A 144,179-nucleotide genomic window follows, 5' to 3' on the forward strand; every position below is an offset into this window, starting at 1 on the left:
CATTGGTTGCATTGCTCTGCATTGGTACATGTATGGTAGCCTTTATAATGTTATTTATTTACAGCATTTGACCGGCATAAATTGGCATATGTCAGACTGACCGGCCGGTCGCCGGTCATGGCCGATCACGTGAAAATCGGCCAATTCCGGTCACCAGCCGGTCAATCGGTGCATCTCTAATTTTAAGCCTGTTGCCATGTTAACGTTATTTAGCTCAAAGTACCAGTGAGCATAATTACAGCCTTACAGAGCCACTGACATGGCTGCAGACTTGGCTGTTGACCAAGTCCTTTCAATGCATAGGTATTTATATTGTCAATGTTGTCAAATTGATTTGTCACAACCTGCGACTTAAATGCTTGTGGTTTGAAAAAAGTATTCAAGTCAAGCAAGTTGGGGAGTCAATACTCAAGTCAAGTTTCACAGCAGTCAGGTGTAAATCATGTCTCATAGCTCTGGTCATGGCAAAGTTGTTATTTATCCATTGAGTCATATAGCAGAGAACCAAGCTGACTGTTACATGCTGCTGCCACAAAAAGAGCGAGGTCAAGCAGAATTCAACGCTAGGGAGAAAGGGGGCATTGTCAAGAGATGCTGCAAGTGTGTTAGGTCAAACACCAAATCAGTGCTGTTTGCTTGCAAATCTGGCATACTCACAGCAGAAGAAGCCGCTGTGCCACTTTTGTGAGCTAATTACTCCCTGGTTCTAAAACAGTAGTTCTTTCAGTGGGCGTGAGGTTTGCTTGGCTTAACAGCAATTATTTTCTAAAATACCAGTTGAAATGCTTGGTTTATCATGTCTGTTGGACTATTAAATGAAGGCTTTTGCATGGGAAGAATTAATACAAGTTATGAATGGTGGTTTCCTGAAACTAAAGGGATTTCAGTCCCCTGACAAGTTTCAAACCAGTACAATTCTTAGAAAACACTGCTGATTTCAAGGGAGCACACAGTTTGTGCTTGTCTAATTGCGCTGCTTTCACTGTTTGGGCAACAAGAGCATATAAAAAGCCCAATTTATATGACCTGCATTAACAACTTTAGTATTTGACCACCAATGTTGAATTTAAATCTCACACACAGCTTTCTTGATTCTTACTTTTGGTGCACCTGCATACAAGTTTTCCCCTGGATTTCTTTTTGAGACAAAGGTGGCAAAGACTGGAAAATGTGAGTGGCATGCGCAGCATAAACAGTTTGTGCATGCACCTTTTTTAGAGTGGCTTTAAGAAATTAACATGATGGGAGGGATTGCGTGTTCTGCAGAGTACACACAATACCCCATCAGTCGGTTCATAAGCCAGCTAAGGCTCTTACATTTTTAATTGGTTAAAACGGATGAAACGTGAATTTCTGCTTTCTTTTTTTAAGATCAATTTTTTATTTATTTTTTCATTTTAAACAACAGAACATACAAACACACTTGAACAAGAACAACCACCCTCTCCCACCCCCCACCCTCTGCAGTCTCGAGGAAAAGAAAGAAAAACAAATAAACAAAAACAGAAATCACACCTTGCCTAGTCGCCCTCCTCTACTTCTTGTGATACTGAGGTCATTAGGACTGATACCTGTGCTGCTGCACCTTTCCATAGGTCTATAGTCGATGACCTAGCTTTGTTAATTCTTGCTGTAGAGAGCTCAAGCATAACTATGTCCAGAAAATACGGCAACCACTGTTTTATACAAAGCGAGTGGAGTGGGAGCCAGCGCTGAGCTATCATTTTCTTGGTTGCGGTTGAGCCAGCTAACCAAACTTTCTTTTGTCTCCCAAGCTGATTTAATTTAGAGTTGTCATTAAGTAACAAAACAATTGAGTCAGTAGGAATTCAACCTCCTATCACATCAGATATTATTGATGTTGTTTTATTCCAAAACTCATGCACCTGTTCACACTCCCAGACCATGTGCAGGAAAGTTCCAGTTTGTTCAGGTTGACAGAACGTGCAATAGGGAGTAGGAATGACTTTAGAGACATATCTCTTCTGAGGAGTCCAATATGTCCTATGACATATGTTGAAATGGATCTGCTGGTGATTTGGGTTCTTGGAACAGTGGGAAATGTTGTCCCAAACTGTCTCCCAATTAATTACGTTCCCCTCCGGGCTCAGCTCTCGCTCCCATTTCTTTACTATTGGAAGTTCTCCTACGGATACTTGCATCAGTTTAGCATAAATCCTGGACACTAATCCTCCCACAGGAAAATCAACAAGCCATTTAATGATTGGGTGGGTCTCAAGACTGTTTCCCCATGGTACTCCATAACATTTAGGGCTGACCTTAAGTGAAGATAAAGGAAAAAGGATGACCTAGGGATCTCAAAGCTAGTTCTCAGGTCCTCAAAACTCAACATACCTTCCCCATTGAATAACTGGTCTAGAGTATAAATATCTCTGTCACTCCACTGGTTACAAACAAAAGGTTTGTTACCTGACATTAAGTGCATGTTGAGCCAAATTGAGGTGCTCAAATGCCACTTATTGGTGTAGCGTAGTTACTCCTCCACCTGTTTAAAGTTGGTCAATGTGTTGGTGATAATAGGGCCATAGGTTAGCATACACTTTTTTGGACACACACCTGCAAAGGCGAGGTCTTGCAGTCTTAGACTTCCAGTGAGGCTTTGCTCTATTTCTCTCCATGGAACTGTAGATGAGGGGTCTATCCACACTCTGAGGGCCCGTAGCTGAAAAGCTCTGTGGTACACTTTAAGGTTGGGGAGGGCCAGGCCTCCCGTGTTTGTGGTACGTTGCAAGGTAGAGTATTTTAGCCTGGGTTGTTTACTATTCCAAATATTCTGCCGGATTACGGTATCGAGTTTCTTCCAGAAATTTATTGGTGGGGGTAATGGGATCATTGTACTTAAGAAATTCACTCAAGGAACTATGTTCATTTTAACAACAGCAATCCTTGACCGTAGCGATGCCGGCAGCGCAGACCAATTAGTCAGACCCCTTTGAACACTACTTAATAAAGTTTCATAGTTGTCCTGGACAACTCGCTGTAGCGATGTGTGAATGGTGATGCCCAAATATGTAATTTTGCTTTGGGTTGGTATTGTATCACTAATAGCTGATGTCACCTGTTTGTTGTTGAACAGGAGCAGATTAGATTTATTCCAGTTGATTTTATAGTCGGAGATTGAGCCAAATTCGTTAAAGATCTTAAGGATTTTTGCAACAGAGTCTTCAAGGTCAGATATGTACAGTAAAATAACATCTGCAAATAACGATATTGAGTTGTTATTAGATTTATGCTGGACATTGCATATTTTATTTTGCCTTATTGCCTGTGGTTCAAGAGAGATCGCAAATAGCATGGGAGAGAGCGGGCATCCCTGTCGCGAGCCCCGCGCGATGGGTAATGGCTGTGAATGCAGGCCATTGGTTGAGACTATGGCCGTGGGATTCGCATATAAAGTACGTACCATGTCAATGAATTTGGCTCCCAAACCAAGCCTCTCCATTACTTGCCACAAGTAGTTCCATTCTGAATTTCTGCTTTCTAAAATGATCTGTCGAGTACTGGCACTCCAAAAATATAGGCTACTGAAGTTCGTAACCTAAGCTAACCTAGCTTTTATTACAAACACTCTTAATGTTTCCATTGCAAATAACAGCAATTTATCGCTAACGCTTACTTAATGTTTCATCCCCCGTTGCCTCCACACTCGAGTGCTGCACGCTTGGCATAACTGTATCGGCTGATAAAAGGCACAATAGTTTTGGCTTAAAAAAAAAAAAAAAATCAAAAATGTTATGCACCTGTATAAAAGAAAGTAAAAATGCAAAGAAGTCAAGTGGAGCGAGAACTTGTGATGCAAGTGAGGAGAAGGTCATGGCTGAGGGCGGGCAGTGCCTCAGAGGAGATTGAGAGTTCAGAGACAATGAAAATAAAACCCAATAGATCTTATCACCTATGCATTGTCTTGTGTTCCATTGTGATAGGGCAAAATCACGTCAGGGATAAACACAGTATGAATATTTAAGAAGCATCTCTCCTTATTTCTATTCTCTTATTTTTGCCTCTGTTCAAATTGACCTCTGGTAATCTTCAGAGGTGAATATCGCTATTTCCCTGAAACCTGAATATGAAAGGAGATTGTGAGACCTACCAGGGGAGTTGAAGCACAGGTGTTGAATATTACAGTATGTGTATTTCATTAGCGTTTGGGAGATTGACTGATGTGGCTCGAAATATTCAAAGCAGCGTTAGTGTGTATGCATTGATCTGAATAGTAAAGGCGGTTTTAGCTGTGAACAGAATGCAACAAAGCAACACAGACATAACACATCCAACAGATTGTGAAAGTGATCAATGAATATTTGATCAGCGACAGATAGCATCCTATGAAGAATTTTTTAGCTGAAATCAGCTATTTCCTTCAAGCACACAAAAGATGAAGAAACCACATTTGTATCTGGCACAATGAGTGTAATGTATGAAATTGTATCATGCATAGACTTTATGTATAATGAATCTAATATATGCAGGCAAAGGCTGTCCTGGGAGTACATGCAGCACACATTTTCATCGTGCAAATAAGAGAAGGAAACTTGCCTCAGAAGTCTGTGAAAAATCCTAGTAGGCTATGTAGAAATACACAATTGGGGCTCAGATCAGGCTATATATTTATGAAGAAGATTATTGATCTTCATTTAGCTCACACACTGATCATCTTCATTGCAACATATTTGCTTTGACCTCTTGCAAGGATTTTCTTTTTCATTATGTAAATCCCACATTTCTTATAGGTATTAATAACAATAAAGCCTATGGCTGACCACAGCCAACCAAATCTGGTGAAACAACTTTATTTAGCTATTCTTCAGTTGTGTGATGATATAAATCCAGTTTTTTTTTGTCTCTAAATTGAGGAAAATGTGAATTGGCGGAGAAAATCATAACGATTAGGAAACCTATTTACAGCAATCTCATGCATTTATCAGTGTGTGCATTCACAGCACTGACAAAACATAATCATACTTAGCATTGGGAGCAAACACATCTCTGAGCAGACATTAAAGTTTCTGTCAATTTATAGCTTCATGTAAGAACTCCCATAAATCTTTTCAAAGGTGACAGTTAGTGGAATGTTTCGGCCAGGCTACAGGTCTGCAACCTGGCCTGAGCTTGACAGGATCCGACTGACTTGACAGTTTTGATTTATTAAGCAATTACTCGCTGGTTTATCCTTATGATGGTTTTGGGGGTGTGCTTTATCAGTGAGAAGAGGGGTTAAGATTTTTGGGAGCGTGTGGCGGTCCACTAACTAATGCTTCTTTTATTAGATAGTATTTCTTAATATTAGAGTTTGAGAGAAAGCCAAAGGGAAATAGACTCCAAGGGGTCTCAAGATATAGATGAAGGGCCATGAGATGATTAATGGGCTAAGAAAGGTAAAACATTACTGTTTCACAAAACTTTTCAGATTTTTTTTCTGATTCGAGTTTAGCAGAACTGCTCACAACTCCTAGACATACAGTAGGTAACTGTGAGGATGGGTCACAGTCCCAGGTAGACACTGCCTTGATTAAATGGGTCACAAGTCAAAAAAGCTGGGAAGCTTATAGGCTATGTCGAATTAACTTTAGTTTTTAATCACAAGATATTTGTAAACATGATCATAGTGGGGAGTATGTCTTTGTATATCTACAATTACTGTAGAGAATTGAGGCTATATTCCGTGGTCATTACATAACATTTCTAAAAGACAACCAAAATGGAAAGGTCACACAATTGAGATGCACAGGTGTGAACTTTTTCTCACATTTTTTTTCTTTACGGTCTGTTGGGTTTAGCAGAAACAGTCCAAACAGAATAGTTGAAAGCTTGGTCTCAATTCAGTCTAAGGCTATATCCACACGGTTTTCAATTTAAAATGCATATCTTTTGCTACATTTATGCCTCACGTACACACTACTCCGGCGTTTCAGAGCCCCTAAAACAGAGACGTTGGAGAAACCCTGCTGACCCCATTTTATTTTGAAAACTTCGGGGTTGCGTTTTAGTCTGGACAGGCAGAAACTGAGACCTTGGGAAACGATAACGAAGACACCCGTATAACGTCCCTATAACGTAACCCTTTTCCGGAAGAAAACAAACGACATAGCCTTGACTACTGGTGGTAATTCAACATGGATAACTAATTATAGCGATTTCTGACCTTGTTGATGCTAGCAGACGTTGTGCAGTTAGATTCTGCCTTTGTAATGCTACTACTGCCGAACATCTCCAGGAGCTAAGCTATTATTCGAGTGATTGGCAACAATTCACGTGTCCAGCGACATAATCAGTTTTACCGGCACACACGCGCATGCCCAGTGTATATGAGTGGTCTGTGATATGCATTTTCATGTGTGTTACTATGAACAGTGGCTAAGCCTAGTTCTGAAACTGTGCTAAAACGCTCGTGAGGGTGGATTTTTGTATTGAAACCCCTGTTTAAAATGAAAATGTAGTAGTGTGGATGCAGCCTTAGGGTCAAAGTAAAACTTGAGTATGGTATTTTTTACTTGCAGTTAGGGAACAAATCCTTATTTTTTTCAACTGCTCACTGAGTAAAAGAACAGAGGGGCACATGTGGAGATCATCTTTTGAAGAATAATTTCAGAACAATTGTGAACATCGTACAGCCTTGCCTCCACGTGTTGATTGTTCCCATTGCCATAACTCCTAAAAACCACTAGGGGACAGATTAGTGAGTAAGTGTAACTAACATAGGTGTCCAACACAAGACAGTAGACACTAATTAAAATGACAGTTTGACTGTATTGGCTTGCTGTCTTCAGGTGTAGCACTGAAGAGATGACCTCTCCTCTCAGAGTGGAAATGTAATTTCATGGCCTGTTAGACACTGAACTCCAGGAGTAAACACAGAAGTGTTTGTGCTCACGTCTGACGGGGGCATGCTCGGACCACAACAGCACTCGGGTGGTGGCCATTCTAGTCCTTCATAGTGAATCCTCTCTGGCTCAATGGCTTTTCACTCCAGCTTGGAGAGGGTACACACTGACAGAGTAGATTGAACATCTCCTAACAAGCACTCTTTACACAAATTATACTCATGGAGATTCACATGCGCCACTTGTGGTGAGTGTGTTCATTGGGTGGGAGGGGTGAGGGGATGCAGAAGCCTGTGATTTCGAGAGGAGGAACTTGAGACCCTTGAAGACTACAATTATTTAAGCAATTAATGAAAATGTTTAATGCAACACCATTTTTGAAATAAATGTAGAAATCAATGTTCTTTTCTGCAGCCAGGGGCAACCAGCATCAAAGAGTTTTGTTCTTCAAAACATAATTGAGACTTACTAAAAAAAATGAAAGTTTGATATAGGGTAACAATTTAGTATTGTTGTCATAAGCACTTTAACACTACACTAAGTTCACTCAAACTTCTGCAGCGTACAGTATGTCATTCCCAGTCTCACTCCATTTATTATGTATAGATATACCAGAGATACAGACCAATGCATACTCAATGGATCTGAAGATGGTGGTACCACCTGAAGAATTGCCGGGCTTCTGAAAAATTCAGTGAGGCTGTGAAAGTAGAATGTGAGCAAAGGGAAATTCAGAGCCTATATAATGAGTCTCTGAAGACATCAAAAGTGAGAGAAAAACACAGCAAACATAAAACAATTGATTCAGCGTTCATCCCGCAGGCTTTCCATCAAAAGTGGCAAATTAATCATCTAGTAGGTTGCACAACCCTCATCTCTCAAATGATGGACTATGTTACCATCCCGAGATGAAAAGATTTAATAATTTACAGCGTTGACCTTTGTTGAACCTTTTTTCTTATTCTCTCAGAAAAAGGCCTACTTTCATTCTATTTATCCACTCTGAGTTTAAGACAATATCTGTCTGAGCCAAAAGACAAGCCCGTCACAATCAAATAGGTCTGGAAAATAAACTCTGAATGCGTCGCGCTATCTCCAAACTCTGATGGGAAAATCACACAGATATGGATTATTGCACTGATTCCTATTTTTTTTTTTTTTTTAAATCGAAAACAAGGAAGGAAGATTAAAAATGATTTAATAAAAAGATTAATAAAAATGAATAAGCCACTGCTCCTCCAAAACCATCTTTCTTCAGCTGCACCTCTCTTACTCAAAAATGAAACGAGGAAAACAAACATGTCGCAGGATCCACGTCCCCCGGTGTTGTTTTTGACAAATAATGCAACAACCACTCGAGAAAATAAAGACAAGAATGAGACATAAGGTCAAGGCAGGTAGCCTCTGTTTTATACCATAATAATAATAATAACACTGCATGTAAAGGGACTTTGAAATAAATAAGTCATCATAAACACAAGCAATTGCAGTTGATTGTATTCAATTTGTATTTCTTTGTCCTCCCAATGTAAACGTTACACAATTTCTTTTTTTTTTTTCTTTTTTTTTCGTCACTTGCTGAAACAACTAATGCTGTTTTTTTTGGCATCATTTCACTGCAGACATATTAGCTGAAAAACGTAAATAGAATTTTCAGACTCGTTATGCCACAGCAATATAAATGTAAACTTTTGATGTCACAGTGTTAGTATACTTTCTAGGGGTGTGACGAGACACTCAGCTCATGAGACGAGACACGAGATTGGGTTCTCGAGAACGAGACGAGATTTTAATGCTATTTTAAAGAAAACTTCAATTAAGAAATATGACTGGAATAATAGTCTTTCCTGAGAACGAAGGTTACAACGTAACAAAGCGTTTCATTGCAGCAATATACAAGGGACTAGGCTGCTCTTGTATTGATTTATGACCATTTTAAGACGAACAGAGAGAAAGAAAGAGAAAGTTAGGTTTTGCTTTCTGCTTCCGACTCATTTAAAAAGACAGCGAAGTGTGTGTGTGTGTGTGTCTGTGTGTCTGTGTCGCAGAAAATTTGTTAGTTAAGGTGGTAGGTTTGCCATCTGACTGGGGGGGATAGACTCTAGTAGACTCTCTGTACTCCAGTACAGACTCTGTACTACACTAAATATCAAATTTAAATATATAATTAATACATCTCTGTAGTGCAGACTCTGTACTACACACTACACTAAATATTAAATTTAAATAATTAAGAAATAACCAGCTTTTCAAAAATAACTCAAATTATTTTCAAAAAAAGTGCTGTAACAATTTTACTGGCATTGCTCCCATTATCCTCCGTGACACGCACTCTTCCACTTTGCCCGGCAACTCTTCTCCAAAACAAACTGCGCTGAGATAACCGAGCTCAGCCCATAGCTTCACACACTCCAGCAGATAGTATGCGTGAAATAAAAACAGGACACGTAATTTCACTGTGTGTAGTGTTAACTACGCTAACTAATCATGTATTGTGAACTGCGTGTAGTGATTAAAAAAAAAAAAACAGACAACAGCTGTGTCTCAAAGACTGGGCAACAGCCGGGACGTTGAGAATCCACGCGTGAGAGGTGATGATAGTTCCAGTCACTTCGTCATGTATTCACTTCGTTGAAACAAGAGAAGAAAGCCTCACTGATGTGAAGAACAGGACAGAGAAACATATATAAATGTTCTCTGCCCACCGTATGCCAACGCTCCGATAAGTCCACTCACCCCGTCTCTGCCCGGGCATGCCCCAGCTGCCACACATTTGCGACGGTGAAATGGCGATTTATCCCTTTAAATGTGAATAAACGACGCCACTCACCGCCAGTAAATGCTTTGTGATTGGTGGTATCTTTACAACTCGCTGTTACCTTGTTTCCTACAGACTGTGTTGAGATAGATATAGATTGATAGATATATATAGATATAGATAGCTAAATATATATATATATATATATATAATGTGTACAATTGCAACTCCGCTACTCTGCAAAAGTGAACTCAGAGTCAACTTTGGCTGTATTATAAGACCAACCAGGTCAGACTTCATCTGCTGGCGGCTGCTCTGCACTTGTGACCGATATCGCGAGACAGTTTTTACCTCGACAAGAAGTTTCATCATATTTTAATCTCGCGAGATCTCGTCACACCTCTAATACTTCTTGCTTAGTTTCATGGATAATCAATTAAAAATTGTCTTAAAAGGTGCTCTAAGCGATGTCACGCGTTTTTTAGACTACATTTTTTGTCACATACAGCAAACATCTCCTCCCTCTCCGTGAGCTGCCTCTCCCCTGAACACACTGTAGACAGCCCAGGCTCCACAAATGCCAACAAAAACAAACTGTGCCAGCCTGCACCACGAAACATAACCGTCTTCCAGCGTTCCAGCCAATAACCAACAAGAAGGATTTGGGGGTGGGGCTTAGTGTGCGGAAGCATGGAAGGGAGGGAGAGGGGACGGGATGAGGAGGAGGGAGGAGCGAGCTAGCCTCCATTTTTTTGTTTGAAAATACTTTGAACGTCAGCAAGAAGTGCCATCACCCAACATCGCTTAGAGCACCTTTAAAACCTAAGTTTGGACGTAAACACAGCTGACACAGAGCGCCCAGTTTCAGTTATTGATTAGGCCTTTAAATGACAAAACTCCAGTGTGTATTATTGCCTATAAAAACCAATTATCAGGTACTTGTCTGTTGCTGGAACCACCTAATGCAGTACTGTTCCAGCCCACAAATGTTTAAAGGCTTTTATGACCTAAAGATCAATTTTGACCCTAACCTACACTGCAAGGAGGGGAGTAATCTAGACAATCATTGTGTGATTACTGGTCCGTTACCAACAATCTCCAAAGCCAATAAAAAGGTTAGCAGCGAACATGTAATCTAGCACCCTGCCAGTATTGTGGAGTTTTTTGGTCTAGTGAATGGCATCTTCCTAGTATGCCAAAACCGTCTTCCCAGGATTTTCAGTGCAGAGAATAAAAATGGAAATATACTTTTTACTGTCAGTTGGTTTTAACTTCAGTGCATAACATACAGTATGCAATTGAAATGCATCTGCACAGCTTCTCAGTCTTGTCATAAGAGTAAGGCTCCTCTATTTTTTTTTCATTGTGCTGTTACAGAGACCAAAATCACAAATAGTTGTTTTTGTATTTTTCTCTACAAGTTAAACAAACAAAATACATGGTGTAAATTATTTAGCTTTGAAGGTGTTGGTTGCCATCATTTTATTATTATTTTTTTTTCCTTTTTACATAAACAGAGTGAAGATATTTCCTACATAAATCTCATTCCTCATATTTCAAGTCCTTCACAATAGGACAAAACAGACAAGACATGCAAAAACATAAAATCAAATCAAAAATGTCACAGAGGGGAAACTGTGAACTTTACTTTTATTTTTAGCATTCATATGTGTGTATCTGTCTCACCATTCTCCTTCCTTTGGCTCATTGGTCCATTATTTCTCTCTCTCTCTCTCTCTCTGCGTTGCCCTTCATATCGCTCCTGTGGACACTCAGGCGCCCACGCCATGTGTGGGAAGAGGTGGGAGAGATCAGGGAGCACAAAAGGACTGGCTGCTATTAATTTTGCCCAGGCAACCTTCACGATAATTTAACGAGACAGCCGTTTAATTGCGCTAACCCTGAGCCCGCGGCAAGCCTGCCTGTCCCAACATTCTTTCTCAGTGAATACCAAGGATCCTGTTCACTTTGCCTTCATTAGAGGAGCAGAAAGAAAGTGTTTGAGGGAGAGTGTGTGTGTCTGAACAGTTGGATTTTTATAATTCTCTGCTCTTTTCTTTCCTTTGCTGATTTTTATTTTTCTTAGCATTGTTGTCTCCATCCTCTATAGAAAATAATACGGCATGTCAGGGAAGGTTATTGATGGCCATTGTGATGTAGTTTTATTTTTGAAAAACTCTGGAGTATTCACTTTCAGCAGTGAGTTACAGCTTGCTGGAGGGATGCATTTTGGAACAAAGGCTGAGAATGAGTTGTGTGCTCCAAAGATAGACTGTGTAAGAGCTGCAGAGGTCATGGGGAAAAATGGTGGCTGCTGGTTCGAAATATCATCCCTGTAACCTTTCTTAGAGAAAATCAACAGCCCAAGTCACTTCTACTTAAAAATAAATAAATAAAATATAGAAAATAATGAGCTAAAGATACAGGCTGCCTTTATTGTACTATATGTACTTTATTGTAAGCTACACTTCCAAATTACTAATGAAACATTTCACTGCAATTTCAATTTATTCATCGGAAATAGTGGATTTACATAGAAAATTTAAATTTTGACCAAATTTATGCCATTGACCATTAGCAAGCCGTCTTGACATTGAAAAATTTTGAGGGTACGGAGAGCCAGTAATTCCAAAATACAGGAAGTTATCATAGCTTATAAGCTGTGCTGCATCATTCACTTTTATTGAACCTACTTTGTCGGCATATTAAAGGGATATTTCACCACTGGAAAGATGATTGTTTTTAAATTGGGTCATTTGTGTAGTAGAAATGTGAAATAATTTTAGAAGTAGGTGCCTTCTAGACCGAGAAAACCCAGAAAATGTATTATTGGCTCATGTGGATGAAAGACAACAACTCCCAGAATGCACCTGCTTCGCTTCCCTACGAGGCCACTCCCAAGCCACGCCTACCGGTTACAGAGGCAGTCAAGTCAAGTGGGTTTTATTGTCATTTCAACCATATACACTGTAAAGGAAACAACGTTTCACCGTGGCTTAAGTGGTGTTACACATTTAAAATATATAAAAATGACTATATAAAAACGACGTACGAGACAGGCTACATTTAGTGCACACACATTATAGACTACATAAAGTGCAATTACTACTTAAAGTAGAGCATTTAAGACAGACAAGGGACAGACAACAAAATACAGGGCATACGTAGACTTGTAACAGAGCACTGACTGTTATAAGTTAGGTTCACCGTGAGGTGAAGGTAGAATATGAGAACTTTCTTGAGATTTGCGTGGTTAGAATAACCAGCAAGAATAAATAGTCCATCCGAACAGTCACAAACTCCACCAGCGGTGAGCAGTAGTTGGATACAAGCACCGCATTTCTGCACCAGTCCGTGTTAACACAGCCCACCTCCACGAGTCTTACCCGGCGACAGAGCAGCAGCTATCTGCTCGGAAGGTTAGCAGGCCTGGTAGCTGGATAGCGGAGTCCGGTACACTGTTGTTCAGCCATGTTTCCACAAAAACAAAAACACAGCAGTCTCTGAACTTGCGTTCGGAGTTTCGTTGAAGTTGGATGTAGTCCAGTTTGTTGTCCAATGAGCGGACATTTGTAAGCAGCATGGATGGTAAGCCTGGTTTGACCAGGCCTTCATAGAGAACTTTACTTTGTGGATGGAGTGAACCAGGTCAGGTTTTACAATGAGAGATTGGTAATTGCTAAGGAGTCAAAAGAAGTTGTGATTTAGTTGCAAAAAATGTATTAATCCAGTAAGAGCCCTCTCTTCCCATTTTATATAAATAATCTTAAGGGTCATAAACCCTCATTGGACCATCAGGCCACTTAGGAACTCTGTTGAAAATTGAAAAATCCTCCTGCAGGTGGAAATGACTTGAGAAGTGGTCCTCCATCCTGTCAGTCTTTACACACATCTCTCTCTCTGCTATTTTGCTGGCCCCTCTCTCAACAGCTATCCCTTAACTGGAGGTAATTACAGTGCAGCGGCACCATGGTCAGTAAAAGGCCAACCACTCCAGGGGAACATGGGGGGCACATGATCCATTAGCTGAGCACAGGGCTCAACGGCCCATTCCTCATTCCCATTTGTCTTTCCCTAAAACCTTTCCTCTGGCCCCCCCAATCCCACTCTGCTTCAGACATCTCCCTTTCCCTCCTGCTCCATCAAAGATACAGACTTGGGCACATGCAGAAAAAAAAAAAAACTTTTAAAAAATGAATTTCAGCTTGAGAGCTCCACAGAGATTTTTTTTTTTTTTTTTTTTTACATACCTGAATAAAACTGCTCACTGAAAGCCAGCCAGCCGGTATGCGCTCTAACCGAATCATTCACTATGGGAGAATTTTGACAAAACAGAGCTCAGCTGCCTTGAATTCAATAAAAGCAAATGTAATATATTTTTCATATGCTGATGCTGCTTGAGTCCAAATAATATAACTGGTCCATTGAGAGCTGCAGCCTAATGGCTTCACAGAGTTTTCATTTTCATGTCCTTTTCCATTTGGTTTGCAATATCACAATGACAAAAATGGAGATTAACACGGAAAGAATCGACAACAGAAAATTCCCACAATTGCATACTGCTCTTACTTTAGCGCCTAATGAGGGAAGCAAGTGACAATCGCACATGAAGCAATGAATCATACCAATGGCAATTTTCGAAACAATTGCACTCAATTCTCTCAACTGTCTGTGCTGCTGCCATTCAACTGCCTGTTACACCGAGTGACTCATGCTGCCTTTTGTGCTGACATGAGTCTCACAGGTGTAATTCTAGTAGGCTCCTTTTACCACAGGCTTGTGTCGAGACAAAAGACAAGAAAAAAAGTTAATTGCTGTAATGACCTTCTCTACAACTAATAGGTAAATCCATTACCTAGAGCAAAGACGGGGAGGGAAACAAAGCCTGTAAGGCTGCAGCTTCATGTCACGTCCCCGAGTTAACGCCTCTTGTTTAATCAGATGCAAAGTCTGCACTAATCGATAACCCTTCCTGCAGGTAAAGGAGCACAGGACCACATGTTATGTCTCTCTCGAACTGCTGCCTTGTCATCAATCTTAAACTCATTGGTGCTCTAGTTAGATGCTGATACATATATGAACATGACAAAAGAATATATTTACCTAGATGTCTGTCTTCTGACTGTTTTGAAATGGGGGATGACACAGATATGACATTTTTTCTTTTCTTTTGTTGGTCAGTTACTAGTTAAACCTGAAACACACTTGGGATTTCAATTTATTCTTATTGAAAGTCGTGTTGTAGTTGCTCGCAGTGCTGTAAACATGGACCAAAAAGTGTCCCAGGAAGTTATCAGTCTGCAATCTTGAGGAAAATCAACAACTGTGGTCGCTCATGTGCATCAAACACTTTCCAAGAATTGGGGACAAAGGGACAAGCAAGCAGATTAAATTCCCTTTCATCTGCAGGACAAATACTACATATTGGGAACAGTAAGAAAAATGAGCACCTATATGCTGACAGGCCCTCTATTTCAACCAGGATTTCTTTCACAAAAATCTGTAGATTGATTCCATATGGTAAAAGAGGCAATAATTGTTTTTCATGTAGTGAGTGATGACCTCATTGCATATATTCATACATGCATAAATGCATGTGTATGAATTTCCCAGATATGTGACTATGAGAAATTATAGCTGTGTGCTTTCATCTTTTCTCCCGCTCTACCGCTTTCTCTGTTTCTTGTTTCTCTTGCTAACCTGCACAGAATAAATCAATTCTGCTGACCCTAATCTAAAAGGGTGACATGAGGAGTAATAACTTGCCTGATTTTGAATATGCACAACTTTCTGTCAGTCAGATGAATAGGCTGCAGTCCAAAAAATGAAATAACACATGAGGAGCTCTTTAATCATTGGGTCAAGGATAAGAAATCTCCTTGCTCCACTCGACTCTCGCAAGGACAAGGGCTCAGGTTTACAGATGTTAACAGCCTCCAAACAGAATAAGAAAAGAACAAATACCTTAACATGAATTCAACAATTGATGCAATGTTTGCCATGATGACTTATGGTGGCTACCTTTGTTGAAACAGATAAGATACGAGTGTGGGCTTTACAAGACATACATTTTTTTTTTGTTTACTGAAAAGCTGCTGTAATTGATTTGTTGGCCCTGCGGAGGCCAATATTTACCGACTTTCTAGCTCTTTATTTATTTATTTATTTATTTTTTAGCTCTCCACCAACACCTGAGGAACACTCATTCTCATTCATTGCGTTTACTAGCAAAACACTAAACTTGTCTGTCTGTTGTAGGGTGGTGCTGGGCAGGTAAAAAACACATCAACTGCTGAGTAGAGCTGAAATCATTAGTCGATTAATCCGTCAATCAACAGAAAATGAATTGGTACTTTTTTGATAAGCAATTAAAGCAAATATGCCTGAAAATGACTGCTTTCAGCCTGTCTAATGTAATTATATTCATTTTTTTTCATAGTTAACGGATTATTTTAAAGTTTTCAATTGTTGGTCGGACCTTGGATTCTAGGAAAATGTAATAGACATTTTTTCCGCCATTTCTGACATTTAAAGCAACACTAGAGAACTTTTCCCGCTTCGGTCCCCCTACAGGTTGGAAGCTGAATTGTCCATTACATTACATTGTCCAGTTCATTCGAACTACAGATCCGCTACCTGATCTGGCAAACTCGCATAATGTCATGTAGTGGACAATTCCGCTTCCAACCTGTAGGGGGACCGAAGTGGGAAAAGTTCTCTAGTGTTGCTTTAATAGACCAAATGTTCAATGGATTATTCAAATAAAAAAACTGGTACATAGATCATGACAATGATCTTTAGCTGCAGCCCTCTAAAATGAGGCTGATGAGAGCAAACTTGCACGCCAGAAAACCAAAACAATGATCCAAAATAGGCTAAAAGACATTGTAGAGCTGAGGGAGACAGTAGTTGGGTGATACTTCTCTGTGGGTTCTAGGAGTGACCCTTTCCCCATCAAACCTAATAATTTGAACCATGGTTAAAAGCGGAATGAGTAAGATTTGTTGGTTGCGGATTGTTAATGCAATGTTCAGAGTTGGCCCCTCCCATGCTCAACCAGGGTTACGCCGGTGCTCACCAGCAGGTGAAAGCCAGACCCAGATTCGTCGACCGTGCTTACGATCTGACACCTGGTTGTTACGTTTTTATAGAGCAAAATAAAAGAAAAGAGAAACTACAGGAAGACACCACCACAAACATCTGGTGGGTCATAAGTGCTGATTCTAAGGGATTGTTTTTGTATGAGTCTAAACATTGTTTTTTAGGAAAATCCGACTCGTGCCTTTTTAAAAAAAAAAAAAAAAAAATAGTGCAGCTTTAACCTGCTCAGTGTACAACAAAGGCAGCCAAATTACTAGGGCTGTAACGATATGCGATATGAAACCGAAAGCGCGACACTCAGATCCACGAACCTGTGTCGCGCTGTGAGAAGGCAGAATCGCGACACACCCCTTCCAACTCCCAGAGTTATCCTTCCCGTCCAGATCACAAGATCACATCGCAAGTTGCGTTTTAAGCTCCTCTTTTTTCTGCTTGTGGAGAGCTACGTGACACATGAAACTATATTGATGAGGACCGGCGAGTTAAATCGGCGGTGCGAGAGTATACCAGGCAGACACACAGCTGACAACCTGCAGGCTCAGACATACACGCCGCGGGCCGCTGTGGACTTGTGTCAGTCCCGCAAGCGGTTTCAGGAAAGTGGCTGCATGTGTCCCGACAATGCACAAAACATCAACACTGGTACAAGCCTACAGCTGTCCGCGGACACAGAGTGCGGAAAGTGTGTCGGAGCCTCCCGGACGGGTGAACTGAGACTCCATTTCCTGTGCTTTCTTTTGGAAGGCTTACTAGCTAATTAATTAGCTAGTAATTAGCCTTCTGTTTGTTTTTCAACAGTATTTTGTTACAAAGAAAACAGAAGTGTTATAGCTTTGGCTATTTATTTATTTTATTTATGTATATTGTTAATAATTTGCATAGTTAATATTGTTCTTTGGTGTTCAGTTTATACGTGTTTTTCAAATGTTATTTAATAAAAATATCTTTTTTGGTTTGTATCCAATCGTGGATCAAAAATCGTGATACGAACCGAATCGTGGGTTTGGTGTATCGTGACAGTCCTACTCTCTCTGTGTGTGTGTGTGTGTGTGTGTGTGTGTGTGTGTGTGTGTGTGTGTGTGTGTGTGTGTGTGTGTGTGTGTGTGTGTGTGTGTGTGTGTGTGTTGCACACTGAAATAGTCTGACAGAAAAGCATTTGCTGCTGCTTTCCAGTCAGCAGTTCAGCACCACTTCTGGTGGACAGCTCCTATTAAGCCCAAGCCTCTGGTGGTTGTTCAGATCCTCAGTTCTGTAGGAGGTTGTGGGCCACAGTATCTTTCTCAAACACTTAACAGTGTCTCACAACTGTGAAGACACTGTCCTTCAGGCTTCAATGGAGATAAATAAACATATCCAAAGACTGACGTCAGATTTTACAGCTAGCAAACATTTCTGTTTAAAATAACTAACCTACAGAAATTCCAATACCTGCAGGTATACAACACATCCAAAAAACATGTTGGTGCTGTTTTGGTAAATTAAATGTAACTAATACAGTGCCCGTTGAAAATGTGCCTGTTTGGATCGCGCGATTACTTGGCCTGTGGTATTGCTGCTTGTAGAATTCATTCATTCACCAAATTGTAACCAAAATGATTTACAGAAGGACCCCAAACCTCTTAATATGCAACTCCACTGTATAGCCTACTACTGACTTACAGTGTAGGCTACTTCTACATCAGAGGAAGACATTGTACTACTGTATTTACCTGACGCTGCAGATTCAGAATGTAATCACAAAATATCACAATGAAAATGTGGAGTAATCAGAGATTAGCGTCATGGACTCATGGCAGTGCGCTACCCACTCGGCCGGTTATGAGAGCTAATCAGCACATATTTTCTCGCATTGCATAGCACTCTGAAGGAATAATCTCTGAGATTAGGCTACGTTATGTTCTGCCTGCTCACAGCAATTTAATACAATAGCAGAAAAAGAGTCCTCCCACTGTTGTGACGTCTGCTGATGTGCAGGTTACCTTCCCCCCAAACACGGACACCCATATATACAGATACGTCTCGCTTTATAAGGTAGATAGCCTGTGGCATTACGCTCTGTCTGCACTTGTTGTCTGGTTGTGCTTTGCACTTGTGGGATTCTGAAACGTCCTTAAATTTGGGAATTGTCATTTGTTTATTCAAAGTCAAAGACAGTCCAAAGTAGTGCAACTTTGCAAATTGTTGTGGGTCTGAGGTGTATGTCACATTGTAGCTGCCAAAGCTCTGCTGCTCTGTCTCTGGTCCTCAGGGTGAGAGGGGGAGTGGCCAGCGGCAAAAGCCAATGTGTGCTTCTTTTACCTATATATTTAACGATATATTTTGCATTTCTAATCCAAACAACGTCAAACTTGGCACTGCAGTTACGCGTGCCCGTAGCAAGACACCTGTCAAGTTTGAAATCCATCGGACTAACGGTTCAAGAGATATGCGCATAACACCCACACAGACAGACGTTCCTGCAATTTATAGATAGTATTTGTAATTTGAGAGAATTTGGCCCCAATGTCAATGATGAAACTTGGTTGCATTCATCGTCTCAAAAGCCAAAAAACGACAGAGTTTGTAAAGTCTAGTTTGTAGCTATGTTGACCTGCCTTAAGCTTCTTTATACTCATTCGACATCTCTGTCTGGGATGGATTGCAATTAATCGGCCTACCTGGCTAAATAAAGGTTAAATAAAAAAATTAAAACAATCTCCAATTATGCAACAGTCACGCTGAAATAAATATACTCACTCTGGCATGATGAACAATTTTCACCCAACTAATCAGGCAGGTGCATCGTCGATATACAGTACATAACCCTCTTGTCATTGCAACGTTCTAACCTCATTGTCATGCAGTTCTTACAGAGGTCTGTGCAGAACAACAAGCGCTGATTAGAAGTAAAGTCCGGTTATTTGACAGTTTAGTGAATTGTGACATAACTGGTAAGTGTCGGCCTTCAGCATTGAAAACATTGTGTGGATAAAAGACACATGAGCATTAACACCTTTTTAAACGGTTCTCTTCATATTTACAGTATGTGGAAGAGTTTATGCAAGTTTCCATTTAGGAGATTTCAGATTTTCAGAAACAAAAAGCCAGGCAATAAAGGTTTTTAACTTAATCACATATGTTCCTTAATTTATTGTTTTTGTTAAGGTTAACTACATTCCTTTACCTATTTGTTGAATTATTTTCCAGATGGGTATGGGTTCTTATTTCAAATTGACGTTGAGGATAATTGGGAGCAAGCATTTTCTCACTTTCTGCTGTTCAAGGAAATGTCAGTCAGCATTAGCATACTCATTTATAGAGTGCTACAGCTGTCTCTGGCTGCTACCTCGCCGACCCTCGCTCTCCGTGCACCCAGCCACCCCTTTCAAGGAGGGTTATCGCAGCGTTTATGAAAAATGACTCCTAAAAAAACCTGGTGTGACACATCATCTCAATATTAAGGGAGTATGAGGGAATAATAAGTTTGGCTTATTAATCAATGTATGAAAGGGTAAGAAGCTGCCAAGTGAAGTTAAATGCCACTGTCAATCTCAGCATGAGTCACTTTTGACTTCAAAGGACACTTCACCCTTATCATGCGTATTTATGGAATCACCAGTGTTCCAATAGGACTCATAACCCTCATGTGAGACAGAGATTTTCTTCAGTTATTTGGGAGACCTCAACATTTGCGGAACAGTTTGTTTGAGTCTTTACAAGTGTATGTGTGTGTGAGTGTGATGCATGTGTGTGTGTCTATAGCAGGGGTCTTCAACGTTTTTTTAAGCCAAGGATCCCTTAACTTAAAGAGAGATGGAGCAGGGGACCCCCCCTCCCACTACATATATTGTGTTAAAATGAAGTTGCATAGTAAACTGAGCCTACAATAACATGTAGGGCAGCCTAAAACCTTTATACATACCTTTTTTGCATAATATACTAAGCTATTAAAATAGCCTAATAATTGTTGGCATGGTTTTATAAATCATTTTTTAATGTTAAAAATACATGTGGCACGGTGAATCTTTAGGATTATCTTTATCTGTGGATGGCCTTAGAGACTACATTACTTATAAGCCAGTAAGCAGTGGGGCTTTATATTTGCTAATAATATGTTAGATTCATGTTAAGACTTTTTCATTTTTGAAAAAAGTTTTTTGCCATGATTTGGAGGCCCCCCTGCATTGACTCTGAGGACAACCATGGGGTCCCGGACCCCCTGTTGAAGATCCCTGGTCTATAGCAGTTCACCTATCAGTCTATAACCTCTTATGTGGGTGAGCATATGTGCATATCAATGCTCTTGAATGCATACACTTCTGTTAGCACATTCTAATTTGGCCTGCTAGCCCATTAGCGATGTCAGATGACGAGCGGTAGGTAGATAAGCCACAATCGCCCAGCGAGAAATCTATTCTCTATAAGACCGCTTTAAATAAAAGGAGGAAAGCTTTGAATTCCCTGCTCACTTTTCATGAATAAATGATGAGGTGTGTTTGAATGAATCCGTGTCCTTTCTTGGTGTCCTTTCTAAAGTTCGCTAAATGGCAGACACGGCGGTACATTCCCATCTTTCGAGCTAGGTGCCGCTAATCTGATGAGGGGACGCTACTAGGCTGAGTTATTCGCTGTATTCCCTTGTTACAAAAGCTTTTTCGGTGGAGGCTGCAGATAGCCTAAAGGTCCACTATCAAACAGGGCATGGAAATACAGCAGTAAGTATAAATTGTAGTGCTAGATAGTAGCCACTGCTCCTTGCTTTCTGCTTGCTGGGACTTGATTTGTGGCTGTCGTTCTCTTGTGCTGTGATATAAACAAATGCCACCCTGCAACATGAAAGAATAATGTGCTCATCTTTACAAAACAAAGGTCACTCTCTCACATTTCTCACCAAGTGGTAAATTGCGTCTGTTATTGTATACCAAGTTCTACATTTAGGTTTATTATACCCATTTGTGGGTGTGCATGCACTTCACACATTAATTGAATTGGTTACTGTCATTAAAAACTTAAGCCGTTCAGGGGGCAAATTAGTTCATAGATGTCTCTCAGAAAAGGGAATGAGGACATATGGGACATGTCTCTGAGCTCTACAGAACAGACTCATGGTAAAGACTACCAAAGAATAGTGCCAGCCTCAGCTCATGACCAAGCCCTGTCACACACAGTCACAGCCACGAGCGAGAGAGAAAGGGAGAGCGGAAGAGAGAAAGGCGACTCACTCAATGAGAGTCTGGGGCAAAGATAAGGGGAGAATTAGCAGTTAATTTGTGGAGAAATTAATCCGTTTTCAGCGTTAATCGGAGCCTAACTCTGTGGCATTGTTCAAGGCAGTGAATGCTCCTATCTCATGTCCCCAGATATTTGCAGGTCACTAAAGAGGAGAGAATTTCAATTTGGTCACTGATGTTGGATCAAGAGAGGGAAGACACAAAAGAAATCTTTGTTCTAGCAAGGGGTTCACTGGAAACGGCACATATCATCTTGGGAGAATTTCATAGCTGCCAACGTGCGCCACTGTGTCGCTTGTCTTTATAAGTTGCGTTTCATGAAGGGACTCTGAAGGCCACACAACAGCAAAACTGAACAAACTGTAATTGGAGCAGCCTCTATTTGATATTGGGCATTTAATCGCAGATCATTAATGCGGTGCCATTTAAAAAGCCTCAGCATCCCCAGAATATAGAGAAGGTGACATTTAAAAAGCCCCCAGTTCTCCGCCGACACCAAATATTTCGCCAGTTACTCAAATTAATTCCCTGATGACTTGCCTTTGGATACAATCTGCACAACATAACAATACAGGAGGATTGTCTGAAATTATTACACACCAGGCAAGGTTATGAGAAAGCACCGTCGGCTTGTGTTTTCCTCGGTTGAAACTAAAGACTTCAAAATGACCCTACAGTAGCGTGTGGGTGGGGGTGTGTGTTCTTGTGGGATGGTTCTGTTGAGTGACATTCTCTATACAGTGGCATATCACTGAGCTTTAGACCCATCACCTACATTAAACAATATATTCAGCAATAGCTCATTCATTCTAAGTATACCTTCAGATAAGGTGGAAAGAAAGATGGCGATTTCATTTTGAATCATGCTCTCAGCTGAGCGACTGACCTCTGATTCTCAATGTCAGAGCTCGGAGCTGCAGCTGCTCTGAGTCTTACAGACTGAATCGAGGAGCCATCTATCCTTTTGTGAAGCAGCCTCTATGCCGAGGCGCTTTAACAAAATGGCACAGCCTGTCGTCGTTATGAGTTTTGTTATTTCATTTCTGTGTGCTACGCTGGTGACAGCTGTTGACAGCACGCGGCATCAGGAAAGAGAGAGAGCCATCGTTTCTAACGGGAGGCAAGTTCTCCATCTCAACCTTTTATCATCCTCACACCAGTTAATGGATCTGAGAGTCAAAGTATTTCTCACTATATGAAGTATGGGTATCATAGAAGGTGTTTCATTAGGGCCTCCACAGACCATGCATTTTGTGGAAGTAAATTGCATAATGTATGAATTGGGGTAGTGTGTACTCATCACTCGCTGTAGTGCTCTCAAAAAAGGTTTAAAGAATGAGGCAGATGTTATTCCACATTTTTCTATATAAAAAACGAAACCCAACAATGCAGTAGTCTTTCTCAGTACTTTTCGTCTGTGCCACTAAACCCCAAGCCCATTTGGTCCTAATTAAATGTACATTTTTATTAGTTTTTTCCGATCGCTATGACAATTTTTTCAATACTTTTAACAACTTTCCTAAACTCTTAATGCACCAACACACCTACAACACACAATTGACAAAACTAATTTCATGCTCAATATCACACATTGAAAACTAAACTCTAACACTAATTTTCAAAATACAATAATTCACTAACACAATACACTGTCTACCTCCTCTCACTCGTGCAGCAATTTTTCTTACTTTCTTTGTGTTCATCTTTATTGTTCCTTTTCCACACAAAATCAGCCCAAATAGGTCCTCTTTTACTGTATGTACTACAGTAACATATGGTCACGCGATTGAAAGAACCTCAACACCTGAGTGTGTTTCCTAGATGGGAATCAGCTGTGATCGATCTATTTGCATAGCTTCAATCAGCTGTTTCTCAGTAGCAATGGAACAAAATGCAGGGGGTATATTTGAACAGCTGTTCACTCTTCAGCCTATACGTTAGGTTTAGAACATGATGTTATCTGTTCTGACATACAGTGTGAAAGCGTTTGCAAATTGGTCAGTAAACATCCATCATTTTGGTCTTGGTTAAGCTTGTGTGTAAAAGAAGTTCAAGCATTTTAAATTTGTGTTAACTGTATGCATTTTGTGTCAAAGCAACAAGAAATGTGTTAAATGTAGCCTACACAGATGGATGTTGTGCTAACTGTGTTAAGAGTTTAGGAAAGTTGTTAAAAGTATTGAAAAGATTATCATAGCGATCGGAAAAAACTGTAAATTGGTCACAAATATATAATTTAACAAAACCGATGGGTGCTGTCTCAAATAACAGTAAATGGTGCATTTACAGTTGACTTAAAATAAACTACAGTGCCCATGTTCATCATAATGATAGAGCCAGTGCAACAGTGTGGCTTATTGATGTGCTTTTAATTACTTTTGGATGACATTTCACAGAGGAATAAGATATATCAGGCTTTAGTTACACGGCCAATACTTGCTAGTAGCATCAATTAATTGCTGGTTTTAGACTTTTCATGGGATTTGTTGACAGCATGACAAAAACATTGCAACATCTCTAGCCTTATCTACTGATTATAATAATACAACACAACAATTAACGATAGTAAATGTGCATGGCTGGTATACACAAACGCCCATCTTATACACAAACTGCGACGGCGATAAAACAAAGGGGTGTAAGTCCATTAACTTCCATTATCAGAAAACCTTTCCAGTCATTAATTGTCCTACATCGATGTTGGATGAGAAGGAGCTGTGTTCTCAGGCGTATTGTCATTATTACGCAGAACAAAAACAAAACACAGAAACTGTAGCAAGCAAATACATTCAAATCAATTCACGGCACCTGCTTCCAAAGACACTGAGCCTCCGTCAGCTTGCTGCTGAGGATTAAGTAGAATTGATGACAACTATAAATACGAAACAACATACTGTCCTCGCAGCCCATTTGCTTGATTTACTGGGCCCTTGCAAAAAACCTTTCAACAAAGGTTTAATTAGCGTGCCTTTTACACCGTTTTTCATGTTTAAAAGGTGATGAATTGTATAATTAAAGGGCTCGCAATGTAAATCAATGGGGCAGAAAGAGAGAAGGTAATTAAACAGAGCCCTGGCTGGCATCATAATGTTCCAACTTTCATGAAAAACCAGACCAACCCCCACGTACCCAAACACTTGTTGAATGTGTTAATGAAAGGATGTTGACACACAAAGAACCTAATGCGCAGCTTTTTATCAGGTTAATACAAAGAGGTGTAGTTGAATAATATGCCATTCTGTTAGGTGGAAAGCAACAACGCATCTTCACGTCTCCCAGTCTTTACATTTTTCAGTGATAGAGCTACACGTTTGCTTTCTCTGCTGCCCGTACAGAAGCAATGAATTGCTCTAAAACAACACAATGTTAGTTTTTCACTTTGCTTATTCCTCGTTCTGCCTGATGAGAAAATGTTAGGATTCTGCACCATCCTGCTGGGCTCATGTTTCCATCCTCAAACTGCATCTCCCTTTCAAATCAAGTTCACGTTTTCTCTATTCTCCCAGGATTTATGACATTTTAGAGCTATGAAAAGCTGCAAATGCTGATGTGACAGACCTCATTTGCAGCCTCAGTCCCTGTGCTCAACAGACTCAAAGCCTTAGGTGTTCTGCTACTTAAGCAGCCAAAGATAAAACTCATTTTTTTTTTTTTTCTTTTTCTTTTCTTTGGCCAACCATTCCAGAGTTACCTAGGATTGCCAGAGCTAGCGGCGGGGGTGCAGATGTGTGGTAATTGAGTTTGGAATGGGCTGTTTGAGGTGGAGCTGTCGCTATGCAGCTCAGTCATAGCTATCCTCCCAAATTTCTTGCCCCAGGGAGTGCAAGTGAGTGGACTATGGCTGACTGTTACTGTTGCGTGGAGTTACAGATGACACTGATTCTACTATCAATGAGACAACTTGCTCACATCCTGTTCTCACATACTGTATTGTAGCCCGCTGTGCTATTAAGATTAAAGTCTGACTTAGGTTCAGACATCGTTCAAGTTCCCCCCTTTGACTCTTTAATTTACGCCATAGAATGAATATTTTCTTCTTTTTTGCTCTTCAATTTAAAGCATAGTAAGGATGATGGTTTCTATCTTTGTGATTTAAAAACTAGCTCTTGAAATGGGTCTTATTTCCGTTGTCGTTCTGTGTAGTTCTGTAGTATTCCTATAGAGGGTTTTCACCGACGTCACGTTCTGGGCGGTAACCGGGATGCGCGGCCATGTTGGAGGCACTCGGTGTAAACAACTGAATGGGCTAATGGAGTATTGTGCACTTTGGATGCTTTAATACTTTATATCTAAACAACAGAAAAGCTCATCAAAACGCGTCCAAGATGCAAAGGCATGGAAGAATTTGGACCACAAAAAAAGGCGTGATATTTTGAGAAATTACAGTTTACTGGCGGTGCAGATCCCTACAAGTTGGCTCCCTCTTCTTGGATCCATGGCGACCTGGTGATTCTTCCTTCAGTTGCATATCCCGATATAGTCAACTACCTGGTTTTCTAGCCAAGCCCATAGACAGCGGAAGACCTTAAATCCTACAAAAGTTTGGAGGCTTATAACCAGATGGTGTGTGGATGGGTGAGGGAGACGCAGTACCAAGTCATTAACGACCAATGTGTTGTGAAGGCCTGAGTAAGTAATGTAATAACGTCTTTAATCAACCTAACCTTAACTGAATGATATCATTGCGATACTCAAGGTGTAGCCAAGTGACTCTCAATTGTTTATTTTCATTTCAAAGACCGAACAAGACAGATTTTTCCCTCGTAGATCCTGGTTGAGCTTTGCCAACCACAAGCGCCTCCTTTCCTGGCATTCCTCTCCCTGGTTTTTAATAACTTTTGGAAGTCGATAATATTCCAAATGTTTTTCTCGGTCTGACCTATTGGTACAACCTAAAACACGGTAATAATTAACCATTTTCCTTGACGACGTTCGGGATCTACTTCAGCGCCTGTGCTTTGTTGTGATGCGGAGTACCTCCAACATGGCGACTTTGGGTCTGATGACGCGTCGTGAAAACCCTCTATAGGGTTGGGTACCGAAATCTCTACTTCTTTGTGTACCGACCAAATTACGTCGGTACTACCGAGGACCGATTCACGTTAAATCAAACGGTGCCAAATTTCGGTACCTGACAGTGCGTAAGGGCGAGCTTTACTGTCCTCTCTGCATGTTGACGGAGTGCGGGGCGCTGACGCACAAACACACGCAGAGCTGCGGTGCGGACAGAGCGAAACTACGTCGTCTCAACAGTTTGTTAAAGTCACAGTGAGTCACGGCAATGCCTGTTAAGTGGTGCCGTTACAATTTTCAAAACTTCACGCAGACAGTGTTTGCTGCAATAAAATATTAATGGCGAGCCGAAAAGCCGTCGCGGTGCAGTTAACACTTCCTCTGAGCCAGACAGGCACACCAGTGTTTTCTATGCCCTGTTGACTGACTGACAGGCTGCAGGTTGTAAGGCAGGGTAACTTTATTTCTATAGCACATTTCAGCAACAAAGCAATTCAAAGTGATTTACATTACATATTAAAGAGCAGTTAAAAAGAGAGAAAATAAAAACAGGCTAAAATAGAATGAGGTACAAATACAAGAATAAAAGTTGCAGTACAGTGTGAGAAATCAATTATTTGATTTAATAGGATGTATTAAATGTAGGGGTTTGGGAGGGGTTTTCATTTTGTGTGGTGTGTAAAGTCTTCTAAATAAATAACAATGTTCTAAGTAAATATTTTTACAACTGAAATAATTTTTTTGTTATTACAGAGGGAAAGTACTGAAAAAAGGTACTGTTACCGAATTTCAGGTATCGGTACCAGAAAATAAATGTGAACGGTACCCAACCCTACCACGCTACTAAGTATGGTAGGGCAAGATGAGCCAGGAAGTCAGCCTGTAAACTGTGATGGATGTTTACAACGAACAGTTTGGGCAATAATTTTACAGTTCAACTTTGATTTCAGTTTTGGCTGACCTGAAGATTTGCTCGAAACATGCCTGATCATCTGACTGCTTGTACTTTTACTCTGTTGGACTTTTTAGTGACCCTGCCGTGTTCCCAGAATTGTAATGATGGCCAAAACTGTAAAAAAAAAAAAAAATAACATTCAAGCCACTGTAATACTGATATTAGCTAAAGAAAATGTCAAATATATTTCTGCCATTAAAAAAATAACCAGTCGCCAAGCAACCAGTGTGTGATACTTAGCAGTTTCTATGGAAGAAGGGACAGTGTTTGAATTAGTTAGCTCCTTTAGGTATGGCATTCCCTCTGATTTATGTCAATCTAGCTATGTACATGTTTTTATCTCTTGCCTCTTTTGATTTCACAAAGCTATACTGTGATGCAGTCAGCACAGGCCAAGCCCATTACTCAACACTATAAAGATTACACTAGGTATGTAACGATTACCGGTGTAACGGTAAACCACGATAAAAATGTTGACGATAACAATTACCGTTTTCATTTAAAATATTATCACGGTGGATTACCACAGTGTGGAAACCGGGTGTTTAAGCCTTCCCAGCTTCATCCGAGTCTCCTGAAGTTGTAGGCGCACTGCGTAGCCTACAACGTGCGTTTCTTGTAGTTGGAATCATGGTCGAAGGAGGAGATGACAGCGCTCAGGACATTTATCAATCAAGTCTGAAGCATGGGCATATTTTGGGTATTATAAGAATGCCGAAGGACAGTTGATTGAAGATAGTTATCCTGTATGCATAACATGCATTTTTGTGCAATTTTACTATGTAATAAGATAAAAGCATAGCCTAAAAATCTAGACGCTAGCTTGTCAGGCTAATAAAAGCATGTTTTAAGAGCAAAGAATAATGGGTGTTGTACCTGTAAATATCTACAGGATAGCACAGAAAAAATACAAAAAAACTTAACTAGTGTTGATATACAAAACCTCCGCTTTAACTTACTATATTTATACTGAAGCCACCCAGCTTATCTCTTTTTACTCAGTCAACCTTCATCCAAACACATACTGTATACCAGCTGGAAAATAGCACATTGCAGATGTAACAGTAAACAGAAGCCATCAAATGAGTTCCAAACAAACAACTATTTTGAATCAGAAAAAGGAAAGTGTGTTTTCAACCACTCACAGGTACAAAAAGTAATTGAGTTCACATTATTCTTCAAAAAGCAGACATAATTTGTCCCGCACTAAAAATCAACAGGGGCAAAGCTCAGAACTGTGCAAATTTGATTTCATGTGCTCCAGGCGGATTGAAAAAGGCTGTTGGAAGGAAGTGGCACAGAAGGGGAACGGGGATGCGAGAGTAGATAGCCACTGTTTCTTGGAGGGGTTACAATTTAGATGGCGGAGCAGATGGGACGGCCAACAATCAAACAGCTGCTGTAATCAATTCAGCATGAGAGTTCATCATGAGTCTGTCTGACTGGGAGAGTGGAACAGAAAGCACCAGATTGAAGGCTTGCTGCACTCAGATCAGGTTTCTTATTTAAATATGTGTGTGGAATAATAGTGCATGAAAACGTCTCTTAAAATGATATTGTATGAAATATGGACATAGTCTCCGTGACATCACCCATAGGTCTCTGAAGAGCCAAAGTGAAGCATAATGCGGTTCTGGCGGTCGCCATCTTGGCAGTGCCTGACTCAGCCTAACTCCTGACTAATCCAAAAAAGGCAAAGAGGTGAAGCATGGATGGAGCTGATTAAAGCATACGGTCTATGCTACAGTACAGTTCTTCGCAGGGATCGTAATCTTAAACTCCAATGTAAAGACTTCACTTCCTGCTATCTGCTTGACATCCTGCTGTAACTTAAATTATCGGCTTGATGAGGCATAAAAATGGTGGCTGCTATTTACTATGTTTGACTGCCTCTTTGCTTTCCTGCTCTTTACATCTTTTCTGTGCAGCTAGCCGACTCTGTGCCTTTGGACATTTGTTCCCTTGCTAAACCATTGTTCTGCAAGTCCACATTACAGCCGAAGGCCAAAGCACCATCACCTTTTCATCTGGACAGAATTCTATGGACCTTTGGACCTCTCTATGCACTCCAGTGGTAGGCACAGAAAGCACATTACTGTATGACTACTGTTGAGGGAGTTTTTCATCACTGGTCAGACAAGAAGTTGGCTGCACAGTTTTGACTATACAGTCTGCAGGGCACCGCTGACCTTTGGGAAGGAAGAGTTAAACAGACCAAAAAAAACAATTCCATTACTCAGAGTAATTGAAATTGAATGCTTTCAGGGAATTGGCTAGAGGGTTAAATTGGTCTTTATGCTCACAAAAAGCACTCAGATGATTGGAGTTAAAGCAAAGACATGCATAGAAACAATGTGTGTTACATTGATGATAGAAATGGCCATATGAGGATTCTTGGAAAGGTATGAAAAAAATAATTCAAGTTTAAATACAGCACTAATACACACAATATGTGGCATACATATGGTAACTGTAAAGACCACCTCGCTATATACCATATATTTAGAAAAATATGTTAAAATGAATGCATTCATGGACGTTAAATAAACAGGAAGTACAAAATATAGCTGCTGTATGTAACCCTGTAAATTAACCCGTAAATTAACTCCATTGTGCAATTTTATGAGGCAAACACTCAACAGGGTTTACATATATAGCAACATGGAATGATTTAAATGTATCAAGGGACATTTTTATGGAGAAAAGAGAGATTGTATGGCCTCATTAAATCAATCCTCACCTTTTTTTATTGATTTGTTTTAAAAGTTGACAGTGCTGCTCATTAAGATGAAGTCTAGCCCGCCACCTGTGGAGCCTGGACAACTCACAGACCCATAAAGAATCGGGTGGCGACAGCAAAGGGAGCAAGCAGATTCTCCATGATGACAGAGGGGTGAGTGTGGGACAGACAGAATTGCAGGGTGAGAGAAAAAGCAAGACTGCGCACGAGTAAGGGAAGAAACAAACAAGAAGACTGATGTCTTCAGTTACCGTGCTTTATAGATGATATTCCAAGCGTGGCCCTGCATTTATCACACCACTCCCGCTGTGCTGCTGTCACTGCGACACATCAAGTAATAGTGGAGGGGGCTGCGTTAGCATAAGGGTATGTGAGGTGACACCTGGGAATGGATAAAAGGGGGGTAGGTGGGGTGGTTGAATGAGCAACTGTGCGTTCATGTGCTAGGAAATGACAAACAATGAATTGTGAGGAAAGAGGTATGTCTACAGTAAGCGGGGATGAGGAGAGATGAGTCTCAGTTGTTCAGCTACCCTCTCTCTGCCATACTCTCCGATCCTTTCTTGCAGCAGAAGATTACCAAGTCTGCCAACTCACTGATACGTGAGGGATTCTATTAATTAACACTTTGGACTGTCGCAACTCATCCTGGCTTTTTCTCTTGTTCCCTTGAGGTTTCGGGCAGGAGCCAGGAGAGACGGCGTCAGAGGTGGGAATGAGACTGGCACCTGCTGGAAAGGGTGAAAAGCAGCCACCAGGGTGGGATGACACGGGTGCAGCAGCTGTGGGAGCCTTTCTGTATATATCACAGTGTCTGCATCAGAGCTGGCCTGTTGCCGCAGACTGTCTTGCATCAACGCTCTTGTTATGGTATGCCGATGAGTCATGCTGTTCCAATGGGCTGTCACTTGCACTGAAGCTCAGGGACTGGGAGGAAGCAAACAAACAGTAGTTATTAGCATTAAAGATGTAGCTGTTTCAGAACTGTCTATACTTACAGTGGAGAGGCCTAACAGTCTCATGCTGGGCTGGCAGACTTTACTGTCATCTAAGTGAAAACATTGTTGAGCTTATAAACCTAGTTTTAAGATTTTTCTTTTTGAGCAGGGAAAAAGTAACTTAGCACAAAAAGTAAGGACATTTGTGTTTGGTAGATTATTTCTCTGTGGTAATGATGCTTTTTGGCAATAAATCTTATATCGTTGAAAGCCTGTTTAGTTCCCTTTCAAATGGTGCCCCATTTGTAAGGAACATGCATTTGTGGGATGAGCAGCAGCGCTGAGGATGTGGGTTGTGCCCATGAAAAATTTGCCAAATCTTCTCTGCCAATGCCAAACAGCTTATTCTGCCATTGACTCGTTTGGTGGATTGGATGATTGAAGTTTGAAGAAACAAGACATATTGGCAATTTAACAATTTATTCATTTCACAAACAGGAGCCTCAGTAGCGTGTGGAAGAACCATACACAGCTCCAACAGCCTGGCACCTCCTCCTCATGCTGGTCACCAGCCTGGTCACACACTGCTGTGGGATGGCATCCCATTCTTCAACCAGCATTTGTCGTAAGTCAACCAACGTGGTTGTGTTGGTCACTCTGGCACGAACAGCACGCCCAAGCTGATCCCACAAGTGTTCAGTGGGGTTGAGGTCAGGACTGCTGGCAGGCCATTCCATCCTCTCCACTCCCACATTCTGGAGGTAGTCTCTGATAAACCCCGCCCTGTGGGGGAGAGCGTTGTCATCTTGGAGGATAGAGTTCGGTCCCAGACTGTGGAGATATGGCATTGCCACTGGTTGCAGAATCTCATCGGTAATTGGCAGCACCTGGGGGTACCAGAAGCGCAAAACAAGTGTCAATAGCAACAGCAAAATATCCTGTTTGGCAATGGCAGAGAAGATTTGGCAAAATTTTCATGGGCGCAACCCACATTCTCAGTGCTGCTGCTCATCCCACAAATGCATGTTCCTTACAAATGGGGCACCATTTGAAAGGGAACTAAACAGGCTTTCCAACGGTATAAGATGTATTGCCAAAAAGCATTGTTACCACAGAGAAAGAGAGAAAAAGTTTATATAAATGAGGGAGAAGATATAGATATCTTCGAGATGTTACTGTGATATGAGTAAAAAAAAAAAGCTGTAAATCCCAGTAGCCATCTTGCCATACAACTCTCATTAAACAGTCACTTGATTTTATGAAGAGTTTTATCCATGCCTCTGAGATATAGCTGAGATGCTATTGATGTGGCATATATTGCTGTCCCATAAGATGTTAATGTGCCTTCTAGCTTTGGTTTCCAGCTAGAAATATGTTTGCTTAATTGATCCAATCATCAAGGCAAGCTTTCATCAGAAGAGCTCTGGAGGGACCCCTCTGACAGTTTGGATTTGAATAATTGAACCTCTTTCTTGTATTGACTATAACCAAAGCAGATGCAGCTTACATGGGGAGTCTTACTAGATTTACAGCTACAATCAGACATGTTCTGCAAACATGAGATCGTCACTCTATAACTATAAATCAACATGCCTCTATGCCATGCTCATATCAAACGGCAGAGGGGTTCACAGACAAGAAATGCTAAACTCTACCATACATCACCTACAGCAGTTATTATTGGCTACAGCCTTTGCACATTCCTCACGGTTAGGCCCCAAAGACACAACGCATCATTTCACTCACAGAAAAAACAGCAAATGCAGAATACATCAATTTGCAGAAGCAGCTGCTGCTTGGTTATTTCAGCTGTGACTGTTTAGATATCAATGTGGCTCAGTTGGAATAAGATTTTTGTCTTTAATTTCTTGCTCCTTGATAAACACATCCTTAACAATGGTTTACATACATGTGTCTATGGACCTTCTGGTCAATGTGTGAGCAGTGTGAAAGGTGCACCATTGTTGATAGACCGGGCATGTCCAGACCAGTTTCACAGTGATGATAACTTTGGCTCCTCATCACACTGTAGGGTCAGTGGTGGCAGCAAGAAGTTACAGATTGATAATTTATTTCCATTCTTAGGTTGCTAGTTTGTTAATGACCGCTAATGGGCAAAGCAGCTAAAAAAAGCTGAACCATAGCTGCTGGCAGAACAAGGTGACTAAACAAAGCTTATATAACATTAGCAGCGCTACGCTGGGGCGCCTGGGTAGCTCACCTGTTAGAGCGTGCGCCCCATGTACAGAGGCTCAGTCCTCGCTGCAACGGGTTCAATTCCGAGCTGCCGCTGCATGTCATTCCCCCTCTGTCTCCCCCTTCATGTCTAAGCTGTTCTATCAAATAAAGGCCTAAAATACCAAAAATATAATCTTTAAAGAAAAAAACAACACTACGCTAATTTATTATAAGCCAACAGGTCAAACGGTTACCAGCAAGCTTGTGAAATTAAGTATCTCCAACAAATTTCCACAGCCTTAACCATTACCTATGGATTTGTATTGCTTTTATAGCATCTTTCAAGTTATTGATCCTGGCATCCATTGCATCCATTGCGTCCATTCATTTCCATACAGTATGGAATTCAAAAGAGAGACAATTGAAACTTAATTCACTTGTACAATCCACCATTGTGATTAAGTTTGCATTTGTCTAAATTAAACTATTGTGCAGATTGGTTTGAATCTGTGTGGCATTACTTGACAACAGTGATGTAACTTAAGCAGTAAACATTATTGCCAAATTGTTTACTGTGATGGATTACTCAACAGTAGTGAGTTTAATTGGTTCTTGTGCTAATTGATTTTCATATTCTACAGAAATGGAAATCAATGGATGTCTGAAATAGTAGAAACAAATGATGAAAAACGAACACATCCATGGTGGCCAGTCTATTTCCTGGCGGGGCTAGTTGCCTAGACACACCCCTGGCTGGAGAGGAGTTACCAACAATGCACAATGTTAAATCTATGTGCTGTGCAGTGTCCATGCCCTTGCCATGCATGGTGGAATAACATTTTGAATGGCATTTTAGAGCTAAATCGAATTGATGTGTTGGGGTATCATAATAATTATGCTTGTTTATTTTGTTTCCAGCACTGACATGCAGTGCTAAAGAATAGAACAAATATAAAACAAAGATGTATATCATCAAAAGGAGTAAACGTGGAATCTTTTAGATGAGGAAGATAAAATGTGTTACACACTACAAAGATTTAAAAAAATACTAAAAAGTAGGATGATAAACAAATATAGTGAGGCATGAATGAATGTGAATGGGAATGTATTTTGTTCATTTTTTTTTTTTACTTATGCATATATGTGTAAATATGTATATAAAATACAGAAATTAATAATACATTTTATAAGAATGATAATATCCTGAGGGACCTAAGAACAAAATGAGAATAAAATAGAATATAAAAAGGGTAGGTGTAATAAGCAAATGATTCAACCTACACCTTTTCGATCAGTATTGATTATAAACGAGTTAAGATGACACTGCATGAATTAAGGTGACACTTTCTTTCTGGTTGTTTTTTTTTTTTTTTTACCTGTTATGTATGTGATGTTGTGTATCTATGTGATTGATTGATTGAAATAAATTAAACTAAACTAAAACAGTCACACAAAAACACAATGTGCCCTCTGAGCCATACTCCGTTTGGGATTATTGCCACCTCCCAAAATGCCGGTTTCAATTACTGCCATTTAAATTGCCCAGTGACCCAACATGGCTCTTTCTTCACCTCAGCCATCCTAAAATTGTCTCTGGATCACTATCTCATCAGATCTGTAAAGGAATTGATTACAATTTGAATTTGTGCCATATATTTCTTTATTTCTCAGCAGGAATGGAACTAAATAACTTTTGAGTTAAACATGCAGGTTTATTTTAACACGAACATCTTGGTGAACCCATTTTATATTCTTCATTAACCTACTTGCTGGCCATCAATTTCTCTAAGTAGAGACACAGAAATATTCTATATAGAAGTGTCTAGAAGGACCAGACCGGCTGGCTGAATTCTGAATGTTGAATCATACTAAATTTAGCCTGTTCATTCACAATGCTTACCTTGTGCCTAATGTGCATTTCTAATGAAGGTGTACCAAGACCCATTTCTGGCTGTGATCAGAGAACAAACCCTCAGGGAACAACAGCTGACAGTGAGAGAATGAAAAGAGTGTTTGGATTTAGAGTCTCTTTCAGACTCTGTGGAGATGCAGGTCTGTGCATATAGTAGATCACAACTGAGAGAGAAACAATCATGGGCTTACACTCACTCACTCACTCACTGACTCACACACACACACACACACACACACTCACTCACTCACTCACTCACTCTCACACACACACACACACACAATTCTATCTCAGCTGTTCAGTTTTCATAGTTTTTTTTATTTATTTATAAAGGACAACACACATTAATCAACATTTCTGTAAATGCGCCAGTGTTAGCCAGCCGGCTAATTTTCAACTATAGTCCTATAGTCCTTCCTTCCTACCTCACTACGACCTGTGTATCTTGCAAGCATGCTGGTGGCAAGTGTGTGTGTGTGTGTGTGTGTTACTCAGATAAATGTGCTCCCTCTTCTTCGAACCAGTTGCTACTACGGTGTGGGAGCAAGCCTCGAGAGGTAAAAAGTGCTGTCTATGCTGCTTGGGCCACACCAAATGGAGACAGTTGCTCAGGTGTTGACCCCAAAATGGAGAACTGTGTGCAGTAACTTCTGTGGGCAATTAATGTAAATGGGTTTGAAGCTCTCAAGGTGCCTAAAAAAAGAACCATTGTCTAAGTATGCCATATGTTTTTAAATAATCTGTTTTAAAGCCCAATTACAACAGTTTTTAAACCAAAATGTGGTGAAATTAGGCGAAGTCTAGTCTTGCATTTCCAGATCTTCCTCAACAGGGCTGCACAGGAGGGTCTGGCTAGTTTGCACAACATTCTGGGATGGGAGGAAAACGTAATCTGGTTTATTGGCATTTTTTTTTAAACCAATCACAATTGTCTTAGGTGGCATTAAGGACCCATTAATGATGCCTTTGCAAAATAGCCTCAGGAAGGAACTACTATTGGTACATATGTGTGTTGAAAAGTTGTTTTAGTCGTGTAGGAGAAATTTCAGATTCAACAGTCTAGCGTAGCTAGCTGTCTGGATTTACCCTGCAGAGATCTGAGGCGCAGTTAACCATAGTCCTTAAATCAACCAGAGTTTAGAATGTCAACACAAGCAAAGCGGAAGGTGAGGAACATCCAGCTGATCTTCCAGCAGCACCCGGATCCCATAAATGAATCAACGTCGATATCGACTAGGTGAACTCAGACGAGCAAATTTGTGCTGTTTCCTAACAGCAAGCTAACAGTGCCATCCATTGATGGAACAAAGTCCAAAATGGAAGAAGCTAAGATAGCCCGTTAGCTGTGTTGCTGTTATTTACCCCTCCTGGAGTATAAAGTGCTCTGCAAAAGTGAAAATATTTACAGATGGTTATGAGACAGGATGGGATGGTACAAAACATCTTTTAAACAAATTGTGAACTTATTGTCAGCAACTGAGCTAACAAGATGGTTAGCTTAAAGGCGGATTTATGCTTCTGCGGGGCCTTTTACGCAGAGCTTTCGGCGTAGCCTATGTAAGTGGCCAGAGGTTTAAACTTGTGCGCTGGTGTCTGCGTCGTTCTAGCGTAGCTCTTCAGGAGAATAGCAGGGCCGGCATGTGTGCGTGGGGAGTTTGTGGTAGAGCGAATGAGAGAGTGATCGGGATTTACTTCTGAGCGAGTACCGACTAGAGGCATAGTGTAAAAAAACAAAGTGTCTACCCTGTGCTTTCTGACCATGGTGGGAAATCTGTTGCAGGAAAAGTTAACCCTGCTTGATTTCATGTTGTTCATGGAGAAGGAGAACCCGGAAAAGAGTAGGAAGAAATGCAACGCTACCAAGCCACGGCCAAGCGGACCAATCACAGTTGTTGCGGTCTGCGTCCCCGCAACGTGTAGTTATATTTTTTGAGAGGTGCACGTCAGGCTACAGCGTATGGTCCATATCTCTACGTACCTACCTACGGTGTCGATTTAATGCAGGAGAATAAATTTGACTTATCTCTTAACATTAATGGAAATCCTAAGAACAAGGGAGGGAGTAGAAAGAAGGTTGGAGAGCTCTTGTGATCATGGTTGTAACTGACTAGTGCTATCATGTTCCCGCCTTGCTAGCGAGAAAGTGGTTAGCTTGCCAGCTACAGTAGTTCCTACTAGGGCTGCACAATATATTTTCTTTTTATCGTCCTTGCAATACCAACTGGCGCAGTAAAGACATCGCGAAAGGCTGCGACATATCGCGAAAGGCTCAACATATCGCGAAAGACACTCAAAGACTTTTTGTCAGTTGAAAAAAAATATCAGTATAAAACTGCACTTTAAAATGTAGCTGTCATTCTTTTTCAGTGCTATATTCAATTCAATGTTCAATTTGTTCAATTAAAGATTGTTAGAAATTATTTCCTTTCATTTGTTTTAAATTCAACAAGCAATTTGTTGTGTTCTAGCAGAATACTGAAAGCAGCAGAACTGAGAACACTTTAATATCTATTTATTTATCGCAAGTAATATCGTTATTGCGATTCAACAACGTTATCGTATATTTTCCTCATATTGTGAAGCCCTACTCCCTACGTCAAGAGGCCGCATGGATGAACTTTACTGTGTGACCTTCTGGTGTGACTGGGCCTTTGCAAAATAAATTTACTAAGTTTCTTCGGGACGCCTGGTTAGCTCACCTGGTAGAGCGCGCGGCCATATATAGGGGTTTACTCCTCGACGCAGCGGCCGCAGGTTTTATTCCAACCTGTGGCCCTTTGCTGCCTGTCATTCCCCATCTATCTCGCCTTTTATGACTTCAACTGTCCTATAAAATAAAGGTCTAAAATGCCCCAAAAACAAAACTTTCTTCAACACGTTACCCTTACATTAATTTTTTTTTTTTATCAACAAAGAAATGCTTAAGTCTAGCGCCTTCTCCTCAATAATAAAAAGTAATTAGATATTCTTTTTCTGTTAAAATCTGTTAAGTATTTAATTTTCTTATAATCTTGACGTGATATTACTCAGGGGTCCACAACCTTTAACTATGAGAGCTACAGTACTTGAAAATTAAATGAATATGTCAAGAGCTTCTCTTTTGCCCTCTTGATTCTAGTGGAGACATACTTGATGGCATTATATATTCACCTACATCTCTCTCATCTCTGCTCTTCTCTTGATAAAAAGAGAAATAGCAGCCGAGGGAAGGTCATTATTCATTTACAACTTTTGCTAATGAACAAATAAACTTTTAATCTGTGTATAACTTCTCGTATGAAGATGAAACGTGTTTATTTAACTTTAAAGTGTGATCACATAAACTTAAATTCACACAACATGCTGCTACTCTCTTCCCTTACTCCTAAATGAAAAAAGAGTGTAATAAGCTGGGAGTCATAATGAATGGTGAATGGTTTTAGATGAATGAAATGTGATAGAAATGTATCACATTGTTACCCTTAGTATATGTGTGTGTGTATATATGTCAATTTCCAGAGAGAAAAAAACAGGTGTTCGGAGTCTCTTTCCTGATCCCTGCAACTGATAAAATAAAAGACACTAAATCCTGTATTGATATAGTTTCTTTTGAGTGAAGCTTTGCCTCTGTACAATGCAATCATCTATGACGTTTTGTGCTAACATAACATAACATATTGGGCGTATTCTGTCTGGCGTGTTTTGTCTGGCATAATTTTATGGTAAACAGGAGGATTTTAATGTTGACATTCACTGGGAAGGCGAGGTTAGAGTCCTCAGTCCAGGACTTTGCTAGAGACGCAGCCTGCAGACCTAGAATATGTATTGGCAAATTAGTGGCTACAAGTGGAGTCCAGAATGCATGCTGAATCTAATTCACTACTTATACACTAGTTTGGTTTCATGGGTGTCTTTGCTGTAAGAGAATATGGACTCCATCATCCTGGAGAGGGTTCGGAGGAAAACAACGTGCCTGTACTGTAAATGCCTCCACATGCAACTCAACCACATTCGTCTTGCCTTTCTCTTTTTTTTTCTATCTGTATCTCTTTAACTTTTGGGTTGGGTGTGGAGTATGGTATGGGGGAAACAGTGATATATATATATATATATATATATATATATATATATATATATATATATATATATATATATATATATATATATATATATATAGACACGTCTGGAATCTCATTTGGCATGAGCCTGGACTAAAGAATAGAAAAGTATGCAGGTGGCTTTGTTGTGTGTGTGTGGGTGGTTGTGGGGGTGGGTGGGGTAAATTGTAAAGTGTAAGAGTTTTTTTTTTTGTCTTTTAGAATGGCAGAGCCATAGCAGCAGCTCTCATAAGAGGGTTGTATATGTGGCAGCATAATGGGGTCACAGTAGATGTGCACAGTAGACAGGCAGGGGCTCTAATTCACAGGCTGAGAGATGGAATGTGCAAGACGGTAGCTGGAGCAGGCCGCAGAAGGGTCTGAATAATGAATTCTCTCTCTCCGACCTGTCTGCTTTGTGCCCCCCCCCCCTACACAAAACTCAACTTGGATATTAAAAGATGTCCTAGGCCCTGCAGTGTCCCAGGCAGCATGGTACAGGGACAGTGTATAGGGGAGGTGTGCAGAAGTGGAAAGGGGACAAGCAGATGAAGACTGTCAAAATTATATGATAAACCAAGTATTTCTGCTTGCCAAATGCAGCGAGTTCTGATTTGTGCAATTATGGTAGTGTTTTCCCAGATGGGGAATGACAGGATGTTTGTAGAGGACAACATGTGGGAAGAAACTCCTGAGAATAGGCTGGACGCAGGCCTGAGAGAGACGGAAAACAACCTGCTGTATCTACCAGCTGAGTCAGTACGTTGACAAACTCTGCTCCCCTTCTTTCTAGTGACAACCGAGGAGTATTACTAAGCAGATTAGACACAGAAACACTGTTCCCCAACCTTGAGTTTTTACTTGAGGCGGATCTGTTCAACAGTTCTCCCTGCATGAGCACAAAAATGATACTGCTGCTCAGCGCCGAGCCTGCTGCACTTTATTAGAAACGTGAGCACCAGATTTGTGTCAGGAGGTGACAGAGCCATGGCAAATGTATTTGTTAAGTGGGCATGAATTAATAATTCGGCACCCGATTCGTAGCATAAAAACAAATTAGGTCTCGAAAGCAAACATACTGAGGCACGTTATTTTAATTAAAGTGTTTGCCTAACGATATGAACATCCACGGGTCCCGCAGCCCGCAGGTTCTATGGAGTCTGTTTAAAGAGAAGATATGAACAACCGTTGGCTCCTGCTGTTTCATCATCCTGTTTCATGAGAACTTAGATCATTGCTGCATGAACAGTATCTGTAAGTACAAGTGTGTACGTTTGTGTTTGTGGGTGGTAAGTAGGGGCAAGGTGGATAACATCATTAGTCTACCAGCCAGGATCACTCGGTAGAGCATGGCTGGCGTCCTACATTATTAACTGACATTGAGACACTAGTGGAGGTTTGGTGTATACAGGAGAGACAATACATCGCTTCCCGCATTGCGCTACGTGGTGAATAGAGGCAACACAATCTTGATTACCTATTCAAAGCATGGCCAACCGAGACGCTGCCGAGACATCTGATACAGACATGGTGGCTTTTGAGTAAACAGTGGTCCTCCGTTCAGCTGGCTTGCATGTTTGGTCTTTTTTCCTCTCCTTGTTTTTGTCATCTTGTTCTTCTTTTGTTTTGACATACCAGCACCCCCTGTAGATGGTGCATAGCCATGGTACGTGTAAGTGCTCTTCTTCTCTGACAGAACAATTTAAACTGAGATGACAAATGAAAGGCCAAATGATTCCAGAACGGCACGACAGAAAGTGTTGTTAATGAAAGTCCCTTGTTGAGAAAATGGGGTTTCACAGGAACCTCCGTGGCAACGAAACCTTTCAATGATTATGCAATGCCTCAGTAAGCCAAGCTTATTTAGCATACAAACAGGAGGACAGCTTCTTTTTTTTGGAACAACTTGCTGCTGCACTTGATGAGGGCGCACGTTTTGTGGAAGTTGTAAACTCTACAAATGTGCCGTAGCCTTTTTAAGTTTTAAAGACGCAGGGTAATGTGGATTTGTTGCTTCATCCATGCGCTCATGAGAGGTGAGCACAGAGTTGTCTATGGAGTATATTACCAGCTACTTAAAACGAGAACTGTAATTAAAAGGATGACAGCTTTATTAACGCATGCAGAGGAGTGGGGTACTTGGATCAGCGGAGAGCAGCTGATTTACATTCTTGTATGCATGTGTGTAACTCACCCTGGTTTTTAAAATATGATGCACTAGAACTGTTTTCCCAGGACACATCGTCAGTAGCTGTCAACAATAAGGGTGTCACGATTTAGATTTTAAATCGAAATCGATCGAAATTAAGTCACAATCTTGAATATCGAATAAAAAAATGGAATCGTCGATACTGCCACGCAAAAACACACGTGTTGAAGAGCTGCGAGTCAGTCAACCTCCTCTAACTTAGCTAGAGCCAGTCAAAAGATAGCATGGCAACTGCAGATGCTGGAGACCCATCGACAGAACTTGAGCACCCTCCTCTTTCACTGAAGTGTGTGAAAGTGTGGAAGTATTTGGGATTTCCAGTGAGTTAAGCCGGTTTGCAAGCTCTGCTATGTGCGTGTACCATATTCTGTGTGTTTACCATTGCACATTAGCTTAGCAGCTAGTGGATATTCCTCCTGCTTATAGCTTTATCCCAGCAAAACCGCACGGTTGAATTTCAGCCTGCATGCACGTTTTGTAGCCTAAACAGAGCAGCTTATATTGGTTATATTAGAGAGAGCAACAAGTTAACGAACTGCCCGAGTCGCCCTCTTTGCTATCGGTCTGCTCAGCTGCTGTGCTGGTTCGATGGTGTTTTAAGCCCCCAACTAAGCCTACACCGCAGTGCTGCGACTGTCGTCTTCAACAATAACCATTGCCTAATCCTAGTGCCTTCCAGGCAGTGCTGCCTGGAAGACAACGTTGGGGGCTTTAACACCAAACTCCATGTGCTGCGAAGAGTCTGCCCTCAGGATTGTCGGTAAACTTTTTTTTTCTTTTTACTTTATTGAAAATTGTCAAGTTTCCAATTGACTAAAGACATGTTATTGTTACATTATGTTGTTAATAAATGTTTTAAATTTGACAATGTAATGTGGTACATTGCGAACAAAGGTCAGCTATTACATTACATACAAGTCTAGTCTAAAAATGCCATAGCAACCTGTGCTTAAAAAAAAAGAAGGAAAAACCGAGAATCGAACCGTGACCTTAGAATCGAAAATGTAATCGAATCGAGTATTTGGAGAATCGTGACACCCCTAGTCAACAACTGTAATAGTATTTTCTGCCGGTCTTCAAAAAGCATTTTCTCGTTTATGGGATTGATAGTTATTTGCAGTTAGTGGGTGACCAGCCATATATTATTATTATTATTATTATTATTATTATGCTGGTGCTTGAAAAAAGTGTTATGGAGTGACCGAAACCGCTTCTTGTTTAAGAAGAGAGTTTATTCTTTCCTAGACACTTACTGTGTGCGGCTATCTCCCCACTGAGACATTTCTTTTAGCATAACTTTACAATGCAAAGCAAAACTCAAAATGTAGTTTTCCCTTCAACGACAACGAGCTTGATCCATGTTTGTCAGTGTGAAATCTGATTTGCGGTGACCAAATAACAAACTGAGATAAGATAGTATTGTAATTGTCTTGTGCTGCCATTCAGGGCAGATTGAGGGTGAAGAACATACACCCACACACTTGAGGAATTAATTATGGCTGTTATGGTTTTGCATGCAAGGTGACATTAGGTTTTCAGGTACTGACTATTCTGACAACATTGCAACTGTGAAAAAGTTCGGTGCACAAGAACTAAACCTAAAAAAAAGTAATCCATTCGTCTTTATCTACACTGGCAGCGAGTAACATTAACTTGGCTTGTAAAACACTTAACAGCTAGGATCAATAGATGCAATTAAACAAGGTTAGCCCCAGTTTTCAAGGGTAGTGTCTTATTCTCTCCATCATCACATCTTTGTGAGATTGCGAGACGCAGAACCGAACACAAACAGGAGTCTGACAGCTACTTTTGAGTTCCCTCCTCTCATTAATGTCTAAATTGTATAGCTGATGGGCTGGAATGTGTGGAGCTTGGCAGGGCCCTGCTCTTTGGGACTCACCAGCATCACTTGGCCAGATGGCGGGAGGAAGCAGCTGTGACTAAGGGATATACAGAGGAACCAGATAGCTAGCTACAGCCACAGCTTTGTGGCAATGACACAACCTTAAGATGGAGGTTGAAAGGAAAGTAAGTAAAATGGAAAGCGATAAGAGAGTGTGCCCTTTAGCTCCATTATGTTACCTACACCTTTAGGTGACAAGCTGCTGTTCCCTGGCCTGATGCAAAACTGGCCGTCCCTCCCATCCCATCCCACACAGACACAGTGCCAAGCTTCAATCACTCGCCTTCTCTTTCCTCCTATTTCATTCAGGTCTTCAGAGCCCCCGAACCAATTCCACTAACGTCCTCTCAAAAACTACCTTAACTAACTTCCTCTGATATCTCCAAGCACCAAAAATATAGTCCAGGAAAACTTTAGGCTCTTTCCTTATCCCAGTTGATGTGCTGTTTGGCAGGAGGGATGCATACGAATGAGCAGTTAGCAGCGTTTGGTGTCCAACTGGGGGGCCTAGCTTGAGAAATGAGCTGGCATTTGCAGATAGGCAGGCACAGACTGATGGAGTCACTCTGAGGGGTTCTAAAGGGAAATTCTCATTGCTTTTCTTGGGGGGTAAATCATGCTGCATGGTAAAGGGGCGAGAGCATTGAGGCACAAGGCAGCCACCTGAGCCTGGTACTTCTGCTGAGCACGATATTGGCATGGGCCAAGATCTCTGGGCTGGCATGTGATTTTGTTATCTATTGCCCTCACTTTACTTCTCACTTGACTTTGGATCATATTGAAGCTGCATAATATTTTTTTTTGCCTGTAGATTTTGTGAATTCTCCTCAAACATATCCTAAGGTTTTTTCTTTGACTCAAAGATGAGATCCATTTGCATCTATTACTGCTAAACCGAAGGCGAAACCGAATTAAGCCACATGTCGTCCAATGTTTTCCCAGCTCCCTCAACAACACATACTACTCTTATTTTATCCCTTTTCTTTTTTCGAGGGGCACAGCAGATGTTCCCACCAAAATATTGGAAGTTCTTTGGGGGCCTTTTAGGACGACAGCGCAAGTTGTTCTGCTTGAAAAGCAGCCATTTCTAATTAAGCATGGATTCCAAATAAACGGTGTAAACAGAAAAGGCTCCAAATGGCTGTCATTAGGGGCTCATGTCAGAGCACACAGGTTAGGTCCCCACTCTCATTAAAGCAAGGTCTGTTCTCCACACACACAGAAACAAAACCGGATCCTAGAGTACATGTGCCTTTTGTGTTTGTGTCAGCATCTATACATGCATTGATGTGTGTGTGTGTGTGTTTCATGTTTAGTTGCTTGTGTGTATATGTGCCTGCCTGAGAGAACAGGCTGAATCTCATTTACAGTCCAAGGGGTCACTTATTGACTGAATCAACCCCCCTGCCAGGGCCCAGACGGAATGGAAGCTTTACAAGATTACTGTTATATATAGCAGCGGTAATGGGAACCTCTGGAGATTCTGGTGTTGCAGATTTGTGCCCTGCTACCCAGATTTGAGCAGAAGTGCCTAACATTCTGCACACAGCCTCTCTCCACTGGGAAACTCCTGATGCATTACAGCTGCAACGGATCAATCAATCTACCTACACGAGCTCTCCACCTGCTGCCTGCCAGGACAATGATTCCTCAGAGGACTGTGTCTGGGGCTGCACTGTTTGAGCTTATCCACCTCCACCACCAGTTGGAGAAATCACTGGCTGAATGGCGACATTTCTACTACATTCTCCTGTCCCTTCTGTGCAAACATTCAGGGTCTAAATCCAATCGTGCAACAGATTGTTGCTCTCCAGCACGACGCTAGTCACGTCAGTTTAAGGCAAAGGAGCTAAGGATCGAAGGAGGTGGGAGAAAGGAGGTCCGCATTAGAACATGCGGCGCCGCCACACTCGTTTTGATTAATGGACCTCTCCCTGCATCTGAGTGACAAATTATCAGAAGGCTGGATGGCTCGTTCGTCACTGTCAGCCGAGGCTTGCTAGTATGGCGTCTCCAGTCCATCAGCTGGCCGCGCTACCATTCTCACCCTTATCGCTCCCACCTGGTCCTGGAGATTTTCAGGAGAAGAAGAGACTGGAGGACGAGGCAAAAGGCACAAGATAGCGCAACTGAGACGCTGTGTTTCGGTGACTGAGCGACTGCTCAGTCACACGGTCCTGGCAGTGAGAACAGAAATGGACGCCGCACTTATCCTGTGATTTACTGTATGTTTACTCAGATAGCCTTGTAGGTAAATGCCTGCAAGCAGGAACGTTCATCCACCAAACCATTATCACATGATTGAAGTTAATTTAGAGGGAGGAAAGAGAGGGGACGATAACCGTCTTTGTGTTGAACAATTAATTGGCAGATAGCAGAATTTAGTTTTGTATCTCAGCCCAAGGCTCTGCCTGGCCTCTAATTAAGCAGGTAGAGAGCACTTCGCAATGGGAATCTTATCTTTGCTTTTGCCAGATGACAAATATAGTGTTCAGAAGCATAAACACTAATTAATTACCAAGAGCGCACTTTACTGTGAGGAGGCTCCTCTACCGGTGCCTGTTGTGATGGGCATTACAGAGATACAGATGGACACACAAGCTACACACAAATACACACACAGACACCTTCAAATAAGCAAAACTCTCATTTCCATTTTTACGGTCTGTCTCCTTTCTCTTGTTCGCTTTCTCTTTCTGGCTCATGCACCCACTCCCACTTGGACACGGAAGGGAAGGTAAAGAAATTGTTTTTCAAGCGAGGTACCATCCTTTGACACAGACAGCAAACCAAGCTGAGCTGGTGATGGATGGGAAGTGGACAGCTGTCGACAGGCAGGAGGACGGCGGGGCCACAAGTGCCCGGCGGAGGCACACCTAATTCCCAGGTCTTATTTTGTCAATAAACAGCAGCCAGTGGCACTCAATTAGAGGCCTTTATTGACTATGCTGCCTGGCCTGTGTCAGATGTCCGCTGATGACACTGACACACTCTCCGAGATTACAGAAAATAGAAAAATCTAGGGATTAGGAGAGATAAAACGTGGCAAGTGAGGACTAACAGAGGCCTTAAAAAAACATTTTTCTCAGGTTTTTCTCAAGTGCTCAGGTTATTATGTCTTGTTGGGCCCAGCTGAATGTGAACTGAAGCAGAATGTAAAAAATGAGATATGACAATGTGTTGGCAGTAATTGGCAGGTTTCACTTTGTTTTCTTCCATGTTTATTCTTGCTACTAGACAAGATAAGAGGGATATCGCTTTCTTGAGAGTGAACAAATCCTCCAACTAGTGTTTGTTTATTTTCGGTCGGCTTTCCTGCAGTATGTTGTCTTTTATTTCACTTCAAACACCACTGCATCATCTGTTTTTTTTCTCCTGGAGAGGCGGAAACAAACAGAAGCACCGGCATCTTTCCAAAGTAATTGGTTTAGAGTTATTGAAGTGATTGCATTTGTCTTGACACAGTGATGGTTATCTATTTTTTTAAGCTTATATTTACTTTTAAAGAATCTAAAAGAAAAAGGATATCTTTTATACTATACAAGACTATAAAAGAGAATATTGATGATTATTATTACCAAAAGAAAGTAAACCCTGTTTTGAAACCTTGCTATTTTGCAAAACTGGCTTGTTGCTGATGAGGTTGACATTTCAAGTTTACTTCCCATAAAAAATATCTGAAATAACTTGGGAGTTTTCTGTATAAGGCTGACCGTTTTATGGGCATGTGATTAACCTTGGCAGGGCTCTGGACTATGGCTAGATGTTAACAGGATGTTGGCTTTAGAATTTTTTTTTTTAGTTTAAGGTTAAAGGTGCACTATGAGTTCCTGCATGATGTTACTTCTGTTGACGTTCCAAGTAAATTTAAAACAAGACGGCGTAAGCTCACCCCTCCCTCCATGTTTCCGTAACTGTCATGACTAACTGACTAATGCTACGTTTACACGTGGCCAGCTATTTTCATAAACGGACATTTCAACCTCTCCGTTTTCAAAAATAACATCGTGCACAGCTGTCAGTTTTCAGAAAAGTGTTTGTTTACATGTACCCGTGTATATTAGGGGTGGTATGGTTCACAAAATCCACGCTTCGGTTCGTATCACGGTTTTAGGGTCACAGTTTTCGGTTCTGTACGGTTCTTGTTATTTTTTCTTTTAATCTTTAACACTCCAGAAATATACTTCAGCATATGATATATAGCTAAAATTAACATATTGAATGCATGTTGCACAATACATGCACACAGTGGCAGTTCTATCTATTGTTTTATTTCCACTGTCATCATAGGTAACATGAAATCCAAAATGTTCCCACACACCAGACTATATACGACGCTGGGGCATCCTCCAACTCCGGGCAGCCTTCCTCATCTCTCCCACTTGACATGTTTGCATGTGACGTGACCTGCAGCAGCAGCAGCACTCCACACTCCACTTGAGGAGTGGTCGGCTCGGCGCCTCTCAAAATCTGACGAAAATCTTTTAAACTGACCTTTGTCGATCAAAAAATCAGACAGATTCAGCAACTGTATGGCCTATTTCGCGCTTAAAATGTTGTCAGAAACACGTTTCGGTGAACTATTTTCGTAAAATATGAGTTCGTATCATGGATGTATTAAGAGACCGGATCGTATTCAGAACGAGACGCCATTAGAGTCTGTTTTGAAATTCGGGAGCAGCAAGAACCACGGGACGCGTTCGTCCAATCAACTGCCATGTGTTGCGTTCATCACGCTCATCCCCCTCGTCGTTTCCAGTAAGTGTTTTAACATAGGTGTCGAAAGTGGGCACTACGGCAGTAAGTGGTTAGTGCACATTAACAGTGTACTGACGAACCGTGCGACGCACACATGCTCCGAATCAAACGGTTCGGATGTTTTTGTTTTTTTATGAACCGTACCACCCCTAGTGTATATATGCCGTCAAAGCCGTCAAGAGCATGCCAAACCTGTAGGTGGCAGTGTAACAAGAAGCTCAAGCCCACGTTAGCCAATCAGAATCCCGAAAATAGCAACTGCAGCAACAAATCACTTCCTCTTTCTCTCTCTCGGCTGCCTAAACCTCCGTTTGTCTCAGTTTACATGCAAACGTGCAAACAAAGTTTTCCGAAATCTCCACTCTGGCCGGAGGTTTTAGAAAGACTCGTTTTTAGAGGCAAATTCTCCGTTTGCGTATAAGCGAATGGCACAAACGAACGGAAATGTCTCACTTTTTCAAAATAACCATGTACGTGTAAACAGGGCATAACTGTCACTAACCCACACCCCCTCCCCCAACCATCTTGTCAGTGATTGGCTGGAACGTGTTTGTTGTATTTTGGTGCCTATCCTGTGCCTGTAGTGTTTGTTTGACGTGTATGACCCCTGTGTTGTCTCCCGAGACCAGGCTTTTTCACAGTGTATTCAGGGGGCTAGCGGATCAAGGACAGATGCCTACGATTTGAGACAAAAAGAAATCACGCTGAAACCATGCAGGAACGCATAGTGCACCTGTAAGCAGTGTATATTCCCAAGTACACTTTCAGTTAACTAAATCACTACAAACTGATTCATGCTGAGGTGAAGCTGGAGCTTTTAAGGGAACCTACTGTCACAGGGCCGTAACAGTTGCCCGGTTAATAATCTCAGAGTTTTGATCCTGCTCTTTGATTTACTTTATGCAATAACTCTGTCAAAATGCCCCCACCAATAGAATGCTAGGTGTGGCTTTAAACAATTAAAGTACCACTGCCACCTTACATTGTTATTGGTCGGGAAAACTTTCATCTAGCATATTCGCTATATTTCTTAGAGCGTTCCTTACGGGTGGTTACTCTGCCTTTGATGTGGTTTATCCAGTCCTGTTTTACTTTACTTTCTTGTTTTTTACACGGTTGATATATATATATACACTACCGGTCAAAAGTTTGGGGTCGCTTAGAAATTTCCATTCCACTCCATTATAGACAGAATACAAGCTGAGATCAGTTGCATTGTTTTTTTAATCAGGGCAGCAGTTTTCAGATTTACGTAATTGCAAAAGGGTTCTCGACTGTTGTAGAAAGAAGTGGCTGGTCTTTAATGCAATATCTACATTGCCCATTATCAGCAACCATTCATCCAATGTTCCAAAGGCACATTCTGTTTACCAATCTAATATCATTTTAAAAGGCTAACTGAGAAAACATTGGAGAACCCTTTTAAAATTATGTAAGCACATAATGTAATCTAAAAACTGCTGCCCTGGTTAAAAAACAATGCAACTGATCTCTATTCCGTCTTTAATGGAGTGGAATGGAAATTTCTAAGTGACCCCAAACTTTTGACCGTGTGTGTGTGTGTGTGTGTGTGTGTGTGTGTGTGTATATAGTACATCATGCAATATTAGCTCCATCTAATAGCCTTGTACCTATTGCTGATGGATGATATTCCCGCATAAAATGTCATGTTTGCAGTGGAGTAGTGAGCCAACCTTTTTGTACTGATCCTGGTTAATGTGCTATGGAGAGCTATTATTAGCCATCTATCACAATAACTCAGGGTGTCTGCAGGGTTTTAAAAAGTATTAAAAGGTAGTAAATCAAATTAGTAAAAATGAAGGCCATTAAAAGGTATTAAAAGGTATTAATCGCCATTTTACGAGGTATTAATTTTTTTAATAATTTTTTTGCAAACTATGAGTTGTCCATTTGTTTTATTATGTCTATTTAAGTTGATCTTGTAAAGTTTGTGTGATATTATATCCTATCCCGCATCGGGTGATAGCCTATCTTAGCCTGACAAGCCAGACCCACATCAAGATGTTGGGTCTGGGAACACACCAATGGCAGGGTTCAATCCGAGGGGCGGGATAAACGGTTGTCTTTCAAATTCTCTCTGCACGCTACAACAAAGCAGAGCAACGAAGAAGATAGCGGAGCTAGTTGATAGCATAGATGTATTAAGGAAACGGTTTATAAATTAAACTTTTGCCGTATCCGGTCGGCAAAACTCCGAACACATCTTCCTTTTTTAAGAATGACTTCAGTGCCGTTCTTTGTTCTTTTCTCAAAGAAAAGCTTAACTCCAAGTCTTCCAGAGTCACAGCCAATTCCAAAGACCGCTGTTAGCCAGCAGTAGCTCTTTTCTTTGTTTTCAAGTTGTTTGTATCCCACAATGATGAACAGAGATCCTGAGTGGTGCATCACACAGATGAAGAATATAGTGCAAACATTCCTCCATGGCAAGCAGTTGGCAGTTGGCATCTCAACTGGTAAGAAAATATTGTATAGAGACAGTAGAAGTGGATAGGTTATTCAGATTGATTAAGGACATGTGTTAGCGGTCTCAGTGTGCAAGGTGGTTTTGTGCAGTCTGTTAACAGTGTGGAAGTGTCATTGCTTTTACCGAAATAATTTATTTTAACAAGTTCTGAAAAAATATACAATGTACTCATAGCTCTCTATGTAGATGCTGTGATGGTTGACAGTGTTTCCTCTAGAATTGTTTTCAGCAGCGGGGGTGGGGGTGTTGAACGTCAAAAAATAACGTTACCTGAAAACAGCGTGTAGATTCTTTTTAGCATCTCACATCACACTTTCAGTCACTATGACCACTACTACTACGGTCAGAAACATTGATTGTGCCAAAATATGAACAATAACACAACAATAGCTGTCAATGGGCTTATCTGCTAATGTTAGCTACCGACCGTTACCTTAAAACCATCCAGCAAATAGACGGTGCCGTTACCTGAAATCTGTAATTTAACGTCACCGCTCATTTTACACACAGGTTAACAACAAAACAAAACGCTGAGTGAACATTACTAGCTATGTTTTTCATGTTGGTTTTGAGCGGTATGCACCCCTTGTGGGCAATGAGATCACAGGTTCACTTAGTTTCAAATGGTTATAATGGCATCACAAGTTCAAACAGTGAATGTCTGTCTGTATGTATGTCTGTTTTCTTGTATTTCACTTGCCTCATGGAATATTTTCTGTGTGTACTCATTTGGGTGTCTGTACATACAGAAGAAGGTTCACTTAGTTTTAAGTGGTTATAATGGCATCAGTGAATGCTTGCTTCTTTGAACTGCTTTAATTTATAATTTTATTTCATCTATTAATGTTATTCTAAATGTGAAATAAATACAAGATGGGTTATGGTTGCAAGATGTTTCCAAAGTCAGCGAGTCTCAATCTGTACTGTTGACTTTCCCTATCTGCATTGTTCAATTGGCCTAGAGGGTGTAGTTTTATAAATCTCAAACTCTGTTTAATGGTTAGAAACGTGTTGCCGTATAAACCTGCAACTCAATGGCGTGTAGGTTTTAAAAAATATTGAGAAGGTATTAAAAATGGTATTAAAAGGTATTGAATTTACCTCCAGGATGTCTGTATATACCCTGTAACTGTTAACCTACTTGCTTTGATATATAAAAGTTAACCTTTTGGATGCAGCTGCCGCTACGGTTTTGTAAGCACGATAAGCTACCTGGCAATTAAATGCATTAACAATGCAATCCCATGCAAAAGCACCACAAATTGGGGTGACCTCTAGCTCACCCAGTAAGAGCATTCGCCCCTTGTAGGCTGAGTCCTGCAGCGGCGAAGGTTCGAATCCGACCTGCTGCCCTTTGCTGCGTGTCATCCCCCATCTCTCTCCCCCTTCCATGTCTATCCACTTTCAAAATAAAGGGAAAAGCCCCAAAAAATAATCTTAAAAAAAAAAAAAAAGCACCACAAATTAAAACTCGGGTGAGCTGAATTACCTCTGGTGTGTGGTACTGTATTAGGCCCCCCCTGTATTCCAAGATCACACAACGCCGTGCAAAACCCCCACATTTAATAACAGGGCATCACATGTGTATTACTTTTTGATTATTAGTATTAAAAAAGCATTAATCACGGTGGATGATATCAAAGAGATAAAACATGATGAGGTGTCCCAAAATAATGGATGCTGCAGAGACGGAGCCACTCTGCTTCATCATTCCCTCCACTGAGTTCATTATTTCTTTGTGTCCGGACTCGGGACATTGCACTTCTTGTGCACTTTTAATAGCAACTTCAGCTTCTTTTCTCTAGTTTCATTAGTGTTTTTTGTTTTAATCACTTACTGACTTTAATTAAAAAGTTAACCACTAAAATTGTGGAAAGCATGAGCATTGCTGCTGCAGAGACTTGAAGTATACAGTATTGTTTTAAACAATAATTAAAGCTATGGTAGACAATTTGTTTCTGGTGTTGTTGGGCAAAAACAATCCATAATCTTTCACCATATAGTAATTCAAGTGGTCTGACAACTGACTTCTGCACCTCCTCTTGGCTCGGTTTTGTGGCTTTAGAAAATCTAGCTTGAGACGGGAGACTCTGGCCAATCACAGGTCATTTCATAGAGACATAGGGCGTTCCTATTGGCTGTTGTGCGCATGGATATGCCCGTGCGACAAGAGAGGGGAGAGGGAGAGCTGCAGAAAGAGGTCTCACTTCACTTTTTTTTTTTGTGCTTTTTACTAGGGCTGAACGATTTGGGGGAAAAAAATCTTGTTGCCATTTTTCTGCCTGATATTGCGATTACGATTCGTTACGCAAAAGTTTAGCAAAAGTTCAATATTCAGTGTGTAACAGATAAAACATGTCATGCAGCATTATAACGTGAGACACTCAAAACTGCGCTATATACCTATGCAAGGATGAGAACATAGATATGAATTGCCAGCAAGTGTTTTTCTTTTAATAAACATGTATCATTGAACAGTCAAACAGAACATTTATCACAAAAGCTAAAGTTATGACACAAAAACAATTCCAAAAAAAAAGTCAGTACTTTCTTGTAAACTGAAATTCCTGATATGCCTTAGTTCAATAGCAGCATCTAAAATACATATTGTACCTTCTACGATCATGTTAAATAAAGTAATTAAATTTTTTATTGGAAGTCCACTGAAGGGACATTTCTGTAAACAATCTGAGAGATGTAACATTATTCCAAAAACATTAATATAATAATAAAAATAGGAATACAAAAACGTTAAACCAAATGTTACACCAAACATTTGATTGATTGCAGTCTTTACAATTAGCTAATCACGTTCTTTCAAATCTCCATTTCAATTTGAAAACGATTAATCGTTGAGCCCTACTTTTTACCCTCTGCATCTTTGAATCGTTGACTGTAACTAGTGTATACTGATAAGATTTATATGATTTCAAAAAACATATTAGTATATTTCTGTTGTAGTTTATCAAAGAATTTTCCACAAAACAGGAATACAATGTGGTGAAACATTTTACACATATTGCACTAAAATACTGCATGTTAAGGAAACTTCTATTATTTTGGAATAATATTGTCACGACTGGCCAGTGAAGCACGAAAACACCCCACTACACAGTATCACGATAACGTCACACAGACCTTGACAATTTTGAAGACTCTTTCTTTAAAAAAAAAACAAAAAACGATTCAGATGTTCTTCAGGGAACTCCACAGGGATCTAGTTGCTTCCATGATCTAATTATGATCATTAGCGCACAGCGCGATGCTGAGCTGCACCTACACTGACACACAACAGATGGTTATGCTCTGGTGCCAAAGCTGGGCAGTGGTTCTTCATCCCAGCAGGTAGCCTCTCAACCAGCCTCTGACTCGCCTGTCTGACACATGAAACGCAGAAATACAATAACGTGGTGACCTTACTCGATGGTTAATAACGTGGCAGTTTAAAGAAAAATCTTACACCAAATAGTTTTAACACTACAACACCCTTTGTAGCAATTTCTATTTTGTTAATTGCAATATAAAAACTGTGTTGTCTTTTTAAAACAGTTATGTTAGGAATAAAACCACGCACTCAGAGATGTCTTATGTCTCTAGTCACCTGTAAAGCTTGTCGAATTTGGATTATTATTAAAGCTGCATTGTTTTTGGCCACTTAGGGGAAGATCTCCACAACAAGCTGAAATAACTCTATCGTCTATCAGGCTGACATTACACACAGAAAAAGTCAAATACTTTTAGCTCTATTTTACTCTCCACCAACTCTCCAAGTATCTATCCAGCTGCTAGATGCTTGAATGTTTCACTAACTTTGTCTGCTTTTTGGTTCTGGCCAGGTGGCATACAGTGTTTACTGCAGCTTCTGTAGTCCAAAACGTTCTGTAGAGCTGGTTGAACTTCTCTGTGGGTTTGCCACTATGTGAGACCCCTTTTTACAATAAGTCAGTTGATAAAAGATATTGATAGTGGAAGTGGCCTAAATGTTTTATTTATGTATGATACCCAAGTGTATGCCTGGATTATATATTCGAAAAGCAGTAAGAAAGAGAGTTGTAATCATGCATGCATGCATGCATGGTTCAAAGTCTTGAGGTTAAACTGGATTTGGGGATTGTCTCACACCAGCTAAAGAATATATGTAACTGAGGAAGGAGTTAATAGCTGGGGATAGCTTGTGAAGTTTTATTCATTTTACTGGGAATAAAATTCATGGTCGGGCTGAGATGGTAATTACAGTCACCGGACCTTCTCTGCAAACACTGCTGCTCAGAGAAGGCTTTAATGCCAATATTTTATCCCCAACGATTGTCACTGAATTTGAGTTAAGATAGAACAAAGCCCTCTGGCTTTCAAACTGGGAGCAGTCCAAACGTTCAGGTTGGACTTGCATGGGGAGTAATTCTTTGAGTGTATTAGGCAAACAATTTAACTGCGAGCCATGTGCCAAAGTCACAAATGAGCATCCGCTGCAGCCAAGTGGACATTTGATTGCCAAGCACAAGTAATTATAGGGTGAGTTTGGCCAACATGTTTGAAAGATTTATGATAATGACAATGACAATAAACCAGCTACTGTCAAAAATGGTGGGTCAGACCATGGCATATCAACTTCAACTACAGCCCTTTCTGTACCTTGGTTGAAGAAAGAGAAGCAGATATGGAAGGGTGCAGGATGCCTTTCTTTCGTTGCGTTGATGTTCAAACCTTCAACGCCTAAACAAGAGTTTCTCTATGGAGGCCTTTTAAAAATAATACAACAGAATGTGATTCATGAGAAGTCATGCCCACCTGATGTTTCCCAGACTTTTTTGGCTCCTATTCTCCAATATAACTCTGCCAGTACCTATCTGCCGCTCACAATATGAGTGGTAGAAGAACTGACAGAATACTCGCCACATCACCTCTGTTAATTTCAATTTGACACACCAGCTGAAGACCGATAGAGAGGTAGATACAAGAGAGAAAGAGGAAATAGAGAAAAGATAGGAGAAATACCTGTTCTTGAGGATTTTAACATTGGAGCCCAGGAAAGATAGCCTGGCTGTGGATGAAGCTACTGGGAATTCGAGAAAAAAATGAAATGAAACATTTATAGTGTTAGGTAAAGCCATAATGTGAAACATATACAATATGACTTGCTACAGTATGGCCTTTAATTGCAAGCTAATTAAGTCATACACTGAGTGGGTGTACTCAGTATAACTGAGCCATCAAGCAGCTAACATTGCAGGTTTCTGACTTAGAAAATAAATGTACCTGTACTTGTTATAATAAGCAGGTGTCTTAGTTTCACTTTGTCATGGAACAGCCAGTGTGAGACATGTCACATGGGACCAAACAGTAGCTCTGGGAAGTCAATCAATGAGGCAACAGCATTTTTAATCTGAATTTCTTACATGGCTAATGCAGTCATGTGCATGTATTTTGATATCCTTTAGCATTAGTTTGAGATTGGACATGTTATTGTTTCTTGCCATACCTTTCTTTGTCATCCCCCGATTGTTTGCAATGTGCTGTTGTTGATTAGCCTGCACTCTCAGTAAGTAAAAGCGGGTACTGTATAGCACCTGATTATGTAATTTCCTGAAAATGTAATAAAATTTGCACTCATCCTTATCGAAAATATAATAAAACTCAATAATGTAATAACTTGATCAATAATATAGTAATGTCCTGACTGATACTGTAATAACATGCTTACCGAAGAAATACCTTTCAGGTGGGCCATTCTTCCCCCAAAATGTTGGAAATGTAAACCCGAGGCTTTATGTAGAATATATTATATTACATATTATATTTACAGCAGATAGCAAGTGGTACGTAGGCAAAGATGCATTAAACTAATGTCCCTATCAATGTGAAATGAATCCGTCCATGCTGATTGGTCGTTGTGAGGATCGTCCATTAGACCAGAGTGGATCTTAGATGAGACACCATCAGAAAATAAAAGTTGCAGAAGATGGCTAACATTACACAAGCGAGCGATGAAGGCACAGCAGTCTATTTCATTTTTATGAAATGTTCTTTTTTTTATCGGAGTCAACAGTGATTCTCATTAAATAATTATCAGTCCTTACAGTACATTTATTGGCCAAGTTATTACATCATTGTGTTTTATTATATTTTTTTATATCAATTGCAAATTTTATTACATTTTCAGGAAATGAAACATTATTAAACCATAACTGAAAAATGTAACTTTTAATCAACCCCATCACCCTTATATGCTTAGTAGATATAGTGTGAATTAGTTATGATTTCTTTATTTTTATTATTCTAATAGTCTTGTTTAGACATCACTTGAAATTAAAGATCTTAAGTGTTATGTGAAATGCAAGAGTTGGACATTTGAATATGACAGGACATGTTTATCAGCAGGCTGCACCTTTCTGAGAATCAGCTGATCTCTCACAGTAACAAAAGGAAAAGAGAGATGAGACTGCAAGGGGATGGAAAAATACTTTATTACCAAATCAAAGATGTAATAAAAGTTGCAGCATGGAGAGTTGAGCCTCATTCATTCTGAGGGTGCAACATCCCAGAAATAATTTCTAGTGTCCTCTAGTGTGGGTGGTAGTGCACCGAACTGGAACAAAGGAGGCGCAAGAGACAAACAAAGCTCCTGTATTTGGATATGATGGCTCAGGGTCACTGGAGGTAGTTATTGGGGATATATAGATAACTTTTCATATATAGAAATGAGTTGATTTTACTTTGCTGTGCACATATTCCAGACCTTTTGGGCCCTATTTTAACGATCTAAGCACATGGCGTGTACAATCCACTTTTGCTAGTTTAACGGCAGAAAAAAGGGTCCGTGCGCCAGTCGCATGGTTCAAATTAAGCATAGGTGTGTTTTGGGCGTAACATGCAATAAACCAATCAGAGTGTCATCTCCTATTCCCTTTTAAAGCCAGGCGCGTTTGTACCTTGGCGCATTGCTATTATGATGGCAGATTTGCTAAGCAGGAAGGAGAGATTTTCAGGAGAAGAAACTGATCTGCTTGTGTGTGAAGTGAAAGCACCAGTAACCATAATAACATGTAATATAAAATATATAGATATACACAATAATACTATTTCACATTGTAATATTTTTATTTTTAAGCTTTTGCACGCTTGTATGCTGCTGCACGTCCCTGTGTGTGTAACAAGCATAGTGTGTGTAACAAGCATAGTGTGCGCGTGCATTTTACTAATGCGCTGTTAAAATAACAATGAAATGCTGCGTTATTGACTTTAGACCAGGTTTTTGTTGGTAAATGGCGCGATCACTTTCCGCTGCCTCAAGATAGCAATACGCCAAGAATGCACCTGAACACACCTCCCTGTAAGACCAGCACGCCCATGGGGGCAAAGATGGGCGCAGGTGTATTTGCTGTTTAAACGATGTGGGTGCAGGACGGTAAATTGACAACTGTGTCGGTTTTAAACTAGCAAAGACACTTGTTGGGCTTTGCGCTGCACCGGGTGCAAGATAGGGCCCTGGATCTGTTATCTTCTCTTTTTTTATTTTATTTATTTTTTATTTATACTTATAAATGGACTATTGATTATTTGTCCATATCTGTCTCTAGTGTTAGTGTGGCATGGGAGTGTAGAAATATGTTGCTTGGCTAACCTTGTGACATGGCCACTTTCCCTGCTGCAGAGCAATTGAAACAAAATTGCTGTGCTTTTCATTCAGCCAGTGCAGCTTGTTTCCACTTCATTGTCAGGACAATGGGTCAAAGCTGTGTTGCACATTAGCTGTGCAAATAAATAAGAAAAGGCGAGTGAGTCAGGAGCTCGAGTTGGGGCAAATCAATAAGGTCAAACGGGGGTGGAAACCAACGAGAGCAGGAGAGAGTGGAGGGAAACAGTGAGGTGGAAGTGAAGAGAGCTGCAGGTAATCAAGTGAACCATCAGCTGCATGTTAAACCCACAGGAACCATTTTCCCTCGAGGAAGTGATTGTTCAGGAGCACAGTGAGGGCTCATCTCCTCCGACTGAAGTCTGCATTAAGTATCCCCAATGGCCCTGCACACAAGACCTGCGGGGGGAGAAGAAGAACCTTGGAAGTTATGATGAATCGATTCTGCTATAATTATTTTGTCTGTTCTTCGCTTAGCTCATTTACTCACTCTAAAGGCAAGAAATAACATTATAATTGATACATAACAGCTACTCATTGAGCCAAATCAAGTAGGATATTATTTTGCTAAGCTAGCTCAGTCATTCCATGTTTATTAACCGACAAACACACCCTTTCCAAGTGAAATTCTAAATTGCAAATTGCATGAAGTAACGGTGAAACGGAAAAAAGATGCAACTACACAGCTTCTCTTTCAAAGTTCTAGTTGTTTTTCTCTTCATTTCTCTTACTTCTGTGTGCCATGTTATAGCGTCAAACAAACAAACCACACTGAAAAGCGATAGAGCTAGAACGGTGTTGTTTTCTGCAAAGCCCAGAGCTGTGACCTAAATTCAGTTGAGGCGAAATTCAGTTTGTGGCCTAAAAACAATGAGATGGGGTTTATTAAGTGAAAATGGGGAAACAGTGAGAGTGGAAAAGCTCTTCCAATTGCATTAGGACCGGATCTGGGAGAGCTAGTGCAATAATGGCAAGAAAGGCTGGGTCAGATTACAACAGAATGGTAAAGGGTTTAGTGGACAAGGAAGGCCCAGAGAGAGAGAGCGCATGGCAGGCTGACTGAGAGGCTCAACAAAAATTATGAAAGTTATTGGAGGTTTAGAAAATGGAGTGAATGGGAAATAGAGGAAGTTAGAAAAGTTCTGTGCATTTGAACAACAAAGTCATGTGGAAGAGTGCATGGCTTCCTGGTGGCCTAGTGATGGAAGATGCATATTACCAACCATACTAGGGTTGTGTATCGTTTGGATTTTTTCCAATACCGGTGGTAAAACCATACTCTTAAAATGGTGCTGGTTCCTAAACCGATACTTTATATATTTTTAAAAAAAGGAGCACAAAACGACAGTCGGCGACATTTAAAAACAGCTTGTTTATTGCTAAGGCCATATGTTGTTTTTGCTGACCATCTTCTTCCCTGTGCTGCAGTGATGTCGAAGGGTGCGTGTGCTGTACATATAGAAAAAGGTCCAAAGAAAGTGTCATGCCAAGGTTAACATAATTCAATAAAATGTAGGGGTGCATGATATAACGACTCAGTATCGTTATCACGATATCACATTGCGCAATATTGTATCGAAAGTTTTGTACCAGTCCAATATGACTGTCAGTTGAAATAAACCTTGTGTTGTAAGAACTTGTTTAATTTATTATGAATCTATTTTGATGCGTTTTCCTGTAACTTTTGTAATTTTACATATGTTTAAAAATATCAAAATTAATATCAATATCGCAATATTCATAATCGATATCCCAAATCACATTTAGTCAGTATCGTGCAACCCTAATTAGATATTCAAGCTATGGAGAGACAGAGAGAGTTAGAGGCAGCTGCTTAGTAATTCAAGGAGACTGCAGTCTCATTAAGCTGTACTGTACAGAGGACCTTGAAAGCACAAAATGGCTCCAACAATGAGGTGAATCAGCCTCAACGATGCATCCCTCTAGGATGACTCTGGCTTCTCAATAGCATCCTGATGTCTGGCCTTGCTGCCTGGCTGTCTGCTCTCTGACCGCCCCTGACAGTGGAAGTGTCTGAGTGCCACTCACTCAGTGTCCTTGCATCTGCCAGGTCGCGACACACACTCATCGATACGTGTAAAGATACTCTCTGTAACGGCGAGGGATAAAATTGAACTGATTTAATCAAGGCGTTCGATACTCACCTCACCTTGTGCCAAATGACAATGTGATTGAGGACATTAAATAGCAATAACAGAGTGCCACCGTGTGAAGATGAACTCCCAGGCAGCTGTTTTTAAATTGCCGTCTTTATCTCTTAGGAGTTGTAGAGATGAAAAAAAGACTATGATAACATTTCCTCCCTTCTCCTCCTTCAACAACAAAGGAGTAGCATAGTGTAGGTGCAAAGGAAAAAGAATAATGATCTGCGTTCGTATGGTTTGGCTCTTTTAAACATCTCATCCTCACAGTTATTGCTTTGGGAGTTTTTCCAGACGTGAAAAATTCGATTGTCCTTCAGGAAAACAATTTTTATAATTAGGCTGTCATTACAATTAATGACAATGTTTACCATAAGAGCTTTTAGAGAAAGTTCTTTCAAGGTTGTGGTGGTTTCCGTTGTTGGTGTTAGAAATGTTTTTAAATGAGAAATAACACCATTGAGCTTATTTGTTCCACCTTGCCCATCTGGGGCTTTATGCCTTGAGGATCTAAACTTATTCTGTTCTCTCAACAACATTGATTCCCCCTATTTCCTATTTCGCATTAACTTCCTCTTACGCAGGATGTTGTTATCTGGGCTGCGACTATTATACGTTGTTTGGTGCCGACCTGTGGGGTTGCGTGGTCTCTCATACTCCCAGCTCTTATCCAAAGTGATTCCGACAGGCACATTAAAATGCAAATTCTTGCCTGTGCACCCCTTGCCATTTTGTCACTTCCTTTCTCCTTGTGTGGCATGTTGAGGGGAAAGGAATTAGAGCGCTGGCCCTTGGGTTGAATATTCAAATGGCCACCTGATTTCCCAACAGAGCAGCACCGGCCAGGTTCCCATTTACATAGTTCCCTTTCCCCATTTACTGCCAATCAACACTGACTGACTCAACCACAACTCTCCACTAGACCATTCACAGAACTTCCAACTCTGACTGTGAAGAACATTTAGTGACCTACCCACTTCCATCAACCACAGCGTGCGTACACATTCACAAAACTTCAAACCGCTAAAAGTCATAAAAAAAGTCATTATCAGAATAATAGAAAACGGCAGCTCATCACCACTACTGGGTCTATATGCTTGTTGGTAGAGGTCAAAGCTTTCATGTAGCACTGGAGGGGTTACTGGGGTTTGACTGGCAGATTAAATATAATTTGTATACAAGGCTGAATATTAGCACAATAGCATAATGGTAATCAAGCCTATAATGATGTGGAACAGCCCTGTTCTCACTGGGAGAAAGATGCCCATCAATTGGCTGAACTTCTCTCTCCTTGAAGTACAGGGAAGTATACTGCTTGTAGGCTGATGTATTTTATCTCTTGGATTTTCATTTGGTACAATAAGCATGAGTTGCGGTGAATTGAAGCATGAAAGAAACAGAGTGTCACAGTATCCCATGACAGACCTCATTTGGCAAAGAGTTGTACAATGAATACATAAATAAGTAAATGCAGTGATATGAAAAGTGCTAAGAAAGAAAGAAAACAAACACAGCAAATAGCAAAGACAGACAAGACCAATGTAAAAGAATTTGCAGAACATATAGTTATCACATTAAGAAAATACCAATGAAAACAAGGGATTGGTTAAAAATGTGCACTGTTTTGGCTTCTCTGAAATTTTGATTGGCGCTTTTCCTAAGTCAAGTCAACAAAAGCCCCTTCCCCCTAGCATTGCACTATTGTAACATTATTTTACTCATGATGGACAGAAAAAAAGTACCATGCAGAGATATAGTCTTTTTTTATTTCATGTATTCTTCTTTCTTGTCAAAACCTGGTGCCTACATTTCTAACAATGCAACTTGACCACTGGCAGTGCGGTGTGTTAGGCTAGTTGCGGCTAATGTAGCCTCGAAACACTAGCCTCAAGCAGAGATGGGTAGTGGGCTACAGAAGTCTAGTGAGCTCACTTCTTTCTAACTCCACACTCGCAGATTCTTTTCATTTTCAAACTTGTCGTCTTCAGCTGCAATGCATGTTGCCTCTAGTAACATCTGTCTTTCTTACATTTGCAGTAGTACTCCTTAAGACCTGTAAACAAACTTTGATGTAGAAAATGAGTGTGTGTGAAGTTCCCCTATCCCCTCCACAACTAACTTGTATATAGTCCATATCTACGACGTTCCGCCTCCGGGATTGCTCCATTGCAGCCGAAAATTTCGGCCGGATGACACTCCTTTTGGCCGGATGTCCGTTACTTTCCGCTTTCTTTGTGTTGGAATTCTAAACTCTGGTCGATTTATGAGGACTATGGTTTAAATTTTTTTTTTTTGGGGCATTTTAGGGCTTTATTTCATAGGACAGCTGAAGACATGAAAGGGGAGCGAGAGGGGGAAAGGAGTCAAACTTGTGGCCGCTGCGTCAAGGAGTAAACCTCTATATATGGGCATGCGCTCTACCAGGTAAGCTACCCAGGCGCCAAAACGAACCTAGGGGTTATTAACTGTTGTGTACCTACTCTGTCGCTCTCTGGGACATGTTTTCATGCTAATCGAATGAGTTTGGAGCTTTAACGAGGCTACCACGGACCGATGGTTAGCTTACAATGCTAGTATGTAGGGCATGGGGACACTCAAATTAAATCGCTATTTAATACCACTAAAAAGGCTCGAAACATCACCACACTTTAACGTTAGCATAATTAGGGTCCCTAAATGTGAACCGAAGCATTGAGAACGTTGTAAGTGTACAAATAGTTAATTAAAAAGATAGATTATAAAGACAGTCGCGTTCATGTTTACTTGCGGGAGCCATCTTGAAAACCATCAACTAGTCATGACTAGTCGAACGCCGTGCAATGTGGAATTCCCATACTGTCTATGGAGATTGTCCAATCTGAGTTTTCTGTTGCACGACTAAAACAACTTTTGAACGTACACAAGTTCCACCAAAACGAGTTCCTTCCCGAGGCTATTTTGCAGTGGCACCATGGCTCTGTACGGCACTTAGCGCCGACCAAGACGATTGTGATTGGTTTAAAGAAATGCCAATAAACCAGAGCACGTTTTTCTCCCATCCCGGAATGCTGTGCGAACTAGCCAGACCCTCCTCCGCAGCGCTGTGGAGGAAGGTCTGGCAAAGCGAGACTAACTTGTATATAAATGAAGAATCTCAGTCATTTAACTGTAACAGTACTTACCTAGCTGTAAGAAGTAAAAGTAGAGGTCCACTCATTGAGCAGTGAGTGACATACTCAGGAGTAAGAAGATAAGAAATGTGCAAAAATAATGTCTCAGCAGCTGGCCTGTCTTCATTATACCGGTTTCTGTCAATGACTTCCCTCTTCTCCTGCGTGCCCGAGCTGAATGGCTAATTACCTGGATAAGGTGCATGGGGAGCAGTCGACCACAGCAGCCACCTGTCGGCTGGAGCGCCTCCAAATGACAAACGCCTGCGGGGCCGCGCTGCCCAGGTTGAGTCTGTGTTTTCCACTCTGTCGCCTTGCACTGCACCTCAGCATGGCAGCATCAACCTGGGGGAGCAACTGTTGTCTTTACTAATTTACCCAAAATAGCTGCCTGCCTCAGGCTCTTCCATGCTGCCCGTGCTGGTGAAGAGCATCTGTTTTGAACTGCGGGGGCAAGCCTAATCACACTGCACGGTTGGCTCTGGGTGTTAGCCGCTCTCCCAGCTAATAATACTGCATGTCTGTTCCTGACATTTCACACTTCCTTAAGACTACTCATAACACACAGCAGATCAGGAAATCAGAATGAACAAAATAGTTTTTTTCTAACTGCTGCCCTACAAATAAATAAAAAAAAGAAACTTGAACCTGGGCATTTGAAGGAGGGCATTTTGAAAAACTAATGAAATGCAGCCTTTTAAATATTTTAAAACCCTAAATTAAACTTTAGTTGGAATCTTTTATATGTGTGTATTTTATGAGCATATGTGTGAATGGGTGTTTGTGTGCCTTTGAGTATCTGTCAAGCAGAGGAAACTCAAAAGGTTGAAGAGAGTATCTGAGACATTGAACGGGGAGTAAATAAAACTTCTGGAACAACTGTTTGGGTTGATGTGTGACTTGCAAACCGGAGAAAATCAATATTATTCCTCAGTTTGTGTGTAGTGCTCTCCTGCCTATTGCTATAAGACAGCCAGAGTACAACTCAAATACAATAATTAGTATCCACAGAGAGAAATGTTTCTTTCGGTTTTCCACAGCTCACTTCTAAACAGAAGTATAGATCTGTCCAAGGATATTCTAACTGAAATCTTTACAGGTTCATCTCAAAAGTTGGCTTTGGGCTTTGAATTGAAGTGTCATGGCTACAGTAAAGATAATCCACTTAAATAGCCTGATAGAGTATGGTATTTTACTAAGAAGGAAGGTCATTTGTGGAGGGTATTGCAATAAAAATACGTTTTGGTCAGCCAAGAGAAAAACAGTTTTAAATTTGTCTCTTGAAGGTACTATGATGTTATCAAAGTACAGCTTTATTGTTTTGTAATAAAAGATAATTGTATAATGTAGGGTAGCTCTCAGATGAAACACAACCGCACTGAAACAAATTTATCTCACCATTATCTCCTAAAGTGTACACGGATCATTTCAGTCTGGATGGGATGAGGGAAAACATCAGCACTTCAGAGAGAGAGAGAGAACTGTTCGGAGAGCCTGTATAAGTGTTTTAAGTGTAAACATGTGCCCACATGTCCAATATGACTTTGATGGCCTTAGCCTTTGAGACCCTCACACACATACACACAGATGCAGTCCAGTTGCAGCTGAGAGGCCATTGCAAAGTGACAGTGGAGGGATTTTGGAAGCAGGTTGACGGCGAGGAGGGGGGTGCTGCTTAATGTGGCATCTGTCGCACAACACTGTGTTCCAGCTGGAACCGAGGGCTCTGGGCCACTGGGGCTTGGTGTCAAATATACTGTGGAGAAGGTCACTTTCCACAGCTCAACTGAACCAGGCCACGATCCAGACTGCTGCGTGTGCTGGCGTCCAGTGATGCGCCTACAAACACAAATAACCACATGCTAAGTCTCTGCGGTAATAATCCACACCAGGCAACGAGAGAAACGATGCCTCAAATGACTGAGAGATGGTAATAAAGACAATAAAACACACTGGGAGATAACGTTCAGTGTGCAATGCTGAATTGATTGAAACTAGTCAGACTACAGGCAAGGCAAAGATGTGTTCAGGGTGTTCATACAAAGTTAGTAGGCTATGCCATTGTCGAAAAAGCACAGCAGTGATTTGTAACATTAATTGATGGCTGCATTCCATTTAGACGTGTCCGTTTAAGGGTCCAGGTATTGTGCATTAGAGTGCGGCTACCCGACATGAGCCCGACGGGCCTGGCCGGGTTCGGACAGATATTTAGAAATGATGTTCGGATTCGGGTCGGGCTAGGTCACATCAGCGCAATAAGGCATTTGTTGTAAAATGGTGCTGCGGCTCCTTTAAGAGAGCTCAGTGTGTGTGTGTGTGTGTGTGTGTGTGGAAAGTGGGCAGAAGAGAGAGAAAGAGGAAGCAGACGTGTAGATGAGTTGGAGGTTTGTAGTTTTGTACACAGTGTGTGCAGTGTCCAAAATAAACCCCAGCCTGAAAGCCAAGTTCATTCATTTGCTCACCAGAAACGGGATTTTAACCCCGGCGTTATTCATTTTATAAAGTCACCCCTGGTTTTCTGACGACTGTCGGAAACGAAGCAATCAGGAAAGTTTAACACATTGAACATTTTAAATTAAACGGCATATTAACGTGCGCTTGTTGCCCCGTGTGCGCTAATGCGCTCATCTGTTGACATTGCCGAATGCCTTCCTACAGTTGCTTAATAAAAGCGGGCTTTCCACACAAACAAACGTACATGTGTCATTAGTATGCGAAAAAAAAGAGATTTTAACTGTCGGGCTCGGGTCAGGCTCGGACAGAAATATCTTAATGCCTGTTGGGCTCTGGTCGGGTTTGGTTACTGCTCTGTCGGACGTAGGCCGGGCTCGGACAGAAAAATGCGGCCCGATCAGCACTCTATTGTGCATGCTCACACCTGCCTGGCTTACTAAGCAACGTTAACAGTATTATTTCCACTTGTGCTTTTCCTGCTATGACAAGTTCAAGTATCTGCTGTAAAAGGTTTAAAAAAGGTTTATGTAAAGAAGATATGAGTGGATATCAGAATCAGAAAAGGGTTTATTGCCACAAGACGTCACCATTACTTACAGTATGGTGAATGGTGCATACATAAACATGTTAAACATTAATATGAAATAAACCATGGATACAGAAACAAAGCTATACATTAAAAAACAACTGTTGCATAAGGAAAAAGAGGCTGAATGGGTTGAGTGCAGAATGTGCAAATAATATGTGCATGGGCAGATGTATAGTCCAGGATGAAGATTAACATGAACAAATTAGCATTGGGCAATACAAATGGACCTTTTTCACAGCAGATGTTTTGACTTGCTAGACGTTGAAACTTAGCAGGAAAAGGACCGGTGGAGAAGAGCAGAGTGGAGCATTACAGTCTGTGGAAGTGTACGATTAAACCGTTGGTTTTTGCACCACGCAAACATTTTATCATTTCAAACAGACAGTAGACATCTGTAGGATCACCAAAATACCAGTTTTTCCAAGTGTTTGTGTTAGGGGCGTTGAAATTAATCATTGCATCGCGATGCAGACCTGGGGTCCGTTTCAGGTAGAAGGTTTAACAAACTCTGAGTCTAACCCTGAACTCTGAGTTGATTTACCCTGAGATGGGAAACTCTGAGTTTTCGGTTTCAGAACAGCTGATATGAGTTGGTTCAATCAACTCCGAGTATGTTCACGCGCGTGCACCACCACAATAAAAAGGCAGCATGAATGGAGCCATGATACTACGATTCACCATGGTAACAACCACAAACAAACGGGTCGGTGGAAATACTCATGCGCACATACAGCAAGTTTGAACATATATTTCGTTAAAAAAGCAAGACAGGCTGCTGCTGCTGCAAGAGAGAATTGTTGTGGGAGAAAATTGCTGCTCGAGTCAATGCATAAGCATTGACAATGCATTAATTTCATATTTAATCACAGTTGACTTATAATATTACTGGTGAAAACTGGAATTGTATTACACCTATAATTTCATTTGGGTGCAATCCTGCGGGCGAAAAAGTAAGCTACTACTACATCCATTCTGAGGCTGCAGCACCATGATCATTAACAGAACTATAATTTATAATCATTTATTTCTTTTTATTGCTCTCACTGGTTTGTGTCCAGGGAACACTACAAAAAACGTTTAAAAAACGTTTCAGAGCGAGTCACACTTTTCTGACGGCTCTGCATACTGTGGCTTTACTATTACAGTATGATCCGCATCACCAATAAAGAAAACGACACAAAGAATCTGCTGGGATGTTAAAGCGTGTCCACGATGGTGGATGTTAGTGATATGAGGATGGATAAAGTATCTACATATCTAATGGACTGTGAAAAAAATACTTCTCAAATCAGTTATGTGGAAATTAAAATACATTTAGTCGGGACTCAAACTCCCGACATAAACTCTGTGAATTAATACAGCTTTTTCAACGACGGGATCGTGGACAAAAGGACATGACATGTTTGAGAAAAAAACGTTTTGTAATCTGCCTAACATAAACCAATACGTTTTTTTATTCATGCAGATAACAAACTGCATTAAAATGCGCCTGATAACAGACTGAATAAATGAATGAATGAGGAAATGAGAGAGAAGAAACCTTGAGTTTCTTGAAGAAAACCTGCTCCCGACCAGGTTAGGTTCACAGACTCAGTTACCATAGTAACTGACTCTGAGGTTAAGTTACCTCTCTTTCTGAAACGGAAAACCCAGAGTTTCTCATCTTAGGGTTAACAAACTCAGAGTTTTCACTAAACCTGCTTTCTGAAACGGACCCCTGGATGATTCTGCATCAGCGCAGTGACAGACCATAATTGATTATTGCCTAATGATGTTACTTGTTGATTTTCCGCTGGTTAACAAACTCAGAGTTTTCACTAAACCTGCTTTCTGAAACGGACCCCTGGATGATTCTGCATCAGCGCAGTGACAGACCATAATTGATTATTGCCTAATGATGTTACTTGTTGATTTTCCGCTGGCTGCTTTTTTTGTGTGTGCCTTTTGTCTGTTGTCTGCTGTGTTCAGACGCCACTATATTCAGGAAGTGTCTTTCTTAAGAGCAGATGCAATGAAAATTGGGAGTTCACATTAATCTGCTTGAATTTGTTGATGAAAACCATGTGTAGCAATATATAATAATATTGAGGAGGTGATGCATTGGGATGCATCGAGGATATCGATTTGAATCGTTGACAGGATAATCGTAATCGAATTGAATCGTGAGACCAGTGAAGATTGACAGCCCTAGTTTGTGTAGGGAACGTGATGTGTCCCAGTCACGCAGTAATGTACGGAATGCGGAAGTCACAAATGGAGCTATGGCTCCTGGACACGGGGAGCCATCATTAATCCACATCATCTTATCCAAAAATAGTTTTATTAGCATTTTATAAACACTCAAATGATTAGATGATCATCATCATCACAAAGATCAGGCACCTAACAGCTCAGAACCACATCTCCACAGAGAATTAATTGCTCAAAAGTAATTTCTTTCATATCTTGAGAAATGCCCTATCTTTCTCCATCAGTGATTTTTATCACTGTAGCACATTTTTACTTTCTCTGTGTTTTGGCGGAATATGCATCCTTCTTTATCTCTCATATTCAATACAATTTACCTATTGGATTAATTTGCCTGGTATCACGTCCATGTTTCTGACCTCAGTTGTAAATAAAAAAAAAAAAAAAAAAAAAAAATTGTGAGAAGCTTGAAATGTGACTGCTAATGGGATATCTAGTCTTCCATTATTAATGCAACTGCCGCTGCATGCAAAACATTTGTATCAGCTATCTTCTCACTGGTTATTGATTTTATCTGCCAAGTATCAAGTATTGTGTTCTTACTTTTGAGTGTGTATATCTCTGTGTGTATTTGTAGATTGGTTATATATTCTCGCTCATTCTTACCACAGATGCTGGCCTGGTTTTTCTTCTATCAAAATCCTTGGCTCAGATGAACTATTAAAAACTCATTGAACCATTACAGAGTTTTTTTTCATAGCAGTTTTAACAAAATATGTCCGTCTTCTAAACCACTTATCCTGTTCATGGCAAAATAATACGTATCAGAGAGAAAAAAGTACACTATATATTGTATATAATCAGGCACAATCACAAACTGTTTTCTTCCAATCTAAGGGATTTACTCTCAAAATACTTAGAGCAATTTAGTATTTTAGCAGACAAGGAGATGGGTACATTTATTTGGAACTGTTACTGTTTAAATGCCAAGAAATCTCCCCATTTCTTATGGGGCTAAACATCAGAAGGAAGGGATCCATGGACTTAATATATATGTACTGTATATAAATTACCGAGCTTTTTTGCTCACTTCTAGCACTTTGAGAAGCAAGAATTCCTACAGTTCATGGATGTTACATGTATAAATATGAGTCCATTCTTGGCCTATGCAAAAAAACAAAACAAAACAATTGCACCTTTAGGATGTTGCTGATGTTAAAGCGTCATTGTGTTTGTTTTGTTTGTTTCATAAAGACACTTGAGTTCATGATTTTAATGATTTTTTATTTGTATTTTCGGGTTTACATGACATACAGTTGAATTCCTGAATACAAATAATAATACCTTTTGTAGTGCTCACTGACTAAAAGACAGCATAGTTTTTCAGTGCTGCCAGTCACACTTTCTTAATGACGGACTTTCAGAAAAAGCTGCCATCAATGACAGCCATCTATTTTCTTTTTTTTTTATTTTCTTTGTTTTAATTGATTCCATTCATTTGTCCCATTAGCATTTAACATCTCACATATATGTTTTCCACATATACAAAACTTACAAATATTTCACAACAGGGATCAAACACACAAATAGACAAAAATTCACAGCTAAACACAAAACTCAGTAAACTCGAAATGAGTACATTTTTCACTTCAGACCACATTTTCATTCCCCTCTTGTAAAGACCTTTCTCTCCTGGTGAAGGATAATGCCGAACATAATCTTATGAACAATTGAACAGTCAAAATTTGTAGCAAGAACCAAGGGGATCCATAAGATACAAAGTTTTTACCAAATAAAGTCTGTTCTCAATGGTGTTACAAAATCAATCCAATTACTCCAGAAATTCTTAAATTTATCTGATTCTAGTCTAACTAAGAAAGTCAGCTTTTCCATCCTGTAAATGTTATATATTACTTCGACCCAATCCTCCATTTTAGGTACCTCCGTTTTCAGCCACTTCCTGGTGATAGCTTTTTTACCTGCCACTAACATTAGACAGCCATCTATTTTATTTTACACGAGACTGATAAAAAGAAAAGAGGTGAGTTTATTTTTTTTATTTTTTTTTCTTACAGGAGAAAATGTATACGGTGTACTGCACCGACTCAGGATACTCTTTGGGACTGCATGGTTCCTTTTTTTGTGCCGCAGGAAGATTGAGTGAAAGCACTTCTTGTCCTCTAGAATTAGCCTTGGGTGCCCTTTTATATCGCCTGTTCTAATGGCAGTGAATTATGCTGACAAAGTAAGTGCTGTACAGGCCCTCAGCCAAAAGACAAGACTTGTTGAAGTTCTCATAAAGTGTCAGGAAAACAGAGGAGAGTACATTGAATTCTCTTTTCCACATCCCTCCGGTGAGGAACAAAGCTGGGTGTTAAAGTTGGTCTTGGCTGGGAAAATGCAGTGAAAACAACCCGACTAATCCTGCAGAGAGCCATTGTGATGCTAATGATACACCGCATGTATTTTTTCTGTCTGGTCCTACTGACCCTGACTTGCTCTGATCAGGCTTTAAGGAAGATGAGAATTACATTAGCTTTGTTTGTTTGCTGGAAGGCGAGAATGCAAGACAGAGACCTTGTTCTTGGAGAGAAGCAGACAAGGGCATCGTCCAGAGCCATCTGCCAAAACAGACAGAAAAGCAGCTACTCTCCCCTCCCTTTTAGAATATAGATTTTTCATACAGTTTGCTGGTGTATCCATCCTTAAGCAACACATTACGTTAGAGTCTACATTTTGTACATTAAGAATATCTTACACAATGGTCTCCTCATGCTGTATTTTATTATTCTTCCACGAGACTGGGTACATCCGGCAGTGTTTCTTTTCTGATGCATCATGCCTCAACCTGGTTTGGTGGTGGTAAACAATCGGCTGTAAACCTCCCAGTGCTCTGTTTTCACTCAGAACAGTTACAGAACTTTTTGTTAATGCCATAATAATCTTTGCACGTAATTATTATTTTTGATGCAGCAGGAAAGGCAATTTATTTAGAACAACCACTGGCACATTTTTACTTTTTTTTAACGCGTAACTGAGATATAATAATGTAAAGTAATAAAGGATCATGGTTTAATGTAACAGCCTATAGCCTATGACTGGTACATGGACAACCCATGCATCTCATGATAACATATGTAATATGATATATTGTTATAGATTAAGCTACCCAGCCATATATATATATATATATATAAAGTAATTGAAATTAGCTCTACCTTCACAAGCTACAACATCAAAGTGATATACACATTAATGCATCACTACTTCTAATCCAATAACATAATTATTCTGAAATGGGCCATTCTGCAAATACTTTCACTTCTTCTAATGCTTTATTTCTTTTACTTAAGATTTTCAATGCAGGACTTTTACTTGTATTTCTACACTGTTGTATCGTTACTTTTACTTAAGAAAAAGATCTGAATACTTCTTCCACCACTGGTTCCAAATAGCCAGTAGTGCTACCGGTTGCTTAAAGCTGAAGAGCCCCCCCCCCCCTCCCGGCAGTGAGAGTAATTACAGAAACAATAGAATTAATTAATTAATTAATTAATCTGCATCGCTGTAGTCTGTCAAGGTAATACAGGAAATACAGGTACTTTGTGAACGGTCTTTTGGAGTACAAATTGTATTTGCTGTACAAGCTGTATTTGCATAGTTACAGTGTGCCAGCATGGGAATGTCGCCACAGACACCAGACACCAATACTCCGGTACTGGGTACTGAAAAATACAGAGAGCTTTCCCTGCCGTTGATAGGCTTAATCAGCATTGTGTTAAATTGTTGGGCAATGGCTTGAATGTAACAGACGTTCATTGATATGTAAAAGTTCCACACTCCAGCTTTAACCAAGAGACAAGTGTTATTTTGTCCTGTAATCAGGCCCAACACAAGGTGAGCGGCTTCTGTCCACATTCTCTCTGTATTACAGGCATTATTTGAAATGCATCAGAGCTCCCCATCCATCTAAGTTTTAAGATGCCTCCATGGAGATGATTGACGAAGGTAAAAGGCCGCTCTGGAGAGACGCCTCGGGTGAACAGATGAGATCACAAATCTCATCTCTTTCTCCGTCTCTTTCTCTGTTACAGTCTCTCTCTCTCTCTCATCTCCCCCTCTCTGGTCCTCTCTACAACATACACAAACACCAGTGCTACATACACAAACAGTGCATATGCAAATATTTTTATTTTTTTGTATCACTTTTTCTTCTTTCATCTTCATGGTGGTAGTAAAGGGAATACAGTGAAAAATGTTCAAGGTAAAAGAAAAAAAAGGAGTCTGAGCGAGTCTTCAAGGTTCCTGGGAGGATGTGAATTGTGACTGTAGGATGAATTAGGAGTTCAGACATCTTTAAATGGGTGGGCAGATTATACTTCCAAAATGCCCAAGGGTTTTACTCTTCCTTAGTTGGAATAACTATGAAAATACCCTTCATATCATATAATCTGTGTTCTTTCCCTAGTCCATAAGTGTGGAGTGATTTGGTATTTCTCAACTGTGATACCAGATGTTAATATGGGCTTTCATGGGAAGGCGAACCAGGAATCAGTCAGTTTGTTTAGTTGTTGTGTGTGCAATGTGAGGAGACATATTACGCATTAAGTGACAATGAAATTGCCACAAGCTGGATTCAATGCCATTTTCACCATCAACTTCCAAGAATTTCACTGATTTAGCATTTCTTAAACATTTTAGAATCTTGGCACCCAACCATGGCCAGAAGCTATGAAGAACCTTGATTTTACTGCAGTATCATGTCCCTCTGTCATGTCATTTCATTAGTGTAATGACCCATCGATTTAGCATTTATGCTACAAATTGTATTGAAGCTGGCTGTGGTCCAAGTCAATCACAGGACGGGCCGGCTGTGCATCTTGGCAAAAGAAGGCGATTAAAATGACTTGGAAGAGCAAGGAGAATTTTTGTTTCTCCACCCTGACAAACAGGATCTAGCCTGCTAGCAACCCACCTGACTTAGTTTCGTCCATTCTTACCTTGTCTCCCTCGGGAGAGGCAGATGGGTGCGCTGTACACACGTTTGGCACGTTAGCCTTATGAGGTATGTGGTGGAGAGATGTGAATAGCTCAGAGCGGAAGCAACAGATGGACCTGGCAACATAGGTGAGGGCCGGAGCATGTTCACAACGGGAGCAGCTTGAAATCCTGTGCAACCTCAATGTAGGTTTGTGCTTGTTAAAGTAGATTTGGTTCTCCTTCAACATAGTCCATACTCCCCCACAAAAGGGCAACTGTGGGCAACACTACAATAATATGCGCACAAAGACCAGACCCCTTTCCTTCCTTCCCCCAACATTCACAGCTTGGTTTCATTCAGTATTCAGCAAATTGGCAAGCCTAAATGATTTGCATGTAATGTGTGCATTTTTCTGTTTGCCCTTCAAAAAAAGACTGTTGAACATTTGACCTGCAGCAGTTTGAGAGAACGAGGTTGTGTTGGATATTAATGCGTTACTGAGTAACAGGTTACAGTCATTTGAATCCTTTTTCAGGAACAGGTGGTGTCTTATTTATATTACCTTTACTAATCCCAGTAACACTACATTTATTTTGATATATCGGGAGCGGTCCATTTGTTCGCTGAGGTTAGGCATTGATGACGATGGATTGAAGGATAGGTCGTCAGGCAGCGAGTCTCGCAAGTTTTTTTTGTTGCAAATCTAAGCTTACGTCTAGACATAACCTTTTTGTAGTGCTGCATGCGGCCAATGGCGCTAAGCTAGCTGGCAATGGTCATTGAAAAGCTCCAAACTGTAGGCTGGCTGCTTGTTAAACCACAAAGTCTCATTTTCTTCCTCTGCGATCTGTCTGTGGAGGCTTTGGAGTTTTTGGAAGGCACCTTTTGACCAAACTGAAGTGAGTAACATAAATCAATATAAGGGTTAACTAATTACTGCTGCTGTAAAATAATGAGTAAAGTATGTACTTGTGAATAATAAATCATCTCATCCGTTCCCTTCTCTTCCCGCGATGGTCACTACAAATATTATGGGTTAAAGAAGATTTTAGTGTATATGTTAAATATCTATTCCAACCCTAACATTTGACACCACTTTCCACCAACATGTTACCTGTCATAACCAGGGGTGCACATAACTTTTTCAGTGAGTTACTCAGGTGAGTACCAGCAGATGGTGACTGGTACTCATCCCATATGTAGCGTGGTCTTAATAAGTGCAGTCTTCCTCACTGTCCTCCTCAGTGCCGGCACCACTGTCCTCTGCTTCAGCTTCCTGCATGGTAGATGATGAAGATCTTGGTTGAGCCTCTGATTAGCTGTCTCCATCCACAGGTCAACAGCAGGCTTTGGGTCAAATGTCTCTGTGGTCTGCTTTGACAGGTGAATGTGCATCAGGGCTGAGAGACGAGCATGTGACAGACAAGATCTGTACTTGGTTTTTATTATGTTGAGATGTGAGAATCCCCTCTCACAAGCTGCACTGCTTAAAGGCAGTGTAAGAGACAGCTTAACCACCTTGTTGATGTTGGAGTAAGCATCTGGGTTACTTGTATTTACTATTTGGACCAAGTCATACACAGAAGAGGCTCCCAGGCGTTTTCCTGCCTGCTTTAAGCGCATCCATTCTGTCACAGTGGTATCTTTGTCAAGTTGCAAGGTGGCCTCATATTTCTTGAGAATGCTGCAAACTGTTGTTGCCAAAACTGTGGAGGTCTTGCATTCTTGAGGCCATGTTGAAGGATCAAATACTAAGAAATGATCACATGACTTGAGGGAGTCATATCTGATTTCAAACTCTTCAATTAACCCCCTGAGTAAGTGTGTCTTGTCTCTGTCAGCATCAGCATTAGAAACAGTGTGTGCCCTGTGGCTTTCACCATCAAGCAGAAGTGTGAACTGTCCAATGGCCACCATGAGTTCATCCTTACATTCTCCAATGGTCAGCTTTTCCTTCTGAAACCTAATGGATGTGGTCTTCAAAATGTTGCCAATGTCAAGCATGTTTGACAGAAAGCACTAAAAACGCTCTGTGCAGATATGCTGCAAGTCACTGTTATCACTCGTAACCAGTTGCATTTTAATGGCTGCTAATAGTCTTGATATTTTTAACAGTGTTTCATGCCTCCATGCAGACCATCTGATATTATGAAACTTACCCAGTTTCACAAAGGAGATCCCATTTTCTTCACATAGCTTATTCAGTGCAGCAGTTTTTTTTTTGCTCCACCTTTTTGTAAATAAAACTGCAGCATCTTACCACAGAGCGATTAAATGTCTCACAGTAAGGAACGTTGCGATCAGCTGATTTTGCGCAATTCTCCAGTGTGTGTGCGGTGCACAGAATGTGCACAAGGGAGTCTCCAACCGCAGCAAGTTGCCGGAGTTTTGGCACAACGCCGTTGTAGATACCTACGTTGACAGCAGCCCCGTCTGTGCACACAGCGACCAACTTTGTTGTCCAGTCATCCAAGCCTGTGTCCTGGAAAAGTCTCACAAGTCCGTCTGTTATGGCCTGCGCGGTTCGGTCAGCACCCAATTCAGTCAGTCCAATAAAGTCCGAAGTAAACTTTCCGTTGCTGGACACAGACACAATGTAAACGATTTCCTGCTCAGTTTTTGTGATGTCCTCAGATCCATCAAAAAGCAGCCCCCAAAATTCAGCAGACTGCAACTTGGCTCGTAACTCCCCACTGATTGTGTGAGCGATGCTCTGCATGATCCGTGTGCCCCCTTCACATGAATGATATGCACCTCCGACATTTACTCCTAGCCGCTTCAGTAAAGGAACATCCTCAGAATAGGAAGACATGGGACGTGTGTGTTTAGCTTTATGGAAGGCGAGGAGAAAAATATTAAACAGAGCTTGCCGCTGTTCTTCATTCAGCTTGTCTCGCCATCTGGCAAGTGGGTGACTGGACATATCTTCTCGGCTAGCTTGTTTATTAGCAATGGCTTGCGCCACATTCGTGTGCTCCTTGCTCTTTTCATGTTTGTCAAATAAAGGATGGTTGAAATTCTTTGAGCCTTTATAAAACGCACCTGTTTTGTCTGCTAGATGTGGATTTGAGCGGCACATCTTGCACCACATTTCAGTGTGCTCATCGTTAGCTTCAAGCCACTGCACATCTTGGAGCCACTTTTCCGAAAAAAGTCTTTTCTTCGGCTCTGGCTCCAGTTGGCGTTTCTTTGTAGGTGGTGAAATGCCAAAGAAGCTGCTTAATGTCTGTTGCTTTTTGGACATCCCTGACAGTAGTTGATAAGCAACATGTCATGTAAGGTTAGATGAGAAGATCGGTCAAGTACGCACAGGCGCATTGTAACTCAAGTGGCATTACTCATTCCTGATTTTTGTCGCGCATGCGTACCTGCGTACCAGTTATGTGCACCCCTGGTCATAACATTAGATATGAATAGTGGGTAACCACAGACGTGTCTGTTTCAGTGCTGCTGCAACAAGGCTCCTCAAAGATTGTCGTTTGTCCCCATTCAACTCACACACTGCTCCCACTTTAACATATTGGCATTTCTGAGGTGCTGGGCGGTAATTGTCAGCCAAATGGCGGCTCCTCGTTTGTTTCACTGACATTTTGCCTTTGGTTGATTGTGTATTTAACAGGGAGAGGAAAGCAAAATTAATTGGAGAGAGACCCTAATCTGTCTGCTTGAAATGTCACCCCTGTATTGTGATGCCTAAACTGACACAGTGGCACACTAGAGGCAGTGGCAGGGAGGAGAGGAATCCAGAGAGGATAGAAATAATAAAACACAAAATTAAAAGCAAAAGAGGAAGATAGACGACTGATACGAAATCAAATCGTCATTCTCAGAAATCAAAGGTGCTCAAAGACTCCATACTTGTCCCTATGGGTTTGAACCTCAACATTACAACGATTGAAAATTACCAAAAATGTATGTTTAGTTGTGTCTCTGAGCTCTGATGAGAAAATATCTATTGCAGGAGTATTTAAAGCCACTGATTCAAACATCAGAATGAAGCAGTTCTACTCTAGTTGGTCTGTAAGACTCCATGTCTAGAGAGGTATTGAAGTTTGCATGCGAGGCATAACTGAGAAAGTACAAGATGATCAAAGCATTATTATCCAGCACTCTGGAGTTCCTAGTCAGGCACTACCCAACTGGGTCGTTTTCGAAATGTCACTGCTACCCCCCAGGGAGTCCCTGAAGAACATAGACAGCCGAGACAGACCTAGAAAATTATTTTTTTATATTTCCGAAACTCACTTTCCTGCTTGCTTATCTATGACAAGATTATTTGATAGTGCCTGCTTCAGCTGTCGACTGGAAAGGGCAAGGCAAGTTGCCCTACAAAGTAAAATACCTTATTTTACCATATAAAAATAAATGTATTATTTTAGAGTTTGCAGGTTGTAGTTTTATCCCATATGGAAAAACTACAAAAACAAACTGTACTAGATGCGCGGAAAGTCATTTTCGGCAGGGGGTGCTGGCGGGGGGTGGTTAACCATAAGTAGATTAAGTGTTCATAAACCGCCACTGCCACAAAGTAACAGACTATACAAAATCTTTCTTGTCCGACAGTAAGTGACAAATTCTAAAAAGTTACAGACTATTTGTTTCTTTATAATAGGCATACATAAATCACAATCATACTAGGCTAAATATAGGCTACCATCTGGGCCTGCACGGCGGCAGGAAAAAGACGCAGATATGTAAGACACCGTGTCTCTACCTTACAATGATTTTGGTACACCAAACGTAGATTTGCGCTCTGGAGTTCGGCTGATGAACTCTGCCATGAGACCCTGAATATCCAGATGATCCAAAATGTCTTTGTGGACGTGAAGCAGTGCCATGTGTGAAAGTCTACTCTGAGTTATAGTGATAAAGAGCCAGGTTTTCAGACGGCGAAGAGCTGAGAAAGACCTTTCGGAGCCAGCCGTAGACACTGGTAAACAGAGGCACAAGTGGATCAGCTGTTCCACCTCGGTAAAAAGGCCTCTTGTTTGTGGATGTACAGCTGATACAATAATTACTAAAATGATCCCTCTCTTCATCCCACAACCCAAACATGACATAAAAAATGTCGTGGAACAGAAACAACAACCAGAGATATTTATAAGCTATCCTTTTATTATCATCGCAGTTTGCCAACAGGGGGTGCTGCAGCACCCCTAGTTCCCGCATCTCTGAACTGTACTATGGCCAAACAATAAATATCGGGGCAAGCAGCGCGAGCCTTCTGATGTCTCTGAGTCCGAACTAAAATAAACGCAGAAATTCTTCTCAGTAATGGACCAAACTACAGAATGGGGCGTTTTTGTTGTACCTGAACAGTGCATCCTCAAATGCAAAGGAGCAATTTAGATAGGTCTGGGCGATATGGAAAAAAAATCAAATATCACAATAATTTTTACCAAATACCTCGATATTGATACCGCAACGATATTGTAGTGTTGACTGTTGGTGCTTTCACAAAATATTTACACAATGACATTTTTTTTTTATAAATAATCATCAGTAATGTGGATATAATGACTAACTGGGTAAAGGCAAATAATAGAACAGTTACAACAGTCTGGTAAGTTTAGAAAATGACATCACTTTACTGTAATGCAGCCTTTAAAACCAGGAAAAGACAACACTTATGCCATATTACGATATTACGATATCCAAAATCTAAGACGATATCTAGTCTCATATCACGATATCAATATAATATTGATATATTGCCCAGCTCTAAATTTAGATGCTGGGGAATTTTTATGCCTCTGCGCCGGCAATGACTGTGGCCAGAGGCATTATGTTTTCAGTTTGTCCGTCGGTTCGTCCATCTCCCATTCTCATGAACTTGATATCAAAGGAACGCCTTGATGGAATTTCTTCAAATTTGGCACAAACACTCACTTGAACTCAAAGATGAATGGATTAGATTGTGGGGGACAAAGGTTAATGTCACTGTGAACTCACTAAACACGTTTTGGGCCATAACTCAAGAATTTATACGCTAATTATGACATTTTCAAACAAATGTCTAATAAGATAAAATTATGAAGTGATAACATTTTAAATCCAAAAGGGCAAAGGTTAACTTCCCTGCATAACTCATAATGTTCTTCAAGAACACCTTTCTTGTCATTATTCAACACCAAAACTCAGGAACAGAAGGTGAGACATTTGGTCGGATACTGACTTAGTGACACTAATCTTGAGTGCCCACCTCGAAACTGTGGTGATTGTACACATCTTCTGTGCTGCCGGCTTGAAGTTGTGTGTGAAGCATCCACGATCCCTGTTCGAAGCATTGTCTACAATTTTGTGTTTTAGCCTGTTCCTTTAGTAGGCCACCTCAAGTTTACTGGTTTTGCTGATATTGAGCTTCTGGTGATTGTCGCTGCACCAAAGCACTCTATCATTCGTCTGTACTTTTCTGTAAAAATAGTCTCTAAGTGAAGACAGCATGTTTCTCACTGGGAAATTTTCATTGGAATACAGGTCAATATAGTGATAACTTCCATTTCACCAATTACACTTAATACATTTTTAGAAAATTCCCTCAAAGTCTTACCTACATATACAATATGAGTCTAGACCGACATGGATGTAAACTGCAACTTGACTGGTTGGCGAAGTCATACAACCGCAAGGCAGCAATTCTAGTACAGTTTTGTTTTGCCCTCAGGGTCAGAGGGCAGATGCCTTTTCCCTGCATCTGAAATATAAGAAAACTTTCCTAACAATCTTGCTCATTGCTCTACATGGCTCAACACAGAATTGCATGTGCGTTGAAGATCTCCATACTTATTTGAGCAACATGAGAATTTCTTTCAAGTTTCCAGGCACAATACCTATCTTTCCATCATATACTACGTCTCCCCACAATGGCTCAACCTCTGCTGTCTACCCACCCACGCACCTCTGGATGACATGTGAAACTTGTTTAAAGCCTTGGAACCTTAGACTCACTGCTGGCGCTCATCTGTAGGGTGACCAAATGCCTTGTATGAATTTGGTCCTGATTTTCTTGCATTTGCCCCTCAGTGTATCATTTTTGTATGATGAAAAAAGACACACAAAAGAGGCAGCCATGTTATCGTCTTGTGGAATCACTTTGAACATAATTGAGTACATTCTTTGTTAGCTGCTTACTGTGTTTGCACTGAGCAACTTTCCCAAATAACCTCAGGCGAGGATGTTGACAGCAAAGGATGTCATATAGTTACATCATGCTCGTCAACGGTTTTTAATTAACTCCAGGTCTCTATCATTAGTGGCATTAAATGGAGTACACTTTTGTCCTTTTTGTTAATGAAACCATCTGGTCATCTTACTCATATTTTAAGAGATATATACATATATTTCTCCACACATCAGCGCTACCATCATAATATATATTATTATTATTATTATTAAAAACTGCTGAACTATAAATATAAATCTAAACATCTGCATTGAGTAAATACTGTAGCATTTTGATCAATCAGAAAGCATCCAAAAAAAAAAAAAAGTTTCCGACATCCATCCATTCATTCATAATGATTGTCTTTCTAGTTTGTTTTATATACAGGCAGTGAATTTGTTAAATAAATAACTTGTGGATAGAGAATGAAGAGAACTTCAGCTGATGAAATTGAGCTAAAGGGACAGGATTTCATCTCAGATTAGTAGAAACCCATAAGGCATGACTCTCATGAAGGGTGCTGGGGGTTGCTGAATCAGCGCAGCCTGGAAAAAGCTGCTCCTGAAGTCCATGGTTAGGTTCTGTAATTAAAAAAAATAACACAATAATAATATAACTAATTGGAAATCAACATTAAGATTTTTTTTGTGGGAAGGATAATTTCAACTTTGGTGGAATTTTAATTTCAGTATATTTACACAGATGGAAAGACACCCATATTTACCTTTTTAAATGTCAGTGTTATATATTTGTTTTTGCATAAATTCAGACTCATCTCAGCTGGAAATTAGTTTCCCTTTTGTCAGTCATCAGAACTAATGATCTTTGCCAAGCAGTTATAGAAGTATTTGGTAACAATTTATAAAAAACCCAAAAACAAAACATTATTAATAAATGGTAAATTGTTAGTTATTTAAACTTTAGTTAAGTTATTGTACTGTTAACAAACAATGCGATGATTTATAATGTTTGCTAATTGGGACGAGATGGGATGAGACTTTTCGTCGAGGTAAAAATTGTCTCGCGATATCGGTCACAAGTGCAGAGCAGCCGCCAGTAGATGAAGTCTGACCTCGTTGGTCTTATAATACATCTGGTTTTGAAGATGAATCTGGCTTGGACCTCTAAATTAGCGTAGAAGATCCCCCACCCTGTTTGCCAAAGTTGACTCTGAGTTCACTTTTGCAGAGAGGTAGCGGAGTTGCAATTGTACAAAACTGCCGGTAAAACCCAGCGTTAGAACGTTAGAGGGTATGGCTGCTCTCTCTCTCTCTCTCTCTCTCTCTCTCTCTCTCTCTCTCTCTCTCTCTCTCATATTTCCTATTGTCCCCAATACCCCTTTGACACACACACACACACACACACACACACACACACACACACACACACACACAGCAGCGTGCAGTTCAGTGTGGCGCTGACTCGCACAGATTGCTCTCTCTCGCTGTCTTTTTTTAAATGAGTCGGAAGCAGAAAGCAAAACCTAACTTTACTTTTAATGATAATAAACAAAGAGAAATGTTCTGTTCTCCGTTAGTCTTAAAATTGTCATAAATCAGTACAAGAGCAGCCTAGTCCCTTGTATACTGCTGCAATGAAACGCTTGGTTACGTTGTAACCTTGGTTCTCTGAGGAAAGACTATTTTTCCAGTCATATTTCTGAAGTTTTCTTTAAAATAGTGTTAAAATCTCATCTCATCTCGTTCTCGTGAACCCAATCTCATGTCTCCTCTCGTGAGCTGAGTGTCTCGTCACACCCCTAAGTAATAGTAATAGTAATTTTATCATTAGTTCAGTGTAATACAAAATAATTACTTTATAAATATAGACATTATTTGCATGGATGTTATAAAGTTGCCGCCAATGCTTATAATAATTAGTTAATGATTAATAAGTGGTTTATAAAGCATCAAGTAACATGTCTTTTGCTCCATTAAATCTTTTTAGTGATCTACAAAAAGTTGATTATTTGTGCACTGATAATAGCTGTCTAAATAACCTAAATAATGGTTAAAGATGCTTAACAAAGTATTTATTAACCATTAACAAGGTATTACAGTAACAGTTGTTACTTTGTAATAGCAATTCAAGCAATGTCTATTGCCGGGTTACACATATGTGTTGAAGTAAAATCATATGGTAATCATTGAGAAATACTTAATTTAATATATGAAATGTTATGTATGCAACAATAAACTATAAATTATAGCTTTACTAATAGTTAGGGTTATTAACTATCATGTCATTGTTTGTTAACAGTTCAGTTAACTCATTTATTGGTGATGGATAATATAAAGTGTTAACAAGCATTTTTCGCAGCTTGCCTCTGAGGTTGAGACTTACATATAAACATGCGGATGCACATTCCACACATGGCGACGACGCTGGAGATCTGAAGGGCCCTGCCACACTCTGGGCTCATCAGACAGTTCTTCGTCTGCAAGCAGCACTTGGGACAGCTTTTCCCTGAGCTTTTAGTCTTTGTCTCCTCCTGTTTCTTAGGCTGAGTTTGCACCGTGTCCACCAGCTCTCCATCGTCCCATATCTCGCTCCCACCTTTTCCCATGATGCTTGGCTTTTTTTTATTTATTTTTTAACAAAGAGCAAGTGGAGTATAATGGCTTGAGGATAGACAGGTCAGATCTGTGAAGAAATGGCATACATGTAATTGTGTGTGTGTGTGTGCCACAGTTTTACTATAGCTGAATTTTCACAGGGAATAATATGAACTACATTATGTGTCAACTTCCATGCTCTCAGCCTTCACAATACAGGCTTTTGTTTACAATAACGACATCCCGTGTCCAAAATGTCATAATGCTGTGATTTTGTTTTGTTTGTTGAGCCTTTGCAGCTCTGACTATATCAGTGAAAGCTATGAGTCAACATTTGTTCATTGACTTGCTAGGCTTTTTGTTTGGCCATCTTTGGTTATAGGAATGTTTTAATTGACGCAGGTTACATTCCTGCTTTAAACACTTCCTTAAAACATAGAGGACGTTGAATAATCGAAGAGTAATGCACAATCTAAAAGTGAAATCAATTCAATTAGACAGGCCACTGTACCCTTCTGAATCTGTTTGATGAAGATATCTTAACCATATGTATTAGTCCTTTTAAATAAGAACAGAACATATGATATGCAGAACTGTTCAGTTTCATTAAAGAAAAAGTCATCGTCCAAGTGTGAATCATTAACACTGCGGCCTAAACTTAACTCCCTTTATAAAAACTATATTGAGTGAAGTCACATTGATTTGACAGATGAACAATTCTTCCACACTGATGATCATTTCTCGTGCCAGGAGTTGAGGCCCCCTGTTTTAACTGTCGGATACAATTGCTCCCCACAGCCATTATCAGATATTAAGTGATAACCCTGATGGCGAAATAACATCTTATCTGTGCCATCCGGTGGCTCCACATTTATTACCACTGACAGTAAATTAGATTGCTGGCATCTGGAGAGTATACTGGCATTTTGAGTGCACCTTTCCATCTCATTTTGCTTTCAAAACTCCATTGGTTTTCAATCATAAGTAATGAAATTCCATCAGCCTCCTCGGCCATGAAAGCGACTAGAAAAGGAAATGCTATATGGCCATTAAGAGTAGAGAAAGCGAGTAACGATCTTACCTTTTAGCTTTTAGCGTCGCCTCTCTGTCCGTTTGAGTCTTTTCTTTTTGTAGTGTAGACTTTTTCTTAGGGGAGAGTAGTGAACACACACCTTCACCCTTCCAGACACTCACATGCTGTTATGAACAACAGGGTGTCGGTCCTTAGGTCAACCTCAGCTCACATGAACAGAGCAGGTGTGTCTTCAGGTTTAACAGGTTTGATTGCCCTGGCGTGCAAGTGCAAGTGTGAACAAAAGCTTTGCCCCACCAAATAAATTCCAGTCTCTCCCAAAATAATTGACAGAACAGGGACTCAAGCGCCAGACAGCAACTTAATTGTTATGAATATTTTCTAACGCTGTTCAATGTTTGTTTACATCAGTTAATGTTTGTAAACACAGCAATAAAACTGTCTTATATTTTCAGTTATGATAATTTGAGAAATACTTTGAATAATTATATTTCATCTATAAATTAAAGTTTTCAAATATGTTTGTAAATATGTAAATATTCCTTACATTTGTGTGGTCAAATGTATTTTGCTTTACATAAATAGATAGATACTTAACTGATGTGTGAAGTGAAATTTCAACATGTCATTTGCATAATTCCTTCAATTAATTCATCTCCACACACGGTAATATTCTCTTTCAATAGCTAATAACTATTTCTCCTCAATTGCGTGACAAGTGTGTTTCTTCAGAGTTGCTGAGGAAATGCAATCAAGCTTTAATAAATAATTACACAGAATAATTTATTGATTAGTCAGCACATTTCATTACATGATGAACAATGATGAATGAAGAAAAGCAATTTAGGAAAGCAATTAAAGCATTCCATTACGAAACGGAATCACTCACTGAACCATTCATCATGGTCAAGTAAAATGCACAATAATTCATTAGTTTTCTCTCAACAATGCATTTGAATGGGTGAATGGGAAGATAAGAAAAAGTGTGTGTGTGTGTGTCATGGGGATACTGGTGACAAAAGGAAATATCAGAAATGATCTGGCGCAAAAGAGTGGTGTTTCTTCCGTCCAAGGACATACAATGAAATAACAGCAAGAAGTCTTAGGGGCATCATCATACCAAGGCCCCATAGAGAATGTCTTTCTACAGGGCCCAGAATTTTGTGCTACGCCCCTGCTTCTGAGAACAATACTCAGTAGTTGCTACACGTTCCACTTTCTTCACCAGCTAGTCACTAAGTTTGTCTGTTGGCTGTTTGTTGCTCGCAAGCAGCGTACAGTTGGTTTATCAGAGCTTTTCAGCAGAAAACAGCTTCTTGCTGTTGCTGTGTGAATGTGGATCAAAATAAGCTGAAAAATGCTGAAACAATCAATTAAGCTGAGAGGAATTGACTGCTGACAGTAATTTACACGGAGCCAGGGTTGAAGCTACTGTGAAGTGTCCTTAAGCAAGACACTCATGGGTATTCTAGTGAACTACAGCATAACACATGCTGATTGCTATTTATTTTTTTAGCTTAGTAACCAAACAATATTATTTTGAAACTGCAAATACATACACATGCTGAAAAGAAAGCACAAACAATGAATACAAAAACAATGGGGTCTACATATGTCCACCACTTGTAACATCATGTTCAAACTGCATATTTAGTGAAGCAAATCTCAAACTCTATTTCACATTTTAAGTACTTCATCATGATGTTAGTAACAACATGCACATGTCAGTGCTGCTTCTGGGAAATGCTCACGTGGTGGCAGATTATATATATATATATTTTTTTTTTTTACACCTACGTAGGCTATATTGGGGGGATATTTTGCTCATCAGCCAAAAGAAAATTGGAAATAAGAAGCATTATTTTACTGCCACCAGGCTGTTTAAGAATTCGTAATGGTAACAAGATGCAGCAAGTTGCCAATTTACACATCCAGCAGACATAGAGAAACATTAGCATGTATTTGGAGTCCAATTTTCATTCTCCTTTTAACTCTGTTTTGGTTTCTACCAACGTCTGAGAAAAATATCTGACTCAGTATGTGCTACACGTTCCACTTTCTTCCCCAGCTAGTCACAAAGTTTGTCTGTTGGCCGTTTGTAGCTTGTCAGGCAGCGTAGAGTAGGTTTATTGGAGCTTTTCAGCTGAGAACAGCTTCTTGCTGTTACTGGAAACAGAACATTGAAAATCAGAAGCATTATTTGTCTGCCACCAGGCTGTTAACGAATGTGTAATGGTAACAAGATGCAGCAAAACTATAGTGAGTCAACTTTGGTCTGTGTAGCCCATGTGTATCCATACCACTTGGTGTAATCAGAGCTGCGTGTGGAAGCAGGACATATTATGGCATTTGCATTTTCACTTCTTCCATTTTTTGCTGTTGTCTGTTCAATTGCTCTATTGCCTAAGCAGGCAATATCCATAGACAGTATATAAGAATGGACCAACAGATCCTGTTGCTCTGGACGGAGACCAGTGAAGGATATTAGAAGCACTTTTCCGGTGATTGCTGAGCGTTACTGCGCAGCCTCCAACTGAGAGAGACGACGTAAATGTGACGTGAGCAACCTGTCTGAAAGTTATAAGACTTCTGGTAGCTGTGCCAAGAGAAATCTCAATCATTCCCAATCTTGCAGAGACGGAGAGCGTAGGTATATGTAAGGAGATAACATGGTAAGTCGAAACTGCCTGCGAGCTTCTCCTGTACTATACGATAATTCCTCTACTATGCGACAGTAAGTTGCGTGGTTATGACACAATCGTTAGCCTATTTTTACAAAAAACATCTGCTACGGAGCCATAACGTGAGGTACAAGGTAATGGAGCCTTTTATACATTGTCGTGTTTCTTTAGAAATAAACAATGGACAAATAAAGTCTTTAAACGCTTCAGATGTAAAGTTATTCGTTGTCAAAGTGACGTCAAAATGAATGGCAGTCAATGGAATGCTAACGTCGGGTGATCGTTTTGTAGCATCAAAATGGCGCCATAGGAGGTTCGAGCTCTGAAGCGAAGCTTACCCCCTTGGCAATATCTGGCAGAAACATGACCAGCATTCCATCTCATCAGAGCACAAATCCACAAAGCCACCACAATCCCAGGATGCACTCTGTCAGCTGTTATTGTACACAGGCATACATACTGTTTCTGCATTGCTCTAACATTTCTCAAACCAACTATTTCCAAGTCTGCAGGAGTCCTGAAAGTCCCACAGCCCTGAAAGAAAAATGTTAAGTTGTGATGTTAAAGAAGTAGATAAAGGAATAATATGCTACCCTTGACAGTGCATTATTCTGACTGATGGTGCACCTGCAACTTTCATTCTTTGTACAATGAACAGATGCCTTAAAACTGGTTTGCAGTCCTCCAAAAAAATCTCAACTTTATAAGTGCCATCTACACTTGTCTTTTGAAGTGTCTGAATTGAATGTAGGACTCTGCTATGCTGTTATACTTTTTGCTCTACTGGTGCTTTGCTCATTTAATGTCATTCTAACTGAATTTAAGCTAACATGTCACAAAGTCTGCCTCAGTCCTGTCTTCCCCATTCTGTCCCTCCCTTTAGCCCATTCCCACTGCATTGCCATTCTCCATTCATCCACCAGATGCTCTCAGACTTTCCCACCTGTCCTAGTCACCTGACTCTCACATTCACCTGCTCATTTGTTTCCACTTTACCTCATCAGCCCTTCAGTATATAACTAGTATATAAATGTCTCGTTTCCACTCGTATTCTGCCAGATTGTCAATGCTGCTTCTCTCCTCCCTTTCCACCCATCTGAATCTGAATGTGTTTTATGTAAAGGACATAGATACAATGTAGGTTCATTGTTTTGGAAAATGTATGTTCACCCCAACATTCTGAGGAGCAGAGCAGTTTTGACAGATTTTCACCCAGGTTTTATGTCCCCTTCCACCTTAAGGTGTTAGTTTGGATTATTTGAAGTGGGGTTGAATGAGGTACTTCTGCTTGGTCAGTGTATTACCTACAGTAGATGGTTTTCCAATTACCGACACCAGGTGCGATTCTAGGATCAGACCTTTAGGAGAATGTGACACGGATACAGTGCCTTGCGAAGCGTTAACCTGCTAAATCAGTAATTTCATTATCTGATAATCTCTGAGTGTGACGGGGCGCATGGCTGCCGTCACGGTAGCGATGCGCTACCTATTTTATCTCAAGGACTGAGTGTAAAGGTTGCCTGTATAGGTTTGTTTAGCGTGTTAATATGTTCTGTTAATTACCACGCACTGTTGTCAAATCATCTCTTAACCTAGTCATTCATCTAATTCCCCATAGTAATCCCGTAGCTTTCTTGCACAACCAAAATAAAGTTCATGATAATAATATTAAGCCTACTGCTCCCAATAAGTGACAAAAGAACGCCTTAACACGCAATAACATTTTCCTATTGACTTTTTTGTCACTTATTGGGAGCAGTAGGCTAGATGGAGCCAGTTACCTCCAGGATCAGTGCTAAGCTAGGCTAGCAGTGGGTGCGTCAGACAGAGTTACAACACACACGGAGATGAGAAGGGTATGTATGGACTTATCTAACTCTGGGGGATACAGTGAATAAGCTAAAGTCCCCAAAAGTCGCCGTGTTCCTTTAAATAAGACTGCAGACATGAAAGCTAAGCAATGTACTTCTGTGGGCCGGGGTAGCAACAAAACCTTTTTTAGCTACTTTGTTTGAGTGTACACTATATATAGAATATTTTTGCTGCGTTACTTTGCTTTCAAACAACTCTTTTCGGCGGGGAACTGAAGCGGTTATATACTCTCTTCAAAGCCACCAGACTCCTTTGACCAAATCAGTCATTTTACCTCGCTGACTTGATTGGTTAGTTTGTGTTATTGTGTGAATTTGGTGTTTTAAAAGAATAAATGTGGACTCACCAAATAACTGTTTTTATTCAAAGGAGTCTGGTAGCTCTGAAGAGAGCATAAATAACGGCTTCAGTGTCCCGTCACGGCAAGGTTAAACAGTAAAATATTCTAAATATAGCGTTCACTTAAGCTAGTATTGATTTTTTTTTTTTTTTTTAGGTGGCTAAAATAAGTTTTGCTGCCCCTGTCCACAGCAGAACGTTGTTTAGCTTCTGTGTCGGGACTGCCTGCTTCTCCAAACTGGAGGCGTGCCAACTGCCAATTACTGTAGGTAATCCACTGACTATGGACAATTACCCTATCCCTTTAAACTTGAGAGTTGCTGGGGGACATTTAACAGTAAGCAAAGTATTTTTGCAGTATTTACACAATAGAAAATGCTTACACTAATAGAAAGTAAATACAAAATGTTAAGGAAAAAAACACTGCTGATTATGCACCAGAGACCTTTAAAAGTTATAAATGATTGAGCTACAGATCATTTGCACTGCAAATTATTACATCTTTGGAGTTTAATGCACTTTTAGTAATCAACACAGCATTCAACCTCCCTTTTTAAAGATTCTAGTCAGTTGCCCAGTAGAGAACATGCTCTTAAATGTTAGTAGTAGCTTGAAAAAAGGCACTACCAAATGAATGTAATGTCAAATATAAAATGTAGTTCAGTCAGCCAACCCCTGTGGAATTAATTAAAAGACTCTAATTTTGTCACTACCTTAATGCTCAGCAAACCAATATGCATTTGCAGTAAATGTTGCTATTAAAAATGAAGTGGAAAAATTTAGAATAATACAAACTCCAAAACAAAACTTAGTCTAAATACTTTTAAACATATGTTCAATGAAATGCTGCTTCTTTATGCCTTTCATTCCTGTTTAAATTAATTACAGTTAGGTGTATTTTTGTTCTTTTAGTTTTTACCTTTGACATTAAATGTTACTTTCATAATAATGATACTTCTACATTACATTATACTAATTGCACTCTGTTTCTTTAATTTGAGCTTTGCAATAAGTGGAGAAAAAAAAGAGTCTGTACACACACACTATAAAGCAATTCAGTGTGATTTGCTATAGCTGAGTAGTGTCCATTATCAGTTTATTGTCATGCTAGAAACGATTCAGCGGAGAGCCGTCGTAACTCCTGTGCTACTTCAGAACCGCAACTTAATTTAAGATGGTTATTTTCTCAGGTTATTGCCTTTTCTGTGTGGAAATATATTTTGTTTCATTCCACTGCTGTTCCTCGTGGTTTTATTAAACTGAAAATCTTAGAGAAATTAAACAGAGGGAAAAAAAATCACAGCTATTAACTTTTCATGTTGGAAATTTAGCCTTGAGAGGACTAGCCTCTTTCGCTTATGTTCATTTCAACTGTCCAAAAGTACTATTCTCCAGCTGACAATGTCTTCTCTTTTGTTACTGTATCATTCTTGACTCTGTTTACATGCTCGCCATCATTCTGCTGTAACATTGATCTCTTCTGTTGTTTATATACTATCCGTACATAATAGCGCACCAAGCCTTATCTTGTATTCTCTACTTGCACTGTAACTATGTTATCATTGTTTGAACACGTATGTATTTAGTTATTTTATGGACATATATATCCATACATACAGTATATAGTAGGTTCTGTGTTGCATCTGAACAGAGCAGACTATTGAACGGCTGTCAGACATGCAGATGTGAACTTGATCATCCCTGAGGGGAAGAGGCGGTAATAAATCCAGCTATTATGCCATGTCGACTCTATCAATTCTGCTGCAACACAGATGTGAAAAACAACCAAGACATTTGTAGGGATATGACAGGCAACCACGTCGTTGCACAAAAGGTGACACATTAAATAATGTTAAAGAAAAGCTGAGATAGATTTGTGTGCTGAGCGAGCCATTGTAATGTATTAAAGAGTTATTAATGCTTACCCACGTGAACAGAGTCAAAATACAATGATACCTTTTGAGCATTGGTACAAATTTGGCTACTAAATACCAACATGCTGTTTTGACATTGGTTTGAAAAGAAAGGGAACAGCTATGCGGTCGCCTTCCTATCCTTGTGCATCAGCTAATACAAAAAAAGTAACTGCCTGACGAGGAAGCACATGCTCAGCTTATATTCACAGCCTGAGGTTAGAAGTGAGTTTGACCACATATGAAACGCACCATTTAGCCCGTGTTTGCCATTCCTCCTTCCACTCAGCATGAAGATAATTGGATATAAAACATCAGTGAAAAGTCATAGCTCTCTCCTCCCTCTACCCCTGCATGGCCTCCCAGCACAATAAAACACAGTTAAACCTTATCAGCGGCGCTTTAAATGTGGTGGACAGAGGGAGACGGTTCAGTAGTCCATCTTATAATTCATGTGAATACAATTCTCACTGACCTCAACCCCTGCTGGTTTCTTTATGTGCAAAGAGGACAATCTGCAGTTTGCAATTACTTTGATAGCAACCATTTCTCGTCTCTTACTCTCTGACACTTTTCCCTCCATGATGAAGGTCTATATTCTGTGTCTCAAAAGGATAACTATTTGTCTTACTAACTTACTCCTTATATTGAAATTATTTCTATTGTGATTGGAATGGAAGTGGAAACAATTTGGACTGAACTTTGAAGGGTCGTTATTGACACTACTGTTACTAGGCATTCAAATCCTTGTTTGACAATCCTGACATAATTGATGAAATATATTTGACTTGCATGTCATGTAGGTGTGTAGCTTCTAAAAAAAAACAACCTCAACCCACATACTCAAAATGTATATTAAAAAGAGAATACATAGTTTAAAGCTATTGATTCATTCCAATGAGCTATAAAACTGCATGATATTAAAAGTAAACATCACCACCCCTGACTTGAAGATACAGTAGTGAAACGTCTTTGGATAAGTGTTTAATAAGTAAAGTTATCAGGTTTTTAAACTGGAATTATCTCTCTTTATTCTATGAACTGTTGGGTGGGTGGATCCATTTATTTAGCTTGAACTCAGATGATGAGATCATGTGTATGGCAGATGTGGACAGACGTCAAACATTCTTGTTGGTGATGTGCTTCTTTTCTTTGAGAGTTCTATAGGCAGTCTGAATGTGCATACCTCCAATCATACACATACCATTTTGGCAATGCAACCCAGAAGAAACTCGTCAGAATCAGAAAGGGTTTTATTGCCAAGTACGTTTTTTAACACATACAAGGAATTTGTTTTGGTGTTGTTGGTGCACGTCACACATTCTCTAAATGGAATATTAAACAATAGAAGTATATGTACACAGTATGTATTAAATAAAAAATAAAGATAGAAATAAAAAGAGCATTTACAGCAGAGAGAGTACAGTGGCATGAAGAGCCTGGGGTGGAGTGTGGAGAGAGTCAGGGTGGTTTCCGGGCCTTGTTGATAAGGCTAGTGTCGGATGGGAAAAAGCTGTTCATGTGGCGTGAGGTTTTGGTCCTGATGGACCTCAGCCTCCTGCCAGAGGGGAGTGTCTCAAAGAGTTTGTGGCTGGGGTGGGAGGGATCGGCCACACTTTTTCCAGCACGCTTCAGAGTCCTGGTGGCGTATAGGTCCTGGAGCGGCGGCAGATTGCAGCCAATTACCTTCTCTACTGACCGAATGACACGCTGCAGTCTGCCCTTGTCCTTGGCAGTGCTAGCAGCGTACCAGATGGTGATGGAGGATGTAAGGATGGACTCAATGATGGCTCGTGTCAAGGTAAACAAGGTTCCATTGCTGGTTGGGTGCTCATTTAGTGTGTTTACATGCACAGCAGTAACCGGGGTAAGTGAATAACCGGGTTATGCCAGTTTAGGTGGTGCTCTGCCAATGCACAACGCTTTTTCTTTCGGTTGACCTATGTCAAAATTACACAGACTGATCACTAAATTAGTAAAATTTGACAACTTAATATTTCATTCATACACTCTTGTCACAGCGTAGGACAGCACAGTGTTCCTGCCAGATGACTGACAACTTGTTAGGCTCATCATAACGTTATTTGTAACCAGTGTTGGGTGGAATTAGCAAGCTTACTTCATTAGGTAATTAACATAGATAGCAAAATGAATGGATAAAGCGACGCTGTAGACATCCACGGAGACCAGTGAAGTCTATTAGAAGCACTTTTCCGGTGATGGCTGAGCGTTACTGCGCAGCCTCCAACTGAGCTTGATGACGTAGATGTGACGTGAGCAACCTGTCTGAAAGTTGTAAGTCTTCTGGTAGCTGTGCCAAGAGAAATTTCAATCATTCCCAATCTTGCAGAGACGGAGCACGTAGATATATGTAAGGAGATAACATAGGCACAGGCTAATTATTGCTAACTAAAATGCTAGTTAACATTAGTAACTAAACTTAAACAGCTAATGTAAGTCGAAATTGCCTGTGAGCTTCTCCTGACTATACGGTAATTTGTCTACTATACGACAAAGTTGCGTGGTTCTGACACAATCATTGGCCTATTTTCACAAAAACGTCTGCTACGGAGCCATAACGTGAGATACAAGGTAATGGAGCCTTTTATACATTGTCGTGTTTCTTTAGAAATAAACTATGGACAAATAAAGTCTTTAAACCCTTCAGATGTAAAGTTATTCGCTGTCAAAGTGACGCCAAAATGAATGGCAGTCAATGGAATGCTAACGGCACCTGATGGCTTAATAGCATCAAAATGTCTTCATAGGAGGTACGCTTTGCGGATGCTCGCTTACCCCCTTGGTAATTAACATTAACGTTAGCCAACAGCAGCAGCGGGGGCTGCTCGGTCCCTCCACTTTTTTGCCGAGACACAGCGTTGACAGCCCTGGAGATGGACAATTAGTTTATCCATCTACCGGAGTTCGCTGCTGCCTTAGCTGGGAGTAAAACAGAAGGACCACAGGTTCTTTGCTGCCGATGGCCCGCCGCTGATTCGGGCAATGCTGTTTTGTTGTATCGTGTCATAGCACTATGACTCACAGCGCGCTGACAAATTATGTCTGGTTCAAAAACCACTCCAGCGGAGTGAGGAAGGACAGTTGAAGCATGCACAGACGCTTAAACCAACCATAGCCTGGTTAAGGTGTATACATGGAGAAATACCTTGGTTACTGAAGGAGTTCTCTACCTCTGTTAACCGGGTAACAAGAACTCCAATTTTAGGTGTTTACATGGCGTTTGTTTTTTTAAACTGCATGTAAACGCACTGACTGTAGCCTATGAAATAATACTGTAATATTATTATTATTCTAGCTAAGCAAGGACTTCAGGTGGGCAGAAACAATGGGAAAAGGTGAAGCAAGTCAAACTATGTTTAAAAAGTTAAAAAAATCTATATTTGAGCATTATAAGGAATATTGTATTCAGACTCAGGAGGACCGTACTATGAGTCTGCCTCCAGTCAAAGCTTTGCTGTGGGTCACTACTGTATATCTCATATTCATCTCATATTTATAGCTTGATGATGGAGTCTACACACTGTAGCATTTCTCCAGTTTTTGGGATGGGATGAAATATCAATCTCCATAGATGAAAGGCCTTACACCAGATCTACTTATTTGGTTATTTGGCTTTGCAGCCCTTACTGGAAAGGAAGAAATGGTAGGTGGGGAAGTGTGTAAGTATGTGAGTGTGTAGCAGGTGTAAAAGCGTGAAATATAGCAGCAGTGAAGGGTGCAGCATAAACCTGGCCACTCTAACTTTTTTAATTTGGATTGGCAAGTCAACTGCCAGGATGGCAATATTTTATCATCAAGTCGTTTTCTGAGTATATCCCGCTCTGAAGCAGAGTGGCTCTCCATCATGTTTGTCAGAGGGGACTTTATTGAAGAACACTGAGACCGGATTGGACGCTGGGCACACATTGATGTTTGTAGAAGGGGGTGTGTATGAGGGCTGGTATTGGTTGAGTGATTATATTCAATTTGCTGGCATATGACTTTCTTTGTTGCTAACAAGCCATGCCCTTGATCAGATAATGCATTTAAATCAATTCCCTTAGCAAAGAGCCACTCTTTGTTGATTATGGTTAGCTATGGTTAGCTAAGGTTGGTAATTTTCATAAAACATGTCATATTTGCTCAAACTGTCTGTCAAACTATATCCTGATAATGACAGACTACATGAATCAGATCATCTGTGATAAAAAATCATATTCCTCTGCCTCTTCCTGGTGCTCCTAATGGCATATGGAAAGCAACCAATCAGAGCTGAGGAGTCTCTAAGGCAGTGTCAATGACTGCTTGTCAAACTGTTAAACTTGGCAGCGCTGATCAAATATGATTCAAGATTCTGTTACTGCTTGCCTATTTCTCGCATCAAATGTTTTCAGAAACATAGTTTTCAACCGTTTCGCTGAAAAATGAGAGATTGTTTCTTTGCTTGGTTTTGGCTCGAGAAATAGGCAATGCATAAACAGAATTTATAATCTACTAATTGGTTGTTAATCTTTGGGTACAGTGAAAACTTGTAAATGCAAATGAGCAGAGGGCGAGCGAGAGGAACATGTTTTTTTTTTCTCACATATCTATCTTATGTGCTACTATCAGGGTATAGTGACAGTTTCAGCAAATATAACAAAAAGTTATTTTTTTATAAAGGTGACCTTGAATTACAGAGTACAGAAATGACACAATAAACTACAGTTGTTGAATTTTGGTTAAACAGTTGACAATGAAATTGGCTTCAGCAAATAATCATGTTTACCTCAAGGCTTTGTCTCTGGATCTTTGTCGGTAAATCATGTCCTTGCTCCCAACAGCATAATTCCCATATTGCAACAACACACTATTCACGGGAATCCAACTATATTATATTGTATTTACCACCACCATGTGTAGCTTCATAGAGGTAATACAACCTCTGAACTGTAATGATAGAGTTAAACAAGTTTCAACCTTAACCCATTGGGCCGTGTCAACTCAAAAGTACACCGCTAATAAACCCTTTGGATGAGTTTGTCTCTTGTTAAAACAGTATTTGCTATTGAAAATGAATGATTAACCACTTACAGTATAGGTACTTAATAATTGTGCTGAAGTATAGGTTGAATGTCTATCATGAACATGTAGCCTACTGCCTACTACTACTACTAAAAAGCCATTCATGAGCATGAATCATGTTCCTTTTTTGCATACTTGTTTAACATACAATTGCTCATTCTCACTCGTCAAAAGACCCAAGGGCATACTACAAAAAACTCCTTTTGAAAGATACACCATTCACATTCTGTTGTGGTGCTGAAAACAAGTTTTAATTGCTGCATTTTATTTTTTTTTAAATAGCAGAGTGCACTGGAATTATTTTTTTTTTTGTGTTGGTCCTGAATTGGTTCAAGGACCCCTGACTGAAATATAGTGCTTATGAATCCTCAAGGTAATGGAAAAGATGCTCTGCTGACAGGCAACAGAGACCCAGGGTCATGTTTTTCCTCGCACACATAAATCTTGGCATCTTCTTGCCCCCTGCCAGCCCTTCTCATACATCTGTAGCTGGAGCCGTCTTTTGGCTATCTTGACTGATTGAGAGGCATGATTTATATCAACGGGCCAGGACTATAACAGAAAATTCAATTAAATGGAGGAACATAAATAGAAGATAAATGAATAAGTGCCTTCACCTTTCTGCAGGGCTCCTTCCCACTGGCCTGTGTCCACATGAGAATACATTGAGTGCATTTCTGTAAAAAGATTGTTTTCACGAAAACAATGTCTCACGGCATGTTAATTATATTAGCAGATTTGTACATTGGTGGGTAATTGAGCTAAAAGGGCATACTGAGGTATACATAGATATTCATACTTGCAAAGCAAAGCAGTTGCTGAAAGACAGCAATACAACAGAGAGACATCTAATGTGCGTCCTTGAGAGGAAAACAGCTGAGATGTAAACTTCTAAAGAACAGGAACCATTCTGTCCTGTACAGCAGAGGAAGGGATCATTAGTTGTTCATAGGGTGGTGAGGAGGACAGGAGAATCTCTCTCACTCTCCTCCAAATAGGTTGCTAGAGTGACTTTTGAGATTTGATACTTAAACCTTGAAAGGTCTGTTTCCCGCTCCCAATTTAGACCTGACCTTTCCAAGCTCAACTATACCTCCACACATGAAAATAGGATCAACTCAGGAAGGACGCAATCACTCTCTATGCGCTCGTCACTCGGGCAAAACAGCTGTTTATGGACCAGTCTGAGCACTCTTACAGTATTGACGCTGCTGGTTGTTTTACTGCTTAATTTGTCGGGCTCGTAAAGTATTTATAGACCTTCCTATCCAAATGCACCCCATGTAAATTAAGCCTTATCATAAATAATCCATTGGCAAAAATATGCAGCACTAAAATTGCAAGCAGGTACAAAATACTTGTTTCCTGCCTTCATAATGTGCCAGAGAGTTTATTTTCTGTCCTGCAGCGTTGTGGTTGTTTGGCTTCCAGCGAGGATCATTAATATATGACTCCCCGTTTCAGATGCCCTTGCTCGACAAGGAGTTCTAAATCTGTACAAGTGTTTAGGAGGACACTCATCTTAGCTTTGCGGGGCCAAGCCTGTCTTCCAACTTAAGTAGGAACTAATTTATGCCCGGTGATAAAAAGTACATAAAATACAAGCAAGGGGTAGCCCAGGGTGAGAAATGGCAATAAGAGGTGTGAGCCCTCAAAGGCAATAATTCAGAGTGATTTATAACTCGGTGACAGGAGGGAAAATGTTTCACCAGCATGCCAGTCAAATGCATCCCTGTCATCATGAACTGAAACATAGCAATCTACACATGTACACCTCAGAAAACTATTCTGATATTTATTTTTTATTATTTCCCTTGTGTGTGTGTTGTCACACACATGCAATTATGCAAAGAGAGACAGCGGACTCACAATTATGTGGATGCTCATGCACACAGTGTACAGAGCGTGCACACACTCACGGACACAGCAAGACATGCCTGATGCAAAGGTGAGGAAATGAAGGCCGTCGCCATGTGGGGTGCCAATAAGAACGTCATTCCTTGCTTTACTCCCTCTGCTCCATATCCATAGCATCTGCTCTCCCCTCATTAATCAAGGGAGAGGTGGGCAGGGGGCTGCCACTTGAAATAAAGCTTGATCATCACATGGAGTGCTGCGGACCACATCCTGGCATTTAGCTAAACTGTTTTTGTCGTGTGTCTTACCCATCTTCCCTCATGGCTACACTGCTTGTTAGTTTTCCTCATACGCTGTGTCGCATAGCCAGCTTGACATGGTTCCAATGCCATCTGTTGGGGGATGTCACCCTGTGAACTAGTGGGAAACATAAAGGCTGTTAACCCCCTGCCCATAAATGGCATTTAACCTGGACTTGACAAAGCAGCCACCTGTAGATACGGTTTCCCAAGAGGGTCTCTTGACTTTCTACAAAACATGAGTGATGCTCAAGACGTTGCCGCGCCACACTGATGTATTCCCTCAGCAGCCTGGTGGGACTAGCAGACTGTGTGTCCTGCATTTTGCTGCTCATCATTTCAGAGGAGAATGAAATTTCCTTTGAGACACTCTCTGCCATCTCATTCTTTCAAATAGAGCCTCACCATGTTGTGTTCTTGGTTGGCCGGAGGCTACAGAGGCTCATCACAGACTAGCTGGTGTAGACATATGTCAAGGACAGGCGTTTGGAGGCTCAATGACACCATTAGTGGGTTCTCTCTGCCAAAGCTAAAAATTCAGGAAGAAAGGGTAAGAAAAGGCCTTTACTGTCCCCACAGGAGGTTTTTTATTTTTATTATTGAGGCCCAAAAAGACCAAAGTCAGAAAGCTAAAATCCATTGCAGTGTTTTAGTGAAGAATTTACTGGTAATCATCATATGCGATACGTTCTAGTGACAATAAAAATAAGTTTGGGAATAGGAAATTAGGATGTCCCTGTTCATGGACATTTCTGTCGGTTGCAACTAGCCCATGTAGTTAGCTAACCAGGAAGTTGTAGGTGCCTTTGTAACAGTTTTTCTCCATAATTTTTTCGGTCTAACAGGTAATCTTAGTGCTCCCTAACAAAAGGCTATTGTTTGTTATAGGTATTAGATTATATATTAGATATAAATATTATTATTTGGTAACTTTATTGAAAGCTTGGTCAGAGCGATACATAGCTTAGGGAATTTCTAGTTGTTTGTGGAAATTGTTTGATTTTTTTGACGTTATAAAAGTTTGACTTCATAAATGCTGTTCTGAATTGGATTATGGATATTTTTTTGTGGAAAACAGTGGTGATTGCCATCTAATGGTCTAAAAGATTTTCTTTTGCAGAAATCTTTTTGGAATTTATAAACATATTGAGATCTTACAAATATTGCAGGTTGCATAAGCATTAACTATTTCCAGGAGGGACTGCCCCTGGGATCTCTAAATCGTTGTTGGGTAATATAGAACAGTAGCCTTGACTACCATTCTGTTGGGTCGGGATTAGTCTATATTGATGATGTTTCACTTCCGGGATTGTTCAGGTGCCGCTGGAAATTCCACCAAAACAAATTCCTTCCGGAGGCTATTTTGCAGAGGCAACGTTGCTCCCCTTAGCGCCACCCAAGACGATTGTGATTGGTTTAAAGAAATGCCAATAGACCTGAGCACGTTTTTCTCCCATCCCTTAATGCTGTGTGGACTAGCCAGACCCTCCTCCGTAGCCCTGTGGAAGAAGGTCTGGCAGTGGGAGACTAGGTCATGATGAACTAACGCACTGGAAGAAGAACATAAAATCAATGATATGAGAGGCACCAACTCATTAGCTGAACCCTGTAAAATGAGCATGTCATAAATTTGTTCTTGTAGAGTTGAATTATTGGATATTGAAACATGGAATGACGTGTCAGTAATAAGTCTACCACTTCCATCTAACACATCACTTATTTCATTTAGCTTTTTCTGAGTGAGAATATGAGGTTATCGCTTTTGCTCACATTGAAGTTTTTTTTTTTTTTTTTTTTTTTTTTTTTAAAACTGAATTACAGTTTATTATGATCACCTCAACTTGATTTCCCAGCTGTTTTAATGACCACATTATAAATGAGGACCAGAGCTGCCAAACAACTACTCTGTGCAGCTGCGGCTTCTTTCTGAGTTACAGGGAGGTTTAATGAGCACAAAACATCATCTTCACTGTGACAGTATCAACCATACACCCACATAAATACATTTATGTGTTCATGAACCTTACCTGTAAGAAATCTGTGTGACTAAACTAATGAAAACTCCACAGACATGTGATTCCCTAGCACAGTGATAACTAAGAGCCTTGTCACAGTCTATAATGCGGTATGTGCAGCAGATGCGGTGAGTATGTGTTACCATTTGGGTCATAGAGAGGGACATATGACACTTCGCTGAGACCCTCCATCATCAAACACCTCAGAGAGCTGTCATAGGCATGACAGAATACAGCCACAAACCATTTGTATCCAATCATGACATCTAATGACAAATGCCCATCACAGTGGAGCTACAACCTGTGTAGTGTCGAAGCATAAGAGGCTCTGGAAGGATATGGGAAAGGCTCATCGACAACAGTGGAAGTAGCTTGATAGTAAATGGCTGCTGTGCTTGAAGCCCCAGAGACTGTCATACTATATAATGATGTGTGTTTCAAAGGTCAAATAACATTCCCATGATGAAAGTGCATCTCACCATGTGCTATCATAACAAGCTCACATTGGAGTCAATTCCACTGCGCTTGGCTTCAGTTCAGTCATTTGAGTGCCTTTGGAGACTGAAGGGATGGTTCTGTTTCTTTTAATGACCTTCATAATCTGAGCTAATTTCCTCATTGCCACCTTCCCCACTTGAACATCAAATTCAGGTTTCATTGTACTCTTCTACCCACCAGCAAGCTAGTCTGTAAACAGCATGGCTCCAACACTTCATTAATTCTGTGTTCAACTTTTTTAAGGCCAGAAATTATTTGTTTACTTCTATTGTATGCACAAACTTTCTGTTTTCCCTCAAGGGCCCAAAACAATCCAGTCCTACATATTGATTAGCAGATGCCTTTTGGGGCCCTGAGCAATTGTTAAGAATTGAGCACTGCCGTTTTAATGAAAATCAGGGCTGAAGCATGTTTAATCCATACACATGCTTTGAATGATTTATTACCAGTTATTTTTGTTATGGAACCAATTTGTTTCATTAAACGCATTGGTTTATTTATTGAGCTGTTGGGACGAGGTTAAAAATTAATAAGCAAATAATTGCCAACAAAAGCGAGGTTTCATGCAAGCTGCTCGGTAAAATATTGCTTTGTAAAGTGATTCTGAGCGACAGCCACACACCCCTGATATGCACGGCAAAATCCCCCCTGCAGCCTTTATTAAAAAGCCCTTACATGGCTAATGGAGGATATCATAGATACTCCATAACTGATGCTCAATTCATACACGGATATTCAACAAACAAAAAACAAAGAGTGTTTAATGAGAAATGGTTACTTTTAACATTTTCTAAAAACCCTGCACTACAGAATTGTGTGTGCTCATAATCGTATAATATTATGACTACTAATATATTGACTACTAATACCTGCTCTTACTAAAGTGTTTCTAATTGTATTCTGTAATTTACTCTATTCTAATTATATTTTTTGTCTTTTTCTTACGTGTGTGTGTGTGTGTGTGTGTGTGTGTGGCATAAAGGGGCTAGAGCTGCATTTCAACATTTTATTTGTGCATTCCTGTATTGTTTAATGACAAGATGAACTTTGAACCGTCTCCCACTTAGTAGGGCTGAACGATTTTTGAAAATAATTGCGATTTTTTTCCCAAATATTGCGATTTCGATTTGATTATTTTTTTAAGCTCTTTGTCTTCTCTATTATTCAACAAAGACAAACAATAAATCATTTTATAGTATGAACAACACACAATTACACACTAGACAGTTAAAAAAGTAAAAATATAGTATATACACACACACACACAACAGTATTTTTTTTTACAGTGCACAGAGAGGAGCTGCCTCCAGCCCCTCCCTCTCGTGAAGTTGAGTGCAGAGAGGCTATCGTTGCGTTAGCTAGTTGCTGGTGTTCTTGCCGTGGGATTAACTGTACTAATAAAACCGTTGAAACACCGCGGCCACGCTGCTGTGAAAGCTCCCCGAATGTCATTTATCAGTCTGGTTGTTACCCCTCTCAGTGGCAGCTCCTCCACTCCATATCTTTATAACGGAGCTAACCGCTAACCGGAGCTAACCGCTAATCAGAGCTAGTTGCCAACCGAGCCTTCAGTTCTGCGTGTCTGTATCCATTAACTGCACGTATGGACTCGAACCAGAATAAAACCCTTCATTTTATTAAAATGTCTGTAAAAGTTTTAAACTACAACTCAGAGTTGTTTGAATGACAGAAATCAGCTCAAGGTACAGTGTAGCGTTAGCGTGCTAAGTTGATGCTTTCTCTGCGGAGTGCAGACTGATTTGCTCTCGCGAGTCATGTGACCAAATCGCAGCCTTTGCGATTAGGAAATCGCGTTTTAACATATCGCGATATTATCGCAAATGCAATTAATCGTTCAGCCCTACCACTTAGTCAACGAAGGTATGCGAGCCATACCGGGATACAAGTGCAGCAGTAAGATTTAGAAAATCTTTAATTGGCATCAGTGTAGTTAGTTAGTTATAAGCTTTGTTTGCTGATCACTTTCAGATTTATTGCCTTGTGAAAGAAAGGAAAAAAAAAAAAAGAGAAAAAAATATATATATATATATATATATATATATATATGCTGTCAAAACGATAAAAATATTTCGCAATTAATCGCACATTTTTATCTATTCTAAATGTCCCTTGATTTCTTTTTGTCCCATTATTTTTTCTCATTTTAATGCTCTTATCAACATGGAAAAGGGGATCGGCTTGCTTTGTGCTTTTGTTGCCTGGCTTTGACGAGGGGGCGGAGAATTGGCATCAGCTGTGTGCTTGGCCATCAAGTGGTATTTCAGACTGGACGTGCAGCGATGATAGCTCAGTTCACAATGACAAAACACACAGATCACTTTGGTCTTGTCAATGGAACCATTTGGCAACTTTTTAAAAGTAAACTTTCCATTCAGAATCTTATTGGCATCCATTTCGGCGTCTCTCGCTCGCCATCCACTCAAAACGTAACGTTTAGCCTACTACTCTTTGGCCTGCTCGCAAGCCCAAACAAGTGTGTGCGGCGTGCCTGTTGTTTTGTTTCCGGTCTAGCTAGATCCGGTGTGGTGTTGTAGTTTTTCTAACGTTACTAGTTGTTGCAACAGCATGTGAAAAAAACTACAAAGTTTGCTAGGCCAAAAAGAACGTTAATCTCACGATAAAAAAATTGACGCCTTTAAAATGGGTTTGTGTTAACGCTATTAATAACGTGTTTAACTGACAGCACTAATATATATATAAATAATAAATATAAATATATAAATAAATATATAAAATAAATATAAATATATATATATATATATAATGTATAAACCAAAATAATATAATGACTAGTTCATTCTTTGAGATTTCCTTAATTATGAGTCATATAGCACTTCCTTCAATAAATTTAAGAATATGCTCTAAATGTCAAGGTCAAGGTAACTTTATTGTCCGCGAGGGGCAATTGTTTGTACAGCCAGCAGACAGACATAAAGACAAGACACACAACAATACAGCAAAACATGAAATACCCACAGTATCTAAAAACAATAGTAAATCATTTAAAACAGTTCTGGCAAATTGTTTAAAATGGAAATGGAAGTCAGGATAAAAGAGTTTCTGAGTCTATTGGACCTGCATCTGGGTATGGAGTACCTATGGCCTGAGGGAAGTAGCTTAAACTGGCAGGACAAGGGGTGGCTAGGGTCAGCTGCAATGGATTGGGCCTTCTTTGCCACTCTGTTAGAGTAGATGTGGGAGAGAGTGGGGAAGTTGATGCCTGCAATCTTGCCACGTGTTGTCATCATAAATAACACCACAACATAAGGACAATAACTGAAAAAAGGAAAACAAGGGAAAAACTAAAAATCATAATATATTGCTTTCTCTTTGTTGCGTTTGATTGGCATTAGCTTTCCAAAGTTACAGTTTGATTGACATCCATCAACACATGTCTTGTTTCATTTCCTGCAAGTACAAAATAGTACATGAATTTCTTATGCAAATATACCCTGTTATGAAGATGAGTGTGTATTAGTGTGCTGTATTAGTGCAGTATGTTGTACATAACTGGGACACATCTCAAGTTTCCTCCATGCTTTGTTCAGTGACACATTGAGCCAAGCAATCCATTTAAGAGAGGAAAGGAATTTCTATCTCATTGTGTGTGTGTGTGTGTGTGTGTGTGTGTGTGTGTGCAGGAGCATAGCACACAATTCTGGGCCCTGTAGAAAGGCATTTTCTATGGGCCCCTGCCCGCATCCACAGCTATATATTCTAGCATCTTTTTGGGCCCTCCTCACATGAGGGCCCTGGGTATTCAGTCCTCTTTTTTCCCCCCAGTCCGACGCCCCTGTCTGTGTGTCTGTGTGTCCAAATAATTTTCCTTGGGATTCTCAGTGACCTGAAGTCTTTTGAAAGAGCCACCTCCTTTCGAAGAGAGTGAAGGTGGGAAGCTTTTATAAAAGACATTTTAATGGTAGTTTGGGCTTTAATGAGGTTGTAGTATATGCTACTTTCATATGTTGAAGGCCAATGTCTTATAATCAAGGTCTTATTTTATATCATCTTGATTTCATATAGTACCTCTCTGACCTGAAAAGCAAAAAGTACAGGTTTGATTATACTGTACTCTAACAATGTTGGGACTTCAGTGACAGCCAGGTTTGAACATTATTGCTCTCAGAATTGCATGAAAACATACACAGTCACTGCTGCAATCTTTATAATTACGTTTTAAATCTCATTTAATGGGACTCAGATACGAAATTCGATGTCATTTACAGACGTGGCAGAAATGGCACAGCTGGAAAAAGGCCAGGCTTACGAATGTTGCTTTGTTTCCTATAGCTGGGATGTGTGTGTGTGTTTGTGTATTTGGCTTATCCAGGAAATAATTGAAATCCCTTACAGCAGGAGGTAACTTTGGTGTAACTTCATGAAATGAATCTTGACAATAAAAGACATCTCTGTGCTCTTACATGTCCAGCACGCCTTCATGTGGACAATATCACTCAAGTTCATTGCAGCACAATGAGCAATTTTGATGATTCTTCTTAGTCACCTGTGCCCTGATATTTCCCTTGTTTCTTCTTTGACCACTGGACAGACTCATTTGGGCTACAGAATTAGATTGAAGTCATGCTCAGCTGGTCCCGTCTCTTACCGAATGTCATTGTTGTCATCGGCAGCTCAGAGGAATCTCCAGTCAAACAACTTGAATGCCAAATAATTTCAGTTGCCTCAGGTTATTCTACTTTCTGTCTTTCTTTTCTTATACTGGAGATGTTATTAAGTGTAATACAATAAAAACAGATCTAAGTCTTGCGTTGCCAGTAGAGGTGCAACGATGAATCGATTAATCAATTAGTTGTCAACTATTAAATTAATCGCCAACTATTTTGATAATTGATTAATCGTTTGAGTCATTTTATTTATTAAAACAAATAAAATTTCTCTGATTCCAGCTTGTTAAATGTGAATATCTTCTAGTTTCTTCTCTGTGACAGTAAACTGAATATCTTTGAGTTTTGGACAAAACAAGACATTTGAGGACGTACTCTTAGGCTTTGGGAAACACTGATCCACATTTTTCACCATGTTTTGAGTCCACACAGTCCACACACTGATCCACATTTTTCACCATGTTTTTAGTCCACACAGCATTCCGGGATGGGAGAAAAACGTGCTCTGCTTTATTGGCATTTCTTTAAACCAGTCACAATCGTCTTGGGCGGCGCCAAGCTCTGGACGGAGCAACGTTAGCCTCGGTAAGGAACTTGTTTTGGTGGAACATGTGTACGTTCAAAGGTTGTTTTAGTCGTGCAAGAGAAAACTCAGATTGGACAGATAGTCTAGCTAACTGTCTGGATTTACCCTGCAGAGATCTGAGGAGCAGTTAACCATAGTCCTCATAAATCGACCAGAGTTTAGAATGCCAACACAAAGAAAGCGGAAGTTGAAGGACATCCGGCCGGACACAGTAATGGTGCCTCTGCAAAATAGCCTTGGGAAAGAACTTGTTTTGGTGAAACGTGCACGTAGGGAGGCGAGTTGGGGAATTAAATGGCTGTCGAGTGTGTGATGAGAATTTTACTCGAAACAAGATAAATATAATTTGATTGTCGGGGTTTAGAATGCCAACACAAAGAAAGCGGAAGGTGTGTGACATCCGGCCAAAAATGAGGGACATCCAGCAGAACCTCTGGCGGCACCGCACTATCCCCTATATGAAACATCGTCGATATAGACTAAACAGATCTTAATACGATGTTTCAAACCCAATTAGCAAACTTGTTCCAAAATGTTACATTTAAAATACTTGAGAGAAATTCAAGCTGTTAAACTGGATTTGTACTTGACGCAAGGGGTTAATGGAATAATTGTGTTTTATGAGCCAGCATTGGCTAATAAAGTAAGTATTTTAGTCTGGACAAAACATCTCAACAACTATTGGATGGATTGTATAGATATTAATGGTCTACAGAGGATGAATCCTAATACGTTGGTGATACCCTGACCTCTCCTCTAACTCCACCATGAGGTGGACATTTTTAGTTTTTTAATGAAATTAAATGTGGTATAGATATCCATGGTTCCCAGAGTATGAATCATATGATAACATAAAATATATCAACATCTGCTGGATGGATCGACAGAACATTCTGTACAGACATTCAGGGTTCTTAGACGACGAATCCTAAGTCACTTCTTCCATTCACTGTTGCATTCACCGTAAGGCTTGCAGCGGAGATGACTCTGCTAGATGTGTGTTTACAGAAAAAGAGCAGACTACTGGGCCTTTCTTCAAATTCCATAATATTGTCTTCAGGGGCTTCTTGGGGTTCCAGCCCCGAATGTTTTCTCAAAAGCCCCAAAACTTTTGGGTTTTTAAAATACTGACAACTGTTCTATGCTACTACTACTACTACTACTACTACTACTACTACTAAGACATTCCCTAAAGAAATATAATATCATTGAGTAAATGTTCTTCTGTTGGCTTAGTATTCAATTCAGAGTATTGAAGACCACATTTACTTAGCATGGTTGGGGATCCTTGATTTGCAATTAGAGCAGCCCAGATTATTATTATTTTGATTCAAATGTAGCAGATTTGTCAGCTAAACATTCATTCTCTGAACTCTACTCTAGTATATAAGAGAAATTGGTTTCAAGATTAGTAATCCTGGTAATGCCAAATTCCTACCGTACCTCTGTTATGTAACCGGACAATTCTTGCCACTTTTTAGGTGGCAGGAGTAAAAAGGTGTTGTGTTCTGGTTTCAGAATGATGAAAACAGATGGAGAACAGTTAGATACAAAACAGGATGTAGGCAACTACCATGTTTTTCCTTAATGCTGTACAGATTTATAGGCATTCTGTTATCAAATAGCTCGATAAATAGTGCATATTGCTGCAGAAATGGGGAAAAAAGCGGGAGCGTGCCCCCAGACCCCCCTATGTTTGGGCTGAGCCCTGAATGTTTCAACCATCTTCGGGGGCATCTCCAATGCCACAGTTTTTGTCGCCATAGCCATTTTTGATCAGCTATGGAGTAGCTTATGGCGTAGCTACGGTTGCTACATGTGGAGGGTCCAAAGCTAACCCCTAAAGCACATAAACCCCTTAACTACAGGGACAACAAATGAACCATAACTGAAGTGCTTGATACACAACAATGGGCTGGTGCTGATTTGTTTGAGAAAAAAAGGGTTCTGGCTGTTAAATGCAAACTGTGCAGCACACCTGACTTAACTTCATTAGCATTTATCATAAGTGAGAAAGCAGCATGACTTGTGACAGATGAAGGCACCCAGTGCAGCATTTTTGATGGATAGAGCAGTTGATGCATTGTTCTCAACAGAAGCTACTTCACTTGTCATCACTCAGTTGTGGAACCAGGTGTGGCATGATAATTCACTTGGTATTTACATTTTTTTCTAAGGCAGAGGGTTGAATTGATTGAAGCATGTTGGCCAAACACTTAACACAAAAGCTGGGCTGCTCCTCACATCTGCTTTCTGCCACAATTATTCAAATGACCACTTCATTGCTTTTACCGAACACATTCTGATCAACAGGCTGTTTATGTCATTCTGGATTCATTATAGACACATTAGCCAAACCACTATCTTCAAGCATAGCTATTGGATCTTTGTTGAAAAAGGCTTTTTGGGGGGGTCACATTTGCATGTTTTTTTTTATGACTATGGATAGAGCGTGAGTAATTGCTTGAACCATTAAATTAATGAACGGGTAATCTGGTAATTTAGGATCATCTTTATGTCTTTTTGACCATCTGTGTGGGAGAAGGGAGCTATGTGTGTGTATGTGTGGGTGCGTGTGTGCATAATTATTTGGACGAGGATCAGGCCACAAGTAAAGATAGGAAAGGAAGATAGGTAACACCCAACCTTAGCCTGACAACGTGACAAAATGCAAAGGAGCATCCGCAAAATTCACTAGCAAAATTCATTGTCACTGCATCTCGTCACCCAATTCTCCATTCCCTTCTTTTGCTCCAATTCCTCTCTTTTTTTAATCAAAGAAATTGAGAGCTGCTTCTCAGAGCAAGAACAAATCAGTCTGTCTCACTCCACTGGCCAAAGTAATAGAGAAATGACTGGAGCAACAGGCAACGGGTATTTACAGCTTTTATTTATTTATTTGTTTCGACGTTATCTGGTGCCGGTGCTGAGGAAAGGGAAAAAAGCAATATTCATTTTTTTAAATGGGGCTGCCCTTCACAGATAATGTCCCAGTGTTATTTTCTTTCTCCTGAATGCAAAGTGCTGCTCTTGTTCTTCCAACCATACAAAAATGAACCTAGTCTTTATTAGAAACTAAACTATTATACACCAGGAACTTATCTTCTTGTTAAACAGATTTTAACTATGTGGATAACAACTGGTTGGTTATATTCAGCCGTACTTTAAAGGTGCAGTGGGTAAGACTTATAAAACTAACTTTCTGTCATATTTGCTGAAACTGACCCTATGTTCCAGTAGAACTACATGAAGCAGGTAATTAAAAAAAAAAAAAATCCGGCTCCTCTTGCACCACCTACAGCCTGTAGTGTGATTTGCAAAAATCCACAGCTCCCTGTTCAGATGCACCAATTAGGGCCAGGGGGGGTGTCTTACTGCGTGTCAATCACTGCTCATGCACACACATTCATTCTCCCTTGTGGGGGGAGGGGCTTAGGAGACCGTTTTGGGCTTTAGCAGAAAGGGGGGGAGGGACTGAGAAGTTGTTGATGTTCAAATTGTTTGGCTAAGTCCTGGATCTTCCCAATCCTACCTACAGCACCTTTAATTGTTCTTTGCTTTGTAATATCTTGATATAGCATGAGGCCAGTATGTAGACTTTTAGACCAATTAGCACAAAATATCTAGCATATCACGTGTAATAATTGCCATATTGTGAGGAACATTACCACATCTGAAGACAGCCTTTTTTTTACAAGTTTCAAGTTCCTCCTGTCTTCATCCAACTGTTTCAGTAATTTTGTGCATACACTTCTAGACACAGTTTTTACACATTGTGCGATGGGACTACTCATTAAGCAAAACTGCTGTAGCACTTCAAAATGAATTAGTTATTTATGTACACTTGACTTGTACACTTATGTGCCCAAAGAAATGACAGGGTTTTAATTAGCTGCTTTGGTACTGCTCTTCCGAGTCCCTTGTGGAGACATGGTGTCAATGCTAGATGGACTGACTACTGCCAGGTTGATTCAGCAGGCAGACTGTACCCAGCTAACACATCCACTCATCTAACTCCCTTTAGCACTGGCTATACCTTTCACTCATTTTCCCATTTCTGTTTCATCTATTTTTTTTTTTCACTTGTTTTCTCACAGTTCTAGTGTGTCCGTGTTTTATTCATGTTCTGTTTTGATCTCTGATTCTCTGTCCTCTTCAACTCCATCTCTTACAATGCCTTCAAGTCTGCAGTATACGGTAAAACGGTGAAAATGGAATATAAGATGGTTGAGATAGAAAACGTCACTACTGCTACTTCTACTACTACTACTACTACTACTACTACTACTAATGCCTGAATCCAAAGGGGCACTGAACTGGATAAAAAAGATATTTACAGGGTGACCTCTAGCTCACCCAGTAAGAGCGGCGTGAGTTCAAATCCAACCTGCTGCCCTTTGCTGTGTGTCATCCACCATCTCTCTACCCCTTCCATGTCTATTCACTGTCACTACATAATAAAGGGAAAAGCCCCCCAAAAATAATCTTTAAAACAAACAAAAAAGATATATACTAAGGATAGACCGATTATTGGGCCGGTTTTTGGCATTTTGCAGATTATCAGTATCAGCGTTTTATTTGCCTGATAACCGATAAAGTTAATTAATTAAAAAGTGCGCTACTTTGGCTCCACTACAGCTCTGTGTCTGTCCCTCTGCTTTGGTTCTTTTACTGTGTATTATGTTGAAATGTTCTAATTTATTAAATAATTGCTTAAAGCATTTAAACAACGTTTTGTGTTGGAGTCTGTAACATTCCAAAATCTTAATTTTGACTTAAAGGGGTGATTGAATGCAAAACCGATTTTACCTTGTCATAGTTGAATAATGACAGTTTAGTGGGTAACTAGGACATACATAGAACCTCAAAATCCCATTGACACCTCTTTCCTCTGCAAATCTCACAATTTGAAACTGCCTCTGAAAACGGGCAAATCTCAACGAGCCGCCGAGTTGTTGTCAACTCGGCGGCTTGTTGAGATTTGCCCGTTGGCTCCTCCTCATTTGGCTCTAGTCTCTATCTTTGTCACGCCCAAACATTTACATAGGCTACACCACTGACCTGAGATCAGCTTAGTCTTCTGAATAGGTTGCGTAGATCTCAGAAATTGTATATATTGTTAATCTGCTATTTTATCACTAAATTCACTTCTGAGACTTTTTTTATGTGAGAAATCAACTATGTAGAGGTCAAATATGGGCTGTTTTACGAAAATTGATGGCTAATTGCAAATTTTGTCCGACTGTGTGTCGCAATTCAGCAGGAGCTCAGCAGGCTACGTGACAGCGGACGGTGCTGCCTCGCCGCCCGACGTGTCCTACTTCATAGACTCTGGCTCGCTGTGAGCTAGCTGGATCTCCGTCACGAAGGGAAGCCCGCGGCGCTCCATACCCGCGCAAAGTCACCGTTTCTGGGTTACTGGACTACAAAATGCAGAGGCTCTGATGGAGCTCCAGGGCCTGCAGCTAGCCGCGATCTTTACCCATAGGATTGAAGGGACAGTAGCAGCTAACGAAATCCCTAATGTTCACAAAAATGCATTAAATTGAAATCGGACGCCATTGTTAGCTTTATAAGACCTTGGGGTATATGTTATATAAGTGGTGTGACGAAATTCAAACTGTAGATATACTCGAATTATGCCGAAAGTGAATCTAACTAGCCGCGATCTGTACACATAGGATTGAAGGGACAGTAGCAGCTAACGAAATCCCTAGCTAATGTTCACAAAAATGCATTAAATTGAAATCGGACACCATTGTTAGCTCAGCTCCGCGGAGCCCCGAGCCCCGGTAGTCCAGTAACCGAGAAACGGTGACTTTCACTGGGTATGGAGGTTGCCGCTTTGTCGTCAGACTGTGTGGAGCTCCTAGCTAAAGTCCGACACGTCTTACCAAATTTGCAATTAGCCATACATTTTCGTAAAACGGCCCATATTTGAGCTTTATATAGTTGATTTCTCACTTAAAAAAGTCTCAGAAGTGAATTTAATAAGGAAATAGCCCCACAAACAATGTATAACTTTGCAGTGTCTGAAATATGAGACCTGCTGTCTCGTCTCCAATGTGTTTCTATGGAGTTCGCTCAAACCAATCAGCGCGCAGCTCATCTAAATATTCATGAGCATACCATATTTGGAAGAAAAGCTCTTGTTCCAAATAGAGCCATATTCACAGGGTAGTTAAGGGCCTAATAAAATAGCATTCGGGCAATTTTCAGCCCAACCAATGTTACATACCCTATTAGGAGACCTTAAGGAACAGTGTAAAATAACCTATATAATCATTCAATCACCCCTTTTAAAGATTATAATTTTCACTGTAATCGCATATTGGTTCCAAATATTGGTTATTGGTTTCATTAACTACCAATAATCGGTATCGGTATCAGCCTTGAAAAACCAGTATCGGTCGATCCCTAATATATATGTACAAACAAGGTGCATGAATGCCAAATAAAAGAAAATAAAGAAATGAATACTAACTAGAAGGGCACTCGGAGAGCACAGACCTCCGCCAAGGCATGCTATATCTCACAATGTTAATGCAGTGTAAACTTTTCCAAGTCGAGAAGACATTTTTTCAATTATTCCGACACCACATGAATGCAGCAAAAACGCCCTATCTTGCAATGTTAACAAAAGTGAAAAATGAATTGTGTATCCGCCTCGTAATTCAGATCCGCTCCAATATGTAATGGGTTCTTCCTTGGCCTTTGCTACTCCCTTCCACCAACTTCCATGAAAATTGGACCAGTGATTTTTTCATAATGTCTCGTCAGGAGGTAATAATAGAATGTTTCAGTTGTGTTAAAAGGGAAAGTACTGAAGACGACAAGGATTTTAGCCAAGCTGATGCTGAAACTAAATAATGGAAACATCTTTTTGACATCTACATTTATCGTTGAGTTTCCACATACGCCATGGTACCTGTATGGTAAAAGTGTTGACCAGGGCAAAACCAATCTGTATGTAAATTAGACAATTCCATCTAATATAACTGCGGTACCCAAGTCTAAAGTCCTGATTCAATCTTGGAAGATTTCTCTTCATAGATTTAATTGATATCATATAATCTCTCAGTTTTGTTCCTTATCCTCGGCCATTATAGCAGCGCGCATTAACAGTGCTCAGTTGCCCATGAGCTAGCATTGCTTTCAGTGAAAATTCCCTAATACATGAAGATTAAGAAAGAAAGAAAACAGGCTCTTACAGTCAATGATGTTTAGAAGCACTGGAATAAGAACAAGTACTCACAATGTGGCATTTGTGGGTTAATGTAAGGGGGCTAGCATCCCTGTTGTTCAGACATAATTAGGATCAATACATTTGATGCACACTTGACAATAAGCATATTTATCTTCTTACCTCGGGCCATGTTATGCAATTTTAGGTGTTTGGCAAGTCGCAAGTCCTTTTAATCTACAGTGTACAGTTTCCATAGTCCCTGCGTTCAGAGGAAAAATGAGCAAACAGAGGAAAACAAAGTGAAAATGATATGCTACCCTTTCATCTACTGAAACTCAGGAAATACGTTTTTTAAGACTACACTGGCTGTTCAGGCTTACATTTGCAGCTCAGAGAAGGCATGATGAGGAAGAATGATTTGTTTGAAAGCTAGCTTTGCTCCTGGGTGGGAAGCATGAATAGAAAACAGTGAGGCAAAGAAGCCCAGCCAGGTGTGCACGATGCTACAGGCAGTGAGATTGGAACAGAGCCGCAGAGCCAGCCAGCATGGCATTCAGATAGGTGTGAGAGGTGCCCTTCTCTGCCTCTAATGCATCTGGGGGTGGTTGATTGATTTTTTGTGCAGAAGCGGGTGTCTTAATGTCCTAATGCATTGCTCTGTCACAGAGGGCTGCCTTGGCAAGCTGCCCTTTCCACAGACTGATCTGCCGCTCGATTGGATGAGACCAGGGTAAATAAATAAAGAGGGAGGCCGAGAGAGGAGGGCTGGAGAAGGAGAGGGACGGGGTACAAGCATGATTACACCACCAGATAAAAATAAACACATGCGCACGCACGCGCGTGCGCGCACACACATACACACACACACACACACACACACACACACATACACATACACATACACATACACACACACACACACACACACACACACACACACACACGTTATTCTCCTATAAAACACAATTCCAAACAGTTGTCAAATACACACAGACACAGGAAGATTATTTCACAACTATGTTTTTTGTTTCTTTACTGGATATTGATTTGACAAGGTGAGGCCATGTTCATTTCAGGCCACAGGCTTCTGTTGTTGTTCTGTTTCTGAAGTAGGATAACTCCAAAATCAATATATTGTTTGACAGCATTTTCATGTGCTTTTACTTTGGTGAAAAGAGGCCCCAATGGCCTTTACTTTTGTGTTATTGCAATTCTGTCTCCTAAGAATTATTTTTCGTGTACATCTGCTGTGCTGTAGCAATTTTCATTCATTGGCAAAATTCAGAGCCAGTGCAGGACAGAGTGATGTTTATATAGTCAGTAAATGCAAGGGTGGGGAGACTACGGGGGTCGTGTTCATGTCAGAAACACAACCGGAATGTTCACATCCCGGCTCATGTTTTCAATGTTTACATTTCATGATGAAATGAAATGTTCATCTTCCGAACTGTAACTCACTCACAAAGTCGATCACATTCTAAAGGCTGCAGCTTCTCCACAACAGGGAGTTTTCTGGTCCGACCAACAACTCGGACACACTTTTCGTGTTCCGTGTCCGTGGACAGCTGTGGACTTGCACCTGTGCACGCAGGTCCATTTATACTTCAATTAAGGGTCTGTGTTGGTCTGGCATTCCATGCATGCCCATTTCCAAATCCACCAACATTTGTGCGGTTTCTGCACTTTCCAGACAAATTATATAAATGTGGGTAACGTTGGATCTCCTCGCCCATCCTCTCTCCAAAACAAGCATCCATTTTGTTATCTTCTTCTTAGCAAACCAGCTAGATGTGCATACGCCATCAACTGGACTTGAGTGTGGAACAAGAGATGGAGCATGCCCTGTCGGCACGCTTGGCATGCATAAATTTGGCGCGGACACAAATTTTGGGCTGCACCCTTGCAGACGTGTGGACAACGACATTTACGGACCAAAGCAGACCCTTGAGAAACAGGAAAAGTATTAAGCTTGCTTAAACGTGACATTGTGCACCCCCTGTAAGAAAAGGAAGTAATAGCATATTCTACAAATGTAAAAAAAAAATGTAGTGACTCAAATTAAAAGTGTTCCCGGTGAGATATTTGAATTATTCAGTACATTGTTATCAGGACATTGGTTCTGGAAAATGTTGCTTTAATTAAATTCACCTTCATTGTTTTGAGGTTGCAGCAAAAATCTGTGACAAGTGTGTTAAAGCCTAGACACTATCTGGCCACTATACCGTCCTTAATCTGTAAGGCTGGGTCACATGAGACTTTTCTAATTTTGGGTGATCTTTTGTGTGCTTTGTGTCAATGCACTGTGTCCTTTTTTAACAATGACCACTATCTTTAAAAAAAAAAAAAAAAAAAAAAAAACCTTAACAGAGTAGTTTTAGTCACTGTTCTAATCTTTTATTCAGCATTTCTAGCTGCTCTGAACAAATATTATAAAAAAAAACTACTTAAAAATATCTGCAGGGAACAGTTTAAAAATAGATTTAGTGTGAAGAAAAGCACAATCCATGTCGCATTATGTTTCCCTAGACTATATTTTGGAAAATACTTGCATATGGACATAATTAATGTGTAGGCGATAAGGTTGTGTATTTTGAGGTGGATGAAGCTGCTAAGTCACAGCCATCTCTCTAATTATTTAGCTCTTGCTTACTGTAATGTTACTACACTATTAAAATAAATGAGCACCACTCAAGTCTTACTGTTTATGGGCTTTCATTAACAGCTTTTACTCCCATGGCTTCTAATGAGAAATTACAGTAAGAAAAAAGCTATCAGTCTTATCCAAGTCGTCTCGGAGACTATCAGTGGGTAAATGGTTCATTATTGCCCCCTTTGGTCTGATCGATGACAGCTGTGTGGGCAAAGACATCCCAGTTTTCATAAACATGTCAAGTATGATTTTACTGTACATAGCTTTACTTTCACTAGAAGTTTTTGAGATGTTTTCCGTCGTATTGAAGGGGATCATATCAGTAACAACAAAGATAGTTAGATATCTAAGTAAGATAGTAAGATATGCATCATATATGGCTATCATATATAACACGCCTGCAGACTGTAGAATCTGGCATCCTACCGCTGGCAGCCAAATTCTACAAGTGCCAATTTCTGCCTCGAGAGAAATAATTCTTCAAGAAGAGCATTTGTGTTGTCAAAAAATTGTAATTTGCAGCTTCAATGGAGTGTTAAAATGTAATGACCCGAGGTGGAGCAGTGTGGAGAAAAAAAAGACTTTGGAACAAGCCTGAATCAAAGGAGCCTTTGTGAGCTCCTTCACCCCTCCCCAGCTCACTAATACACAATAAATATAAAGAATAAATTGTTTGACATTATGTGTTCTACAAGGCAAGTGCTCTGTTTACCGAGTAACACACAAACACAACAGGCTTATGTTGGGATAAAACGGACACTGTCTCACATACCTCCACCTTGTCCTGCCCCTGTGCCCTTTCACTGTTAACTCTGTTGGGCTCATGGAACCTATAGTCAGGAGGTTTTATTCAATAGCAAACAACACACTCATTTGACTACTCCCACTGGTACTGAAGGAAAACCAATGTAACATTTGAGTGCAAATGGCAAACTCTCACTGCAGGAAATGTAAACTGCAGGGCGCTGGCTCCTCTCTGCTGCGATGCTGAAGTGAGCGCTGAACTCTCAACCCACAATCATGGCACCCTCCCTGGCCTCCCCGCTCTCTCTGACGGTCTCTCTTTTTCATTTTTTTACCCATCTCTCAGCGCAGATTGCAGCAACTGTAGGGTAAACACAGTGGGTCAGGTAAAAAGGGTTTGCTTGGTTGTATTTTGCCTCAATGCTCCAGAGAGGAGCTACTGTAGTGTGCCTCTACTTGCTCGCCGTGGCTTTCTTTGGAGAAGGTCTCCCTTCAGGTGCCAGCATGACTGTAGCTTCACAGAAAAGTGCTTGTAAGTGCTGCCTTAGTACTGCAATGGATAGCAAGAATATGCAGAATAAATGTGTGCATGTGTTTTGTGTCTGCGGGGGCAGAGTGATTTACTCCTACCTTTTGCTTCAAACGCATTACAGAGCCTGTCTTTTCGCTGTCAGTAGCTGCCAAAGAAAAGCCTCCACTATTTTGCAATGACAAGTGCCAGTGGTTACGCAGCATCCCAGAGATCTGTAGGCTGACATTAATGCCTTTTATACTGGGCTTAAAGTGCACTCCATAGTGCTTTCATCCTCACTGTGCTGGAAGCAGGGTTGAACAGGTAACTTTCAGGATGAAAATGTGAACCAGTTCAGAATATTGGTCCGCTTGAAATCAAACAGTATTCTCTGGCAAGCTCATATTGAGTAATCTGCTTTCTGTTAGGTGTTTCTGGATTTCTCTGGATCTAGGGCCCCTGGGCTAAACTGTGCAGAGGGCCCCTATTGACCCCCACTTCCTCTTTTCTCCCACTCTCTCATTAGTTTTGGCCATAACTGGCATGTATGTACACAAAGTATTTGACCAAAGCTTGTTTTCCACTCTTACTGAGCTTCAGTTTGGTGTCCTGCTACTAGCTGGGCCCTGCAGCCCTGAGCCATGTCAGCTTTGGATATACCATTGTTATTGAGATTTTGTTGATATTCAGTCATGAAGCAGTGGAATTACAGGATAGTGGGAAGCGATCATCAGTCCCCTGGCTGTCATAGCAACAATGCTGTTTGCTGCTTCCACGCTTGCGAGTGACCTGTCATCTTTCAACTTCACTCACGCAGTGGTCGCCTGGTTGAAGTGGTAATGGAGGTCAGATCACACGGGGTCATTATTCGCAAAGGCACATTAGATGATTATCTCTGCAGCTGTTCTTTATGGGTCACTCTAGACTGCTGTTAAAGCTGTCAGTCAGATAGGAATAAGTCAGCTTCTCCCTGCAGTTAGGGTCCATCTACAATATGGACAGCCACACACTAGTAAATGTCATCATACTTACTGAATACAAAAACGAAAATACAGGCTAAAAAGCAAAAACCCATCAGTAAACCCTCCATCACAATGCTGCCAACTCTTTTTGTGTGCATGCTAGACATTTTGAGTAATAGTATACACTTTTGGTGTTAGGTGTATGAATGCCAACTCCCTGTCCATTTGAATTTAACACAGTGGCACAAGGCAACTCAGAGTCCAGGCAAGGTCAGGTGAGAGGAGTCAGAGGAAACTATCGGGAGTGCATAATCACGGGCAAGGCACTGTATCTGTTTCAACAACTTCATCAGCCCAGCTACTAAGTAAGACTAATTAGTAGGCACTAGGGAAACAGGCAGGCTCAAAAAATTTAATTAATGTGAGGACCCATGGTGTCTGGGCATAACAACTTCCTCAGCACCTGCTTAGCATGAGGCAGCACATTTACCTACCGTTGCTTGCATTTCTCCAGACAGTCCACAGATACCAGCAGAATCTTAAACCAGCTGAACCAACCTAAGATTAGCAGTGCATTCTGAGTTGGTCATGCCACAACCAGATTGATCAGTTGATAAATGGCCTATCTATAGCAATAACCTCAGTCATTACAAGCAAGAACACCCCTGTAGTCTGTCATGTATTTTTTAATGCATTATCAAAGCAACCTTTTTAGAAATGTTGCAATTAAAGTGTATCAAAAAACATTTGAACTATTAAAATATTGAATAATTATTTTTTCTCTCTTTTTTGTTGTTATCAGTCTGTCATTGCTCACCGGCATGATGAATAATGAGTTGTCCCTGTGATTCTCAGAGATTGGAGGTGTCAGTGGAAAGTGTGTGTGGCTTTGTGTATCCATACGGATTGTTCATCAGCACAGATTTATCATTTTGCTATTTATTGTATCATGTGCAGATTTAGACGTAGGCGAGATGGAGAGAGACTGTGGCAAATCTAAAGAAATAAAAGTCAGACAGACAAATCAGTACTGAAATGAGAAACTCTCAACGGACTGCTCGGACCTACAAGGCAAGGGTCATGACTTATAGAGACAGGTGTCAGTAAGCTAGTCTTTAGTAGCTTTTCTAGCTTGTTTCTTGTACTGTAAGTGAAGAAGGGCAACTATTCTTGAAAAGATAGCAAAACGCTGTACAGCAAAAGGAAAAACCAAGTTTCTTTATTCTTTCATCTCTATTAACATTTGACAAAATGTGATTTCAACAATGCAAAACTTTTTTAATGTAACAAAAGATGATCATAAGGGAGACAAACTAAAGCCAACCTCCCAGTAGTATCCATTATGCACATGCAAGCTTAAATTAAACAAATTTGGGGTGGTGATGGCGCAGTGGATATGACACATACCTTTGGTGTGGGAGGTCTGGGTTCAATTCCCACTGCGATACATCAACCAATGTGTCCCTGAGCAAGACACTTAACCCCTAGTTGCTCCAGAGGCGTGCGACCTCTGTTATATATAGCAATTGTAAGTCGCTTTGGATAAAAGTGTCAGCTAAATGGCATGTAATGTAATGTAATGTAAAAATTGTACGGATCCCTTCAATATAAACTGCTTTCCAATTTCTGCAGTTCTGTCATTTTCAATAACCAACTGCTAGTGCAGGTCTTGGTGAAACAGGGGGAGTCTCAATTGTATTTCTATCAAACACTTTTAAGATGCCTAAAACACCACAACACTAAAGCACCACAACATTTAAAAAACAGCAACATTAAAACCACTCAACCTTCTGTCAGTCATAAAACTCCCTGTCGCCTTCTTTCAAATGTTAAGATGTGGGGTCCTGCCGGTGTGGAGTGAGGGGAAAGGCGAATCTCTCGGTGAGTTGAGAGATGCAGAGGGAGCCAAGGTCGAAGAGAGGAGTAAGAATTGACAGCATTGATGTTCCCCCCACTGTGTTATCTGGGCCTAACAGACTGCCGAGTCACAGGGAGGCAGCACTCCTTTTAGCTCATTTAGGAAGATATTACACGAAGCAATGTCAGGAGGGGGCTCCTGCTGAGCCAACCCTCCTCTGACACCAACAGGAAGAGAAAAGACATCAGCGACCACTGGCCCAGAGATGGCATTATGCTCTAATACAGTGTCAGCAATTAGGGATCAAATATGTCCCTGTCCAATATATCATGATACAAAAATGTGACAGGGAATTGAAAATGGATCACAACAATAACACAAAAAAGGTACCAAAGGGTGCAATTTATGTCCTCCATTAGCATTGTCCCACCTGCTGATTAAAAAGCTTATAGCTTTAATGGATTGTTTTTACATAATTGGAAATACGCTTATTCACATTCTTGCCAGGAATTAGATAAGAAGAGTGACACCATTGAATATGAAACTATGGCCAGGAAAGGGTTAGCTTAGCTAAACATAGCATCGAAACATTGTTTGAGGACTGGAGTGCACCTATGGCGCGCACAGTTAAATTGTGGCTTATATCGAAGGTTATCTAACCACGGATTTCTACAAATATAACAAAATGAAAGGATGTTTTGCTGCCTTGTCATCTTTTTCTAGTTAACAGTTAGCTAGCTATGGACTGAGAAAAAATCATTTAATAAACTGTGCCGCTCAAATTCTACCGCCAACCGCTACCAGCAACTTTTAAGGTGGAATGTTCTCTTGTATGTTACTCATTGCATGAGTTCACATCGTGAATCAATGAACACACCTTAAATGTCAATATGACAACTTTGACCATTCCATTAGTTTTTATTCTTTTTTGCATGACATGCTTTAGTGATTATTGGATCCTCAAGCACTTAAAAAATATGAATTTTAACAAGATTATGTAAACTGAGAATATTCTATTTCCTCACTTCAATCACATCAATCTTTTAATCTTACTGTTGGCAAATAAACGTATTGAGTATGCATAACACCCTTATGGGAGTGTAAAACTTAAAGCTTGTGTATTTATTTTCCATGTTGAATGTCTGTGAGATGGAGAGGTCAGTGTTATTAGATAGCATTGCATGCGATGTGGCACACTCCAGTTTCTTGTTGAACACAGCAGAGGGCAGTGGGGACCTCGCAGAAGAACAGATGTTGGCCCTTGATTGACAAGGCTGCAAGCGTTAACAAAGATAGGCTGCTATGAAATGAGGGTGAAACAGGGAAGGGTGGTGAAGAAGGGTGAGAACCAGAAGTCAAATGTGCTCAGTGGAATGCCAAGGAAGTGCAAACCGATGGTCTCAGACTTAATTAAGACCCACAGGATCATGATGATTATAGCAATTTCCAAAAGCCTGAGCAATGAAATGAGCCTGATGATAGGAACGCATCAGTGACACACAAGTTCCTCTCCATGTCAACAGGTTGGCCACGTCTAAGCCCTGATATCCCATAAAACGTATTCATGCTCATTTTGCAAATTGCTGCGATATCCTCGCGGCCTATTTTGTTCCATTCCTCTCACAGCGAGCGTGGCAGCAGGTGACAGGTTTAAATAGGATTTGCATCTGAAACCAGCAGGAATGTGAGCGGCAGGACTGCGTGAAGATTGTAATAAAAGAGAGGGAAAAATGGAAGACACCACATTTGACCTTGAGAGCAGAGCTGAGAGGAGAAAGACGGCAGGCGAGATTGGAAGAGAGATTTAAAAAAGATAAAGGTGAGGAGATTAAGGAAGGCACACACAAAGCGCTGTCTTGTAAACAATAGCTTTAGGAAGACACTGGAATAAAAATACATTTGAAAAAAGCAATAAGCCTATTCCAGACATTCAATGTAAGACATTTGAATTATGTGGGCATGTCTTTGAGTGATTATCTTAATTATGTTTTCCCACTCCTTACATTAAGCCTGACAATATAATGAGTAACTTAAATATAAACAAATGAAAAAAATGAAGCAGCAGAAACGCAAACTGACTTGCAGAGAGAAACAGTGCAAAATTATATGTGGCTTGAAATGTTCAATACGATTGTTATAGTAGTATTTGATCGTAATTTGAAAGCTATTTTGGTCTCAGCTCTACGCAGAGGAAATGTTTGAGTGATATTGCCTCATTCTGCGTGTTATTATAGAACATGTAATGAGTACACTGCAGCTTCTGAGAGCTGATGCTTCAACCTCTGCATCATTTGCATGAGGAAGAGTTGTGATGGATCTAGGTTTGGTGTGGCAAACATTTGCATGTCAGCTTATGTGCAGTTATAGAGCAGTGGTTCACAAACCTCAGGATGGGGATGATAATACACAATACATAACGATTTTGATACTCTCTCCCCTCTCCAACAGAGAGTTGACATACATATCGCTGCAGTGCGCCTCCTATCAATCACAGTGCTGTCTTCACGTCACTAGTCTTATTCGCTTCGGTTGAATATAATAACTTGCAGGTTTTGTTATGGTGTAAGCTCATTAAAGATGGCAAGTGCCTAACTCCTGCGACTGTTTTGTCTGTCAAAGAAAACAGCGGGAGTGTTGTTTGGAAATACTTAGCATTTGAGGCAAATGAACAAGGAAAGGCAAACCCATATATTGGTATTGAAAACGCTATTGAACATCGATATCTGTCAAGGTATTGTATCACAATTAGAAATTCCAGTATCATGACAAAACTTCGGAAGGGTTGCGAGGTGATCAATGGGAAATGAAAGAAGGAGAAGAGGAAACCAGAGTCTTAAGTCAAACTAGCAACTCTGCAAAAATAACATGCATGCATAACAGAATGCCAAGGGGCTGCATTGGTGTGGTTGTGTTGCTTCAGGTACAGACAGAAATGTGATCCAGGACGTCCATTTTGAGCAATAGAACCATGAATTTAAAAGCTTATTAGATGCCAAAACAGCACAGTGGTTTATAAAAGTCTGAGAAATGATTTTACAACTTGAAATCATCTTATATTCAACATCATGACGATTGTAGAAATACAATGTTAATGTAACAAAGTAATCTACCAGGAATGTGAGCTTGAATGTATTTGATTGGCAACCGCATCGCCATGCTGAATGTCTCTCCCTAAGTATCAAAGCATTCCATCCAAGAGTTTTTCTCTCCAAACAACAAGTGTCAACCACATGGTGCTGTTAGTGCAAATGCCAGGGGATCATCAATGTCATAAGGCTTTATCCTCTAGGGACCATGGATGTCTTTACAAAATGCCATCCGTCCAACAGTTACAGACCAACATTACCATCCCAAGAGCCACTCTGCTAGCATGGCAGCAATCTGAGAAAAGAAGACCATTCTTCAGTTCCACTGCTCACAACTCATAGATATAACATACCAACCTGACAGAGACAACCTCTGAAGAGGTTTGCAAGTAGACCTAGTATTGCATCTTAATTGTAAGGGGTCTCAAGCCAAAAAGTTTAGGAACCACTGTAATAAAGGTCAGCTGCAATGTGCTTATCACGAACGAACCAAGCCTCTAACTGAAGCTTTTCCCTGCTTTTTCGGCGTAACCCTCCCCTTGTCCTTCTGCTTCTTTCTTCTCCTTGACAACACAGAGACAATGGTTCTTGTGTGTTGGTCGGGATCAGTGGTCAGCTCGTTAATGGGGTCTGTCAGATGGTGCCATTGCAGAAGGAGAAATTGTGCACGGTGTCAACAGGCTGGTTTTCATCCGCAGTCTTTTTAGCTTTCTAACAGACAGGACTAATCAAGACCCAATGAAAAGTGTCTCAGGTTGTTGTTTGAAAACACGGAGAGGCTACAAAGTCAGTTCCAGTTGTCTATTTAATCCGTTCTCTCTTTAAATCTGAAAAGGCCCTCTTGATGGCAGCAAAAATGGCAAATATTAGGTGTCTCCTCAGTCACAAAGAGAAGAAGAATACTTTCTTTTTTGTTACTTGCCAAATACTGTTGGCCACTTTCACAGTGTTTTTTCCCCTGTATTCTCACTGTTGGCATGGGATGATTGATCATACCTTCTCCCAAGGTCTGGCTTGGCTCCCTTTAGCTAAAAACTGTATCATATTTTTTACCTATTGTCTGCCTGTAGCTGGCAGGTGGAATCACTATATCTCCTGGTGACTCCTCATGACACCTTCATCACTGAAACATCCTCTGTCCTTGAACATTGATTGTACCACAGGCTTAATCTAAACACTATATAGTTCCTGCCAGAAAACCTTTCAGCCTATTAACGTTTTAGCCCATATTTTCCCCTGGCTTTCGTGATCATTCCATCTCTGACATTGTTTCTCCCCTATGTTGCTCAGCCCATCTTGTGGCGTGGTGGATATATCAGTAGGATTAGGGTTATGGAAACACAGTTGATCATGAGGCTTTACAGAAAGCTGAAAGCTCAGATTATTCGCGTATGGAGGAAAGTGCTATAGGGAATAATGTGGATCCACATTAAATACCAGTGTTTAACAAAAAAACAATATAAAAATCAAAGCATCTACAAGCCTTTAAAAGATCCCAATTTGGGCGCCCAGATAGCTCAGTTGGTGGAGCAGGTGCCCATATATAGAGGTTTGCTCCTCGACGCAGCGGGCCAGGGTTCGACTCTGACCTGCGGCCCTTTGCTGCATGTCATTCCCCCTCTCTCTATCTCTCCCCTTTCATGTCTTCAGCTGTCAAATAAAGGCCTAAAATGGCCAAAAAATAAAAATAAAAAAAAAGATCCCAATTTATGTAAGATGGAGAAGCAAACAGAGTAAGTGATGGTGGATGAGCTTCTCCAGAGGGAACATCGTCGGTAAATCAGTCACTTAAAAACAAATAACATCAAACAAGTGTCAATAGCCTTGTCAGCAAAAGCGGCCATCATGAAGTAATTTTATATGCTGTACCTTTATATCTTTCACCTCCTCAATAAATAAGATATGGGGTCTGCATTAAATTTGAGAGGAATGCAACTGACTAATAAAAATGGCTGAGTTATGAATCAAAAAACATCCATACAAGAAGAGTGGGAAGAGAAATGAACAAGCTGAAGGTGTAGACAGATTTAAAATTCACTGTCGCTGTGTAATGATAAAGCATGGCTACTGTGGCAAAGCACAGGCTCTCTCTCCATACGCATCCACTCAGATCAAGTATTTGTCAGACATTGTTTTGTGGGCGTTTTGACTACTTCTTATTGCCCGTTATTTGATTTGCTCTTGCTCAACAACAGCAGCGGTCCCCATTTTACAATGCTAAAATTATGCTGAGCCCAGCAGGAAAGTAATGAAGGCACTACAAACCAATAAGGAACTCAGAATGAGGGTGCTTACAAAATAACTATTTTAGGTTCAAAAACCACAGGCTCTGTGTGTGTGTGTGTGTGTGTGTGTGTGTGTGTGTGTGTGTGTGTGTGTGTGTGTGTGTGTGTGTGTGTGTGTGTGTGTGTGTGTGTGTGAGGAGTGTTTGAAAAGACTACATTTGAAGGATGGAACAGTGTTGAATAAGATGAGGCAAGAAGAGAAACTGACTGGAAGAAAAGAAAGAAGACAGAGTGAGAGCAGAGCGATATAAGGGGTAAGATATAGGAAAAGAAAAAGAGGTTTTTCTTTCTATTTGACAAATCAGTCTCTGAGTTCCTTCCCCACTGAGGGTTGTGTTGCCCAAAAGCTGCCTAAGTAACACAAACTAATCCCTCAATCCAAGGCCAGTGAAACATGTGATTTATGGTGCCCTTTACAAATTGGTTTCAACCTGCTTTTTTTATTTTTAGCCTAATATCGACTGTTTACCCCCCTCCATTACCCATCCTCTCCCTCCCTTCTCTTTTGCATTCCTTCCCTTTGCACATAATTCAGAAATATGCCAGCGCCTGGGTGCATGAACTTGGATGATGCCACTGCACCCGTAAACATACTTAACACATTTAGTTAATATAGCTTCCTGTTCCACTTCATTAAAGTTCTCTCTCTCTCTCTCTCTCTCTCTCTCTCTCTGTTTCTCTGACTCTCTTCCCCCAGTGGTGCAGAGGTCTAGTGAGATACAGGGAAAGGGGGGATTAGTGTCTGCTTGGATCATTTCAATGCCTCTAAAGAATCAGAGACTAATCCTAGCCTCAACTGCCTGGATGCCTCTGCTCTGTTAGCACTCAAAGGCTCTGCCAGTGGGGCGCAAGTGTGCCATGGAGACGCCAAATAAGAGGCTTTGTCCTCACACATAGTGCTAATTTCTCCTCAATCCAGGTGTCCATGCTGCCTTATATTTCTGGGGTTTAAGCCAACTTGTTATTAAGAGAGTTAAACCCCAGGAACAGGGCTGTGAAATACACTTAGGGGATAACCACGGTCAGAGCATTGTGTCAATTCTCTGCATAGACTTTTGAATATTTTGATAAAAAATGCATTCTATGCCCTTTGCAGAAACTCAAGGTACATTTCAGGAACGCTAAAACATTTGAGCTGGCTATGGTTGCATGCAGTAAATGTTCAATGTCGAGAGCAAAAGAGGCGGAAGACATTGGCCGACAACAATCTCGGCTATCATCTGACAACGTTTTAGCTTTTTATTAACTTTTTAAAAATGTATCTGCATTCATAGGCAGATATCTGTTTATGGAAATTAGCTGAAATGTCGTCTGGACCTAAAACACATACAAAAAGTATTGACTGTCAACACTGACTGATGCACAGGAGAGGAAGAGTCTTGGCTCAGATACCCGCTGGTTACATTGGAACACCTAAAATATTGCCCCAATCATATATCATCATCATATATATCATTGCCCCAAAGGCTAAATCGTCATCAGTCCGATAGACAATGGCTTACGAAATTGCTTGGCTCATGGCATTGTCACTACATGTCAGTACCTCCAAATAAAAAAAAAAATAAATAAAAAAAACTCTTACTTAAGTTACAAACTTGGCTCAGATTTCCAATTGTGTGTGCGGAGTCCCAATTTTAGGATCTCCACACACACAGTGTATAAATGCTGATTAAATGTATCAAATTAAACAAGGGAAATAACATGATGTATTGAGATGTGAAGACAGTCGTGTCAGGCATGGGATGATTGGATGGATGAGTGAAGGTTGGTGTGAGTGTTGCTTAGGATTTAAAGTCAGCTAAGCTAAAGAGATGGAGGAGGAAGTGGAGGCTGCTCAGCAGGAGAGACAAACCTTATTTACCCTAAGCCACTCCCATCTCTAAGGTGCAGCCTGTTGTCCATCCAGCCTCCTGGATAGAAGAAGAACAGACAAAGCACAGGAAGACAGGAGGGACATCTAGGTGGCCTAGATGTCAAATTTAGTTGTAGTGGTAGCCATGTGAATAATTAGATTTTACTAGCCCAGGTTTTACCGAATATACAGTAATGGAAATGACAAAGCAACGAGCAGCATCTCTTTGCAGAAACAGTGTCTCCTCTACTCTGTGTAACCTTCAGAACACACTCCTAACAGTTTTAATTGTAATTACTTTCAAACAAAGACACTCTTTTCATTGAAAACTCTTGCCATGTTTTGTGGATTACCAAGAGTAGAGCAGTCACTGTTTTTTTTTTTTAATGCTGTGAGCACCACAACAATAAAATTCCATTCACTGCCACTGTATTGGCCATTTGCCACTGACATCTTGTGACATAAAATGATATCTCAAAACCGGGGCAAATAAAACAAAATGATCTGCATGGCTAGATAGCCCTAGAGGTCACGGAAATGTTTGTTTGTAAAATGGATGAACTGACCCTCACAGTCTTACTTTTTTACAGTAAAATTCCCTTTTTTGTTTTAGAAGCCAACATTAATATGTCCCCACACATCCAAAGATGGGTTTTCTTTTCCTGCCTCAAGTAGAAACTGATCAGTGTACTTCACAGTAAATTAGGCCCTCTTAAGATGGGCACAGCTAAGAAAATGCTGTAAAAAACAAGGTTGAGAGAAGAATGGGTAGAAAATAAAATATGAACAACCTTCGAGCAGGCACCTATTTTTCACTGTTCCTTTTTATACTAAAATAAAAGATGATTATTGTCTCCAAGATGATTGTACTGTAATTACAAAGGTAAACATTTACATCTTCCTTAGTGTTGAAGATCAAGTTCACATGCTGACTTGCCTTGGAGCTCCCTTTGTCACATTTGTATAAAATGATCTTTCATCCTCTGTTCAACAGTTAGTGTCAACCAATTAATCTCAGAGATGAGGCAAACTGCAGGCATCCAATAGCTGCTTAACCTGTAACATCCATGGTGGCCAATGGAGGCTGTGGCTACTAGAGAAATACTTCACAATACTTGTTAGTACGAAAAATACACTGTGGGTTTTAGTCTCTTCAGGGGAATTGCTAACAGTAATATAAACATGAAATAATGCCAGCTTTAGCCTTAAAGGTCATACCTTAAAGATTGCCTGATTATGTGTATGGAGTGGCCTTGTGTTTTCCTGGTTTGCCCTGTCTTGTAATTTGTCAGTGCTGCACACTGGGTGTACACACACATATATATATATATATATATATATATATATATATATATATATATATATATATATGTGTGTGTGTGTGTGTGTGTGTGTGTGTGCACATGTTAGTGAGTGCATGTTTGTTGTTCTGCAATCTCTGTTCGCTTGTTGGCCTGGTTGGGTTAAGTGGATGATTGTGTGGAGAGATTGGGAGGGAGGGCTCGTGTTCCCCGGACACGCTGCTTGTCCAGCGTTTTTTTCTTTCCTCCTCTTAAGCCAGAGTTTATTTCTTACAGAAGAGCTGTGCCTCTCCCAGCACTACACACACACACACACACACACACACACACACACACACACACACACACTATGTATTACAGTTTTTCCTTCTCTAACACACAATATGAGCAGCAGTCAGAGAGCCCTAAAGGCTGATGAACAGGCTATAATTCACTGGCTGCTCTGTTACTGGACTGGGACCTTGTGTAATGGGGAGACTGTTGGCAATTACCAACCATCTATGTGCTTGTTGCACTTTTTTACTTGTCTGGAAGTCAATAAAGTTCAAACCTGCTGATTGAATTGGGGATTTTTTTTTTTATCTAACTCTGGAAGAGAATTTAACTCCTTTTAAAGAGAAAATGTGGTTTCAACTGCTCACTTGATGACCAAAAAAGAAACAGAATACAAATGTCATAGAGCATAAAAACATCCTCCATTTGTCTTGTATTTACATCAGTTAAACACCAGCAATGCAATTTAATATAAAATCTTACAGTAATTTGTCACAAATAGCGTTGCACTTTGTCATGCTGAAAGGCACTTGTCTGCCCAGCTGCTCCTCATTTTGCACTTGCTCACTTGCTGCCAGATTGTCTACATTCCCTTTGTGAGTTACTGGTCGAGCCAATTCCTGCCTGCCTGTTACCTGCATATTATATGTGTTTGGACCACCTGTCTGTCCTGTCTCCTGCCTGCTGATGCTCATTTGGTTCTGTTTGTCTGTTTGGACTGTCTCTAATCAACTAGAATACATGTAGAAATATACTGAAACAGTGGATTTACTCAAGGTGCTTACGTAAAGTTGCATTTTTTGGCCACTTGGGGGCAGTGGAACATAAGGAAAACAATCTGACATATTAACATAAGTTGTTGTTGTTAACCTGTTAGCAAACAATTGTCTATTCAGCAGACACAGAGCATCAACTACAATTTATTTGGAGTCATATTTCTGGCCACCATTCAAGTCTAATATTTACTCTTCTTTTCTGGTGTGGTGGATAACTTCTAAAGTAATAAGCTGAAGCAACTACTTTACTTTGATAGAAAACAATGGCAATCAAGCAATACTTGCTAAGTATACATCCCAGGCATAACTTGTGTACACGAAATCCACATACTCCACAGTTGGAAAGCACTACATACATAATTTTACGTCATACTTAGTATGAATAGTATGTTAGTATGAGATTTCGGACAGAGCCACAGACCGGTCTGACTCTTAATTAGCCACTGATACAACACACCTGCAAGATACCAAGAGAAAAACAGTGGAAATGAAAGAGTTATGCCACTCCAAGGTGATCTTGGAATTGTTTGAATTTCTGAGTTGTTTTGGACTGTGTTACAATTTGAAAACTTTGCCATCCACCCATTGACCTGTAAAATAAAACCTAAACTGCCTTCATCAGGCGAAGAAGAAACCGTCCAGCTGGAATGGCTACCATCACCATCGTTAGCCTCACGTGAGGACGTCACATTGTGTGTATCCAATTCAGGGGCCACGGGTGAGTTAAAACCTGTTCGCTGCTGTTCAGTGAAACAAAAATCACTCACAAAGGAACCAACAGGAACATCTTCACATCAAACTTAAAACACAAAGGGTTGTCAAGTGGCAGGCACGGTCTGTAAGCTCGGCCATGTTTCCAAAAACAGTACAACAAACACATACTCTGTCCGTTCTTCTTTAAAACTCTTTTATTATCCACCATTCTTTTGCTCCAACATGATGTAATTTTGTAGACTAGCTAGACTTGGCTTTAACTGTAGCCTAGCTTAGCATGAGGTTTAATTATTTGGTCCTCATCATCTGCCTTAACTTTAAGTCTTGGAATATTGCAGTGGCTCTACTGAGCAAACATGCAGACAGGAAGAATTCAAACATTAAGGGTTTATTTTATTTCCAGATGACAATAATGATAGAAGTCAAAACATATGCATGTGTCCTGTTTCCACTGCCTTTTAATAAAGCATAAGAAAAAAGAAGGAAAAAAAACTGGCCCAAGTCCTGCTACAGACCAAGGCAAAGGGCAGAGAACAGTTCCAAAAGGTTTCTACATAACTGACTTGAATACACATTATTCAATATCTCTTTAATTAGCACCACAATGGGCATCAGGCCACAACTACATTTCTTTATGCCTGAACAGATCTTAATTTCAATACATTTTACTCAGCTGTGGCTAATTGTGTTCTAAACCAATTAAGATATCATACACCTTCACAGGCAAGGTCATAGTGTCTGGAATCCGCATCGACAATACCAGATTTCTAAATCAATTTGCAGCTTTAGAAGCTAAAATTACAAAATGGAAATAGTCCATTTGCAGTAAGGGATTTAATAAGGCCAGCAAAAACTGCACCCAGTAATTTAATTGTTGTTTAATTCAAATGAAGCACTTGCTGTCCTCTGGGGTTGGCTGATTATCAAAGGGTCCTTTCACTTCTCTAGCTTTACAGCTCAATGTGTGTCGAGCTAATGGGCTTCGGTCGGGCAGTTATTGTATATTGGTAATGTATCTATCTCAAGAAAAAACAGCTGCCTAACATACTCTGACAGTCCGTAACCTCAGTGAAATGAAATGGGCCATTTTATAAATGTTTAGCTTGGTCTTACAAGCAAATGAGATTCTCTTATCTCATTTAAAAAGAAAAGATAATTTGAGTCAGTCTTTAAAATAAGGAACTAGGGGAGCAGAAATGATAATGAAAAACTAGTGTAATAGTGTTTCTGTCCTCTGACTTTCTGTGGTCCTTTTTCTCTCTGGTATTGTTTCCCACTCATGTGTCTCTCCCTTCAGACTCTCCAGCCCCTCTTCTATCCTTCTTTCTGCAGCCCTCTGATCATGTTTAATTCCCCACCTGCTCTCTGTAGATTAACGTCTCCTTGTGTAATCCCATTAAGTGCCCTGTGTTTCCGCCTGGTGCTCATTACTGCACCAACACACCACGGCGGAGTCTGGAATTGACTCAGGCCTGACATACAGCCCCGCATGAGGCCATCCTCAGTCCCTTCCCGCTGCATTCAACATTCTGCAACCCCAGCTGCCCTCCAAACTTCACTTTGCTTCCTCTTTAAGACACGGGAAGTTTTTGAGTCATGTCCAAGGAAAAATCTATCAACTGAAAACCTGAAATTTGTACCAAAATGTTGCAGTGACCATTTTCCCAGGCTTTGTCTGATACAGGTGATGGACTGTGTCAAGAAGGGCTGCAACTAATGATTACTTTCATTATTTTCTCAGTTAAGTTGTCAAAATCTTTACTTTTAGGCTATTTTTTTTCAGCTCTGCTGGGAGGCAGCTGTGGTGCAGTGGTTAGCACTAGGCTGTGTGGAGTTTGCATGTCAGCGTTGTGATTGACTGGTAACCTGTCCATGGTGTACCCCGTCTCTCGCCCAATGTCAGCTAGGATGGGCTCCAGTCCCCCTGTGACCCTCAAGGATAGGCAAGTATAGCTAATGGGCGGATGTTTTACAAAGCTCTTGTCTTCAGCATGTTTTGTCACACCATAACAAGCGGACTATCCCCAACAGATTTTCTGTTGGATTTTTTAAAATGTCAGTACTTTCTGTCGTACAGGGAGAGGAAATTGCCTGTGCTCAATCATTCCGCCTTGCTTATTGAATCAATAGATAATCAACACAATTTGCTTTTAGGGGGCAATGAAGAGGGTGATAAATTGTTGTCATAAACTAGTTAGAGTAGATGCTGCTGCTGGTGACCACACAGCCGGGGGACGGGTAGCATTCATTCAAACAGTTCTTTTACAAGAAAGATTGGGATGTGGGTATGGAAGCCACTGCCACAACTTCAATAAACTCCCCATTGTGTAATACAATGAGCATTTATCAGCTTGTTTTCTCAACCACTCTCTCTAATGGCTGACTGTCGACTCCCATATATCTGTCTATCTGTCTGTGGTGTTTTCCCCACAGTCTGAGTAAGAATTTAATGTGGACAGACCAAGACGTGACACAAACTTATCTCTCGGATGTGTGGGAGTGCGATTGAGATGCAATCACAGCTCTCAGTTTGCAGTTGGGGTTGGGGGGGGTAGGTAATGAAGGAATGTTCTGTTGGCTCAATATTATCTGCACAGCAAAATATTTGCATCTCTGCACCGTTAACACAAACCATCCACTGTTTTATTTAATATTCTCTGTGTGTCCTGGTTGCTGTTGTGGCTTCTTGTCTGATCGTGATAACAGATAACTCTAGAATAAAGTTACTGTGGAATGCAGTTTGAGTTTGGTGGCCTCCAGACTGAGCAACGTGCCTGCCTTGCAGTCTAGCAACATCATGCGGACACACTGGAGTGAAGCATTCTGGTATAATTAGTCTCCCCGGCACCTAAGTGTGATTTATGTGCAGCAGGAGACCAGAGAGAAGTTCTTAAAATCTGTCTCCTTCTATGATCCCATCAAGGTTGTCAGACAGTAGAAGAAATAGTCCTCGGGTGTCAGTTGCTCACCTTAAACACTTCCACTGACACAAGTCTTGTACTGTATGAAGTGACGAGAGTCTGTCTGCTCTTTCTGGGCTCCAACAGAGCTCTTTGGATGTTTTTTAATGGGAAGATGCTGGAAACACATCCCTGCTGGACCAGAAGCCAGTATCTAACTCCCGCTGTCTTTAAAGTCTAGGCAAGCAGGAGCCCTCGTTTACCCAAGCATCATTAATCTTACTTTTCCTCGGCCCGTCCTCCTTCCACCTTCTCTTCTCCCAGGGTGGGCTCCCTCGGGCACTCGTTTGCCTCCCCGGCTCATTTTGCTTCTGTAAAACACACATACATGCATACAGTTGCGCACACACACACACACACACACACACACGTATGCCCTCTCTCTCTCCCTCTCCCTCTCTCAGTTGGGTGGGGAGTACATGAGCGGCAAATGTCCTGAGATACTGTAGATCAGACAGGGCCGGGCCAGAGGAGAGCTTCCACAGACACAGACTGTGATTAGATGAAAGCAGGGATGGAGCACACTGTACTATAATCACTCAGCACCTCAGCTCTGGTCAATCATGCACCTATTTCCTACAAAACACATTCACACTGTGTGACTAATGTCAATGTCAAATATAGCACATCATTAAACATCTGTGGTTGACTAATGTACTGAACAAGACAGAATATCAACTACAAAATGATCACGTAAAAATAGTTACAAATAACAAGCAAACAACAAAACACATTAAAAGACATGTGATGCCCACACTCAGCTAGGACCAAAGGCCTGAGTAAAAAGGTGTGTCTTTAGCAAGGACTTAAAAGTATATATAGTCTGTGCCTCTCGAATATACAATGGAAGGCTATTTCAGAGGATGGGAGCACCTACCGCAAAAGCTTGAGTCCCTCTACTTTTAATCAAAGCTTTAGTGTGTAACTTTTTTTATGTTAATGAACTATAGCTTTAAACTTTGGAGGAAAAGTTATTTCTGCCTGGCTATGTTGTTGTTGTCTTCTTTTTTCTAAAGCAGGATGTTTGACATTCATATACTGCACAGAAGGCATGGGGAGGAAGTTGGTGTGGATGGTTGGGTGTACACAGGACTTTGACATTGGAGACCCACATCTTTTTAGGTTGAGGTTAAAAAAAAAAACACTTCAAGTTTTTATTTTTTTTTCAATATTTTAAGAGGACCTGATCTTTGAGTAATTTTTGGTTATATAGGTAAAAACTTTGCGTGATAAAAGATGTATTGTCTGTATATATTATGTTTCCTGCATGTAATTGCTAATGCAAATTGATCACTTTAGGTTTTAGGAGGCAGGGTTGCACATGCACAAACATACTGTACTGTCTGCAAATATGTTTCATATGGACTTTGTACTTTCATATGGGGACGCAGAGATGAACAGTTGCACTATCCTCCTCTGACCATCAACAAGGCATTTTCGTCACTTCTGGATATTTTCTTTTTTTCAGACCATTCTCTGGTTGTGTGTGCAGTAGATCAGCAGTTTTTGTCATACACAAACCAGCATGTCTGCCACCAACAACCATGCCACGTTCAAAGTCACTTAAATCACCCTCCATCGAACTCCATGAACTTCAGCAGATTGTCTTGATCGTGTCTACATGCTTAAATAGGTTGAGTTGCTGTCACGTGATAGGCTGGTTAGATTTTTGCATTAACGAGCAGTTGAACATGTGTGCCTAATACATTTGTTCCGACACCTCAGTTGGAAAATACATGGCTTTCATGTCATGAACATTTTAGGATGAAATGCATGTTGTTTTCGTAGTCACAGTCGGAGCAGGTTGTGCGCTGTTCGATTAAGTGTTTGGTCCGAGGTTTTGATGCTGCACTGCTAAGGAGAAGATGTAGGCTGGAGAAGAAAAGGATTTGATTGGATCAAAAAAGGGGGTATTTGTTGCATACTCTCTCATATACATAACAAAGGTTTATGTGGCCTTTTTGGTTAAGAAAAAGCTTCATCATTCTGAGTGAAGGGTTTGCCTCTGTTATGGGCTTTCATACAGGCAAAAATGACAAAAGTGAGGACTGAATAATCCGAGCACCCAGGTTTGTGGGGAAACTTCAAAGTCCTGGGCTGTTTGAATATATTTCTTTGACCCTTGCATGAAACAACGATGAATAAAAAGGCAGACAATGAGATGCTTTGATGTGAATAGGTGAAGGTCTTGGCCATTCAATGCAGAGGGAGAGAGGACAACTTTGCATATTAGTGAGTTTGAGGAGCTCTTCATCGGTAAGCTCTTGTGAGAACAAGTGCTGATTGTCCTGTTGTGCTGCCCAATATCAACTGTTGTTGTTGTGGTTAAAGTTACTATAGTCATGGAATAATCAAGATAGCTCCATCATTTTGTTGACAAGAATAGATAATCCACATCACTGTTATGCTGCTGTGTTGGCTTATCAGTCTTTTAAAATCAGTATTCAAGATGTTTTCTTAATGTGTTCCAACTCTGCAGCTCTTTTAAAATGTCTTGATAGCTTTTATGTATTTTTTTTAGCCAATGCAGCTGCAAAGCTCCAACACATTGACGTGACTGTGACACTGAATGAGAGAGCATCTTATACTACAAAGTGAAAAAACACAATGAAGACCAACTGTAAATACATGTTTGAGTGATTTTCTGGGCAAATGGCTGATTTTAAAACAACGTTTAACCTTTCTAATGCATAGAAAGAAACACTGCCAGAAAAATTCTGACATATTGATGCATCACTATGAACAATCTAGTAATGTCATCAGTCAAAGTGGTCATTTTTCTTCAGAATGAGTGCAGTTTGCGGAATATACTTCTGTTATTTTACATAAGTAGGAAGGAGGGATGTAACGATACACTCAACGCACGATTCAATGCTATTAACGATTTTAAGGTTCACGATGCGATTTTCTCACGATTTTTTTTAACGGAATGAAATGACTGAAAAAGCAAGATTCAAACGCAACACTAAGTCCCTTCACTGTTGTTTATCTGACAGCGGCAGTGTCCATGCTGTCTTAAATTGCAGCTGATCTCCTCTGTGTCCTAAGCTGCAGACTGTTGTACGTTCTGGGGCTGAAATCCTTTCCAGTGAAATACAGTCACACTTTACACTGTTTAGCTGTCAGCATGTTAACAGTGTTTAAGCCAGCTAATGTTACTAGCTAATGGTGGGCTAACGTTACCTGCTGTGTAATGTTAGCTATCGTCACGCCCTGGGCTATTTAAAAATTGCATTGCGTGTATTTCTTTTCCTCAACGGGTTGTATTCTTTACACATTTAAATCACTTTTTAACCAATTTACGATGCATTGTTAGATCCCTAGTAGTAAGTATTATAAAATTGTTGCAATGTTATTTGTACTTCAGTAAAATATGTGAGTACTTTCTCCTGCAGCAGATCCAATTTTATGCTATATGTCCCTGTTTATCCCTGGAAATTCTTGCTCTCACTAGCACACATTACAGGGAATTACAAGGACAACATAAAGTCCTTTCATTATTGTACAGGATCCTGTCCCCATAGTTACTAGGTAGCGGTAGTGATTTGGCGTCATTTGAATCATAACTCCTATGCTAATTATCTCAATGACTTCTTGCCGGGAGTCGTGCTACCAATAATACATGCACACGTACCCTATGGTTTAAAACATTTGGGTTTTTCGTTTTTATTTCAGGGACATTTCTAAGGCTAATTGATGCATCTATGCACTGTTTGGTTAGCACAGAGCTGAGAAATGTGTTGTAATGGTCTCCTCAGGGCAGAGAAGTCAGTTAGAGCTCCACAATCACTGTAATTATCAAAGAAAGTGAAGGTCACCAGGAGAGAAGCCACTACTTCTGGACTACTGACTGTTTTCTGGGTGGAACAACCAACAAATGTCTTTGAAACTGAAATTGATGCTGGCGATGATTACTTTTAAGTATATGGTGTCGTGCAGTAGATATGACACCTTGAGGAATAGAGTAAACAATCTTTCAAATTATTTTATCATATTTATCAGGGTTTTTTACATATAAACCTTGGGTTATTTTGGGAAGTTTAGATTTTTGCAACCTGTGAGTCACTAACACTGGCTGAGACAGAAGGATGCTCAGCTCAGACTGTGCAACATTCCAGTAGTTTCTCAAGAAAAATTATCATGTGAGGACGTTTTAACCCTCAACTGATGGCGGTGTTGTATATGACTCACAAACTGTGTTTTATGTAATATTTAATATCTCCAGATCAATACCGTGCAGAGACTTACTTGTTTTTTTTGTTTTAAAAGCAGAGATATGCGCCATTTCAACAAAGTCCTAACGTTTGTAGGCCATCCAGAAGCTTTTTAATCCTTCATGGAATTACAGTGTCTTTGTAAAATAAACAAATACATATGAATCCAAAAATCAACTCATGTAATGTCCCCTTTGCTCCACGACCTTTCAACCCATGCTTGATTTGATTTGATATCAGACAGAAAATGCATTGGAGATGACGCAACTAACTTTTTGGATAAAAGCGTATGGACTTTTCTGGAAAAAGGGTTGAGGTTATATAAGCATTATTACACAAGGAGACCAGGCGATCCAAAGATTGGAAAAAAATGGCTTAGTAAGATACATTCTCTGTCATTCCACTACATGAGGCCTTCAGGACTCTTAAGGACAGCGTAGTGCAGAAAAGCAACTCACCACCATTTATAAACGTGGCGTACGCACAAAACGGGGCTGAAAATGTGCGTACGCCACTTCCCACGCAAAGGTTGTGATTTATAAAAAACAAACTTGACAGGGGAATGTGCGGTCCTCCATGCAAACTCTGACCCATGCATACGCACATTTTAGAGACGATGGGAATTGGCGACGCAGATGGCGAGGTGGTGAACTGAAGTCAGACTGCAGAAAGTAAATGTGTGAATAACGATTACTCGTAATATTTTCAAGTATTGATGTCTCACGCACATTTTTTCACTCCATATCATCCACGTTGTCATGAAGATTAAATCCAGCAGTGTTATTTGCGCTTGTACTGTGATACTTGTTCCATAAACACCTTGTAAAATCCAACTCAAATCTTTAATCAAAATTCGTTCTTAATATTCAATTGGTGCTGTCTCACCGTCACATTGTCTGCTACAGAGCGCAGGAGGAGGTGATGGCCCGACTGCATGGAATACAGGATAGCATCAAATACCCTACCATAGATAACTGCAGAACACAGTGTAAATAACTAAATATCTGTCTTTAACACTGTGCATATATCATTAAATGTCAAAGTCTGGAAATACAGCCGTTAAGCTCTTGCGCAATCGTTACACTTAATGTCCTCATTATCAGTCAGTTGTCATGATTCGGCGTAACGAAAGAACAACTGCCAGGGTCATTAACATACTGATCAGCATTCATGAGGTGCTTTGCATTGACTACTTATGGTTAAAAATGGGCGTGTACAGGGCGTGATAAGAGGGTGATTCAAGTACGCACACTTGTGGGTAATCTGTGATTTATAAAGGGAACATTGCTTACACATGTGCATACACGGTTTTATAAATCTATTTTTTTATTTTTATTTTTTGCCGTACGCCATTTTTGGCTTTTGGGCGTACGTACACTTTTAGTAAGGATCCTACGCACAGTTTTATAAATGAGACCCCAGGTCTACATCTGTGGAAACTGTAGCGATATGCTTACATGCTTGCCTTTTTATTGTCATTTCAATTGGCTAAACTCATATAAGGCATCACCTCATATAAGGCATCACGCTGGTCAGTTTCTGAATGCTGACTGAAAGGGGGAGCAACAGGGCAGGAAAACTTTTAAAGTGGCCTGCATTAGATTACCATTGTTATTCCAATAGTTTTATTTAACTTTTGCAAAGTAACAGTGTTTAGCAGCATCCACCCTTTTTCTTCTTCTTTTTAAGTGCGTTGATTTGTTTTTCATATCAACAACTGCCTCTCCAATAATATGGGCCAGTTAGGGGTTGGGGGGGGGGTCATTAAAAATCCATTGTTTGAGAGAACAACTTCAAAAGCTTGGCAAGACTGGCGGCCCCTCTCCCAATGAGTGCAGTTAATGCTCCCAATGGCTCCAAATAATAACATTGTGGAGTGCAACAAACGAGAGAAAAAGATTCAGAGAGAATCTGATCTTCAGCATGGGACCAGAGGGAGAGGGAGGGGGAAATAGCTCTTTATGGAGTGCGCCCTAATTGACTGCCTTATTATGAGTGATTCACAGCAGCCTGATGGGAAACATCATCCCGTGGTGCTTTACAAAGAACAGAGCTTGATTGCCCAAGAGGACAAGAACCGCAGGTGACATCAGTCCCAAACTACTGCATTGTCTGCCGATTGCCTTCAGTGCCTGTACATGTGTGCAGCTAATCAACAAATAAGAAAAAAAATAGTTTATATAACACAAGCCATGAGATACAACTAATTCCCTGACTTGTAGTTGTGATTAGATGCAGTTTAGCAAAAACCTATACTTAAAGTGCCCATATTATGAAAAAATCACTTTTTCTGGGATTTGGGGTGTTATGTTGTGTCTCTGGTGCTTCCACACTCATACAAACTTTGAAAAAAATCCACCCATGCTGTTTAGAGTGAGATACAGTTTCTGAATGTGTCCTGCCTTCAGTCTCTGGGTCGGCTGTTCAAAATCGGCACGGCTTGTGACGTCACAAGCCGAAACGAGCAGGCTAACCGCAACATTAGCTTGTAGCGTTAGCATGCTAACGCTAATGCTAATGCTAGCATGCTACCTCGTTCTCAATAGCAAAGCACTGCTACAACACACACAAGTTCACCATAATCTACAAAAGAACTACTTACATGTGCACCCTCATTTAGAAGTCTCCCAGCTAATCCTGCCTTGTAACTGACCGAAGTTGTAGAAACAGCCTTTCTTTTACTGTCTATGGAGCTAGCTAGCTGACATGATCTACATCTGAGCTACTGGGCATGTGCAAGTGCAATCAAAGATAGTATAGAAGAAGAAGAAGAAAAGAGGTCTTACTCTGTAGCTAAAACAGAGACCAGGTGAAAAGAGGATCTGCAGCAGTGAGAGAGAGCGGTGCAGTACAACAAAAATATGGTGTTTTTTGAAAATTAAACCATGTAAACCTATTCTGGTACAACCTTTAAATACAATTATGAACCTGAAAATGAGCATAATATGGCTGCTTTAAAATTTCCAAAGTTGTCATCAGTGCAATGCAATGTTGTTTTCCATCCACCCATCCACCCATCCATCCATCCATCCATCGTCATTAGCTTATCTGGGGTTGGGTCGCGGGGGCAGCAGCTCCAGCAGGGGACCCCAAACTTCCCTTTCCCAAGCCACATTAGTCAGCTCTGACTGGGGGGTCTTGAGGCGTTCCCAGGCCAGGGTGGAGATATAGTTTCTCTACCTAGTCCTCTCTACCTAATGAACACCTCCCCAGGGAGGCATCCAGGGGGTGCCCAAACCACCTTAACTGGCTCTTTTCAACGCAAAGGAGCAGCAGCTCTACTCAGAGTTCCTCACAGATGACTGAGCTTCTCACGCTATCTCTAAGGGCAGAAGCCAGCCACCCTCCTCAAGGAAACCCATGTTGTTTTTTATTTGAAATTTAATGAGAGTGAATTAGCCCAGTAGGTGATACAGAACTGAATTAAAAATATTTATTTTCGATGTGTGACCATGTAGAACAGTCAGAATTAACACAGGAAATGTAAAAGGTTTAAAATGGTAGTGCTGTTGAAAATCTGTCACTGGTTATTATAAAAAGCAATTCTGTTTGTCCAATGGCACCTACACACTGCGACTTTCAAAGACGTCAGATTGACAACTCAAGAAAAACTCACAATGTTAAACCAGAAATTAGATATACCTTAATGCAGTTAAGGATGCAAACTTCTGTTTTGGTAGCTACTATACGGCCTCAGTGGCTTCACATGAGTCATGATCAGGCATCTGCGGGATGTGCACCTTTTCTTTTCTAATTGCACCAGGTGTCGAGTTCATGCTGAATCATACAAATGTACATACAGTACATTTGCAAAACAAGTGAAGTCAGTGAAATAGTTGCACGCTGTAATACCCACATTACAACTTTCATCTTTAATGTTTCAATTTTCAAACCATGACTTGCCCAAAGATATCAACCAGTTACTATTAAGGGATAGATACCACTTTCTAATGAGGCATATTATATGGATATTTTATAAAGTCGTAAACAATTCCTTCACTCCGTCACCAAGCAGGTGATAAGCCCTTTTATGCGCTTGATTGTGTATTATGTATTTATCAACATCTAAATGTTGGATCTGGTTTAGTTGATTAACACGTTCTTTATTCCAGATTTTTTCATTCAAGTATTTGTTTCTTCTTTGCTTTGTTTTCTAACTAGTGCTCTCATGAATGTACACACATGGATGCGTTCTGATGTCAAAAAGGGTCAAACTGTTCATTGGATTAAAATATAAAGAGCTTAATATATAAAGCAAGTGGCATGCCAAAAATCTATACAGTAGATATACAGTATACCAGCCTAATGGCTAACACAAGAGCCAATTACGGTTCTATGATAAATAACCTATTAAAAAATGTAGACAGCCATAAGATAAAACCTCTGACCTATGTCTTATTAGAAAGTGGTGGCAAGGGATGGGTACAAGATGTAAAGTGGGGATGTACAATATGTAGAAGGGTGGTGGGGGACAGGTCCGAAGGGATAGGATCAGTATGTGTGGGTGAGTACATATGTATGTGTGAGTATGTGTTGTAGTGGGATTGGATGGCAGAGCCAGGAACGCTACATAATTGGCTGAATTAACTAGGTTCTTTATGGGGTTCACTGCAGGCAAGAGGGGAACTTCTTAAAGTAAATAACATCCGAGGCTCAACCGCAGGGATGTAGCAAGCGATGAGCACAAATGACCGGAATAATTAGTAGATAGTGACACATCCGCTTAAGAAATAGTGTTCGTACTCCCTGACAGCTGGGAATTACAAGGGCGGGTGACACGAAACGGAAGCAAGGAATTCAGACAGTTGTAAGAGCTTTCCTGAAAACCCTGTAGCTGTGTCTTCTGTAACTATTGTGGGGATTTTAGCTGACAGTGAAGCATTTCTTTTGAGTGCCGCTCAAAAGAATGAATTGACTTTGTCATGTTCCTCACCGTCATTCATTATTAAACCATCTTGTTTGCTTTTTGCCTCAGGGGCAAAGCTTTTCTTGCCTTTAATAACCTTTGTGCTACTGCTCCAGATCTCACTGTTGTTTAGTTTCGTACAATGGTGGAATGATGGAGGGGATGAATAAATGAAGAGGGGTACTGGCTGCTCTTCTCATTTTCCCCCGTTCGTCCAGCTGTGGTTTTCTCACCTCTGACAGGAAGTCTAATCCTAAGTGACTGGCAGATAAAGGTATGGAAAAACAAGCTTTAGAAAGTCTGACTTGCACAACACATATCCCTCCGGGTGAGGACCAGGTAAAGGAAGAGATGGAGCTAGGAAGGAGGGACGGATGGAAGGGAGGGCAATCAAGATGAAAATTGAAAGGCAGAGTAGATGAAACCTGAGCATTCCCACCTGCCTCTCATTCTCTCTTTATTCTATTCCTGCCTTCACTCTCTCAGGAGCAAGAAAGCTCTGGCCATTATGTGTGCTCCCTTGACTGCAACATTATTACTAAATCTAACTTCTATAAGGGCTCATTTGCTCATGCAGCCATTAGCTTTGCTTCCTCTCAGCGGATGTTGGATCACCGGTATCTTAGCACCACTAATGCTATGTTAGCTTTGATCCCTGTCAGCTGATGTTTGATCATCTGCATAGCACCACCAATGCTGTGTTCGCTTTGTGAATAGCTAATGTTGGATCACCTGCAGCTTAGCCCGGCTTACGGTATGTAGGCTAATGTTAGTTTTGTGTGCTTTTAGCTTATCTTGATTTGCCCGTAGTTAGAGTCTGGTAATGTTGGCACAGAAACGGGAGTAAATTATTATGTAACTCTGTGGACCCCCGCATTGTGATGCTGTGCTACACCTGAAATCAGTGGTGGACTCAGGCTGTGTGAGGGGCAGGGGGGGAAAGGGCACCAGCTGCATGCGGTGTGGCACAGGCATGCAGAACATATAGTGCAGCCTAATGGCACTGCATTGCTTTTTCTCAATTTTAAGTTTCTGTTTTCTCCACTGGAAGGGCACCCACGAGGGCACTTTATCATGTTTTATCTACCATAGAGGCATCCACGAGGGCACTTTTGCCTTAGACCCCTCTGCATATAAATTAGTCTGGA

The 144,179-nt window shown here is 40.4% G+C and overlaps 2 long non-coding RNA genes across 2 annotated transcripts; one reads left to right on the top strand and one right to left on the bottom strand.

Annotated features, from left to right (window-relative positions):
• Positions 1–55,204: 55,204 nt before the first annotated feature.
• LOC118494318 lies at positions 55,205–75,516 on the top strand. Its single transcript, XR_004896434.1, has 4 exons — positions 55,205–55,216; positions 65,610–65,614; positions 70,627–70,630; positions 75,361–75,516. It is a non-coding gene; the product is annotated as an uncharacterized LOC118494318 (long non-coding RNA).
• A 6,035-nt stretch (positions 75,517–81,551) lies between these two features.
• Positions 81,552–85,214, bottom strand: LOC116061491. Its single transcript, XR_004107728.2, has 3 exons — positions 85,032–85,214; positions 83,739–84,038; positions 81,552–81,976 (listed from the first exon to the last, which is right to left on the bottom strand). It is a non-coding gene; the product is annotated as an uncharacterized LOC116061491 (long non-coding RNA).
• Between the last annotated feature and the right edge of the window lie 58,965 nt (positions 85,215–144,179).

The sequence above is a fragment of the Sander lucioperca genome, chromosome 22 (assembly GCF_008315115.2).
Source record: "Sander lucioperca isolate FBNREF2018 chromosome 22, SLUC_FBN_1.2, whole genome shotgun sequence".
Lineage (NCBI taxonomy): Eukaryota > Metazoa > Chordata > Actinopteri > Perciformes > Percidae > Sander > Sander lucioperca.